Genomic DNA, 111,651 nt, shown 5'->3' with positions numbered 1-111,651 from the left:
TCGGATTTGGGTTAAAATTTTCGACCTGAAAAAAAAGATGGGTCAGCCCAACCGACCGAAAAAATAATGGGTTAGGTTCAGGTTGAATTTTTGAACCTCAAAACAACCGAATAATCTGACTTTGAAGTGGGGTCAAATTCAAGGCAGGCCAAATATGTTTATCTAACTTGTATTAGACCAAACTCGTTTCTTGAATATTCTAAATTTGATTAAGTTGGCATATGAATTCAAGGCTCACTCAATATGTTGAATTATTGCAATGATTAAATTTAAAGTCATGTCATTTTGGGTTGGTTTCGGGTCAACCTGAAACGAAAAGTCGTCAAATTCTAATTTTCGACCTGAAATCAGAATCAAGTCAAGTTTGGATTAGGGGTAAGTGACCCGAAATAGAAATCAGGTGAACTTGAAATTAATCCAACTCGAACTTATTACTACCCTACATTATTAATGTAGACAAATGACACGTAAAGATAATTATTGTATACTACAATAATATCTAATAATAATGTACTCTACTGGAGTAATAATTAAGCAATATAAAAATTTGTGAAAATTATCAATCCCGCAACTCCGAAATAAATTGTCTACATTATAAATCAAAACCTACGACTACGGGTAATTACATAAATGTAATGTAAATGGTAACTTATATCATATTTTTTTTTTGAGTTATCAATATTAACATTTTTATTATTAGTTAGCAACCTTGCCGGAATTATAACGAACTAATATGATTATAAAGCAATTCCATTTCTGAGTTAAACTTACCAAATTTATAAGATTGTAATTGATCCATTTTACACGTGGCACTAAAAAAATGAGAATAAGTATAGCGATGACATGTGGCGAAATGAGTAATAGCCTGACACATAACCAATTTTAACTTTGCTTTATATATATATATATATATATAGATAGTATAGACGCGGCGGTTCAAACAGACAAGGTGACGTGTCGTACAGATGCAGAGTCTAATACGCAACTCATAGTGGGCCCATGTTGACGTGGACCCAAAGCAATTGTAAAAAGCAGGGGTGTGCTGTGCATCTTTCCTCATCAGATCTCATAGATCTGCATATTGGGGAATCTTTTCATTTGGATTTTCGTTTTTCACTTTTTTTTTTTTTTTCAGTTTGTTCTTTTAGATTATTTTTTTAAGCGGTTGAAAATTCAAAGTTATTTTTTCCACAAATTGTCCTTTTAACTTTTTTAAGTGCATTATTACGTATGAAAAAAAAGGAAAATTCTTTCATATTCACGAGAATATCGTTTTGCTTACGTCTTTTTATTTTTATTTTTTTTAATCTTATCTTATCTTGGGCTGCCTGCCCACAAGTTGGCCCACTATCTAAGGGACCTTAGTTTATGTTTATCAGGGCCCAAAATACAAAACCTAACTTTGTTTTCCAATATACGATTTCTTTTTTCTCTCGTGCAATTCATAGTGGTTATAAGATGTAAATGGAACTTTTTACAACTTTGAAATATTTTTTCATTTGATAGCTGAACTTATAATTAAAACTTCTATTTTTCTGAAGTAAATCAAAATTAGTTGATATCAAAAACTACCTAAGCATCAAAATAAGTTACATATAACACTCTCATAATAAAATATGGTGAACATTATTTGAGTGGAAATTATACACGCTACATGAGGTATATATAGAAATTAGAGAGAGGGAATTAAAGTAAATAATAAGTTAGCAAGTACGAAATTCAAAGTATTTTAAGTTTCCAACTAAAAAAATGAGTAAGTTTGAGTTAAAATTCATCACGAATTGCTAGATATTTAGTAGAGAACTTGTGCAAGGAAACAAATTGCAAATAGTAGTTGAAAATTATTTTGTTCCAAACTCGTACAAAGTACCAACCAATTCAAAATAATTAAAGCGGTAGGCCTTTTAATAAAAAGGAATGACAAATTATGTTTTGTTTTTTTTTTTCTAATTGGAAGTTAAACTAGGCTCATTCATAGGAAAAAATCAGCTCGATTTATCTTGTACATGATACAAAACACCAAATAATTACAAGAAGTTAACCAATATAGAATATTAATTTAATTATAATATAACTATAGCTTGTCATTTGAATCCACCTTTGGACAGACTACTTCTCTGTAGGGATGGAGATGGACCGTGTTCGGGACGGGTAGAGTTTCACCCGCATTCATCCATCCGTCATCTACCGGGTAAACGATTGGCTCGGGTGGTTAGCGAGTGAGAAGATATATAACAATTTTTATAAAAAAATTATGCCATAAGATACATATTTATTAAAATTTTCAACTAAATTTTTTTACAAAGTAAGTAAAAAAAACTTGTAATTGATAATGGATGATGGGTGAGACGTGAGTGTTAAGCAGGTGATGGGTCAGATGACGGGTGAAAAAAATCTCATCCGCATCCAACCCATCCATCACTCGCTTCATCCGCCACTCACTTTTCATTCGTATATTTTGAGTTCTCACCGATTTAATAAAATCGGATTAAGCGGATGATAGATTATTCATTATCCATTTGCATCCCTACTTCTTTGAATTTTCAAAAATATTTTATCTCCTCTCAAAGACTATACCACTTGGATTAAGTAGTGTATTTCTTATTGACAAAAATTCTAAAAGGGCTTACTAACGTCTACAAAACTATTAAGAATGAATAACCCACATGTGAGGTAGGAAATAATTGTCTTGTATTGAAGAATTAGAGAGATTAACTAACATATATAAGTTGGTGGGTTATTTCACCTATCACCAATTGATTTTAGGATGAAAACCGGTCAACTTTATATGTGGTCACTCTCTCCTCCAACATGGACTTGTATACAGATGTTTGATGTTAGGTTTCACATCACATGAGTCTATGAAAATTAAGTATTTAGCATGATTTTAACAATAAGAAGTTTTTTTTTTTTTTTTTCTGGCGAAAGAAAGCCATGTATTATTATTGTGTTATGTCTATTTTCTCCTTTGAAAAATAGACTAAAGTAATCTTCGTAAATCAAGTACTTTATTAAATAAAGATCGTGCTTTTGTTTGGAAGATTATTTTATCAGGAGATTTCTTCTTCTGGAAGAAGATTGCTTACGTTTCTCAAATCAAGATAATTAAATAGATTTCTTTGTGAAACTACAACATAAGAAGCTGCAGTAGCACATTGGTCAAATCTTATGGAAAAGATTCCAGGTTCAAATCCTGGCTGTAGCAATATTTTTTTCATTCAAGAAACACTTTAATTTTGTACAATTTTTATGTAGTATATATCGTTGGTTTTATAACAATATATATATATTTTAAATATACTAAAATCTAATGGAGTAATATTAAATTTTTTAAAGTTGTACGTTGACAAATTTGAAAGTCAAAGTATTGCAACTAAAAACGGACGTAGGTATGTGTTAATCGTCATCATAAAGTGCTAGATACTTCATATGATATAGAGTAGAGACTTTGTGCAAATAAACAACTTACAAATATAGTTAATTTTTAAAAAATTATCGGTGTGTCCAAGCCCGACTAGTTACAAATAAGTTTGGAATCAATTTGATAGTTTTTTTTAATAAAATATAACTAGCCTTATATGCATAGCATGCGAACTCGATTTCACTGCTAATTTAGTTACATATTTATATTTAATAAAAATTTGTAAAAAACTAATATTAATAAACCAATAGAACAACATAGATTGATTATAACCATACTTTCCAATGAAATCCTCCTATACTACACTTTTCTTTTTTCACGGGATATAAAGAGCATGACCACCAATGCCGGAAAAAACATGTCATTTGCCTCTTTCATCAACTTCATCTCTCATCTTACCAAAGAGGCAAAGATGATCATGAGCCATTTTGACAAACGACTTCAGTCATAACAAGAAAATAGAATATCATCCCAAAAATAAAAACACAAGTATATAAAATTTAAAGAGATAATAAATACTTTTAGAAATGTGTGAAAGTATGACAAAATGGATTTTTATTTTTAGATCTCAAAAAATTATGACCGTTGGTGATTATTTTTTATCTTATTTTACTTTGTAATTTTTGAAATATTTCAATTACAAACTTCAAATTATACATGGATCCTCCTTCACTTAATCACTTACTCCGTGACTTGTTCCATGACTTAGATCAATGGGATGATCAAAATTAGAATACCAATATATCATGGATGATCCAAATTGCAATACCCAAAAAACGACTATGATTTTTACAACAACCCCATGACATATTTTCATAATCGAAAAACATGAATGTCATTGCTCTTACACTTTCTTATTACCACTTTAGTCACACTATTTTTCCTTATCCATTTAGATATTATTCTCCTCTCCTTATTTGTAATCGAATACGAAAAAAATCTAACGGTAATCCGTCATCATACTAACTTCTACACAAGTTCTCTCTCTGTTGAAAAAGGTGATGAAAATTTGGTGCTACAAAATTTGGTGCACCAATGTAGCACTATGACTACAAGTCTACAATATAATTTGATTATTGATATGATAACAATGCAGGTTGAATGATACAAAAAATCCAGGAGCTTAGAATCCATAAATTCGGAGAGAAAAAACAGGAGATAAACTATTCAAAGACATGTCCCAAGATCACCATCCACCTATCAATCATCATCCCACAAACCAAAAAACATGCTACCATTACCATACTAGTTCTTTTGTGGTGGTCCACAACGGTAAAATCTTAAAAGTTGTATAAGAAAAGAAAGTTTTGCAGGCCTGCTAGCTGAATTTTGTACCAATATCTCAATTATTCATCAAGCATGCATTATATCATCACCAACATTTTTTCTTTGATGCTATATCTCTAATTTTATAGAGTAAAAGTATAGTATAAGTGCTTCTTTGGTCCATACCATATTTCATGCTTAAGGCAAATTAAAGTAGCCTTAAGCTTGTTCCTCTTATATATTGCTTCTCATATTGGTCTAATGGTCTTCGCCCTGTTCGTGGCTCGAAAATGGGTTGTGTACGTGTGCGCGTGTTGGTGGTTGTGGTGATTGTTGCGGTTTTTAGGGGTTTATGTGAATGCAAATGTGACATAAAGGGAATATTTAACTTTGGAGATTCAAATACTGATACTGGAGGATTTTATGCTGCATTTCCATCTGAAAGAGGACCTTTTGGTATGACTTTTTTCAAGAAACCTACTGGTAGAGCTACTGATGGAAGAGTCATTGTTGATTTCTTAGGTAAGTTTTCTAATTTTGTTTCAATCATGTGGTGTAATAGACAATTATATATGTATAACGAAGTTAGTTTAATTAATTAATACTCTACCCGTTTCTTTTTAATATACACACTATTGTCTTTTCTATTCTTGTTAACATGTCACATCTACTTTATATATCATCTTTTTCCGCCCATGTCATCCACTTTTTAACATTTTAACCATTTTTAGTTACATTTTCTCATCTTTCAGTTTTTCTCTCGTAATTCTGTACTTCCTCCATGATTCTTCCCAAAGTGATTGAGTAAAATAAAAGGAAAATGATTGAAATGATCCTTAATTGTTGATATTTGTACTTCCTAATCATGTTGAAATGATCCTTAATTGTTGATATTTGTACTTCCTAATCATGTTTTAAGATATAGCTGTTCTTGCAAAAATAATGTATTACTGCATGAAATTGGCAATAATTAGATAAGGAATTAGGTAGTTAAACAATTATTCAATTAAGTGCTCTTACCTCATGTTTTTTTTCCCTTAATCAGCACAAGCTATTGGGATACCATTTCTAAGCCCGTATTTGAGGTCAATTGGATCCGATTACAGACATGGAGCAAATTTTGCAACATTAGCATCTACTGTTAGACTGCCAAACACTTCCTTATTTGTCACTGGAGTCAGTCCTTTTTCTCTGAGCATTCAGCTCAACCAGTTAAAGGAGTTACAATTCAGAGTTCTTGAATTTTCTAACTCTACTTTTAATTATGGTAAGAATATCATTAGGTTCTTTCACATGATTTGTGTATTCTTAATCAAGATGTCTTGGCAAACTCGTTAAAATTGAGGTGCTGTGAATGATATGTCACAAGTTCGAATTCCCCCTCTCCTTTTTTTACTTTGTTGGGCATTCGTGGCTCATATGAATAAAAAAACATAATTTGTGTATTCAACTATCCATAAATCTTTTTTTGCTCGCTACATCAAGAATTAAGTATGGATATGTAACATAACTTGTTCTCTTCACCTAATTTTTTACTAATTGACTTAAAACTTTTTTTAATCATAGTTGAATTTCATTGCTTTTTCAGTGTTTCTACAGATTTTTTTAATTATTGGAGTGATTTTTACGTAATATATACTAAAGTTGAAGTGAAGTTAATAAATGAAACCACAAAACATATACAGGTAGAATTTATATAGAAATATGATTTGATTGATTAATCTGAGATTTTGTAGGGTACTGAAGTAAATGCAATACAATAATGTCAAGATTTTTCTCAAAGATAATATAGAAATGCTCAAAACTTAACTTAATTCCGAAAGTGTTTAGTTGTTTTGAGATAACCTAAGACTAAATTTCGCCTATTATTTAAGGATCGGAAGAATAATTATCATTAAGATTAATATTTTACTAATTGAAACTTTTTTTTTACTAGTGCCAAAATTGTCCACCCCTCTACCTTCTATAGGCATATTTGAAAAGGCACTCTACACATTCTACATTGGCCAAAATGACTTCACTGGAAATTTACCATATATTGGCATCATTGGAGTAAAGCAATATTTACCTCAAGTCATTTTACAGATTACTTCTGCCATAAAGGTCAGCCACCCTTCATGCAATGGGCCCATATACTATTGGTCTTATTCTTTGCTCAAATATAAAAAACTTTGGCCCATTTACAAAGCCCACTTAATACGTTCTTCTTCAACTTTGATAATAAGATGAAATAATTTGGTTACAGGAACTATATGGTATAGGAGGAAGAACATTTTGGGTGCTTAATCTTGCACCAATTGGTTGCTACCCCTCCTTCTTGGTGGAGCTTCCCCATGAAAGCTCAGATCTCGACGAATTCGGCTGCATGATTTCTTACAATAATGCTGTTAAAGATTACAATAACATGCTTAAGGAGGCAATGCAACAAACCAGGGCACTTCTTCCTGATGCTTCAATTATATATGTGGATACTCATTCTGTGTTACTTGACCTCTTTCAACATCCTACATCTTATGGTAATATCATATTCATACTAAATGCGTGCTTTTTATTAAGGAAAAAGCTATATGCAATCCTAAGGGCTGTATATAAGAAGCTAAAAATGGAAATAAGTTGTATTAATTGATCATTTGTTACGTTGGCTGATGCAAAATTTTTCCATAAATTCACAACTTATTTCCATTTTAAGTAGTGTATTTATGTCTTACATGCAACCCTAAGCGCTGCATATAGCATAATCCTTTTATTAATGTTATCATGAATTGCTATATTTATTATTTCCAACTCATTTATTAGCTTAAGAACTATTAGTGTAGATTTTTATAAGGATTAGATCATGGGTTTGAATGTGATACTAATAATGATTAGGAAATTAAAAGCCAAATTGAATCATATGATAATGAGTTAGATTATGATGGTTATGGCATCTAGCTAATCTATAATTAATTATAGGAAAACCTTTCTATGATAGGTCATGTGAGTATAGCAACCTTGCATCAGCTATAATGTCGTTAATCTAGTCTTAATCATGAGCAAGACTCCATAACTACTAATGAGTAATGATGTATTTACTAAACAATGGAACAAAACTAGTCAAATACTTCATATGTATGTATGACGAATGATGTATTTTTGTAATCACTTTCTAGACTTTAATAATTTATTAGTAAAAAATTTACAACAATTTATGTTATTAGTTGGACTTTATTTCAAAAGTAGTTTAATGTATAATAAGTATTTCCTTTAACGTCGTAGTAATATTCGCCCATTTACAATAAGTGGGTAGCTCTTTATAAATTTCAGGAACGTCATAGTAATATTCAATAGTATAATACTCCCTTCGTCCCATAATATAGTGCTTACTTCATTTTTGGTGGGTCAAATTTTAAAATCTTTGACCGGATATTCTCATTTAGTCATTTGTATATATATATAAAAACATATTCGATCATGTGGGATCTTGTTAGATTCGTCTCAATGTATAGTTTCATAATATCAACTTTTTAAATTTTTTATTAATACGGAATTGAAGATTAATGAAGGTCAAAGTTACGTCTTGGCGACCGTGTAAAAAAGAAATAAGCACTATATTATAGGACGGAGGGATTATAATAGTAAAAAAAACAAACAGAGGGAATATTTTAAAACAATTGTTGAAATTATTACTTCCAACATATGGAATTTTCCAAATTATTAAGGTAAATAGTCATCTTAGGCAATGTATACATGTAACTATTCCTACACAAATAGATTGATAGAGAATACTAGTATGATCAAGTATCACTTTGCAAGAAGTGCTAGTCAATATCAAGTCATAATCATGTCATTATTATCAATAATATTATACTTTGTGGAGTAATTATCATCTACTTTGTCAAAAGAACCTTTCTTACTTTTTTTCTTTTTAATTTAATTATAGATTAACTAGTACTGATTAAAAGGTTGATCTTCTTTAATTATATAATGATATGATTTCCTATAATGTGACATTTGGAACAGGCCTAAAGTATGGAACTAGAGCATGTTGTGGAGAAGGAGGTGGACCATATAACTTCAATCCTCAAGTATATTGTGGGAATACTAAGCTCATCAATGGAACTACTTTAACAGCAACAGCCTGTGAAGATCCTAACATGTATGTTAGTTGGGATGGTATACATGCTACTGAAGTTGCCAATAAGATTGTCACTTTAGCCATTCTTAATGGCTCTTACTTTGATCCTCCTTTCCCTCTTCATCGCGTTTGTGATCTCCAACCCATCGGATAATTGATTTGTTAGGGCATGTTCGTTATCGTTTTCTGTTTTGATCAGTTTTCGGATTTTCAAAAACTAAAACTAGTGCTCCAATATGTAAACTAAAAACTAGAAACTGACATGATAACGAACTGAATACTAACTTATTTGCAATGATTCCCTCCTAGATCAATAGTTGTATTAGCTGTGTTTTAGTGATTTTAGGACTATTCAGTGTTTGCCAGATATATGATACATTTGGTGCATGCATGATATATGGCATCCACTAGAAGTGTGTTAATTATGATGATCTTTCTGGTACAAATTCTTATATCTAAGTTTTGTCCTTGGAAATTGTTGATGAAGTTAAAAAAGTTTGTCAACATGACTTTGTTTAATTATTTTACTTTCAAAGTCATAATAGACTAAGTGGACAATTATATGCTTGTCTCTTTTTGATTTTCCAGATAAGTACTTAGGTACTTATGCTGGAAATGATGGATCTGTTCTACCAAACTGTTTTGTTTTTGTTTCCATTTTTTGTCATTTGTACGCGAACATTAAGCCAGCTGCTGGTTTTGTCCATATAGAATAAAAAAACATACCAAATACTTATGTTTTTAATCCATATGAGCCACGAAGGCAGTATAAAGAAAGGGAGAGGGGATTTGAACCTATAACATATTGTAGGTAGCACGCACCTCAATCTTAACCACTAGGCGAAGACATCCTTGATAAAAAAACATACTGAATATGATAATGCATTGTTAATATGAATAATCTTTGTTGAATAATAATATGAACCTAAGGAATATCACAATCTAATAATAAGATATAAGCTCCCAAAAACAAATAAAAAGAAGATAATAATTTACAGTTTCTCATGAAGAACTTGCCACACTAAAAGTATTGGACACTCATGAAACAAAGCTAATTATATCCTAATTAAAGAAACAAATAACATAAACAAAAAGAAACAAATTTAAATGAGAAAAATCTGAATACTAAAAACTGAGGATCAAAACTTCAAGGAGCTAAATGATTCTCAAGGATAGCTTGAGTTCTAGTAACAGGAGCAAAAGGAAGCTTACTATTTCCAATCCATTTTACATCAAGAGATTCACTTTTCTCAGATGTTCTTTCCATTCTTTGAATCTTCCTTGACACAAATGATTTGTAACCAACAACAATGCAAAAAACCAACAACATTAAACCAATCATTCCACCCGCGAATCCTACAACCCACCACACCCATAATGCAATCCTTTTCTCTGTTTTCCTCCTTGTTTCGCCTATAGAAGATGACAATGGCGAAGGTGAAGTTGAAGATGAAGGCGGTGGCAGACCCGAATCATTAACTTTAGGCATTGCTATAGCAAAATGCCCTACACCTTGTGATATGCATATATTAGGCTTTAACATATCTGCTAATTCAACTACACCATTTAATAGATCAAACCTGACACATTTCTTAAGCTTATTTGAAGTATTATTCATTACATTAGATAAAATTTCCCCTAGAGAAAACTTCACCTTAATTGCTTCCCCTCCTATTAAGGTAACATTCAGCCTTTCTAAGCTCGTTTTTCCACTTCTACTCGAAGCATTATATACCGCGAAACCAATGATTTTGGTAACAATTGTATACCCAGGTAAATCAAAATACTGAGATGACAAATTTCCTAAGTTTTCATACATGAATGCTAATCTTTTAACATAAGGTTTTGTGATTGTTTTTGGTGGTAAATCAAAAGAACTAAAATTTGCTCCTTTATACCATAAAGTACTGCTTCTTAACCTTAAAACTGAAACTTTCATACCAGAAAAATTAGCTGGGAGAGAAATGTTGTATAGAAGACCTGTGTGAGGTTCTTTAGGTAATGAATTTGAAGAGTAATTATAGAGATAATCATCTAGATTAGTAGGGTAATTAATGTGTGTAACATTTTTTATGACTAATGAAAATGATGAACAACTTAACAAATTTAAGATCATGATCACCCATATAGTAGGAATTGCATACCAGTTTATAATGTTGAAATCTGAACCCATGGAAACTTACCCACATTCTGGGATTATTATCCCTTAAAAAACAGGGTTAGTAATGCTTAATTACTCCATAATCTTCCCCAAAAAAAGATGCAATCTGTAAAATTTCCCCTGAAAAATCTCTGATTTCTGTGTTTTTGATCAAAATGAAGATGGGAATTTTGATTTGATGTGTTTTCAAATGTGAAAAAGATGAGAACTTTGAAGTGTGATCAGAGTTTTTGTTGGTATCATATGATGAAAATGGAAACTTTTTTGCTACAAAAAAGGAAAGAGAGAAATTTGTGATAAATAAGGTAATGAAAAATAGGAGAAGTTTAAGAAAAATAAAAGTACTTAATTTAAGTTTTGTACTAAATAATTACTAATAGTATAATTACGTAGAGCAAGGGTTATGCTAGACTGGCAGCACCAGAGAAGAAAAAGGGAGAACTTTTTTGAGTTGTTCAAAAAAAGTTTGGTTTTTATTTCTTGACTGTTAGTCAGCGAAGAATACGGATGTAATTTACAAACTAAATACAAATTATTATGTGAAATATATAAATTAATATATATAGGTTATGGTTTGGGTGTGGGTGGTTACTACTTACTAGTATATTATATGCATTTATACAAGTAGTTTGGTACATATTATAAGTTTGTTTGGTAGATGGATGGATTGGTGATGAATAAGAGAATATTGATGATGTACGATTTGCCTTTAATCATTTCGTAGATGAGTTTATATTTGATAACAAAGGTCCAAGCTACATTAGTTTAATTTGTTTGAACAAACACATTATTGAGGAGCTACTTAAATTTTCCCTATATATTACTATATTCTTTTCCACTATAAGATGAAGTACCTTCCTGAATTGGTACTTCGCATAAGTATAATCAGTCAAATTTACAGGTCAGATTTCTTGATGTTGTATATATAATCTGTTTCTGTCTAGATATTAAGGTTAATGATCAGTGCTGAGCAGGTCCCTAATCCAATAATACGATTCCTGAGCTGGTTATCTGTCCATCGGAATCCTACAAAACACGTTAGACTGCCCCGGGGTTGTTCCGAGATCGCCCCTCCGACGCTCAAGTCAGTTGATGATTGAGGTAGAGAGAGAGTCTAGAGTGAGAAGTTATGGTTAGTTAGGTAATAATTCAATACCTTTTCCTTGATGGGGCAAGGGATATTTATAGCAGTGAGAATTTCTAGGAGAGGGCCTTTTTGATGGGAAGGGCCTCTTAGGGATTGATGGCCTTGTTTTTTCTGGAAATGATTCCTGTAGGCCCCTTGGGGGTCCAAGAGACTGCTAGCCACGTCATGATAAGTGGGACCCACAATGCTTATGTGGCGATGCCAGCTGGCGCGGGACTCTTAACTGGATTTAAGAGGCCCAAACATAATCTAATTACATTTTCATTTGCACCAAGTATATGTATGGTGGATTTTGGTCACAAAACAGCTTCATATAATCATACTCCCTCCGTCCCATAATATAATGCTTGTTTCTTTTTTCACGGTCTCCAAAACGTAACTTTGACCTTTAATATCTTCAATTCCTTATTAATAAAAAATATAAAAAGTTGATATTATGAAACTACACATTGAGACGAATCTAACAAGTTCCTACATGAATATGTTTTTTTATATATACAAATGAGAATATTCGGTCAAAGATTTTAAAGTTTGACCACCAAAAATGAAATAGGCACTATATTATGGGACGGAGGGAGTATAAAGATTTAACTTGAGCATCATTGTCGTGATTATGATAGATGACTGGTTATCATCTTCTTTTGTTGCAAAAATTCTCATAGCATATTCCTTCAGTGTGGCTAACAATATATCCTCAACCTCAAGTCAAGGTAGCATTGTGGCAAGAGGAAAAGACTTGTAGCTAGCAACCTCATCTCGTCACCACGACTCCACGAGTATAGGTGTGGCAATTTTTGATTTACTACTTATAAGTGGAGAATAATACGTCAATTTAAAGGGTTATTCACTTATAAGAAATAAATTATTAAAATAACATTTTATTATAGTTGAGCTAAATTTCTCTATATTAATATCAATTTCTAGTGGATGTATTACCTACTGAAAAAAATTATTTTTGTCCCCTCGTGATTAGTATAAGCACCATTTGACTCTAGTAACCTTATTCGGACATGACCATAAGCAAGTTTGAGCTAATACTAGTAATTGGTACAAGAATATGTAACTCTACAATAAGTCAAGTGTATTTAGATCGTTAAGATGGATTGGACACGTCTACATGAAAAACACTAATCCACCATAAAATGCAAACTATCCCACAAATGTTCAATTTAATTGTGTAAAAGCATGTATAGAATTGCTCCATATATTCATTGGGCATGACAATTTTTTTATCTGACACGGGCTAACTATGCATAATATTGTCTTGTGTCCTATCAATGCTTAGGTTTAAGTCATGCTTATATCAACTTACGGTGGTAATGTGTATTTATCGCCGTAAACTTCATACAATAATGTATACTATAATGAATCTTACATCGAGAATCAATGTTGGCCTAGTGGTTTTGTGGTTGTAAGGCCATCCTTTCACCCCTGTGAGAGAGGTTCGTTTCTCACCCCTTTGCAAGAAGGATTCCCAATTCCCCCTTCTTTGCAACAAAATTCTCCTTATCTTAAAAAAAATTAAAAAAATAAATCTTACATACATGAGGTATATACCTATATGGCTATATCCACTTAAAAAACTCCCAACAATTTTCCCTCCTATATTTGATTTTCATCAATCGTAACTAAAAGGAGATTTATTGTCATTTATTTTTTATTTTTTTTTAAAAGAAAAGGGATTTCATTAATATTTCGCCAAACGGCACTTACAAGTCATTTCTGAAAAACATAAAATTCTAATAGAAATACATATCACCCTAGAAATGTAAACATCGCAGATTTGACTTAATTTTGCCTTAATAAAAATCTTCATCTGAAGCAATGCAATCTGTGAGTTCGCTCTGGTTCGGCATACGATCTGCAGATGCGGAAATTTTGGGATGAACGTCCTCCAATAGTCTTCCATAATTTTACAGAAGTTGTGAAACCATAATTCTTGAGAATAATTTCTCATACCTAACCATACTCACAACTCCCATAGGGGAGAAGGAGATTTCCAAAACAGAAACTAAAAACCCCATAAAAGGGTTTGAGAAAATCTCATAAAGAGATACTAATTTATTGAACAAAACAAGAAAATGAACTAAAAACTGAAAATAAAAGGGAAAAAGGGGCTTACCATGGATGAAAACATCCATGGCAGCCCCCTAATTGATGAAGAAGGGGTAAGGGAGGCTAGGGTTTTAGAGAGAGAAAAGGAGAGGGGAGGCTAGGTTTTTCAGGGAGTAAGTAGTTATTTATTGTCATTTATTAATTTGTTGGCTTAGAGTAAGAAAGGAACCTTTTAAGTCTAAATGTTGTAAATGAATTCATAATTCTTGAAAATCACTTTGACGTTGACATGGTATAATTTCAAACTTGATTAAATACTTAATACAATAATTTAAACAGTTTAAAATAACTTTTTATCATTGAACAACATATTTGACCTATACTAGTTGTTACACTTTGGTTCTAGAAAGAATCTTACAAGTTTGCTCGATAGCTTTAATATATGATTTATTTATAATTCAATAGAGTCACAACTGTCTAAAATATTCAGCCTTTCAATAGTTTCATTCAATTTTTCTAATATTCAAAATATATTAGAAAACCATCATTTCTAATTTCATATAAATAATGACTTACAACCTAATGATACAAAACAATGAATCAATGATGCACTTAAAAGTTCAAAGATCACCCACCTAAACAACACCAAACATACACAACCATTTCATTGTCTCAAAAATTAACCCATTTTTTTTTTGGATTGTTCTTTAAAAAACCCTTCACTAATTAAGTGAAGGAGAAGTCAAACGTGGATTTTAAGATAGGAAATCATCCAATCAATACTCCACTTCACTCCACGTGTCACTCAACCATCCATCTTCGTTAAAAAAAGGGCAAATATCTCATGGATATGCTACGAATGGTGGAAAACCAAACTGAAGAAACACCCAACAATACCCTAATTTCAAATAATCAAATTTCTGCAAAATCAAGAATTCCCACTTCCATTTTCAAGCACCCATCTTTTTTTTTTTCTGGAGAAAAAAAGATAGCCTGAAAAAGGGCTTTTTTTTTGGTGAAGGAGGGTAAAAATGGCAGCAGCATATGCAGGAACATCATCTTCAATGGCCACTGCAACAACTGGGTTGTTGCCACGTGTCCAAGCTAACCAATCATCGCGCTTTTTAGCGTTGCCTTATCTCCCTCCTCGTACCTCTACTTCATCTTTGAGGATTCTATCCAACAATTTATCTGGTATGTTCTTTGAGGCATTTTGTCGAACACCTGGATGACTTGTAGCATTTATGAACTTGTTTAACATTCTTGGTTTTGGGTTTTTATATGAGATTAATTGGGTTTGATTTTTAGTTTAGATGTAAGTGATGAAATTGAATTCTAAAGTTACTGTCTTTGAGCTATATGCGTTGACTATTGTAGATAACTGTAATTGCGCTTCTAAATTGGATGAAAATTGGTAATTTTTTTGTGTATTTGGTTATTTTCCTCCAAATTAGTTATGTGTTTTAGGAATTAATTATGAATTTATTTGTTGGAATTTAGTATTATGAATTTAGCACTATTTATGGGGAAATAGTAAGATTTTCACATCCTTGCCTCAGCTGATATTGCTGTAATGAACTATTGAGCTTTGAATGTAGGGTTGAAGTTGAACATGGTGAGTTATATACTTAATCAAGATGACCATATGCAGAAACCAATATGAACTTGTTGGTTTCAAAACCATCAGTTAGTTTGAGTTTAGACATCAATATATAAGAAGGTTCAAATAAAAGAGTGTATTTAAGCAGCTTGAATGTAGGCGACTAGGTGTTAGTTTGAGTTTAATGTCGGAAAACTGAACTTTAGCTACTTTTCCAGCTTGTCGAAATTGGTGATGATTTCCTATCTCAACAAACACATTAGCTATTCCTTATTTTGATATTGCCATTACCATTGGCAGGGTGTAGGATTTTTGAAACATGTGTTGCCATACCTCTAGTCAGTAAGGCGGTTGTTATCTTTGTGACATTAAATTGAAGTGGTGATCTAACAGTATATCTTCATGAATTAACACAGTGGTTAAAGAGGAATGATAACAAAAACTAACCGCTGATGCATTTTAGTACTAGTGTATTGTGCCTGTAAGTAAGCTTTATTTGAATCTGTTTGCTGAATGTCTTTCTATGTTCACTTGTTGTGCTCTAGTGCCTCCGTTCTTGCAATGTGCTCCAAATTAATGATCCTGCTCTTGAATCTGTGTCATCTATGGGCTATGGCCCTATCTGTGACTGACCAATCTCCTTTGCTTGCATTCCTACTTCCCAATCCGCCCAACTTTTGTTCCATCTCGTATTCTCTTAGCTATGTGGCTTTCCTGGTCAAAAGAACTACCGTGCATGGTATCATTTTGACAGCTTTCCTTGAGTATGCTTTGAATTTCCATTCCTCCTTCCTTCTATAGGTGTTGGCTGGTTGATTTTGACAGTGTGAATCCCTCTAAAGTTGACACTTGACGAAAACCATCTGAAAAGTTACTGGCAAATTTTTAGCCCTTGAGTATCTTGGTTCCACTGACATTTTAACAATTGCTAGACACTAAACTCATTTAGGTTCCAAGAACCAAAATATTTCATCTCTGAAAATGTGGTAATATTTTAAAAAAGGGCCTTCAAATGAAACTTGCACTAGAAATTTAACAGCAAATCTTTCTAACTTAGAAATAGTTAGAATGAGTAATGTGCACCCTCCACCGAACAATATCTTTTGTTTAACGTTTTAATCCCCATTCCAAATTCTTCTTTCTTCAACAAAAGTGTATTCAATCAATTATCTCTTCCTATCCCCATTATGTTATTACAGTATTGGTGAAATTTCACTTACTAGTTATATATATATATGTGTGTGTGTGTGTGTGTGAAAATTTTCCTTCGATGTTGTCCTTTAGACTGAGGATGAATAAGTTTTTGTAGGCCCTCTAGAATGAGTGATGTTGATATAGTAAGTTCGTAACAGACTAACAGGTGGGTAAATAATTTTGACCATGGGGAAGATGCTTTTGTTCAGATCTGTTGCTATGCTCTTTGGCTGTAAAAAAATTGCTCACGTATGGAGAGCCATATAATTTTGATTAGTGAAAATATGTGTAGATCATGATTCTCATTCCTAGCTATGTCAAGCTTATTAAAACCAAGCTGAGCTCATTTATCTCTTGTGAGAACTTTTATTCACTGTTTTTTTTTTATCTCTCTTATGGCGTGGTTGTTAGAATGTCCCAACTCTGCTGGCATGGCTTCTTTTATGTGTAGCTGCCACTTAAACCATTTCTTCTTTCTCTTTGCAGAGTCAAGGAGGTTTTCTTCACTTCAGGTCAAGGCTACCTCAACAGACGAGGCCTCCTCAGTTGATACCGGTGAATTAATTAGTGACCTGAAAGAGAAAGTAAGTGTAAATAATGACATCTAATATAACACCTACTGCTTTTGTTTATTGTTTGTTGATTGTTCAAAAGGTTAATCCTTTCTTCTAATCATATTTTGCAGTGGGATAAAGTTGAAAATAAATCCACAGTACTTCTATATGGTGGTGGGGCAGTAGTTGCAATTTGGCTATCCTCTATTATTGTTGGTGCTATTAATTCAGTCCCTCTGGTATGTGATTCTTTCTATACTACAGTATGTCTATTCCCCTACTTGGATCTAATCTCCTGAAGCCTGATTATGTACTAGAGTATTTAGATTGGGTCAAAGTATCTGCTTTACGAGTATTCTCCTTCAGTTATAATTTCATTTGCATCCCTTTCCTTTCACTTGAACAGCCTTCTTATCTGACAAACCAAATGAAAAATTTATCTTCAATAGATTCAAAGAGTACTTGATTTTAGAGACATTGGAAAATTAATACCTTGCAATGTTTAGTCCAATTTGATGCTTTCTCTTCATCTGGCTGGATTCTGAAATGTATTTGCCAAGTTAGTGAATGAATCAGCTGAACGAACATAAATAAGAGGAAGCAAAGACTGTAAAATCTTGCCAAAATAAGGTGCACTATATATACACTATCGATGAGCTTATTACCGGGTTTTATTGGGATAACTTGAATCATAGGGTTGAACTGAAGAACAAAGCTGGCCAAGTTCTTCTTTTAATTGTTTGAGAAGTATGTTGATATATAATTTGCATGTTTTGTTATTATCAGCTTCCAAAGATCATGGAGTTGGTTGGGCTTGGATACACTGGATGGTTTGTTTACCGATACCTTCTTTTCAAGGTAAAGTTCCTGTTTGTTTGTAATTATATAAGCTGCCTACTTTTTTTTATCTTTAACAACTAGTAACTCTTCTTAATTTCTATGTCCAATAAACATCTTCAACCCTGCCTTCCCTTCCATCTAAAGTTAACATCATTTTTTCCCATCCTTATCAGTGGCTTCGCTTTCACTATACTGATTTAATGCACTGAGGCTCTGAGAACATTAATATACATGCTAAAATCTGTTGGTTATATATGGATTTTTAGCTGTATGGTGCATTTCTTTCTTTTAGAATAGGCACAACGTTTTTCTCCTTTTTGATAGAGGGGGATGGTTCTGCTTTGACATCTTGCTGCCGATATAAACAGGCTTATCTTAACAAACAGATTTTGAAACAAATATTGCAGCACTGGAATAGTGGAATTATATTTCATAAAAGCATGCCATCATGATGGTTGCTTATTTTTTAAAAAATCCTCTGGCCTCTTATGTGTTTCTGAAATTCTTGAGTAATCAGATCTGTCGGTGGAATTAAAAAGATTTTGAGCCAAAGCGAAAGTGCTTTCTCATTTCTACACCCAAAGAATGCAAGTACTAAATAATCATGATAAAGCCTTGTTGGCTTGTTCCCTGTTCTCTTCAACTGTTCTTTGCTGCTTTACTGGTGTTTTTGTCATATGCAGTCACTAATTAAGTCTGAATCTACAAATCAAGATTGTTATTTTTGCTTATCAAAACTGTGTTTGTTTACTGAAATCAATATTATAACGCGATGTTATATTTTGAACATTACCTGGTTGTAGTCCTGAAAGCAAAATGACGCTAGTACTTCTTTTATCGTGTTCAGACTAGCAGAAAAGAACTAGCAGAAGACATCGAATCGTTGAAGAAGAAAATTGCTGGAACTGAGTGAAATCTGACCCAGCTACACCTGACAAGCAAATCTCAAGTGAGAGGAATTGGTTCCTCCTATCCATGTTGTATAATAGGCCATAGAGCTACTATGTACTCCAATTGCTTCTGTATCCAGTTATAGTATTGGAATGTTGATATGAAATCTACTAGTAGTATTTTTATTGTATTTCAAATGGTTTTTTGTGGCTCTGTTTTTCCAATTGTAATTTACAGCAGTGTTAATTAGGCTGAAATTGCATGATTATGGACCCTTCTGGTTGCACATGGACACAACGACACAATATTATGATTTATGATCTATACTTTAGTACTACCATTTAGCACTTGCAAATTCTGGGTCCATAGCAATATTATGATCTATACTTTCACTAGTAGTCTAGTACCATTTAACAATATGTTCAACAGTACAAGGCATGAGATCTCTTGAGACATCCCTGTCACAAGGAAACAGTCCACAAAGCAAAAGTTCTTCTAGCAAGTAAGGTCTAAGGGGTGAAATAATTCTCCAAATGTTACCTTTTCGAAGTGTAACGAGTAATTTGATACAATTTAGCTACTAAGTCTTATTCAAATCGAATTGGCAATACTATACTAGATCTATATAAATGGCTTTGAACCGTATATTAGACACTCAACAATACCTTCAACTCTACATCTATTGCTCTTCAGAAAATGAAATTAACAAATCAAGAATGCTCATTTAGCAAACACAAAATGATTGACATCAAAATGAGCAAATATTTTTAACTATGCTGATCTGTTTCAAGTTAAACGTGACATAAAGAATGCACATCACACAAATCACATGTGAGTTACTTAACATATATAATATACACAAGCGCAAGAGTCAAGACATACTCATTTAAGTTGTACAACGTAGGTGTATACTACATATGGCTATTTTGATAATCTATTTATTCAAAGTAATATTGTGTAACGCACATAAAATATCCCCTACCACCATTGTAAATCCTACGTGGTACAATCAAATTCTTCTCAACCAATTAAGATATTTTAAAAATATCTCCTTCAACTATTATAAATCATACGCGAGATAATTGTATTTTCACGTGACGCAACAATCGCAAAAAAAACTCGTGAGAGAACCGATACCATCCTACCATAGTACCATCCTACCACCCTACCATCAAATGTTGCATTAGTTAGTAAAGATCTTTCTCCCCCACTTTTCAACCCGGGTTCCTGATGGGCATAAACTGGATCTAATAAACACCGAATTCTTTTTTGTTCCGGAACCCAACTTTGTTATTCGGGCTTCATTTTGTAGAGTGAGAAAGAGAAGAAGAGTGTGTAAGTGTGAATTATTCAGAGGTTTTTGCTGGGGTTTAAGAACTCAACCTCAACAGTCGACGGGTAAGCTTCTCCATTAATCTATTTCTTCTATCTGATTCTTAGTTTTCTGTAATTTCATCTGTTATAATTTGGAAGTTTTAGCATTTTGTTTCAAACAATATTGTGCTTGATTTCTGTTACATCGAAATCTTTCAGCTTTTGATCTGAGATTTCAAGTGCTGTGTTCATTGATGTTAAAAAGCCTTTTCTTTTTCTTTGTGGGTTTTTAGGATTGTTGCAAAAGTTGGGATTTTTTTGAAAACTGACATTAAATTTGTTGGTGTGAATGATATGGATTCTTATTGTAAATTCAGGTACCTTTGAGAAACAAATAGAAGTAGAACATATTTTGTGTTTATCATTTCTGATTTTTAGGAATTGGGAAGGATGTTTAGGGTTTCTGCTATAAAAAGAGTTATTAGTTCTGATACTACTATTGGAAACCTAAGCCAACAACTTTTGCAAAGATGTTCTGTGAGTGGTACTGCAAAAGGTAAAGGAAAGGTTAAGGCGGCGCAGGCATTGAAGCGATCCAAGGTTGCGCCAAAGAAAGGTGCAACCGGTGGAGCAGCTAGTGGTGGAGGTCGTAAGACGGGTTTGGCTGTTGAGCTTGAAGAGATGGCTAAGAAGTGTTTGAGTGCTCCTACTCCAATAAGATTCTTGAAGCCAAAGGAGAGGGCGCGTGAGGCGGAGCGTGAGAAATTAGGACTTATTAGCAAAGAGCGCCAAAGGGAGATGGAGATATTGAAGAAACAAGCCAAAGAAGGAACTGGCTTGGAGAAGCCATCGATTATTGGTACTCCGGGTTTGGATTGGATTTCTCTAGGTTTAGTTGATGCAGATGCGATTCCAAAGTATGAGCTGACAGCTGAAGATGGACGCAGACTTGCCAAAGAGTATAGTAGGGTTTTGATGCGAAGGCATCGTGCGAGGCAGAAAGCAGAGACCACACTTTTGAGATTGAAGAAAGAGGCTATTGAAGCTTTGCCTGAACATCTGAAAGCTGCCGCTTTGGTCCCTGATATGACTCCATTCCCTCCAAACCGGTTCATGGCGACACTGACACCACCAATTGAAGGGTATATTGACAAAATCAGGGAGGCAGCTGAAAGGTCATCTGTGAAGGAAAAGCTCAGATGATTATAGTTCAGGTTTTGCTATTATCCTTCTGCTTTGCAATTATATAAGACCTAATAGATCACAGACATTCTATCTAATCTGTGTTTCAATGAGTACTTTGCTTCTCTAGATTGGTCAGTAATAAATGTGTGTTCCCTTTAATTTTTGAATAGATGTTCACTGTGAATTCTGTAGCTATCACCTTCTTAATTTCAATGTGCATCACTTTTTATTGAAGGGACAAATGAATTTAGAATTCTTAATTTGTTTTCAAGAATTCATGTGAAGTGTCAGGAGTTCATTTAATGGTTCACCTTGTGATAGAGCCTAAGAATGTGAAAATTTAGAAATTTGAGATATGCACATTTCTCTATGTCTGTGGCTTTTGACTCTTCTAGCAACCAAAGAAGACAGTGCTGCTCCTTACAGAGATCATCTGATGAATTAGCTAAGATCTAAGTGAGCAGGGAAATACAGCTTGAGATCCTTGTTTTGTCTGTATCACGATGAGCCTGAATTGAGTTTCGTGATTGACTGTGTGAACACAATTAACATAGTCTGTAGACTAATAGCATGGTGTCTCCCTCCATCACAAGTAACTATTTCTTGAAACTGGATATATTCCGCCCAAGGATCAAAACACAAAGGAGAAAAACTAGGTTTTTGGGCGCTTAGCATAGCTGAAAATGAACAATGAATGTGAATCTTGTGTCTGTTGCTTAGGCCCTCAGAGGAAGAAAGGAGTTGTTGGAACTTGGAAGAGAGTCGTTAGAAGTAGCATTTTCATTTTCAATGTATATTGCTCTCAACTATGCACTTTTTAGGATACTTCAGGTGATTTTATCAACTTCTCTGGATAACAAACAAAGTAACATCAAACAGTTTATATTTGGAATAAATCTCAATCATGATGTTCAATGGTCTGGTTTACTGGAAACTGAAATATCTTATAGCAAGTTAATTTTCATTTCTCCACTTCTCAGCCCTATTGTCTAAAATTTAACATTAAGCCTGATGCAGGTTATGTGTTTGACCGTTGTATCAGGTGATTTGAACCTATTCTCTGCTTTAGATGCATAATGGTGCAATCTGTTTGTTCTCTACTATGAACTTGGAGAATAATTTCTGAGACGAAATTCTTAGTCCATGTCTATACATTATTAGACATTGATTCCGTAATTGGGTTGTACATGTTTGGTGTTTTCCCTTGACGTGTGTGTTCTTGGTGGAAATGGTTATTTCTCTAACTCCGGAATCATATATATTTGAAGATTATTAACTGAATCAGAAAGTGGCTGAGCCCTAGATTCAAACTAAAGCCTCTATTTATTTTGTCATTCCGCCAACATTGCCTTTATTGTACTACCAAACTAGAAAGGATCATGTCTAGTAACTAGTTACGGTTGGCACTGGTAACCTGTCCAATATTGATTTGTCTAAACAGTCTCCTACACAAACATAGTTTCTGGATCAAGGAAATACTATTGTTTCTGCAAGCCTCTGCTGCATCCACTTCCTTGGTCCTTCTGAAATGACTCTCAGTAGTGCATTGTTCATCTGGACCATGCGACATAGGACCTGAAATTATCTCTAGTGAGCCCATCGGTTGCTTCTTACCCAAGAACCCTTTTGGCCCTAGTAGCGATTTTCACCAAGATTTAGAAGCAAGTCCCATCAGATTATTCCGTAATTCAAAATAACATAGATGACTCAGGAACTAACATGAGAGAAGTCATGAGAATGTCGTGGAACCTACTTTGTACACTGGATAAAAAAACTCGGAAAAATAAGAGGGAAGGTTCTTGGTCCCCTAGTCTGATCCATATTTGTCATCTAAGCCGTATGTGACATCAACAGTGAAGTTGCACCAGGAACCCCATTTGTGATATTAAACTCGCCGCCACGAGATCATGGCCGAAATTCGAAGGATGGATGTCCATAATTGGCCCAAATGACCTTTAATTGTGAAGATGATACGAGATCCAGCAGCCAGCACCATACTAGAAGTAATAACTAGTAAGTCACTTGAAGAGCTTTTTAATAGAGTGCTGGTATCTTGAGAAAAAAATGGAAAAGAATGATAAATAGTTTTAGGGAGCTTACTTTTAGCTAATTTGACTCTACATTCAACTGGATCCAAGGTTATCTAGCTTAAGAGAGACTTATAAGAATGACAGTGAGTGGGAATTGGAGAAAACTTCAGAACTCATAAGATCCCCAATGGCCTGAGAAAGCATAGTAGACTCCAGGCGAAAGCCACATGTCTTTCAAAGATATCTTTTTCAGGATACCTCAAACAAGTTAAAAGAATATTTAACTGTTGTATGCTGGGTTAAAAGTGACATTTTCAGGGTTTCAAACGCTTATGTTGACCATCTGGGTCATATCAACTCCAGTTCCTTAAACTTTTTATAAATACTTGTATGGAACTATTTGAATTATATAACGTCATGCCTGCAAGACCAGGGATCATTATGAATTTCATCGTTAACCAATCTGTACCCCCTTCGAGTTGGTGAACAAAGTCAAGTCTATTGTCTATAACACCCCCTAGGACACTGGTAAAAAATTTCTAGAAACTTGAAAGGGTTCTTGATCTCCCAAGCATCACTTGACAGGGTCATCGAGGTAGTTCTGACCATTTACAACACGTGACTCAAAAATGACATAGGGAGGCTTTTTTGAGGGTATGCTTACGCCTTAGGGATCCTATGTGTTATTTGTTTGATTAGGGAGAAGCCTTGTTTGATCTCAAACCATATTTAGCACAATACTGAAACCTCATGTACATCATTCAAGATACTAGCTGGAGATTTTGGCAGGTCACAAATTTGTTATGAACTCCGAGACGTACCTTTAAATTATACATATTGGCTGAACTATGTATGTTTGTCATAATTTCATTACTTCCGAAAATTGTGATTATTATTTCCCCATTCAGAAAGAAGACTGTGTCATCTCTGTCGTCATGCTGATAGCTGAAGAGTAACTAACTTCACTCTGTTTTCTTCTTTTGAGCAAGAAAAACTTGTATTTGGCCAAATTTTAGTTAGCTAAACAAGAGATACGAGGGTTGTCACCCCATGCACAGTTGAGTTATAAAAACGCCCCCCACTAGACTCTTGGGTCATAAATTTAGCTAACAAATCTTAGCTAACAAATCTTAGCTGAGTAGCCATAACTTGCCTGATAGTTGGATGGTGTTGTATTACAGTGTCAATAATCGAAGCTTATTTCTTTTTGTAATTGTCATTTTTGCAGATTTCCAAGCAGTTCAGTTTCCAACATGGCGATCTAGACCGTTTTGTTCAGAGCAAGTCCTTTGAAGTGTGCTACTGGCCCATAACAATGGAACTGTGAATCAAATAACTTTTGTGCTTCCCAGGGATGGACAAGAGTCCCGCCATATACATAATTTTGTGCTATCCTTGAAAATAGCATCAAGTATGCAGCCATTTTCTCATGAACCTTTCTTTCTCTCACCTCATTTTTTTTAGCTGCGTTTCCATGTTAGAAGGAACTTTTATGATAACTTGTCAAGATTGTTCAACATAAATTTGGAGTTATGTGGTCTACTGCCGAGCTGCTGCACATTTTGATCACCTTAAACTTTTATCTGGTCATCGGCTCAAGTGGTTGCGAGAGATAGTAGAATTTGTAAGGATCGTACCAAGCAGATGCAAAGCTAGTAATACTATGGAGACAAATTAACAAGTATAAATGATCGACTAACTCTCTATCTAATACCCTGTCCTTTACAAAATTGTCCATGGGTATATAGCCCAACGTCGAGGTATCGATGTGAATATGCAAGCAGTTGGTTGAAGAACTAGTTATACATTGACTCCAAAATATTAAAACAGCTTCAAGTCTCATAGTTTTGTAAGGCGTTGAGGCAATAGCTTCTCTTTCACTTGTTTTGTGGATAACAGGTACTCCTGGAACTTTTCGGATTAAACCTATTCCATAAAATGAAGATAAAAATTTGTATTTCTCCAATATAATTGATAAAAATTATAACGTGATTATAATAATTATGACCAAGAAACTCAGTGATCACTAGTTTACTTGTGGTCATATTTATCATGATATTGACAACCTATAAGTCACCCAAACTTCTTCCAAGAAAAGATCACCTACACTTGAAGCATTTGAAAATCACCTATACTTCCATTTGAAAGGCTATAGTTCGATGTTGAACCAAACATAAAGCTTGCAAAAGACTTCGTGATACACATGCTTTCGGCCACTCACCGTCCCGTCCCGCAAGAAGAGCCTTTCGAAGTTCGATACCAAGCAAAATAGGGCCTTCTTAGAGTACTGGTTTACGAAAACACTATTGTTCTTTCACATTTGTATGAGATATGCGAACTTATAGTCTTATACTACAGTATACAGACATAACCTTTTTGGTTTTGCACGAGTGTATGAGATATGGAGGTTCGTGTTCCAGCAAACGCCTAGATTTTGCATCATCAGAGTGAGCCATAAAACGCCTCGTGCATAATTATCAAATACACATTGCCACTCAAAAACAGTAATCCACACATATATAAAACGATCAGTACATCAAATAGTGATCAAACCCAAGAAACATACAATTGACATATAAGGTTCAACAGTCGCAGTAAAGGTGCATTTGTAAACAAACTTAAATTGCTTATATCTTATCAATGTCTTCGTCTTCGAACTCGATGTAGTCATCAGCACCACCATCGTCTTCCTCGTCGAGATTAGCAACACCTTCATTAAGTCTGATGTTGTCTGGCAACTCGCCGTAAGCTTTGAGCAACCTGGCTTCATCTGGCATATACTTTAGGATCACATCAGCCTTGTCATCCTATAACACAATCAAAACAAGTTTTAGTCTCAAATGCATGAGCAGAAAACCAATCTCATACGTTCTAGAAACCATAATCAGAGCATTAATCATCAAATAGAGGCATAATAAGACAGAATTACACATAAACAATGAAACAACAGACGTCTTTTTGCTCATAATCATATTAATTCCGATGAAAACAAAGAAGATGATCAAGACGAAAAACAGCTTAGAAACTACAAGTTCTTTCTTTTACTAAAGTACTGATTAAAAAACTTGACTTTGTTAGTTGTCACAACCTACGAAGGCAATAGATTTCGCAGAAATTTATATCATAATCAAGCAAAATCATCATACTTCAAACACAGATAACTCGAAATTCTCACCTCAGCAAACATACAAACTAGCAGAACAAATTAAAATCTAAGCAAAAAGAGCTAAATCAACTGCAGCTGGAAAAACACGAAAAAACAGCATAAAAATTGAATAATTCTAATTTGATAAGCAAATCAACAAATCAATTACTGAACTCGTAAACATAACAAACAAATTCTAAAAACCGATTACACAGATTTCCACACATAATTTCATTTTCTCTCATTTTCTTCGATCTTATCGAAACCCTAACGAACAACAATTAGCAAAAAAAAAATTAGAAATTTCATGAAATTAAAACAAAAGAAAACCGAAAATCAATGAAGAAGAAAACCAACACCTGATAATCGCGAAGACCGACGAGAATAATATCACCAGCAGCGATCCAGACTTTTTTGTGCATCTTACCACGAATATGACAAAGACGCTTAACATTATCGATGCAAGTAGCTTCACAACGGCCATTACCGAGCATACGAACAACTTGTGCGTACTCTTGTCCATCTTCTTTGAAAACAAGTTCTCTTTTCTCATCATCAGCTTCATTCTTTCCTCTCTTCCTGTTCTTTCCTCCCTTTCCCTTGTTCTTCGGCATCTTTTCTCTCTACCAGAAAACCCTAGATCAGACGGTTCTGATTTTGTGAAAAAAAGGCTGGTTTTTGAGTTTTTTGTTGTTTGCTAGGTTTTCTTTTGGTTTTTGCCCCTTTTGTATTTCTTTCGGATGAGGTGAGGGTGGAATTTTTTTTTTTTTTTCACTAGAGTTTTCTGATTACAAATGTTTATATAACTAGCGTTGAAGACACGAGAGTCGGTAGTGTATCCGAGTTCCGTGTAAATTCGGTTTAGGACCCCTCTTTCCTTTCTCCTTCTTTTTATAGACTTCTACTTCTAGTCTTACAAAAATTATTAAAAGATTTCGTCTAATTTTAATATAAAACCCCATGCCACTATGTGAATCAAGAATGAAATCAGGTGGTGTAAGTTTGGAATTTAGGGCATGTTCTCTTCGACATAAAACAGCTGAACTGAACTGAACTTATTGGAGTTGAATTGAACTGAACTGAACTTATTGGAGCTGAACTGAACTGAACTGAATTGAATTGAATTAAATTAAATTAAATTAAATATATAAATAATATTTAAACAATAATAATATGAATATTAAATAATTATTATAATGATAAGTAATGATAATGAATAATAATAATAATAATAATAATAATAGTATTTTGGATATTTTTAAATGATAGTTATAAACAAATAATATTAATAATCATAAATTAATAATAATAATAATTAATGATAATAATGATAATTAATAATAATTATTTTATATTACTTGTATTAATATATTAATACTTGATGATGATATATAATAAAAATAATATCTAAGAAGTAAATTAATATTACTATTTTAATAATTAGATTTGATAATATAATAATAAGAATAAGAATAATAAAAATAAAAATAATGATTGAGTTGGATCACGAAAATTACATCATAAATCGTTTTGACGCGATTTGATTGGTTTATGGGCTAAAAAACGTGGGTTTATTTGTGCTTTGATCTAAACCATGTTCCTCTTAATAATAATAGTAATAAGAATGAGTAAAGCTCTAATAAACAAAATAATATATAGAAACAAAAATAACAACAACAACAACAATAGTAGTAGTAGTAGTAATAATAATAATAATAATAATAATAATAATAATAATAATAATAATATAATAATAATAATAATAATAAATAATAATAATAATAATAATAATAATAATAATAATAATAATAATAATAATAATAATAATAATATAATAATAATAATAATAATAATAATAATAATAATAATAATACTTAATAGTAATGATAAAATAATAATAATAATAATAATAATAATAATAATAATAATAAATAATAATAATAAGAAGAAGGTTAATAATAATAATAATAATAATAATAATAATAATAATAATAATAATAATAACAATAATAATAAGAGTAATTAGTAAAATAAATTATACCAACATAATAATAATATTAAAAAAAATGGTTATAAAAGAATGGAGTTGAACTGAACTGAACTTATTGGAGCTAAACTGAACTGAACTGAAAATAAGCTGGGGAGAACATGCCCTTATACCTAATACCATGTGTTTGGTTTTATTTAGAAATGAAATTTTTTCTTCTATTTCATACATAGAGGTATTGATATGAGCCAAACCCACCTCCGCTTGGATTTCTAAACCTCATACGTCATACCTTATGGGTTTGAGGTATGGGTTTTAAATCTATCAAATTATTAAACAAATACTAGGTATGGGTTTTGCTCATTCTAAACCCATACCTCATACCAAAATCATATGAACCAAACACTCCCTAAATAGATTAAACTAGTCACCGAAATATAATCATTAATGTCTTTGATTTTGTATTTTGTAAAAAATTTACAAAGTTGATATGATAGAAAAATCAAATGATATATTACATCATATAACTTTTGTGGTTTTATGTTAGATAAAAAATATGGTCAAATAAAGTATTTGAAAATTTTAAAAGTCTACATCTTATTCACGGATATTTTGATCATATCTTTTGGTCAAATAAGATATATATATATATATATATATATATATATATATATATATATATATATATATATATATATATCTATATAGAGTCGGGATCCGGTGAGAATAAGGAGTTATGTGAGAATAGAAAAATATGTGAGAATAATAAATTACACTTGTTACATCACACACGTACATCATATCTTTACTACATATACATCACCAATACACTACAAATACATTAATTCTCATATATATATACATCATATTTATTAAAAAAATTAAAATACAACATTAACACAACAATTTCGCATAAATTCATGGCATATGCCTAAATGAAAATCGAATCAGATTCATTCTAGATAAGAAAGAAAAAGCTCCGTTTAGAGCATTTCATATAGTGTCATGCTTCTAAGTACATTGTGATGCTTCTATAAGTACATCAAGTGTCTAATGTAAGTACATTGACTGAGGAACAATCCAATAATTATTCAAAAAAACCCAAAAAAATCATTATCTCAATAAATTATTATTCTGAAGCTGACTACCTTACTACTAAAGTAGTTCCATGATTATGTTGGATAGTTTTAGCAATTAAATGCACATAGGAGGCGAATAAGATGATTCAAAACAATGCATATAAGCTGATAAAATGATAACCATAGGATTGAGATTAAAGTTAGAAAATTAAGGAGCAATACACTCAATATCTCCAAACCAAGATTTGCAGCACAAACATAATAACATTAGTAAAGTATTTGCGAATTAACTTCGTCATGATCTACATGAACCAAAAGTTTAAATTCATCACAAATAATAGCATAATTCAACTTCGATTTCCGATAAATTTAACATAATAAAATGTTTAAAATCTCACTACAAATTAAAAACCCTAACATTTGTCTTCTCCTTCAATCCTCCAATCAAGGGCAAATTAAAGATGAATTTCGTTTGAGAAGAAATTTTGGTACTTTTAGTTGATTAGAATACAAAATCACTACTGCTAATTGGTTTAAAAATGTAGAGTTTCAAAATCCCCAAAACAATAGCTTTTTAATGAAGCACCTTCAGTGGAGCTTTAAGCTCTACATCTTAGTTTTGTAAATTTGACGAAAATCACCAGCCTTCGTGGAGCTTCAATGGTGCGACGATTAAGATTCTCGTCCGAGTTGCAATGGAGCTTCAAGCTCTAAGTTTCCAGAATTTTGCGGCTTCGATGGAGATTAAGCAAAGCTCAACAACTTAGAAAGTCTCTGATGGAGGTTGAAATTTGTTGCAGCTTGTAAATTTGGAATAGGTTGAGGAAAGGGAAAGGATGGAGCACTTTAATGGTACGGGTAGAATATGACTCGTTAGATTCAAGTAATCCAACGGTTCAGGTTGATTCTCACATATATTTTTGTTCTCACATAATGTAGGTGTTCTCATATGAGCCCAAATCTATATATATATAATATATATAATATATATATATATATATATATATATATATATATATATATATATATATATATATATATATATGTATTGATCATATCTTTTGTATTTGATAGTATACCAAAAGGATTATATAAGATGTTTTTTTGATTTGAACCAATGCAAATATTCATCATATCAATTCTTTATAGTTTTTACAAATACATAACTAGAGATAATGGTCAAACTTGTACGTTGACAAACGTAAAAATTAAATTTAGGTCATGTTCGATCGTTAATACCTAACTAGTTAAAACTTATATTCGCCATTTATTATCAAGGGAAGTTGAGTTCGAGATACAATTCCTAAAAGTATATTGTCAATGTCAAGTAAAAGCAATATTCCCTCCATTCATTGTCTATCTTCTGATTTGATATTGGCATAAGTTCTCCAAAAAGTACCTAGAACAATTAGAAATAACAATAATCATAATTAAGACCTATTTTCTCCACCTTATTTTTTCACCGTGATAATTTGCAGAAATTTATTGCGGAGTAAATTACAAAACCCTATTACATATCAAATTATTTCTGGACTCCTGAGTAAAAAAAAAATGAAGGTGATTACAAGTATTTCAGATTTGGAGGGACGAAGGAGAAACACCATTCTAAACTCTGAAGCATCACAACAAACTTGCCATTTGAGCTAAAGCAAATACACATAGTAAAGCCGGTACATGATAAAACATTTCAAGCACATTTACATTGATTCTCTCTGCTTTTCAGGTATGGCAAGGACAACATAGAAAGATCCCATCAATTTGTGACCTCTCATAAACTAAAAAGAAAAATTTTACATGTTAGCTCATCTACATTGCCCTAAAGTATGGATCCTGTCAAGCCCTAATAAAAGGGAAAATAAAATTAAAAACAAAGTTTGAAGGATTAAATTGGTCGCCGGAAGTTCTTCAGAGAAAGATGAACACAGAGAAATTCAAGTCAGTGCCTAATGGTGAGCTCGGCTCTAAGATGAAGGATGCCGTCAATGAAATAAAGACTATCCTCTGCCATAAACGAAGTCCATGGTATGCCAAAAAGATTCCTATAACCTACTGCCTTACCACCCATAAATGTGTAGTTACCTTTGTATTTGCTCTGGAAATCTTCTGTGGGCTTCGACCTTGCAGCAAACTCGTAGTCAACTGCGAATGTTACAGACCCTTTCTCTTGCATTCCAAGGAACAACCCGAAGCAATGAAAGGAGCTCTGTTGGTCCATGTTGCAATGGGCTGAAAGGAAAAACCCTTGCCCACCTAAGTGGAATGCTTGAGAATAAACTCTCCCCGATGGGAATAAATTTGCACACTCATCCCGCTTCAAATCCAAGTACACAACGCACTGCTGACGTGGAAGTTCGAACTCGACCACCTTAACAGGGCGATACTTGTAAGCGCGTTCTAGAAAACGACGATTTGTGGAAGCGGATTCTTCTGCTGCCAGTATCCGTTGCCGATGTGGGGCCTCAGCTTTGAAGAAAAGGGCTTCAAGGACAAGCTTGGACGACATCTCGTGATCAAAGTCTGGACAGCTTAAAACCTTTCTCAACTTCCGGCAGGTCATGTATGGAAATCGAATGAATCGTGCAAGCCGAGTAGCCAGGATTTCGCGACGCTCTTCAAGTTTTGGATACTGAGCCCTCGCCCACTTTAAGACAAAGTCATAAACAGCATCCTCAGATGCTACTTGAAGATCATCACTGGAAAGAATAGCCTCAATTCCAGCAATGGGTAAAGCCAGCACCTCTTCTTGGAACCTTCAAATAGAAGAGAAAGCCCTCACATGAGATCATTCATGGAAGAGAAAAGCGGTCTTAAGGGCCAAGTAGAACAACAATGTTGGGATTCCACAGCACTTAAGGAACACTTGATTGAGCCAAAGAACACAGCCTAGATTTTACATTCTTTAGATCGGAAACTTACTTTGTAACATCTTTGTAGCGATCAGCAAGGTATTGCTTAGCTGCATCTGTCAAGGGTTGAACTGCTTCAGCCATTAACACACTGGACGGAAGGTCGAGATAGAGTAGAGCAGACTCAGGTGTCATGGGCATATTCCGCAATAAACGACTGCAATATCTCATACATGAAGCAACCTCAAATTTGTCTGCAGCCATTAATACATCAAGCAAAGCCGGGGCTGTATTTGGAGACAAGGTGTTGCTGTACATGAAGTTCAGGAGCTCCATAAGAGCAGCTTCCTCTGTCCCAGAAAAAAAAAGCAGCAACTCGCTGTGAGATAGTAACCCAGAGAGTAGGTTTAATTCCTGGCAACTACAACCAGCGAAGCACTGGGAAGAAAACTTTAGTTACAAGCAAGATGTTTAGCCAACCGATTCCAAACTGATTGATGCGCTAAAACAATTCACTGACATGCACCTAAACCAAATTTAGGAGGAGTCGTGACAGGCCAATGAATTTCATTCTGAGCAAAGAAGTTTAAGTAAAGTTTGAGAGCATACCAGATGCACTGATACGTAGGGTCACATGCCTCTGTTCAGACTCCCTCATACCATTTGAGAATAGCTACAACAACATAATGATAAAGAAAGAAGGATATCAACAATTAGGACTTTCACAGGAAGATTTCGACCATTAGCGAGTGAAGAAAAAAAATAAAAGTAAAGCTACCTTGTAGAAAAATGGACTTTTAGCAGCTAAGATAGGAGAGCTGATATGCAATGTTTGAACTCTCACAATTGTTGAACATTCCATGCTCCACGATGAATCATTCCTATTGTCTCCTTCATCACCTATACAGTTATATAGCAAATTATTAAAAAAAGGTCTAGAGTGTTTTAATAGAATATAGTACTGCTTCACTAGAAGGAAAAAGAGAACTAATTGAAATGTAAAAAATGATCTTCAGGATACAAAAAGTCTAGGAACATTCACTGCTGCATGCGTTAACTGAAAAAAAATGCATGATCCACACTAAACGATAGTGACCGGCTTCAGCTTTTCTCCCTCCAGGAGCAGAGCAGTGTACCCCAGAGAAAAGAGATATAATTTTGTAGAATCGAGATCTTGATAAAGAAACTAGAGCAGGAAGACAAATAGGAAGAAAAGAAAAGTTTCCACCACCATATCTAAATAGGGTTCTATTCAAGCATAAAGCCCCACACTTATCCAATGTGGCAGTTGTTATAGGTGGAGTTGAGCCTTTATGGAATGGTGGCACCGCCATCTCTTGCATTTTAACATACTAGACACAACGAAAAGGGTGATACCAACACAGCCATATTCTGCATTTGCTGTAAGCATAGATACGTGAAGTGGCAAAGTGCCTACAATATAAAGTTCAATGAAGACTATATGGAGACCTACAGAAACTCATGAGACTAAGGCCTCATGCAGCAATTTTTATAAATTATTCTGTGCATAGGTTCCTGGAATTAAACTTGTGAATAGAAGGGCTGACAGGGCAGTGTACAATCTTACAAAGACAGATTTCTGCACTTTTTCTTAAAATTGACATTCACACCTCACTAGAACACCAACATGCTGTAAATCTACTTCCTAACAAAGAATTTAAAGTCGGATCAGAAAATCGTGAATAGAAGACTCGAAATATTCAGGCACCTGATGGTGATTCTTCAATCATTGCGACGGCTTCCTCATCATCGTTCTCACAAGCTAAAACATCATCACCATCAGACTGATTCAAAACCTGCTCCTCAGGACACACAGCAACCTCTGCACCTGATGAGACAAATCAAGTAATATAACAATGATCATTACCCCTCATTACTTACATGAAGCAAAACGTATATTTCAGAGAACTAATAAGTAATCTTGAAAGGATTTCGCATAAATTGCAAAACATCCTTCAATTAAAAAAGAGAAGGTAGTAATGCTATGAATTCATTGTCGGTGTCCACCGTAAAGATCCAACTCACACTGCACTAAACAATATTAAGGTCACTAACCTAAAATTTCATCAATCATGGACTGACAAAGTGAAAGTGACAATAGTCTAGATTGGACATACAGGTATTTCCTAGCCTCTACCCTTTTCTCCTTATTTTCCATGTTTATCAGAGACCTAAAGCAGACTCATAAAAAAGAAAAGCCTGCCGCTTCAAGGCTTCAACAATGTCATACACAAATGTGAGTATTTGACATGACAACGAACACTCAAACAGGTTCAGATCATCAAACCTATACATAAACCAACTTTGAAATAAGCAGCTACAAGAAGTCCGATTCGATACAACATTACATACCTGCAAGACATCCCAGACATATCATAGCTAAACTCAATCAACGGAACTTAAAACGCCCAAAGCAAGCCCAATTGCCAGATTCTCTAGTGAGAAACTACAGACATATATCATAACTGCACACACTGAGCAGCATTCCGCCGGCTCCACAAACTTCTATCTCTTGATTCTAACAATGCCACCCTTCCTCCATCAAAATAAGATACAATCTTCTCCCTTCCAAATCACACAAAACTAAACCCTATCTTAACCTAGGTCATTATCATTCGTTCGCGACTAAAACAATAACAGGAGAAACAGTATAACTCGCATAAACTCGAATTCAACCGCCACTGAAACATTCCCTACATTCACAATATCACTCTACTTTGACCAATTTAACACAACTTCAGTTCAAAATCAAACCTCAATCACAACCAAATTAAACAAAAACATTCCTCCAATACAATCCTCATATCAATTCAATAAATAAACACCTCAAAATCCAAAAACCTAAATTTCAAATTCAAAAACAACAACAAAACATCAAATTAAAAAATAAGACGAATAAAAAGATGAGCAAACCATTATTATCATCCTCATTTTCAATTTGAGCATCTTTCTTCAAATCTTCTCTCCTACGCTTACGATTACGAGCCCAATCTAAGAGACTACAACAACCATCAACATCGGATTTCGAATCAGACGGTCCAGCCATAATCTCGATCCGAAGAACACGATCTGAAAAATTGCTATCATTAAAAGCGAAACCGAAATTCCCCTCTTTTGGTGACCTATCATATTCTGAATCCATCACTGTTCTTGGATCGAATAAATCTCTGTTCATATTCTTCATCCTTTTTCTTCAATCAATTTTCCAATCAATTTGGGGGAAATTTCAAATTCTGATAGATTGTTTAATTTGGTGTAATTGTGTAAACCCTAAGGAGCTGGGTTTTGTTTTAACTTTTTATTTATATTTAAAATTTTCTGGGTTTGGTTTTGTGGAAGAGGAAGGAGAAGAAGAAGATGTTTTCTTTATCTGTCTTCTTCTCTCCTCTCTATCTCTCTAAACTGTGTCCAGAATCTATCAATAATAATAATAATAATAATAATTTGTAATATGTCAGAATTTTTGAATTTTATCTTTTTATTTATAGGGGAGGATTTTATTTTTATTTTTATTTTTATTTATTTATTATATTATTTTATGGGTTATGCTATATGCAGCCCTTAAGGTTGTATATAAGACGTAAATACACTATGTAAAATGAAAATAAATTGTGAATTTATAGAAAAATTTTGCATCAACCGATGTAATAAATGATCAATTAATGCAACTTATTTCCATTTTTAGCTTCTTATATACAGCCCTTAGGGCTGCATATAGCTTTTCCCTTATTTTATTTATGGGGTAAGAAGATAAGAAATTGAAATGTTCAACCACTATAAAAGAAAGAAATTAAAGACATTATGAATTATGATGGTACTTAAATTTTTGAGATTGAGGGAAGGTTAGAGTTACTGGTGGTTTGGATTTGAAGAGGTGACAAGAGGGGGAAGGTTGGGGAGAGTGGATACGTGTCAGAATATAAGTGGTCTGTGAGGATTATGTGTGACTGTGTGAGGTGGTTAGAGTAGAACGGCTTGTTTGACTTAGGTTAGACGACATGTCAACATTTGACATCCTGTTAAAAAGTGCTTAGGGAAGAAACAATTATTGCATGAATTATTATTGACATGAATTGTGAATTAGATGAATTTCCTGAAATCTGAATAGATGGTACATGGCCACGGGCTGGCTGGCCCATCACCTAGAGCGATTCCGGGCCGATTCAGCTTGGCATGAGCTTGAACGGGACGGGACAGCTGATCAATCAGGTTCAGGGTTGGGTTTTCTCAAATCTGGACTGGTTTGGTCTCGATTCCTAGTTTGGCACACTGGTTCGGTATTTTCTTGTTTGCGAAAATGAAAATCCGATTTAATTGTATATGCACTAGTATCCACAATAAATAATTTTCGAAACCGTCCATACACACTAGTTTTTTTTATATACACTAGTGTTTTTTATACTGTCCAGTTCAAGGGTAAGTGCATTTAATAGTCAGTTTCATTGTCAGGATCGGGTCGGCTTCCCCACTCATTAGTTTGGACCACGATAACCCGTTTAGTTGTCCGATTCCGAGCTGGTTCAAGCCCGGTTATCTGGCAGTCTGGTCCATGTTAATCTTCTTATGGGCCAGTTCGAAGCTGTGGCAAATTAGGCCCGTACAATGACCACCTCTAAATGGACTCCCCTACCAACCGTTATACTCTTTTTGCGTTTTTTTTTATAGCAGTAGTTAATGATTAAGGGTAATTTCCTTTCGACTAACATCCAAGTTAGCATTCATTTTATCTTCTTTATCTTGATCAATTATTTACTTCTTATTATACCTCCTTTTATCAAGATCCTCAATTAGTGCAATGCGTCCCTTTGGGATATGACATGCCTTTTGACCCTCCTGTATTAGTGCTTTTGCTGAAAAGAAAGGAAGAAAGATTTTAAGGAAAAACTCCTTCAATTATTGCTCTAATAGGAAATTCGGGGAAGATACGTGATCCCTAGTCGAATGACTAATTTTGCCATTTTGGGTGAAATAGTCTCACACTACGGCCCTATTTTTGTACACTTGTGAAATACTTCCTCCGTTCCATTTTAATCTACACACTTACACTCTTCACGCATGTCAATGTAAAACTTTGAGGACATACTACCTCCGTTTTTTATTATGTGCAACGATTTGATATAAAATATAAAGGAAAAATGTCTAATCATTGCAAATAATAGAAAACGGAGGTAGTATATCTTTAGTGTGTAGATTAAAATAAAACGGAGGGATTAATATTCAAGAAAATTTCGTTTTCTTTCACCATAAAAAAGTTCTATCAACCCATATCCCAAATTACTCGCGAAAAAAGTAGAATTATTTAATTCACCAAAAATCAGTTTAAGATAGTAAAAATAATTTACGATTGATAGAAACAATTTATCAGTGAAAAAAATTTATATTATGTAAGTTCTATTGACTATCAATCTAGAAATAATAGCAAACAATAATAGAATATCAAATAATAAAGCAGGAAAGAACACACCAGAAATTTTACGTGGAAACCCAAGAACTGGGAGAAAACCACGAATCTGCACTAGGAATCGATGAATATTCAAGAAAGATTACAAAAAACGCTCAAGAACTCTCTCTATAGTTTTTTCTCTCTCTAATATGTGTTTAAAAGATGAAGAATACATTAATCTCGTAATTAGGGCACCTATTTATACCCTGCTAAGAACCGCGTTTTCGGAGCCAACAGCGTCAAAATTAAGCCCCGCCCGATCAGGTCGGGCGAGCCCGCCCGATCAGGTCGGGCGAGCCCGCCCGATCAGGTCGGGCGAGCCCGCCCGATCGGGCGCTTAACGCTCGAAGAATTTTGCTCCCGGGCCCGATCGGGCAACAAACGCCCGTGTCGTAATTCGGCCTGCCGCCCGATCGGGCGAGCCAACACAAGCCGCCAAACGCCCAGTTTCACGTTTTTGTTGCGGGCCCGATCGGGCTCCCTCGCCCACCCGATCGGGCGAACTTAAACCAGCCATAACTTCTTCGTTTCTTATCGGAATTAGGCATATGACCTGCCGTTGGAAAGCTCTCGGAACAAGCTATCACCTCCACTTTGAATCACCTCAAAATCATTTCTAGATTGAAAGATATGCCCATTCAAAGTTCGCCTTATGCCTAATATGATGTTTTCCCTTTACGCAACCTCATCTCCACACCCATACACCTCCATGAGCTTCATATGCAACCATATACCCAACAATCTCCCACTTGGAGATAGGTGTAAGTGAAGAAAACTTCATACCTTCATCATCCTCTCATTCATCTCAACTCCTACACACAACTCCCACTGCAAAAGCAATCTCTAGTCGTGTTCAAATCATGTCATACCTCAAGTATCCCATGAAAACATCTCCTCTACACCAAGGAAACTAACATTGAAGTTTGCACCAACTCCAATTCAAAGACATCAAAATCTACACCGACTTTGATTCTTAATGACTAAACTCCAAATCATTGCACCATCACTCCATGAACCTACACACCCTCCTACCCGGAGGTCGGATCACCTTAGAGACAAGCCAAACCAAATGAAGATCCCTTCCTCTACAATAAGGAAATACCACTTCCTCTCCAACCAAAGAAGCACATTGAATCTCATCAAACTTCAATAAAACCAATTACCACCTAAGCCAAAGAAGCTTCTCATTGTTCTGAAAACAAACTCACATTGCTCCCACTCGAACAATACACCCTTTGTTCCACTTAGGATTTCCGGCACATCATGCTTGTGTGCCGTCTTCACCTTGTTCGCTTACCGGTCAATTTGCCACCGGGATACCGCTTCACCACGGCTCTTCCCTTAGCCCACTATCGATAGTTTTCGACCAAACGACACCTTACATGAAGTTCTCATCCCAATCCCGGACCCTTTATTGTGCTCCCCATGGTGTAAAGTGTTCCACTCCTTGCCCACGAGCTATGATCATTGCTCCCTTGACAATCTTCCAAGAACCACCATCAAACACAACCTTGTAACCCGATGTAGCAAGTTGGGCTACGATATCAAGCTTTTCTTCAACCTTGGGATAAACTTGACATTCTTCAACTCCAACGAGCCACCATGAGTGAGTTTCACACTCACATCACCTTTCCCCATGACTTCCACTGCCTTGCCATCCGCAAGGTAGACCTTTTCAAGTTTTCCGGATTTGAAATTCCGAAACAACTCCTGCATGGTGAGGAATGATGAGAAGAACCCGAATCCAAGACCCATGATCCCGAGCACCCAACCAACTCTTCCTGATCATCCATGCTTACCATCAAAGCATCAGAATCGTACTCGAAATCAAGTTAGTTGATGCATTTCTTCATCATCACTTTCTTGAACCTTCTTCTTCCCTTTCCCATTCTCTTTCCTAGGACAATCTCTCTTTATGTCCTTCATTACCACACCCCCAGCAAGTAACACTAGCTGCCTTTTGACTTACTCCGGTCCCCCTTTGACTCCGATTTTCCCTGAAAGTTCCTCCCTTTTCCCCTCCCTCTACCTTCTGCACTGTATGCTCCAGATGATTCTCCACTCTCCTTCCTTCGAATGCTCTCACTCAAAATCAGATCACGGACAACATCATAAACCAATTTCTCTTTACCAGAGGAATTACTAACAGCAGTTACAACAGTTTCCCAAGCAGTAGGTAAAGAGGACAACAAAATTAGGGCTTTCACTTCATCCTCAAAGGCAATATTAACCGAAGATAACTGACTTATTAATGAATTAAATTCATTAATATGTTCAGCAGCAGAACTACCATTATTCATCTCTAAATCAAAAAACGGCGCATCAGATATACCTTATTCATTGCAGAGGGCTTTTCATACATATCTGACAGTGCTTTGATCAATCCAGCCGTTGTTTTGATATCCTTGACATTGAACGCCACAGTCCGAGCCAATGTCAAACGCACCACCGCTAGTGCCTGTCTGTCCAGTACTTTCCACTTAGCCTCTCCATGTCAGCAGGCTTTTCAGACAAAGGTTGATACAGATTTTTCTGATATAAGATGTCTCTATTTGCATCTTCCAATATCCAAAATCTGTCCCATCAAACTTCTCAATTCTAATCTTTGAATCCTCCATTGTTAATTATTCTAGATCTAGACAATAATCAAACCTAGCTCTTGATACCACTTGTAAGTTCTATTGACTATCAATCTAGAAATAATAGCAAACAATAATAGAATATCAAATAATAAAGCAGGAAAGAACACACCAGAAATTTTACGTGGAAACCCAAGAACTGGGAGAAAAACCACGAATCTGCACTAGGAATCGATGAATATTCAAGAAAGATTACAAAAAACGCTCAAGAACTCTCTCTATAGCTTTTTCTCTCTCTAATATGTGTTTAAAAGATGAAGAATACATTAATCTCGTAATTAGGGCACCTATTTATACCCCTGCTAAAGAAACAGCGTTTTCGTAGCCAACCGCGTCAAAATTAAGCCCCGCCCGATCAGGTCGGGCGAGCCCGCCCGATCGGGCGCTTAACGCTCGAAGAATTTTGCTCCCGGGCCCGATCGGGCAACAAACGCCCGTGTCGTAATTCGGCCTGCCGCCCGATCGGGCGAGATGGCCCGATGCCATCGGGCGAGCCAACACAAGCTGCCAAACGCCCAGTTTCACGTTTTTGTTGCGGGCCCGATCGGGCTCCCTCGCCCGACCCGATCGGGCGAAACTTAAACCAGCCATAACTTCTTCGTTTCTTATCGGAATTAGGCATATGACCTGTCGTTGGAAAGCTCTCGGAACAAGCTATCACCTCCACTTTGAATCACCTCAAAATCATTTCTAGATTGAAAGATATGCCCATTCAAAGTTCGCCTTATGCCTAATATGATGTTTTCCCTTTACGCAACCTCATCTCCACACCCATACACCTCCATGAGCTTCATATGCAACCATATACCCAACATATTCGGTACAAATCAAATTAACTAAACGGCGCGTAACTCATTATGAAACAAAATCACCCTTATAGATACAAGTCACCCCAATCAACTGTCAGCTAGATTATGCTGATTATCTTCCTTGGTTGTTCCTGCCACATTATTGAGTTCATATTTTGCCATTCAAAAAACAAATAATTTTTTTTGAAAAACTTTCTATATTAAAGATTACGAAAGATGAACTTTTCCCTCTTTCTATTGCACATATCAGTCACGATGTTAAGACTCATAATGTAGCTGTTTGCAAGGGAACTATCAGCTGTTTATTCCAAAGAATGACAATTTTCAGGGTCAGACATAATTCAATCTTTACTGCAACACAGACAGGATTGTTGTTCATAAGTTGTAACACTATCTTACACCAGAAATGGAGTAAAACGAGTACTATGTAATGATATCTGTTCTTACACTTTGATCCAACATATAAATTTCCGACCAGGAGTACTAGTAGAATTGAGCAAGATTGATGAAGGTACCGAGTTTTGCTTCTTGAGTTTTATGTAGCAGGCTGCACATGCTGTATCCGAATTGAGGGATCCAGAGTTTACATTGCTTTTCATCTGATACGCAAGTTGATACATAGATCGACCCATAATTTCTCTTGGAAAGAAAGTTCAAAATGCACAACGGTGGGTTTCGCTTGATTTCATGCAGGTTCATGAAGTCCTACTATGTGACCATCAAGACATCGCATGGCTGCAATCTGAATAAGGTATCAAACAGGGAAGCACAGATGTTAGAGGATAATAGAGGTCGAAGTTTGAATGCTAAGCAAACCACATTTCATCAACCTCAAATTGTGGAAAAATGCCCTATGTTAATTGGTCTTGGGTATTGCCGTGTTGGTGCCAGACACTTGTTTGGATCTAAAATTCAAGTGCTATACCAATGTCATAGTGTTGGAACTCAACACAGGGTGGAACTTGAGGTAAAACAGAGTCAGAGTAACATTGATAAGTGTCAAGCAAAGTTAGTAGTTCCCAGCCAGATTAATCATAATAAGCTACCACATCATCACACCTCCAAACAAGGTTTAACAGGAAACACTTTGATCTTTAGTTGATGGAGTAACCATTCTCGTATTCTAGCTCAAAAAAAAGGGGATTGTATAATCAGCATACAATAAGCTAGAGAGAGAGATGATGAGAGGGGGGGGGGGGTTCCAAGGAGCTTAGAATAACCTTTCCGTGGATTTCATGTTTGACGGGGCCATCTAGCTCCGCTCCCAGTTCCATTAGTTTCATAACGGTACTGTTAATATCTGTCACTGTGAAGGACAGGAGTGACGAGTATCCATTCTGTACGACATGCTCACTGCAAGGCATCACAAGCAATCAGTGTTGATCACATCAGTAGTGCTAAACACATACAGTTATTATGAGGAAGTGAGGAAATTGACTGAAAAGTTATGGCCCTTTTTGGTAAAGAGAGGTTTGGGGAAAAATTAGAGGTTTGACGTCATATTAGAGGATTTGACTAGTCAATCTTCTAATTTGGGTGTTTGGTAAAGAGAGGTTTGAAAAAGCTTTTTGGGATCAAAAAGATCTTTTTTAAAAAGTTGGGGGGAGGAGCTTTTTGATATTAGAGTTTTGAGAATAAAAGAAAAAATCACATTTATGTCTAAAGGTTCTCTAAAATTACTACTCTTACATAGGTATCCCTAAACCTAATATATTAAGTCAATGTCCTTATTGGTCATTTTATACAATCAATTAACAATCAACTATCAGCTATCTACGAAACCCCTTTATACAAATAGCTAATAGAATCAGCTATCAGCTATCCGCTAATTGCCAAACTGGGCCTATATGTTGTGGGTTACATCATAACCACTATCCATGGCCACAATCAGCTTCAGAATCTATAAGCACATTGATGGAATATGCTAAATGCCATTACGCATCCCTAAGGGAAAAGCATAAGAAGCTAAAAGTAGATATAAACGATTACCAATCAGACATGACTAAAAACTGTTTGATAAATGATTTTGTTCTATTTAGTTTTTACCAAAAGCAATACTATTCTAAAAAATATAGTTACTGCTTACTTAGCTCTTAAAGATACATATAGAGAAACCCTTGAACAATTTAAAAGAAGGTTTCTCTTAATGAGAAATGTTCTTTAAGACAGTGTGATGAAGAAGAACTGAACTAGCAGTAATACCTTTCTAATTTGGATAGTAAAAACTCATAAAGTTCATTTCACATCTAATACAGGCACACAACCATTCAACCAAAGTTCTTTCAAGAGGATAATGTGACTACTTTCGAATCTGTAGTCTTGTACCATGGTCAATAAGTGTTTACATTCTGAAATTCTGAACTTAGCTCAACTAGTACACCTAAGGTAGAAGACTTACAACATGTAAAAGCACTCAAACGGGTCTCGAGCATCATGTTTTGAATCTCGGGTACTTCCCGCAAGCATATGAAAATACTGGTGTGACGGCAAATTCGGGACTATTGGGAATCAACCTTGAATTTCATACTTCTTGGCTTCTTGCAAGCACCTCAAACAAAACTAATTAATCAATGTAGGCTAAAGCACAGTCGAGCTCAGCTGGAGGAAACTAGTCAATGTAACCCAAAAACAGCCTAGAGCAATGAGAAGATGGAAATTTCTTCCATAGTTTTCACTCAATCTTCGATATTTGCAACAAAAGGATGATTGAAAACCTTGAATTTCAACAACTTAGGGTTCTTAGGAATTATTGTTCACGTTCCCATCAAATTCAATTAAAACCTCAGCAATGACTCACTCAAAGTATACATCTCAATGATCAAGGGGACCATATTCAAGATTCATGCACAAAACATAATTCACCCATTTTCTTTCCTCAGAATCTCAGATAAAACCCTTCACCCACAAAAAAGGCAAAAAATTAAAAAAAAAACCTAAATTATATCTCAAATGAGCTGAACAGATACCTAAAAAATCAATCCAATATCTTGACATTCGATGCAATTTCATAACAGAATTAGTGGCAACAAATTGAAGTTCTAATCTTTTTGAGTTAAAATTGTAACACAACAAAGAAATGGGTAATTTGTGCAACATTGAACAACATAAATTGGAGGAAAAAGAAGGAGAAAAGATTGAAAAGGAGAGAGAGATGGAAACCTAGAGGAGTGTAAAAGAGCAAGCTTGAAAGAGTGAGAGTGAAGTTCCGCCCAACGAGGAGTGCACACATTGACGGTAAAACCTAAGCCTTCTGAGTAGAATTTTGCAGCTCTGGGTACATCTTTGTGTAGTTGCATCACCCACCTGAAAACTGCTCCTCCCATCTCTCTCTCCAACACCAGCGTTCACCCTGTGCAAATATTAGTTATTTGAATGCACACAATAATATTTCAGGAGGACACCAATATTCTCAAATACAATAGGCCTCATTGATGTTACCTATTTCCCTAATTCCTCTTCAAATTGCGAATTGAGAAAGCGAATTATGGTCGATTTGGTTTATTTTTAGTCGATTTTAGGTAAATGGATAAATTGACGGACTTCAAAGGGTGAATTAGGTAACACTTACATCTCACCCTGACAAAATCAGAATTGACCATTTTAGTACGACCTACCATATGACAGATTGGTCGTTAGTTAAGAGAATCTTTTTTTGATGGGGTAGGAAAGGTTTATCTCTAATGGCTCGTTTGCGTAGAGGTCATAGATGGTGATACTGGCGTATCCATGAATTACGGAATTGGGATATGGATGAGAAAAAAATCAAATAAAACAAAATACAATACTTGAGTTGATTTACGGCTAAAAATTCAAATCAAATCAAAATACAATGCCAATATCAATTAATGATTCAAATTAAAACTAATTAGAAAAGTTTAAGGCTTTTGTGATATTCCTCCACCTCTCTTCTAAAAAGATTCTAAACTTTTGTTTTTCATCTTCCAAATGTAGTATAAAGTAAACATATGATTAGATATTAATTCCAAAGTCCCTTGTTTCAAGTTACATTTCACAACATCTAATTTCAATTCACAACCTCTATTTCAATTTCACAATTTCTAATCTCTAATCTCAATTCAAGTAATCTCAATTTCCATATTTGATAATTGCACAACATTTAAATTTCATTTTCATAATTTCTTATTTCAATTCAAAATATCCATCCACATCAAAATTCCATTCATCCGTTCACATCTAACATAAGTCTATAAATTAATACTCCAAATTCTATTCATGAGTTGGAGAGTTCTGAGTTCACACAACACACAATAACAATCACACTTGACGATTTCATATCTAACAAAAGTTCATCAGTTTTTTACTTGTTTGATTGGATTTTCATTCATAAAACTACTTCTAATCATATCTCCAAATTCCATTCGAAAAATTGAGAAGTCTATAGAGTAACAGAAATAAAATACCTCAACCAGTCTAGGTTTCGTGAGAAGTGAGAAAAGAGGAGAGAGAATTAGAGAAAGTCAGTTGAACGAGTTATTGGAGGAAAATAAAATTTCAAAAAAAAAGGGGGGGGGGGGAAGGTTCGAACACGGGAACACAAGTCACAAAGCTGGAGAGTTTAATGACAGCACGCGTACCACTGAGCCATTCGTATTCTATTCTAAATATTACATTGTTACGCTGTTATTTGTATTTAACCTAGTTTTATTTTATTTTATTTTCCATAATTTTCTTTTTTTTTTCCAAAATTTTGTGGGTTCAGCTGAACCACTGAACCCACGCTAGATCCGCCCCCTGCTTCTGGCGAACTGCCATTCTGGCCTCCGGCAAAGTGGCGACTTTTGGGGGAATGAAGAAAGAAAGAGAGCCAGAGGCCCAGAGGAGAGAGAAAGAAAGGGATGTGTGAAGCGTGAGTAGTGTTGCAGTGTTGGCCAGCATAATTTTATTTGGGTTGTTAGAACATCGAAGTTATAAAATACTTTCGACTCAATAGGCAACATACAGTTAAACCTTGATGTTGTGCCTTTTTGAGAGTCCGATGAGGTTTGATCCCTAAACCTAGGGATGACAATCCAGTCCGAATCTGACCCTAGTCCGATCCGATCCGAAGGAAAAAATTCGAGTCGACTCTGACAAAAAAGTTATCCGACTCCGTTTAAAAAATCCGACTCCGAGTCGGAGGAGGGTCGGAGTCGGATCTCATAAAATAATCCGAAATCTGAATCCGACTCCGACTTTGAATCAATCAATCCTTCTTTCCTGATTTATGTAATGTATTATTTATATATAATTTGACTTCGACTTTTATCTAATTGTATTATATAGGATTTTCCCATAGAAAAAAATGATTGTTAAAAATAATAGTAATATTTTGATTATTTGTACTATATAAGATTTCCATATGATGATTAGAATAAATTGTAATGATTAAATTATTGTATTATAGAAGACTATTCTATTATAAAAAATTGGAAGAAAAATATATAAGTCGGATTGAGTTTGGAGTCGGATGTTCGGATTTTAAGTCGGGTCGGATTCGAATTTTCGGAGTCAAGTGTCAAAGTCGGAGTCGGACTCAGATTTAAAATCCGACTTTCTGTAGGGTCAAAGTCGGATTATGCATAATCCGGTCCAAGTCCGACCCGTTGCCATTCCTACCTAACCCTTATGGACAGGGGGGTGGGAAGCTATGCCACTACTCCACCACCTCTCAACCTCACTCAACATGTTTTTATTTGTGTCATGTGTCCAATACGTGTCGGACATGGATGCTTTACGTTGTGCGCACCATTAAGACTCCGTTCTTTTAGATTTGGGAGTGCAGAGAGTAACTGAACTGAAAATAAATCTAAAATAACAGGACCTAGTAGCATTTTTTGGCGCACAGAGTATACAACAAAGGAAAAGGATATATATATTGGAACATTAACATGGTACATTTACAGAACCTCAGTCTTGAGATAATAACTACACCAAAACCTCATTAACATTACATGGAATAGTTGAAAGATCCCTACCAAATTATGCAAAGAATAAGCTCCTTAAGCGTTGTTTTTGAAAAATAAGTCACCACTTCACCCAAACGCATCAGCTGTATCTTTTAAAAGTTCATTGCAGAACACCCTAGTGATAGCAAATGACTGTTCAGTACTTCAGCTGCATTCAAGGTTGTATCCAAATCAAAGTCTCTCTTCACCCACCAAAATTGTTACAATAGCATGACAACCGTTCTTACTTTAACAACTCCGGGCCAGATACATAGTTTTATCCCGTGTCTTTACTCAGGCCAGCTAACAAAGAAAAGACAGGTACGCGTTGTCTGAAGCTATTCTTGCCAGATTTGCACATGCTTCTGTTAGTCTACTTCCAAGTTGTATTTCAAATGCAGAAACCCCAGATGAATATAATCAATGGCTGTTATTCTGCATCTCAGTGGCCCAAATATTACAAATTTTGATCTCAACAATCATCATCTACCAGCATTCATGAAGAAAGATGATGACAGAAGCTTGCTTTGTTAGTTTGTTATAGTGCACCTTTGGAACCCTTGGATTGAATGTTTCGACCCTCCAACCTTGCTTCTAGAAGCCTAGCCTTTAGTGTGTTCTCCTTGCAATTTCTAGCCCATTTTGAAGAAGACTCGGAGATCTCATGGTCTTGTGAAAGTATCTTAGACTCCCAGTTCTTCACCGGACTAGCAAGATCTGCTAACAAGAAATGACCATCTGGCAACTCACTCTCGGGGTAAATTCTCTCCCCCTCTACCGATGATGAGTTAGTCCTCAACAGATTATCGAGTATACGATTTGAGTTCCCTCCCCGGTTTCCAAATCGTTTACTCCTCCTATCCAGTAAACCTTCCTCTGTTTTAGCCTCTTGGTTAGTGTCCTGGGTATGTCCATTACTTAAGGTCATTCGAGACATACGTTTTTCAAATCGTGCTTGCAAACTTGATAAACAACGGCCATTACTTATATGGCCTTCAATCTTCCTCTTTGCAATATCACTCTTTTCTGTTTCTTCATTTTTTGTGTGTACACCATTCGAATACTCTCCACCAAAATTCTTTGTCAATTCGAAACAATTTGATTCACTATCAATAGAGTCATCATCATCCTCATCATCAACATTTTGAGGAGCACTTGTAGCCTCATTCAACGGGAAGGACTCTAATGACTGGCGGCGAAAGCCATTACCCTTGGAAATTTTGTCATGCAAGTCAACATCTTCTATTGAATCCAAAGTTTGCCTAGCTTTTAAAAAAGTTTCTATTTCAGGCCTAAGCTTATCCACAATCATCCACTTTTCTCCCATATCCTTCCGCATTTCTTCTGCTAGCTTCATTTGTACCCGTTCATCCAACCAAGCCTCCGAAATTTGGAGGACCAAGCTATCAGCATTTCCTCTCTGAACCTGTTCCTTCTCGCCCCTGCATTTCTGAGACCTAAGTTCCTGCTCATAGTCTCTTATTCCCATCGCAAATTCATCACTTAAGTCCTCCAGGAGAATTCTTGCTCTTCTCTCTCTTTCTAGTTCATTCAAAGCCTTAGAGAAGGAAGATTTCATATCATAAATCTCTCTGGCCATCTTGCGATGCAAACTCTCCGACCGCTTTCTTAGTTTTCTCTCGTCTTCTAATTCTTGCCTCACCGATTGCAATGCAGACTGTATCCGATCTTGCTCCATGTTCCTTTTGACATGTTTATGTTCTGCAACTTGCTTCATCAGATCTTCAATTACCTGCCTGTCCTTTTGTTTCTCACGTAGCAGGTCTTTAAGTTTTGTTCGAGCATTGCTTAACTCTGTTTTCAGGGCCTTCATGAGTGACACATTTGATTTGTGCTGCTCCTCAAGGGACCAAATGCGATTGAGAACTTTGAGCAACTCTGTGGATGTTTTAAGGCTGTAATTTGGATCACCCATTCTACCTTTGAATTCCAGAGAACTACTAGGAGTATCAGCAGGGTTGTATGGTGTTACCTGTTTAGTTAGTATAAAAGTGTTTATTAACATAATCGTCAAGTCCAAGAAAATAGAACCCCCTATAAAAGCCAGAACTTTCATAATCAGGTGAATTAATGCAAAATCTGATGTTTTCAGCTTAATTTTACAAGTTTTAATTCAATACTCGGAAAGCTTTTGCCTTGAAGTCAATTGCAATTCAGTAAAGTGTATTCAGTTAGCTCAATTCAATTTCAGTTCAGAGAAGTATTTGTAAGGAAGTGAAGATGATAAAATTGAATTTGAAAAAATTGGTCCAAGAAACTTGACTAAAGAAAATTAGCTCAAGCTATTCACAAACAACAAAATGCAGTTCCTATCTTGCTTTCTTATGTATGGTTCACACATTTTCTCTTTTTACGAGGCATAGGAGGGTTGGGGGAGGGAGTAGTACTAAAGAAGATATCACTATTTCATGTATTACTAAAATTGTTATTCTTAACTTCTCCATAATGCTTCTTTTGAAGCATTTTTTAAGTAGTAGAAGTCACAAATTTGAAGAATGACTCTAATATTGGCCCTCTGAGTACAAAGGGAATATAAATTGTCACCCAAGGAATTTCTTCAGAAGGGTGTGATGAATTGACTTAAGGTAGAGGGATATGGGTAGTTCACTGTAATTCAGTTAGAAGTTTGGTTGGGAAATAGAAGTTAGAGAGTTAGTAGAAAAGAAATGCTATAAATAGAAAAGATTAGGAGAATCAAAAGATGTTAAATATTGAGTAGTATTTTCGGTGAACTTTTAGGAGTTCAATGGGAGAGAACAAGCCTCTCGAAAACTTGTAATCATCATCTTATTTTACTTTTTTTCAGAAGCTATCAATCAAAGTTCATCTTATTTCTATTTGTATATCAATTTCTTAAATCCAGTCCAAGCTATGTCAGTTCATTTACAAGGGGTTTGTGATCATTTTTAGTTCGTTACATGGGGTTGGTGGGTTGGAGAATGTGGAGGGGGTGGAGAAACGGGAGGGGGGGTTTGGAGAAAGGGGAGGGGAGGTTTAAGAAATTAACTTTCCCATATAGGATGTTAGGACTTAAGTTGGAGAAGCAGAGCTTAGAGGATTAGAAGGGGGGCGATTTTCCTAGTTGGAAAGATTTGAAGGGAAAATCTTTTGCTATCCTACAAAACTATAATCCAAACACATTGTGAACATTTATGTATTTTCATGTTCTCTGTCCGTGTATATGAATGAACTGCATCGTGATGCCATGTCATGGATGAATTTTATGACAGTTTATTACTAGCAAATTTCACAAGCTACAGTAAGCTAAGACTGGATACCAGAAACAAATACAACTTATGTGAGGGAATAGAAATGGCCATTCCTATCTGTCACCTAAATGCCCATGTCTATGCACATCGAGCCAGAGCATAAAGTTGCAAAGTTGCTGGACTTCTGAATAACATAAGGATATGTACATGGCCATTCTCTATACACAGCAAGCCAATACAGCAGAATCAAAAAGGGGAGCGCACAGAAAAAGGGATTAAGTATTCACCTCCAAAGTACTGCTGTAACTTGCAGGAGATACCGGTTGTACCTCACGACCATTCCTGTTAACAATTCGATGGTGTCGTAAAACTGATGCTGCTATCTGCCGGTGGAAGCTTCCCGTACTTAAAGGCTAAAACAAACAAGAAGGAAGACCCATAAGCAAGTCAATCATAAAATTTGGCAGAGAAATTCCAAACTTCATATGACATCATTAAAAACTTGCAATCCTGGATTCTGTGTTAAAGTTACAGTCTTACAGGTTGTTCATGGTAACAAAAGAAATTCAAGGCATCGACTATGGTCGCCTAAAATGTCGATTTACCTTCTGTGAGCAATCAGGATTGACCAAATCAATATTAGAGCTATAACAATCTACCAAGGAAAAGGCACCAAAGCAATCAAGAAGAAGATACAAATTCTAAGATTAGATATAGAAAAAATCTTCATCAAACCAGAAAACCAAGGCCATGTTCTCTAACATGGGCTGCCGATTCTTCTTCCTGTCTCTAGAAACATTCTTGCAGTATACAGGAAACAGTCCCTACAATGTTTCCTTTTGTGCTAACTTACACAGGATACTGTTTTCTCCTTTGTTACCTTCTTTGTGTTTTTTTAAGGATTTTTTGGTTAAAACACCCTTACGTTTGGTGAATTTTAAAACAATCCCCCTTTTGTTTTTTTTTTTGAAATGAACCCCCAAACGTTTTATAAAAATTTTGGTTGCACCCCCAAAACCTAACTTCCGTCAAATCCAGACGTTTGTGGGGCCCTTTTTTCCATTTTCCCGCCCAAATGTTGCGTGAAATGACATTTGTATCCTTGGGTAATAAAACCCTTCAACTAACCTCTTCATCTCTCTTATTTAATTCCTTCGTTTCTGATTTCATCTCTCTCACTTGCTTCAGTCAGAAATTCAGCATCTCTTTATTGTCATCATCTACACCCTTTCATCTTCTCTTTCAGTCTCTCTCATCCAGCACTCACTCTCTCACTCGTCATCATGGAGACTGGTGCCTTTTGCCTTTTTGATGCTCCTGATTTTTTGTTCAACACCACAAAATTTCCACCTTTGGCTTAGTGTCTTGAATCCTTGCGATTTCAGTCTTTAAAACGTTACTTCATGTGTCAACAACCTCTTCTCCAGCACCACTTCATGTGTCAACAACCTCTATCACTCCTCCTAATTCTTGTCAACCCATCCAAAGAATCCACACCCTTCTTTTCCAGTATGAACACCTTAGAATTTGCAGGCACAGAAACTCCTCCCACGATTGTCATACATCCATGACTTCAAAATCTTAGGAGGAATTGGACAATTGCATTTGGTTGCCATAACCCTAATTGAACAATTAACCCAAATTAAAATAAGCAAATAAACCCTAGAATCGCAAAATTACCCAAAATTTAACGCCTATAAATGAATGTAACACTTACTTGATTTGAAGGATGTCAGGAATTGTCAATTGAGAGTGGAATTGCAATTTTCCGTTCGAAATTTTGGATTAGCAGCTTCAATTTGGGGGTGGCAGAAAATGACCGTTGTGAGAGAGGGAATATCCTGATTTGGGGATGAAGTGGTCCCCACAAACGTCTGGATTTGACGGAAGTTAGGTTTTGGGGGTGCAACCAAAAATTTTATAAAACGTTTGGGGGTTCATTTCAAAAAAAAAAACAAAAGGGGGATTGTTTTAAAAATCACCAAACATAAGGGTGTTTTAACCAAAAAATCCTTTTTTTAATAACTACCTTGTAATCTAGAGCCTACCAGACTCCGACTAATCTGGATTCGAGCCATAAACTGTTGTTACATTCCCACGACTCAAACCTGAGACCTCTCGACTCTAGCGAAGCTAGAACAACCAAATGCCAATTCTCTTATAGTCTTATTACCTCTTTTAACTAAGTCCCTAAAATTCACACATACACACTTGGAAATCTCCACCAAAAAAGGAAAGGAAAAGAAAATCACAGTGATTGAACATTTGAACCACTTGCATTTACCTGTCAACAGAATTTCCTAGCACTAACAAGGAGAAGAACTCATCACAAATTCACAATACACTCACAATAGATATACAAACAAGAGAAATTACACTAACCCACCAAAATTCACAGAAAATTCATCAATGTCCAATCCAAAACCAATGAACAAATTACAAACCAAAAAAAAAAATTGAAACAACAAGATCAACCAAATCCAAAATCAGCAAAAAAAAACAAGAATAACCCAGAAAAAAGAAAAATCAAAAGTTGAGCAAAATACCTGATCATCTGAAACACTATCAGGTGGGTCCTCCACAACGGTCTGAATCTGCAAACCCTTATTTTTCTGAAAACCCCCACCACTAACTTTGTGATGACGGCTCATTTTAGCAAGAGAATTAATGTGGGGTAAAACTTCCCACAAATTTGCACCCAATTGTCTAGCTGTAACTGATGAACTTCCTCCACAATTATTATTCTTGTTGTCAACAATACTATCACAAAGATGTGTTTTTTCTTGTTGTTGTTGTTGTTGTTGTTGATGTTTTTGAAAATGTGGCTCAAATTTCCAGGTGGGTGGTGGAGTACAAACCCCTCCTCTGCTTTTCCCCACTAATCTTCCGCGTTGTAACTTTAATCCCAGAAATTCCTGCTTTTCCTGCCCTTCTTTTTCTCTCTCCTCCAACTCCATATGTTTATTTTTTCTTACTTCAAAAACCCCAAATTCAAACCGTTAATGTTTCTTTTCTTTCTTTTCTATTCATAGTTTTACTGTCACTCAACAGTTTTTCCTTCTTCTTCCATTCTTCACTGTAAAAAAAAAAAAAAAAGCGATCTTGAAAATGGTCATAGTAGTAGTAGACTAGTAGTAGTGCAGACAATTTTGTCTACATGGCTAGTGTGTAGTGTAGTAGGGAGAGACTAAAAAAGTTAACTTTATGTCTCTATGTTGTTATTCTGCCCCCCTCAAAAAGTTTTTTCCTATGGGTGAAAAAAAAAAACTTGCGTGCCGTGGAATGTTTGAACTTTGAGCACTAGTTAATTACTCCCTCCGTCCCAATTTATTTGCTACATTTTGCCATTTAGGGGTGTCTCAATTTATTTGCTACATTTGCAAATATTTCCATATATAATACATAGGTCCCACACTTTATTTACAAATTTTATTAAGGAAATATTGTGATATTGTGATATATTTTCCATATATTTGTAATTATCTTTTAGGAGTATCTTGTATATCTTTTATAACGTGATTTCAGGAAGTTAGGTGTTTTAGGGTTTTGTAAAGCCTTGTATATATGGCTGTAACTTCTGGTGAAATGATATACAAAAATATATTCTCCTAAACACATCTAGCCTCCTTGTTCTTAACATGGTATCAGCTTAACATCGTTCTTGGGTTGTGTTCGTTTTTCCGCTGCGTTTCTTTTCTGTTTGTTCGTGTGCGTACCCCATGGCAAGCGATAATGATGCTGCTCCTAAGTCTTCTGGTTCTCGCTATGAACCTTTCACCGAATATTATTTTACATCCCAGTGAAGGTACGGGTGCGGTGATCAGTCCTATTCTTCTTAAAGGCGACAACTATGAAGCATGGTCGAGTCTCTTCGCAACAACCTGCGTGCCAAAAACAAATTAGGCTTCATCGACGGGACTATTACGGTACCCGATTCCAAATCTCCTGATTTTTCTCAATGGGGTATTGTTAATTCTATGCTTGTTGCTTGGATTTTTAATACGTTAGATGTGTCTGTGCGTTCTACTATGCGTTTTCCCGATAATGTTAAGTCCCTGTGGGATGATTTACGTGATCGTTATTCCCTTGGTAATGGTCCTCGTATTTTGGAGTTAAAAAACCAAATTCGAGATTGTCGACAGAATGGTCGGTCGGTTGCTATTTATTTTGGTGAATTGCGTCAGTTGCAAGATGAATTGATGTCTTACTGTAAACTTCCTGTTTGTACGTGTCTTGCTGCATCTGAGTATATTCGTCTTCAAGAAACCGAACACTTGCATCAGTTTTGTTTGGGTTTGGATTCCAAGAAATTTGGAACGCTTGTTTCTGGTTTGCTCATGCAGGATCCCCTTCCTTCCATCAATGTGGCTTATGCGAAAATCATATCTGATGAAAGGAAGCAGTTAGTTTCGGCTTCCCACGAGCAGACCTCGGTTGACGCTGTTGGTTTTGTTGCTTCGTCATCTACTGCTGCACGTTCCTCTAGTCTGCCGCAGGGGGATGAACGTGTATGCAGCCACTGTGGTCGCAAAGGCCATCTCAAGGACACTTGTTACGAGATAGTGGGCTGGCCTGCTGGTCGCGGTCGCGGGGGACGTGCTGGCAGGGGGGTCGTGGTCGGTCTACTGCGCGTGGAGGCTCGCAATTTGCGGGTAATGTTGGTGGTAGTCCGCGACCTTCCTCTTCTTCTGTAAGTGATGTTGATCGAGCTAGCACACCTACTCTTAGTGATGCACAATTCCATCAACTCATGGGTGCTCTCAAAGGTGTTCAAGTGTCTTCTTCTTTCCGAAAAATTGAGTGGTATGTATGGTTCTTTTGATTGGTTGATTGATTCGGGTGCTTCTAACCACATGTCTGGTAATCTTGATGCGTTTATTGATTTACGACCTGTGTCTTCTCGTGTTGGTTTACCTAATGGAAAAAGTCTTATGGCTACTAAAATAGGGACCGTTGTTTTGTCGGATGGTTTTCGGTTGGAAAACGTCTTGTATGTTCCGGGTTTTACATGTAGTTTGTTGTCCGTCTCTCAGTTACTTGTTCATCAAAAATTACTTGTAATTTTCACTAACAAGTTGTGTTTAATACAGGACCTTACCTTGACGAACCTGATTGGAGCGGGAGTGCGGTCTAATGGGGTCTATATTTTCAAGCCAGTTGGTAGTTCGTTGTCTGCAGCAAATAAAGTGGTCAAATTGGATGATTTGAGTCTCTTGTGGCATCGTCGTTTAGGTCATCCGTCTCTTAAAGTTATTTCTAGTTTGCCTGGTTTAGCTGGTTTGTGTTCACAACATTGTGACCTTGATTGTACGATTTGTTTTATGGGAAAACAACCTCGTAACTCTTTTTCTTTAAGTACGAGTAAGGCTGTAGGCATTTTTGATTTGATTCATTGTGATATTTGGGGCCCTAATAAAATTCTTGCTAGTTGTGGTGCTCGTTATTTTCTTACTATTGTTGATGATTTTTCTCGTGCTACTTGGATATTTCTTATGACGGGAAAACATGAGGTTCCTCAACTTATTAAGGATTTTCATGCTATGATTTTTACTCAGTTTAATAAACACATTAAGGTCTTACGTAGTGATAATGGCCAAGAATTTTTGTGTTTACATCGTTTCTTTGCTGAAAAGGGGATGCTTCATCAAACTAGTTGTGTCGATACTGCTCAACAAAATGGTCGAGTTGAACGTAAACACCGTCATCTTCTCAATGTAGCACGTGCTCTTCGGTTTCAGGCTCGTTTACCTAAGTCCTTTTGGGGGGAATGTGTGATGACTGCTGCTCACCTTATCAATTTGACTCCTACTCCCCTTCTACATGGCAAAAGTCCTTTTGAATGTCTTTATGGTGTTGTTCCGTCTTATACGGATGTTCGTGTGTTGGGTGTTTAGCTTATGCTACTAATAGAAATCGTAAAGATAAATTTGATTCGAAATCAAGACGGTGTATCTTTGTTGGGTATCCTTTTGGAAAAAAGGGGTGGCGGTTGTTTGATTTAGAAACCTCTGATTTTTTTATTAGCCGTGATGTGCAATTTTTTGAGGATTCTTTTCCCTATTCTGATTCTATGACTGATGTTGCTCATGCTCAATGGAATGCATACTTAAACCAATCCTTAGTTTGGGATGACATGTCTGATGTACCTGATGTTGACCCTAGTCCTTCTGCCTTGCCTGCTATCCCCAGCACTCCCTCTCGTGCTAGTGGGCAGGGTATGTCTGATATACCGTCACCTTCTTCTGTTCGTATTGGAACTTTGAGTGTGATACTTCTGCTGTTCCGCCTCCTGATATGATGGGTCGTGGACACCGTGTTAAAACTTCTTCTGTCAAGCTCCGAGATTATGTTACTAATACGGCTCTTGTTCAAGACCATATAGACCCCCCCACTTCGACTGCACTTCCGGTTTCTTCATCTGGTTTGCCTGGTAAGCCTTTTGACATAGCTTGTTGTGTTAATTATGATAATTTTTCTGCCAAACATCGGTGTTCTTGCAGCTATTACTAAGGGTGCGAGCCTAAGAGTTATCGGGAAGCTGTTTTAGATCCTGGCTTGGCGCAAAGCTATGCAAGAAGAAATTAGCGCTCTTGAGCGCAATGGGACATGGACCTTAGAAGATTTACCTGTTGGTAAGCGTGCTATTAGTAGTGGTTGGGTCTATAAAATTAAATATGCTAGTGATGGTACTGTGGACCGACTTAAGGGTCGTTTGGTTGTTCATGGGAATCGCCAAGTGGCTGGTATTGACTATAATGAAACTTTCGCTCCTGTGGCGAAAATGGGTACTGTTCGTCTTCTGTTAGCTGTTGCTGCAGCTCGCAATTGGCATTTACATCAAATGGATGTTCATAATGCTTTTCTTCACGGGGATTTGGACGAAGAGGTTTATATGACTCTTCCTCCTGGTTATAAATGTTCTTCTCCTACCAAGGTTTGTCGATTGCGTAAGTCACTGTATGGTTTAAAACAAGCTCCTCGCCAATGGTTTGCAAAATTGTCTACTGCTTTGCTTGACTATGGTTTTCAGCGTTCCTATGCTGATTATTCTCTGTTTTGTATACTAAGGGCACTGTTTCTCTTCATGTTTTGGTGTATGTGGATGACCTTATTATTGCTGGTTCTTCTTTCTGACTGTTGTGTCACGTTTAACAGTACCTTAGTTCTCACTTTCATATGAAAGATCTTGGTGTCCTTAAGTATTTCCTTGGTATTGAGGTGGCTCGGAGTTCCGAAGGTATTTTTCTATCTCAACGCAAGTATGCGTTGGATGTTTTGAGTGAGTCTGGTATGTTGGGCTGTAAGCCTATTGACACCCCGATGGAGCAGAATCACCGCTTGGCTTTGGTTGATGATGCGCCACTATCTGATCCAGATCGTTATCGTCGGTTGGTTGGTCGTCTTGTATATCTTTCTGTGACTCGGCCCGAACTTAGTTATGCGGTTCATACTCTGGCTCAATTTTTAAGTGCTCCTATGGTTCCTCACTGGGAAGCCGCTCTTCGTGTTCTCCGTTATCTTAAAGGGAGTCCAGGGCAAGGTATTCTCCTTCGTTCTCGCAATGATTTGTGTCTTTCCGCTTATTGTGATAGTGACTGGGCTGCTTGTCCTACGACACGACGATCATTATCTGGTTATCTGGTTTTTCTTGGTTGTTCGTTGGTCTCCTGGAAAACCAAGAAACAACCAACAGTATCTCGTTCTTCTGCTGAGGCAGAATATCGTTCTATGGCTGTTACTACTTGTGAGTTGAAGTGGTTAAAATCCCTGCTATCTTCTCTTGGTGTGCTTCATTCTCGGCCCATGCGTTTGTTTTGTGACAGTCAATCGGCCTTGCACATCGCAAAGAATCCCGTGTTTCATGATCGTACGAAGCATATTGAGGTCGATTGTCATTTTGTTCGCGATGAGTTATTAGCTCACAATTTATCTACTTGTTATGTTCCTACTGGGCATCAGTTGGCTGACATTCTTACGAAAGCCCTTGGGCGTTCTCAGTTCAGTTTTCTTCTCCGCAAGTTGGGCATTCGTGATCTTCATGCTCCAACTTGAGGGGGGGTATTAAGGAAATATTGTGATATTGTGATATATTTTCCATATATTTGTAATTATCTTTTAGGAGTATCTTGTATATCTTTATAACGTGATTTCAGGAAGTTAGGTGTTTTAGGGTTTTGTAAAGCCTTGTATATATGGCTGTAACTTCTGGTGAAATGATATACAAAAATATATTCTCCTAAACACATCTAGCCTCCTTGTTCTTAACAAATTTGCCATCACTCCCTTCTTGATTTTGTAAATGTTTCCATATATAATACATAGGTCCCACAATTTACCTATTTGCTTTTTTGTTAATTCCATTTATGTCAATGATCCCCACTCCCTCCTTGGTCTTTGTGAAAAAGTGCTTGTAGCAAATAAATTGGGACGGAGGGAGTAATTGGCTATTGGGTTGAGTTTAGGATCTAGTATCTTTCTAGGTGCAATGGAAAGAGGGTAATTCCAAGAAAATTCAATCCTGTTCCTTTTTGTCACATTGACTCATTTCTAATGTTGTAAATTACTCATTGGGTAATTCGGATATTTTAGATATGTGTGTTTCCATAACTTTGCATACTATTGGTAGGGTTGTTCATTTTGGATATTCAATCCGCTCCGATTTGATTAGAAACTAGTTATTAGACCTGAGCTATGCCTCGGGTAAGAAAACATTTCATTTATTAATGTAATACTTTATGATAATAATACTAAATACAACTTAACCTAGTGGTTATAACTTTGGTATATGTACTTGAGGTCTCGGGATCAAACCCTATACTACGTAATTTCTTAATTTTTTTTATTGTACATGGATTACGTGAACTAAAATTCCCTAGGGAGAACGCCACGTGACACAGTTTCTTGTTTTCACACGCCTTTTAATATATTTGTTTAGATTTCTAATTTCCGATAATTTCGGATTGGCAAAATGCAATGCGAATCCGATCCGAAAATTTCGAATTGGGTATCCAAAAACTAAAAAAAAATGAAATTTTGACATGAAAAGTTCATAAAATAGGTTTTAGGTCGGGTCATCAGATGTTTTCGGATGCCCTGTCTTGATAATAGAAATTTCGGATCAGATATCCGCAAATATTCGAATTTTTTCATATTTCAGATATTTTTGAATATCCGAAGGTTATAAAAACCAGATGGCATATCCGAAAAATCAAACTGGAGCGACCAGATTGGCTATTTATGAAAACCCCTGATTATAAGACATGAATAGGTATGTTGCATTTTTTTTATTGAGTGTGCAATTGGAGATTGCATCTATCTGTGTGATATGGGTTTAATACCTAGCACAACTATTGGTACCAAATACAATTCCAACAATCCAATTGGTACCCAAATATTATTTAGGTCCTGTTCTTTTCGACTCATTTTTAGTTCAGTTCAGTTTAGTTTCTCTCTACAATTTCGTTCACTGTTCGGTACACTTCAGTTCATTTTCTCTCAATTCAAAAAAACATGGGCTAAATCAATAGTTTTGAAAACCTTTTCAAGTGGTACCGTTTTTATACTATTATGTAGCTTCTATGATACCAATTGAAAGATGTATCATTATTATAGTTAATAGGAAGCATCATCCAATTGCCCATGGAAACATCGTAATAATAAAAAGAACGAACTATATATATGGTAGTTTATAATAATTATAGAAATTCAAATATTTAGATATAAAATTTTACTGATGAAAAAAATGCAAAGGACATTATAAAGATTAGGAGTACATACAACAAGAAAAAAATGAAAATTCAAATAGAAAAAATAAGTGTTTTAATTTTTTAACTATCTCATTTTATCATTTTATCGCCAATCTATGTACTACTATGAGTAACATATATGCATCTATGAGACTATTTGTTTATGTCAATATAATCTTATAATTTATAAATGATTAAAGTAACATCTTTATAACCTTAGAACTCTTATCGATATTCCTATTTATGTTAATCAATATCTTTTACTGAATGATCAACTAATAATATAGTACAATGCATGCAATAATTTTAATGTTTCCAACCAATACATCAAGATCGATTCTAATTCACGATGATGGTGAAAACCTCCAATTACCGTTACTAATCGGAATCATAGGATATAACTACTTTTTTTTGCCAATTATGTTTTTTTTATTGGATTCTCTCTAACCTATAGGGACCCTTTGCTGCAATTTGGAGTGGTCTCTCATATTCTTTTGTATATATATTATGTGATGTCTTTGTTTTCCGGGAAGATTACACATATTGTCGTCAATTGGATCTAGCCAAAATGATGGTGGGTCAAACACCTATGTTTTTGCATGGACAAATCACATGTCAGTGCTTCCATATAAAAGGGATGGAAAATGAAAGGCAAATAATCTTGAATTAAAGTTATTACGTTCTATGTAAAAAATAAGTACAAGTGAGATGAAGCACTAACATTGAGGTCGTGGAATCAAACTCAGGTATAATTTTGAGATTGTGGGATCAAACTCCATTAGAGGTACTGATGGAGATTTTCTCCCTTACTATTCCCTCTAGTTTCAATTCAAGAACTCTTACCTGCAAACCCGAGACGGGTTGACCTGTGCGAAGTTCTGGTCCTGTTAGACCGCCTTCTCCTTACCTTAAGAAAAAGTACAAGAAAAATGAGAATGAATCAATTTAGCATGGATATCAAAATTGAAATCACCTTCTTCTATTATCATATGTATCCTAAAAGATCTTTCATTTGATAATAGATGGCCATATACAATTATTTGAGAGTATGATCGTTGAAGAATTCATAATTCTTATCTTAATGTATGATGAGCAAATTATTTTCGAAACTAGATAGTGTTATTTTGTTGCAAAAACTAGCTAGTTTTTAATATTAAGAATCTGAAGAATAAAGATTCGAAAAATATTGAAAAATGATTATGTGGAGAATAATAATATTTTTTTTGAAATAAGTATTTGTTTGGTTGAGTGTAAATTTTAGATCTTGAATATTATTACACTTTTTTTTTTTGAAGTGAATATTATTACACTTTCAATGAGCTTTATTTTCTAGGATACTTCCATTTACCTATATGAACAAACTAGCTAGGTAAGGTTTATGGTATCGATGATCAAACGCTACTAGCTAGAGCACTTCGAGGGTGTGGCAACAAGGAATATCCTTGCTCAATTCTTTAGTTCTTGTAACAATATCTCCTATTAAATTAATAAATTGATATAGGTAACAAATCTAACAATATCTCCTATTAAAGAGGTTTTTTTCTTACTCTCAGTAGTAGTAGTGGTGAAAGATGGTAGTTCAATTTTAGTTTAACATACATTACATTTAATCAAGTTGGAAGAAAAAAGGAACAATAATGAAAAAAAAAAAACACTAAATAGAGAACAAGTCCATAAACAAGAGAAAATAATTAGTGTGGGCCCATAACATCACACCAAATAAATGTATCAAACTGTTATCTAATCAGTTGAATTAGACAACCGTCTTTTATTTTGGGTGTTGTTTGGTAGACATAAAATAGATGGAAATGAATTTTTTTATGAAGTTGTTTACATAGGTCTTGGACTGAACTAAACTAAACTAAACTGAATTGAAATTGCGAGAGAAATCTGTCTGAACTGAATTTGAATGACAGAACTGAAATGAGCTAGATTTGCATTTATTCAGTCCAAAAAAACAGAGCATTACTTCCTATAAGCAATCAAACACAACTTTTGCCGCCTTCTAGAAATTGAAACTCAAAGAATAAAACAACTTCCTCAGATACATACTATTTCGTACATTCAACCTTAACAACACCTCAAAAATATGACGATAGTGTTATATGTTAGACTTTTGGTTGTAAATACTAAATATGACCATTTAGCCTCACTCGTAAAAGTTGAAGTTGGAAAATACTAGTAAAATTAAAGTGTAAAACACATATGCAACATAAAAATAGAAATATCAACTCATTTTCATTTCCTAATTCGTCATAATATAACATAACATAAGATAAGATTGAGTCAGGACTCAAGATGATTGAACTAAAATGGTCCAGGCACAGCTGTACCCCTTAAGGCTGAAAGTTCAGGGAAGATTAAATTCACCTCATTTTGCTATAATTTTCAGAAAAGACAAGACATTGGACTCCATTAACACCAAGTTCTAAATGCTAGCTACCTGAGTTTTGTGGTCCAATTTATTTTCTATATTGGTGATTGCTCTAAAACTCTTTTGCACTTTCCTATAAAGAACAAACACAAAGAGGGTATGAATATAAGTTTAAAAAATAAATAGACAGATAGATAACTATAAGTACTAATAAGTAAATAAGGCAAACACCTGATCTAAGAGAATATTTAGTGCATTACCTTGTTCAAGAGTCTATCTACTTCATATGTCAATTTCTTGTACGTTAGCTTTTGTATCTATCATTTCAATATATGTCAAAATTACGTCCAATGCATGTGCAAACTGCAACATCATAATTCATAGTACGTAATATTGCAAGTAAGCGTGAAGTTTAGCATCTCTAATCATGTAAGAGAATGTCACATAAATATTGGTTTAAGTTCTAAGTACAATGATTGTCACCAACTTTTAGTACATGTATACTTCAAATCAGGCTATGTTCAGTTCACCTTATTTTTGCTTATTTCAGATCTAATTAGATCAGATTAGATCAGAAAAAATAAGTTCAGATCAGATCAAATCATATCAGATCATGCTTATATTTAAAAATCATTATTACTATTAAATATTAATAAAAATTATAATAATTGAATATTAATAAGGTACTCATTGAGACGAATCAAATAAGACCCCCATATGACTATATTTTTTCTTATATATTGAGAAAAATCTAAAAGATAAGATCTTGTAACACTTTTTGAGGCGAAATCCCTTCCTCTGCAAATCCTGGAATGACGGGTCGACCCCGTCCTTGGCCTCGGAGATCAGATCAGTTCAGATCAGATCAGAAAAAAAATAAGTTCAGATCAGATCAAATAAGTTCGGATCAGAAAATTTCAGTTGAATTAAACATAGCCTTAAACTTGACAAGTTTAGATTATGGTCACTACTCACTAGAGTTTATAAAAAATAGAAAAAAAAAAAAGTGACTTATCAGTATGAGAAAGTTGATCAAAGAATAGTTATTGCTAATATCAGAACTCAGACAACAGTCACGATACTAAGGCTATTGTAGCAAAAATAATATGATTTCACGCTATGTTTAATTTTTAAGCCCTAATAACCATTGTGGTATTAGCTATGTAAAATTTATAAGTTTGAGATGTTTATTAAAAGTGTTAAGCTACTTCAACAAATTACATGCAGTTTCTGTAAAACTCATCCTGTCAATACATATTATTCTCTTTCTATGTAATACTTCTATTATTACATTGATATTTGTTTCTACCAAACAATATTAGTTAGTAATATATTTATGGATTTTATACTATGTTGGTCAAGCTATTAAAAATTGCAAGAATTTGATTTCCTCATTTGAAGTCGGCACTTTCAGGTTTGCAAAACGATATTGTAACAGAGTAGCACACCTACTTGATTGCTAGATCTTGATACTATCAATCATGTTTCTTTTGTCAATTATCAGGGACGGTTCTGACCTGGAGCAAAGATTGTGACCGCATTAGGGGCCCCATATTAGAGTCAAGTATATTTTGTGTGCAATGTAAACAAATTGGAGCCCTCTAGATCAATGGTAACGGGTTTATGACAGTGTCAGTAGCATTGTATGTAAAAGGATAGTATGGTATTTTACTAGTTTGTATTGTAAATATTATATATATTAAATGTCAGGGTTAACCTAATTAGATAAACACAATTATTCTCCACACTTGTATATGGTGATCTGCAAGTTATAAACCTTTTATTTGTTTTGAATTATGAATTAGGAGCCCAATATGGCAATATTAAAAAAATGGTCCAAGGCCTCATCAATGTTGCCCTTCCCTGGAAATTATCTCTATTATATATGGGAAGAGGGGTAGGACACTAATATATTAGAAATCCTATTTTACCCTCATACCTCATTACACCTCTATTCTTATAACTACTTATTTTAATTAATTTTTTTTTTTTTTTAAAAAAAGAAACTACCTAATTAATTTTAAAAATAAAAAAAGACATTACCAAAAGAAAACCATCAACAATTAAAGTATTCCTAATTTATTCGATATATTTAACAATTAATTTAATTTTCTACGTCGTATTTTCGCACGCATCGCGTGCATATAAAAACTAGTAGATCATTACTCTTTAGTAGACTAGTAGTAAGTAGTAACTATAATTTAAATGGAGTATAGAGCACGTTAACATCATTTATAGTCCTTTGGTCTACAAATTGAAACGATGAGTTAGGAAATTGCTAGAAATTTGCAATTAGGCAGGTATGGACCATTTAGTATAGAATGGCCCCCCATTTTAGGGAACCATATTAGCATCTTTTCATGCAAAATATCTCCATTATAATTTATACACTCGGATATACCTATTTCTTAATAAATTCGTATATCTAACTTGACTAACCTCACACGTTAATCGGTATCTATCCAACTAACCCTTCATATGAGCAACAATGATTTCCTACTGGACAAGGTTGTTCATGTAAAGAAAATCATGCTGATTTTCCTAGAAAGAAAGCTAGTTTGGAATAGAGTTGAGAAATTTGTGTATATACATTTCGAAAGGAAAATCAACATTGAAAACATAAAATTGGTATCGATATCAAATCTACATACATTACAATGTACAAATTTTTGTTTAACAAAGATATCACAAAAACTGAAACACCTTATTTGTAGTTAAACATTCATCTCTTTTTATAACACTGCTAAACTGCTAGCTGATCATAGATGCGTCCTGGAGTATTAACCCATCAGATTCAGGACTAATCGACTCGTCGACGAGGAATACTTTGCAAAGAAAATCTTGAAAACGCATTGCATAAAGTCTAGGATTCACAGGAGAAATTGTTTTAGGATTATAATGCAATGACTTGTAAGCATGTTCAAGTCGTTTCAGCATGTTGTAGTTTTGTAAAAAATCAATTATTCCCAGAAATAAGTAGACATTATTAGACCCTTGTGATGTTGATTTCAAGCTCTCTGATGGACTTTCCCTGTCAATTTGATGCATTCTCATTGCCCGTGCTTGAACTTTTGCTCCAAATCTTGTAACATCAAGCCTGCAATTCGAGCATAACATTGTCCAAGTATTCATTTATCATAAATATATCATCCGATCCTACATTATGCGAATAAAACTTGATTGACCCGATAGGTAATTTATTCACTACTAATACAATTTAATGTAAAGTATAACTTCCCATGAATTTGCATTGCCCATGAAATTTTATTTCCTAGGAAGTACGCTTTTTTGTTTGGTTGAACATAGGAAAATCTATTTCCGATGGGAATTTCCACTTACCTAGGAGGGGCTAGGTAAGTTATTTCCTCCATTTTGTAGGAAATATAACTTCGTAGGAAGTTCTACTTCCCATATTTTTGCCAACCAAACAACAACGAACACATGTATTTACTTCCTAGGAATTATAATTTCCCATGCATTTGAAGGTTAACCAAACAAGTTCAAAATTAACAATTTTTCGTAATGATCTATTAGGAGTGGGTAATCCATCCAATAGGTAGATGTACTAATGTCTATATTATGTAAATTGTAAGTAGAACCAACCTGTTAGATGGGATAAACTGTGAAAAAGTAGGGTCTCGTCGATGAAACGCTTCCACTATTTCAGCACGAGGATGGTCCGTTCCGTTTTCTGCTTGTGCAGAATCATCATGTGAACGCCCTTTTGATGAATCTGCTTGCATAGAAACAAGGTTATAACTTATAGTTGTCCTTACTTTTGTTCCAACGCCAACATGTAAAATTTTGACTAAAACAAGCAATTTAGCTTATGACACATAATAATACCCTATAGATTCACAAAGGGCAAAAGAGATTTGGGTGGTTAGGCAAACAATTTGGTAGCAAACAAAGGTTTGATTACTCATATCTCCTTATTTCATTAACCGTTCCTTCTCTCTTTACTTTATCCAATAACGTTAAATGGATCGGGGTTGCTTGTTTGTAAGAAAACCTATAGGTGAACAATATGGGTTCTGTCTGAAAATGGGTGGGTGTTGGGTAGGATTTTTCGGCCCACGATCCGGGCATGTCTTGATTTTTGGAGTGAAAATTTTGAAACACAGGCAAAATTTAAATTTGAAATAGCAAGCTAAATTTTGTACCAGTCCTAAATGGCCAGAAAGTCCTTTTGACCCTGCTCGAAATAGCGGTTTTTGGTGTGAGAATTTGACCCGAAACGGACCAGTTTTTTTGACCAAAGTCCGACCCAGCTCCTAATCACCTCTACTTTATACAACCCATTAGCCAAAATAAAATTTTACTCAAGAAAATGAACACACGAATGATGATATTTCTATCAACCTTTGATATAGATATTACAAAAAGTTATTAGATGTGAATAAAACATTATTATCGAAAGTGAACAACTAGATAAACATGCACCTCGTTGTGGACGATCTACATGTATTCCGAGCAACAAACTATAGTCCATGATTCCTTGCTCCTCCAAATATTTGCAGTCTATCTTGATTTGCCTGTAAATCAATCAAAGTAATATTTAATGGTACATAACAAAACAAAGAAAAATTAAATAACATTAGACATGAATTAATCTCACTATTTTTTTTGTTGATGTTATTATAGTAAATAAACTTAAAACTCACTCTAAAATCTGACTTCGGTGGGAAGGATTAAGATAGAAGCATAAATCAAATTCAAGATCTTTTAACGTTAATCTTTGTTGATTTCCATTTCTAGTGGCATTTCTTCCTTGTGAGGAGCCTTTAAGATCATATAGTCTGTGCATCTGCAATTCTGTTCGTAACAAATTCTCCATAACAACGAAATAAACCTGTATCCAAAGAAAGGATGTTGATCATCACATCAATGTTTATCATGCACTTAATCACAACTTTAATTAGTGATTAGTAATAAAAAAAATTATGTTTTAAGATGTTGGTAGAGAAAGGACATTTTGCGTCGGTTGCTAAGCCTCTACTTGCGCCGGTTTAGGGTGTGACGCAACAGTTTTGAACGCAAATTATTCCTTATTAATTGGTTTCTTCAAGTATAGCGTACCTTTGCTCCACCTGTGCCAGGTCGTGAAGCATGAAGGCCATAATACTTGGCTAATAGGGAATTGTCATGTCTTTTAATATGATTATAGTAACTTGGAAGCATCTCTAAGAGAACCTGCAAGATACATATATACACATTTTCAAATGCGTAAACATTAATATTCACCCTCCGTTTCATTTTAATGATTACACTTGCGTTTTTTGGTTCTTGATGCTGGTCCTTAATTTAATTACACGTTAGTAAACTTATAAAATGTTTATGTTTTGAAAGTAAACTTTGAAACGAATGTAAGGAGATATTGTATAATCATGTTTTGATTTTAAAGAGAGTGATCATAATTTATTGTCAAAAAATTTTGAACTTTGACTACAAAAATTAGAAAGGAATCATTAAAAAGAAACGGAGACAGTCTTGTCCTGTGCGCTTTTATTATGAAAAACCGTAATTTCGAATTACCTTAGCCTCAGATTTGCGCAACAATTTGATGACGAATCGGTCATCATGAGCCAAATAGAATGGCTTACCACAAGATCCACGCAGTGCTAATGCCATGAGAGTTTCATGGTTGCACACTGATAGCATGTAATCTTCATAGTTAACATCTCCAAGGTCTTGTATGTTTCTGTAAAATTATTTGTAGTAAAAAAAATCACGCTTTGTTACAACATTGCAGGAATAAAAAAAACAAACGAATAGATGATTATGTAAAACAGTAACTGAAAAAAAAAAATTAATGTAAGAACCTGAAAAGAAGGGGGGAGTAATCTTTCCACACGAAATCAGTGATTGCACCAGGTGGAAGACTTGAATGTCTAGGGTAGTGTAAGTTTGTAGTTCTTGAAGATTTAAAGCCAGATGATGAAAGTTGCTTCCTAAGCGAGGCCATGCACCTGAAATTTTCTCATTTTTTTCATGATTTACACAAAAAATATCCTATGCTAGGATAGCAAAGTTTCAGAGAAACAAACATAAATATAAACCGAAAAAAGCTAAATGGAGAACAAGTTCACCGGTGAATAATAGAGATAATTATTTTTTTATGTAGCAAGCATGGCTATTGAATATCTTTAATGTCATAACAATGTCTTTCAAATCCTCCTAGCCAGTTTCCTACTATATACAATATTTTTTGCTAAGAAGAATGTCCATGTTGTGGGCTTGTGGCAACTGGCAATCCCAAGCAGAAGGTAATTGGTTACTCTTAGGTTCCGTTTGGTAGGACGTAAAACGTTTTCCTGGAAAACTGTTTTCCTCTATTTTCAATTTCACATTGTTTGGTTGACAAATGAGTGTAAAACCATTTTCCCTTGGAGTAAAATAACTCACCCAGTAATGGAAAATCATTTTTCTTTTCAAAATGAAGGGAAAATTGTTTTCATTATCTCTTTTGTACATTCCTCTCACTACTTCCTTATTTTCCCTTTCATTTTCCTTCCATTTCGTCATTTTTCTTACATCGAACCAAATAACGGAAAACTAATTTTAAAATTGTGTTTCCCACTGTAAATTGTTTTCCACAAAAACTATTTTATACTGAAAATGTTTTACACCCTACCAAACAGAGCCTTAGAACATGTCCTTGTACAATGTTCAAGGCTCTAGGTTGAGTAACGGGAGCAACACTTGACTTATTTTGTGGGGGGTTTTACCAAGTGATTTTACGAAATTATCCCCTTTACATGTTCATCAGTGAACAATTTCTATTTAGTCTCACTCAACTCAAACTTGGACATTTAATTATTAGACTTGTATTTATATCACATTGCAAATGGCTCTTGAACCAAAATTATAGCGATGAAACGAAACAAGACTAGGAATTTCGAATTTAAGTGATATGGCAGAGTAATAAGAGTTTCTTACAAATCCTAGGAAGTAGTATTTGTCTCCAAGTTTCATGTCCTAAGAAGTAGTAAAAGTTGTTTGATTGACTATGAGAAGAAAAACTTCCCCTAAAAAGTTGTTTGAATGTTTGGTTAACATTTTTGTTAACAGACAATCTCGCCTTATCTTACCTCCTAAGATGTTCTACTTCCAATGAATTTTTATGTCAACCAAACAACCTCATACCATATAAGAAATTGAACTAATATATACAAACATCTAGATTATTTTTACGCTCATTTTATAGAATCAAATAGGTTCATGCAACTTCTTCCTCCTACTTTGGGAGTTTTTGATTCTTTTTTATTATGTGGGTGATTTCTTCCATTTCATGAACAATCTTGGCTTATATTAGTTCCCTCCTTATTGTATGGATTTCTCCCTCATCATTCGAAATGATGTTTTAGGCTGGCTCACAGACTATGATGTTAGTTTAGGTTTATTGCCTTCATAACAAAAAGAACAATCTTGCAGGGGAGAAGCCAGACTTAGTTGTGAAGATGGGTCAGTTTAACAAAGAATTCTAAACATAATTGTGGAGGGAGACAGTTTACCAATAAAGCAAACAATCATTGATAACCATTGGTTTTCTTCCAAGCTATGTTGAGGCCTGCAAAGGACATGACCCTCTTAGGCCCCAACATAGCCTCGCCATTGCAATCTTGGCAACTATAGGTTGGCAAACCAACCAAATCCAGTATAGGTAGCCCTTATTTTACAAGGTATGGAGTATGGACTACTATCTCTTCGTCACTTCTTGCAAGAAGAGTAGATGACATCAAAATAAAGATGGCCCAAAACCCAAGTATTAAAATTGGGTTGGTCTTATATGACCCTATTTTTCCGAGTACTGACTTGAACATTAGAGACTTTTGCCGGCCAATCCTTGGCTCAATGCTCATATCTTTCTTCTTTTGTTAGGCCAATTTTAAGTTCTCTAGTACTTTGAAACCCAAAATATATAGGAAAAAAAACATGATATTTCATAGATGAGACATAACTTAATATAATAAACCTTAAATATTTCGTTTCATCAAAAGATCATCTTACAATCTTAAAATATGATTAGAAATTTTCGACTTTTTCAACTAATAATACATGTCATGAAAATGATATTCAAATTCAAAAGAAGCCCAAAAATTGCATGATTAGGCATAATTTTCAATTCAAGCACATCATCATAGATCATTATCATAACCAAAAACAAAGTTAATAATAACAAAAAAAAAGCTTACCTAATTTCCCAGATTACCAATAAAATTAGAGAAATAGAAATCCAAAGAGACCTAACAATTTATGGACAAAATTCCAACAGGGTTTTAACATAGAATTCGTCCTTTTGCTTTATAACCCTTCAAATTTCTAAAATCATTGAAATATGACAAAGATTATAATTTAAGAGAGTTAATTTGAGAAAGTAAAGAATTGAAAAAATAAGGGGGGAAATAAAGAGAATAACAGAATTATAATGTTCTGTTTATTAAGATTATTAATTTGATAGATGGGTTTCTTCAAAAATTGAAAGGTTATCGATTGAATTTATTTTATGTTTATTTGGGTTATAGCTGTTTTTTATGAATTGGGTTTGACTGGAGATTGCCTATATTGCGTTGTTGATTATAGAGGAATTATGCGCGCCAATTTCTGTTGTGGTAATTAATTTTCTTTGTTTTTCCAACGTAACATAGTGACACCTAAAGCTGTGTTGTTCTTTTTTTAAAAAAGAAAATTTATTTTTTTCATTTTAAAAAGGAGAAAAGCCTTGAATACCACGTGAAACTAATATGTCTCACAACTAGGCCTGACAATCAGGTCGGGTTGGGTCAGGTTCGTGTTCGGGTCACCTATAATCGGGTTGACTGACACCTTACTTGAACCCGACCTGTTTATATAATCGGGTCAAAAACAAGAACCCTAACCTGATCTGCAACTAATCGGGTCGACCCTAACCTGACCTGCTTGACCTGATTTTTTTTAACGTACTTTTTAGTGGGCTAACCTGAACTGTTAGACTTGTTATTTTTTCAGTTTGACCCGAACCCATTAACCCATATAACCTGATTTTAGGCTTTTCTGCTCTCTAAAAAATCAAACAAAAAATATTGTTGCTCTTTTAGAAGATTATTATACAAAAGATAAACAAGTATCTTTAGAAAAAAAAATGGCAAAACTTGAACAAAAATGCATAATATTAATACCAGCATCTGTAGCCTACAGAGAAAAAAATTTCGACTTTTCTTATGCTCCATATATTTTTCAGCATCTGTAGCCTACAAGTTTACAAAGTTCGACTTTTCCCTTAGGATTAATCAAAATACATAAAAATAAAACAAGTTTACAAATTTTCAACAGACTGTAAGCATGAAATTTACAGAGAAAAAAAAATAAAAATAAAAGCGTAAGTTAAAAAAATACAGAAAATTCAATATAGAACTTACTACTTCTTCATTACTTCTTGCAAAATACATAAAATCAAAATAAAGTAAAAGAGTAGTATAGAAGAATGAACACAGCAACACACACAAACACTCATATAAAGCAATTTAAACATTTTTTAAACGAAAAAAAAAACAGAGGATAATTGCTATAGTCGATTGAAGCCAACGAAACAAGAGAAGCATCTTGAAGAGCAATCGTTTGAAGAGCAGCAAGTTGTAATCCGAAGAGGAGAGAGTAAATAGAGATATTGAGTGCGAGAATTAGCGCATGCAGAAGAATTAGTTTATGTCATATGAAGGAGAGGAGGGGCTGAGAAGGAGAGGAACGAAGAGGAGAGAGAGATTGAGAGAGTGGCGGGTTTTTTATGTTAGCTAGGTTAGGTTATTTTTCAAGATGTATGAGTAAGAAGATTTGGCCTGGTCAGATGAGGCCCAATTCTAGCATTTAAAGTTTGACCCATTAAAAAATTCAGGTTAGACAGGTCAATTTCAGGTTGAAAATTTCGACCTTAACCTAACCCATTTATTTTTCAGGTCGGGTTCGTGTCGACCCATTTAACTAATCGGGTTGAAAAACTCAACCCAAACCCGCTATTTTTAGGTCGGGTCGGGTCGGATTATCGGGTTGGGTCAACTTTTGCCAGGCCTACTCACAACCCCTCTAGAAAAATTAATTTCACACAAGGGCATATATTTGAGGATAAATCTTGTACACATTTTCAACATTAACAATTATATTACCGGAAAATAATAATAATAATAATAATAATAATAATAATAATAATAATAATAATAATAATAATAATAATAATAATAATAATAATAATAATAATAATAATAATAATAATAATAATAATAATAATAACAATAATAATAATAATAATAATAATAATAATAATATGTAAAGCAATCATTTTTCAGTGCAAGAACAATTAATGTAGACAGAATTTGATCCTAGGTCTTGAGTACCACCTGCACCGAAAAATTAAGGATGCTAATGTGTGTTGAGTAAGAGTTAGCCCCAAGCGTGTTGACTTGAGTTAATTGTCCGTACTTCGGAATTGCGAAACAAAGTTAGACTACCCGGAGGTTGTTCCGGGATCGCTCCTCTAACGCTCAAGTCAGTTGATGATCGAGGTAGAGAGAAAGTCTAAAGAGAGATGCTCTGGTTTGTTTGGTGAGACTTCAATACTTGTTCATTGATGAGGCAACTAGTATTTATAGTGTCTGGAAATCTCTAGCTGGGGGAGCATTGGTTGTTCAAATTTTGTTTACCTAATGACATAAGAAAATCCAAATGATAACTAATCAGTATTGCGTCTTTTCAAAAAGAAAACCGAAAAATCTTTATTTTCATTTTTCTTTTTTTCAATTTCATTATAACAACTATGAGTATATGTAAACCCCGGAGCGGTCTTTACTGAGGTTAATAGCCAAATTGCCTTTTCAAACTATAACCCTTTTTAGCCCTTTGGTGGATATTTAGCCTTTTGATTAGGTCAACTTGATAGTGGAACCCACCGCCGCCATCTGTGCAGGATCTTGGGGGAGGGGGGGCCTTTCGTGCCTTAATTGAGCTGCTGCTTAGTTGAGCCCAAACACCACCTCTCAAGATTTTTTTACCAACTAAGCTAATTGAAATATGTAACAATCATTTACCCAACTAAATTGATAGGAATATTGAAGGACCAACCAAGGAAAGCTATGTTTCCACATGCTACAGAGTCCAGCCTCCACGCTTGGTGAATGGTCTCAACTGTCTCAAAAAAACCAACTCTCAATAACAAATTAAGGGGTCATACAGATTTTATATCATTGCTCTTCTTCACGGGGGCTCAAGCAATAAAAAAAACCAACTCTCACTCACTTCTCAAAAGTTAAAACTACCAACTATATAAAAGTAATAATTTTTAGAAAGTGCCATCCAAAATCCATTAACTACAATAAAAAATATTTCATTACCAACTATCAATAACAAATTAAGGGGTAGCTAGTGGTTAGAGCTTCCTTTTTGATCGCATTAGGTATTGTCATTTTCACCTTAAATAAGTTGGGATACTCTTTATTCCTCCAAACTTATTAAGATTTCTTCTTACCTTAAAAATTGGTGTCCATCAAACTGTAACAATGAATAAATAATATGAAGTATTTTTCTTTTTTGACGGTCGACCCACTAGTTACTCCCTCCGGTCTTTATTAGTTTACCCGTATTACTTTTTGGGATGTCTCTTATTAGTTTATCTCTTTCTTTTGTTTCTATTATTTGAATAGGACCACTAACTTTTAACCATATGTACATTTAATTTTAATATAAAATAATAGTTTCTCTTTCTTTCTATGACCCACTACATTATATCTCCTAAATCTCTATGCAATAGAAATGGGTAAAAGAATATCCAATGGGTAAAAGAATATCCACTACATTTAATAATAATCTTTCTTTCCGTTTTCGGGCTACGAATTTACTTACGACAATGGTAGAGAGGGAGTTGAGAATATCCAATGTCGTCTTGATCGTGCTTTGGCTACGGGGGAGTGGTTGGAATTGTTCCCGGATGGTCACCTTTGGCATATCGAGCGCGAGTGGTCGGATCACTCACCAATTAAGCTCCTTCTATGGCCGCGAGTTCATCAGATACAGCTCGGCGCAAAACCGTTTAGGTTCGAACAGTTTTGGGTAAAAGAAGATGCGTGTGAAGGGGTGGTGGAAAATGCATGGATTGGGGGAGAGTCTCTAGCGGCTAAGCTAGAGTTATGTGCGGTTGATTTGAAGGAGTGGGGAGATAAGAAATTCGGCCCTTCGTTTAAGGCATTGAAACAAAAACGAAAGGCCTTGTCGAAACTCAATAAAGGGGGTCTCACTATGCAGCAACTTGATAAGCGAAGGCGTCTGCTGAGAGAAATTTCGAGCCTTATTGCAGTTGAGGAGAGTTACTGGAAACAACGGTCGCGGGTTCTATGGCTTGAAGGGGTGACCGGAATTCTAAATTTTTTCACCAAAGGGCTTCGGGGAGGAAAAAGAAAAATACTATCCGTATGATCAAGGATGATGAGGGGGTCGAGCACCGTGGTGATGAAAATGTGGGTAGGGTGGCAGTGGATTATTTTCGCGGGCTCTTCTCTTCCTCTTGCCCGTCCCTTATTTCTGAGGCTCTTCACGAGTTCCAGGCACGAGTTAATGAGGAGATGAATCAGGTGTTAACGGCCGAGTACAATGAAGAAGAAGTTCGCTTTGCTCTGAGCCAGATGCACCCGATTAAAGCGCCAGGGCCAGATGGAATGTGTCCGTTATTCTTCCAATCATATTGGCACATTGTAGGCTCGACGGTGACTACTATGGTCCTCGGCATTCTGAAAGGTAATCCTATTCCTCGTTATCTGAATCGTACCTTTATCACCCTTATTCCGAAGAAGAGTAACCCCGAGCGGATGCAAGATTTTCGCCCTATTTCTCTATGCAATGTAGTCTATAAACTTGTCTCAAAGGTCCTTGCAAATCGCCTAAAAGTTTTTCTGGATGGTATTGTGTCGATAAACCAAAGTGCTTTTACACCAGGGCGTCTGATAACTGATAACATATTGGTGGCATTTGAGTTGTTTCATCATATGAAGCAGTGTAACAACAAGGGAGGTTTAATGGCGATGAAACTGGATATGTCAAAGGCTTATGATAGGATTGAGTGGGATTTTCTGGATGCGGTCCTGATGAGGTTTGGGTTTGACACAGGCTGGAGTAGGAGGGTGATGGAGTGTGTTCGATCAGTATCTTTTGCGGTGCTTGTGAATGGGAAACCAACTGATGATTTTTTCCCGGGACGTGGTATTCGGCAGGGAGATCCGTTATCTCCTTATCTATTCATCTTATGCGCAGAGGTATTTTCTCATTTGTTGCGCAGAGCGGAAGAAAATAATTCGTTGCGGGGGATAAGGGTGGCGCCTACAGCTCCGTCGGTAAATCACCTATTATTTGCGGATGACTGTATTATCTTCTCCAGGGCGTCGTTGCAGGATGCAGGGGCCATTAAAGAGGCCCTACATGTTTATGAGTTGGCCTCGGGACAAAAAGTGAACCTTGATAAAACAAATGTCTCGTTCAGCAAGGGGGTCAAAGAGGAGAGGAAAAGGCTAGTGTGTCAGCTCCTAGGTGTCCAGGAGGTCGTGTGCCATGATAGATATTTAGGGCTTCCCACTGTTGTTGGTCATTCAAAGAAGGTTATCACGAAAGGAATTAAAGAGTGTATCTGGAAGAAGCTACAAGGGTGGAAGGGGATGGTGCTTTCTAAAGCGGGTAGGGAGGTTATGATAAAGGCAGTGGCCCAATCTCTCCCTACCTACGCAATGAGTGTTTTTAAGTTCTCATCTTCTTTTTGCGATGAGGTTAGGTCCCTTATATCACACTTCTGGTGGGGCCAAAAGAATGGAGAAAGGAAGATACATTGGGTGGCATGGAAGAAACTTTGTAGACCCAAAGTGGAGGGTGGTATTGGTTTCCGAGATATGAAACTATTTAATTGGGCGTTATTGGGTAAACAAGCTTGGAGATTAGCGGTAACTCGTGGAAGCTTTGGTGGAACAAATTTTAAAAGCTCGATATTATCCTAATTCTTCGTTCATGGACGCCGAGTTAGGTAAGTTGCCTAGTTACACGTGGAGGGGCATTTGGGAGGCCAAGTGGGTGCTAAGGAGAGGGGTGAGATGGAGAGTGGGGAATGGTGAGAAGATTCGTATTTGGAAAGATCCTTGGATTCCGGGAACCCAGACTAGGAGAATTATTTCTCCCCTCGGGGCGGCTAATAGTGAAGTTGAAGTGGGAGTCTTGATTGACCCTATTCGAAAAGAGTGGAAGGTAGAGCTCTTAGCGCAGCTTTTCCTGCCTTTTGAAGTGGATCGCATACTGAGCATTCCTATTAGTAAACGTTTCCCGGAAGATGAACTGTGCTGGGACTTGGAGAGAGACGGGCGATACTCGGTAAGGTCTGCCTACCGAGCTTTGGTGGGGGATAAGTGGAATGAGTCCGAGGCGGTTCCGTCGAGGGGTGTGCAGCTGTGGTCGCAGGTGTGGGGTGCTCACGTCCTTCCTAGGGTCAAGATTTTTGCCTGGCGTGCGGGGCTTGAAGTTCTACCCTCCTGTGCGGGATTGCACAAGCGAATTCCAAATATTCCTATGACTTGTCAATTGTGTGGGTGCGTATATGAGTCGAATTTTCACGCCCTCTATGAGTGTGCATTAGCGAAGGATGTGTGGGAGGCGAGTGGTATGGATGTAGAAGCCCCTGATGGGTGCGGGCTAGTGGCTGATTGGTGGGGTGCGATTTTACCGAAGTTGGATGAGAAGTTGTTGGCTAAGTTTCTCACACTCTGCTGGGCCATTTGGGGCGCTAGGTGCAAGGCGTCTATAGAAGGGGAAGGGTGGCACGCTATGGATGTGGCGAAATATGCGGAGACCACTTTCGTTCAAGCCATGGAGATGCATGAGGGTGCGAAGAAGAAGGGTGGGGTGGAAGGAGTTTCCCACAACTCCGTATGGCAACCCCCAGCAGAGGGAGCTCTTAAAGTTAATGTCGATGCGGGAGGTTGGGTGAAGTTGGGGCAGGACTAGGAGTGGTATGCCGAAATTCTGCAGGGAAGGTGGTAGCGTGTGCTATTGTGCAGGCACAAGCTTCTTGGGAGACGTCGGTAGCCGAGGCTTTAGCAGTATTGGAAGGTGTGAAGTTGGCTCGACAGTTGGGTGCTACAAATGTGATCATTGAGGGAGATTGTTTGGCTGTCATTCAAGGTCTGCGTCAAAGGAAGGAGGGGTGTAGTGATTTATTTCTTGTTTTTGATGACATTTTTATTTTGTGCTCAGTTTTTACTTCCATTAGTTGGTCTTTTGTTAGAAGAACAGGGAACAAGGTGGCTCATGGCCTAGCTCATTTCCAACCTATGGAATGGGGTAGAAGATTGTGGTTAGATGATGTTCCTGACTCTGTTGTAGCTTTGGCTGATTCTGATTTAATATAATCGTTCCCTGGGGGGTTCTATTCAAAAAAAAAAAAAAAAAAGAAATGGGTAAATTAATAAAGACCGGAATGAGTAAATTATTACTCCTTCTGTCCCAATTTAGTTGCTACATTTGCTTTATTACAGTTTATGAGATGCAACTTCAAACATCAATATCTTGAGTTATATATATGAAAAAATTATAAAAATTATATATTTGAAAAATACAAATTGGGACGAATCAAACAAGATCCAACATGACTATGTTTTTTATTATGTATATGAAGTAAAAGATAATCAAAGTTATAACGTGAATAGTGCCTACGATCAAAATATAACAACTAAATTGGGACGGAAGGAGTACATTACAATAGACAAACGGCAAACATTCACATAATTATAATAAGTGTTGATGGTAAGGACCACAGTTGTTAATGATGCATGGGCTTAATTTATAGTAGCCTTAGATCATTGTAGGGGGCAATATTAACCCTAAATAGCAACTAAACATTGCCAGAAACACCTCAGCATGCATAAATGGGAAGAAGCCAACAATTTTAAATGCCAGAACATACTGTTTTTTTATTAGGAAAGAGCACATGCCTTGAGTTTTACCCATCTTCCTGACATGAATATGCTTAATAGAAAGTGAAAAGAGCAAAAGCATACTCCCCCATTACTCTACGCCTACACTGTGGTCCTATGCTCCTAGCTAGGCCTAGTCACACTTCAGTAATCAACCATAGCATCATTGCAAACCTCCTCCTCAACACAAACCCCCACTTCCCCATCAAATAATAATAATAATAACCAGTTTTTAGATCTGTGCTACATCTCGAGTAATTATACATTTCATTTATTAATATTATATTTTGAAATAATAACATTGAGTATTACTTAGTTTAGTAGTTAAGATATTAGTATATAGCTTGTGACCACGAGATCGGATCTTACCTAATGTATTTTCTATTTTATTAGTGTATGTAAATTACATGGCATAAAAACTCTAAGCGAAAACGACGTGTAGCGTTGTTTCCTTATTTAGGAATGCTTTTCAATATATTAGTATAGATAAAAATAGTAGTAATAATATTGAAGTAATAAAATCCATCAAAATTTTCCATATTGCACTAAAAATTTGTGTCAACCTTTAACTCACAACTTTAAGGCAGGACAATAAAAGAGTCATAATTTTTATAAAAATGAATACTCCCTCCGTTTCAAAATATAAGTCGTTTAAGGTTTTTGCACACAAATTAATAATTTAGTTAATTTTAGTTAGTTTTGCATGGGTAATAAGAATTGACATTAAATATTGTATTGATAATACAAAACAACCTATAAGCTTATCTTGATAATATAAAATTGCATTTAATCTTACATTGGTATTGTAGAATGCCTTATATTTTGAAACAAATTCTTTTAGCTAAAATGCCTTATAATATGAAACAGAGGGAGTATAATAACATAATGATCTATGCCTAAAATTTGAAATTATTAATGTCATCTATACAAATGAATACATTCATTAATTTGGACATTAATCAACATCAATTTGAATATGCCATCTATAAAAGCAATACAATGCTTTAAGGTGTACAAAGAAGATGAACCAACTCGCGAGTTACTCAGGTAAAATTTGAGCTTGAGTAAGCTCAAATCACAATGTAACTTTAACTTGAAAAGCTTGCGAAAATCCCCAAATCTTCTATCTGTAACATTATTTTTTCTAATTTTGTTTCAACTTTCTTAGTTTTCTAATTTTTTTGATAAATCATTCTCTCTAGAGCTTTAGCTTTCCCTAATAGAAACAATAACAAGATACACTCTTTATTAAGCATTGCATGAGTACAATTCAAGCTTGAAATTCTACATTCCATTCGAGTTTCAATTAATTAAATTTCATATTGATATGTCACGTTATAATTTTAGTGCCATCTTAGATCCCATTCTTTTAAACAGAGAAAAACTAAACTGAACTGAAAACAAATTAAAAAAAAACAGTAACTTACTTTATTAAGGAAATCATCCAACCAACAACTTGTATATGAACTTTATCCAAAAGATTGCTTCCAAATATAAAAACTTTATTGAGAGACATAATAATTGATGTTAAGAAATGGAAGTAAAACTTCCATCCACCCCCATAATATTGACTTCAAAAAGTCTCAATCCCCAAAAACCCATCTCAAAAACTTTAAAAATCTTGATTTGGGTGTTCCAAAGATTGCTGAAACTAGCTAAGCAATAGCTAGAATCACCCACCACCTAAACAGTGTTTCTGAAGACAAACAGTTTTTCTACCATTACAGCAAATCAACAAATTTTGTTCAGAACCAACCAAACATGATACAAGGACAACAACATAATGATATAAATATTGTTCATATAATTACATTTCATAGTACTATAAAACTCAAAAAAAGAGAAGAAAAAAAAACAGAAAATACTAATAGGACATTTTTGTCTGTTTCCTTGTGTAAAATCAACCAATTTGTTGTTCATAGCACAAACACAAAGAGACAATTAATAAATGCTTATCTTAAAAATAAAGGGCAAAAATGAGAATGACTTAAACATATGTCTTGGATTTTCAATCCCAAGGTGATCAGAACTTGTACTTCAGTTCAGTTGTCAATGGAAAAGATTTAAGTACAAAAAAAAAAAGCTCTCATTTTTTTTTTTTTTTTGGGAGATGCAGCTATTTTTCCAGCTGGTATGTTTTTCTTTTCACTGTTCTGAAAGATAGATGTTATGATAACCAAAAGACAAATTTTGGTAGGGTTTTGAGATTGTAAGTAATAACTAATATTCACCCACATCTTTAAGGAGAAACTTCAAGCCTAGGTTCAAAAGAAAAGCCAGTGAAAAGCTGAAGAGGGAACCTCTTGGTAACAGGACATTTTTGTGACCATCTCCATTGCTTCTGGTTCATATCAAATAAAAGCAAGGCTGGTGCTCCATAGCTTTGGATGTATATCAGATCCTCGGTTCCGCTACTAGCGAAAACATCATCGAACTCTCCGAAACCTTGAAAGTACTTATGTGGCATTCGAGTAACTTCTTGCCATTCGGAACCTTTTAAGACCCAAATTCCGATTCCTTTGATTATGTCGGATCGATCCTGTTTTCCGATGCCTCCAACCATTACTAACTTGTCCTTGAGGTTCATCAATCGACCACATGTTAAAGAGCAAGGAGCTGGGATAAAATTCCTTGTTAATAAACCATGGGATGATCGGCTTGCGAGATTGTATTTAATCAAGCCATGACGATTATCAGGCATTCCACCCCCTGTAGAGTACAGCAAGAAGTAGAGAACACCATCACATATCACACTCTCATCACCGGCTCTCCACCCGTTTAAAACTTCAGTGAGGGACGTGACCCATATCATCGTTTCTGAGTTATAGATATGGATTGACAGATCCCATTCGTAGAAGTTGTCTGGTACTTGTTTCGATTTCACGATAGAGACACTGTAGTTGTGAGATGCCTTGTCCACAGATATTGCAAGGGCGCTGTAATCAGAGAATTTAACACCTGGAGGTTCAACGAGCCTCCTGCTGCATTGAGTGATGGGGTTGTACACATGAAGCTCGCTCCTACTATCATTGTTCATGAAGCAAACGAGGCCAAAAGACGAAGCAATGAACCAATTGGAGGTAACAAAGTAAGGGAGGTCAATCCCATACCACTTCTTAAGGGTCGGATCATATGAATACCCAAAAGATTCATCGGTGCTGGTAAACATGAAATACCAGGGCTTATGTGATACAACATGGACAGAGAAGTTCCACAAAAAGCGTTCTGAAGTCACTATATCATGCCATCTCTTACTCACACAACCCGCTCTAAAAATGCTCGCGATAGGGAGATACGCCAGAATCCTCTCCAATAGGTCATCTGGAAGAGCTGAATCTACAGATACAATGTCTTTGTTGACTTCATTGTTAACATCAGAAAATGCATCAAATTCAACAGGGTGTAATACAGAGCCATATTGATAATGGTTAACCCATGCATTTCTATCCATAGTGAGATAAAAGATACCTGCACAGAGAATAGTCTCACATTGAAAACACTTCATGTATCGACACAAAATTTCCAACACACATAAATCAACTGCATATCTTCTTTAAAACCTTAACATAAATCAAATGCATATCTTCTTTAAAAGCTCAAAGAACCAAGATCACTATCCTTCTCAACAATGAAATATTAAAATTTTTGCAAAATAATATTTAGAGCAACTCCATTCTGCTCTTACTATTATAGCTCCTAATGTATGCTACTCAGACTCTTCATTACCTCACATACACGAGTGTTTGATGCATAACACTCCAACATGTATGCACATTTTGGCACTACATTTTGGGCCAAAATGCATGAAATTTTTTCATTTAATATAAAGTCAGACACTTGAACACGCACCCGTGTCCGTCAGTGCGGACGAGCACCCGATTCAGAGTAGCATAGCTCCTAGTCACCGAGCTTTAGGCCTATAAAGACTCCCATACAGCTCAAGTACTAAGCAATGACAGCAACAACAACCACAACATGTCTCCTACAAAAATTGAATTCAGATGCATGCAGTCTTATCCTCGACACACAGAACTTTTTTTTTCCCTAAAACCACTTCAAAAATTTACAGAATGAAGGCAAAGCTAATTCAGCTAAACTTGATTTATCAAATGGCATTTACAGAAATGAACACATTAGGATAGCAACTATACATATCTTGAAGAAGAAAACTGCAGAAAAACATAAGAAAAATCACACAATCAACAAGAAGAATACAAGCTAATCCCAGCAAAAAAAAACACCCCCCAGAAAAAAAAAAAAGCAGAACAAATCACCAGATTCAAAATTTCAATTAGCTCACATTAAATTCATAATCAGAATTAATACCCAATAAAGCTACGAACTTTGGATTTCTAAATGTTGAAACTCAAAATTGGAATTCCACCAAAATGATTGTCAAATAATAGCAATAAAATGTTAGGTAGGTAGTAAATAATTAAACTAACAGCAACAATTTAATCATATACTATTCATAAAAAATCCCACCAGCAATTGCCATGTTAATCAGACAACCACTCAATAACATAAATGATTTAACAAAGTACACAATTTCCAAACAAAAAAAAAAAACGAACCCAGAAAAATAAAAGCATAACTAACTCTAACAAACAAATACCCAACAAAAAAATTACACAAAATTAAAATTCTAATTGCAAAAAGAAACAGAAAAAAGATAATACCTTGATGGGAAAATAGACGAATTTTTAAAATTTTCTGAAGCTTAAGAACACAGATTCAACAGAAAACTCCAGATTCAAGTGAGTAAAATTAAAACAATCAAATGGGTGTTGTTTCTGAAGGAAATGTAGGAAATACAAAATAAATAAAAAAAGACAGAAAATTTGAAATGGTAAAAGTGAGAAATTATGAACAAAAACAAAATATGAAGGAAGGTTATAAAAGTAGCTAACTTGTCTCTGTTATAAAGAGGAAGAAGATACCTCTCTCTCAGAGAGAAAAGAGGAGAGAGAAAATTGTGTTGTGTTGTGTAGTGTGTTTGGTTTTAGGTTGAAACTTTGGATGAATAAAAAGAAGTAAAAACGACAGGCGAAGTTAGAATGCAACGGAAAGGCGGTTTTGTTGCTCAAATAAACAAAAAACCAACACCCAAGAAATTTTATGAAAGAGAAGAAGAGAGAGAAAAAGAAAGTGGGGATGTTGTTTTTTCAAGTTTACTGCATACAAAACAAGATTTCTTATGGATGTGTGAGCTTTGATGGGTTTATAATGGTAGAGGACCAATTGTCTCTACTTTTTGGCCTTAATCTTAATTTTGTAAAATCCAAAGAGAGATGTGTAATGCTTTCTAGCTCACCCATACCCTCCATTTTGTCAAACTAACAACCCTTCACACCCCCCACCTCCCACCCCACATCTCTATGGCACCGTAATACCGTTCTTTTGAACTGCAAAAAATTAAACTGAAATCTATTAAATTGAACTAAACTGAGAGAAATTGAATCGCAAAGGAAAATTAAGTTGAGCTAAAAATAAGTTTAAAAAAAACAGAGTTTATGTTATGTATTATCCGTTTAGAAATAGTTGCATCATTTCATGTTATTACGCTTACCAATACATAGTTTTATACAATAATATGTTTAATTATTAACAAATAAAAATTATAAAAAGTTTGTGTTATAAAAATACTTGCTCCATTTCAACATAGTTGTGCCATTTGTCATTTTGTAACTATTCATCAGCAAATTTTGACAAACTTTCTCTTACCATTTTATAAGAAAAAACATAATCAAGTGGAATATTGTTAAATTCGTGTCAATACGAGGATTTCAAATATTAACTTTTTATAATTTTTACTTATATGAAATTAGAGATATTAGCATTCAAAAAAGTGTTTCAGCAAACATGAAAAAGCAAATAGTATAACTATTTTGAAGCAAAGGAGGTATTTTTATCCCTTTTTTTGTTGTATATAGCAAAAAAAAAATTCTAAATAAGACTAAATCATATATGCAAGCCAAAAGTTTATGCCAAATTTCAAGCTAAGCAGCCTCGATATTTATTTTACATGAATCAGAGGTTCTTCTCGAAACAATATTTTGTTGATTTGGACTAGCATTTTTTTTCTAAATCGAATCACTTCTTTCAAATATGATGGATAATTTTGTCAAGATAAAAAGTTGAAGGTCTCTGGGTTCGACCATCGTTGATACCTCTTTCGCTATTCAATTTTAAATGTCTTTATTCTGTTCAATTTATTTTAATTTATTTTGGAAAAATAAAATACAATAAGTTAAGAAAAAATATATGTGACAAAATAATATAAAATGATGAGACACCTTTCAAATGCAAGAAAACTAACTAAAAATAACTACATATCGTACCATCTATCACCAATATGAGCAAATAATACGAAAATGAAGGAACTTGGGAAGGAGTAAGATTATTACTTATATATTTTGAGCTTATATTCTCATTAATTTTTTTCCCCCCACTATTTTAGTCATAGTTGAGAAACTTAGCGTGCTTGATATATATTCAATTAAATCTGACTATTATGTATTTATTTGAACTTTTTTTTAATCTATCCCAACTTATTGAATTTTCTTGAACTTATTGAAACTTATTAGTTAGGTTGGGATAGGTTAACCTATCCCTATTTTGTACTTTGAATTAGTCAAAATATGCGAAATTTCTTACTTTTTGTAGAGGATTAGATCCATTAACTAGAGATCTGTGGCTAACTAATAAATTTTAAATCTCACTAAATACGAAAAAGAACAAATGAATTATAAAACTTATAAATAATAACAGATATGTTATAATAATTGACCCAAGGCATCGACGAGCCAAAACACTAGTAATAATCAATGAATGATGTTATTATCACTATGTTGGTAATGATACTTGGTAGATGGGCAAGATAACATTAGACATTTAGACCCAAGGATCTTTGGCAACAAATGTCAAATTCATACATGAGTATTGAGTATCCCTTCTAAAGAGAATGACTTTTACCTAAGTTTACAAGTATTCTACACCTGTATTATTCTGAAGATGGAGCTAATCCCTCTCCATTTGGTCCTTTATTTTTCTCAAATTCTCTACATTTTCATGTGTGGAGTGTAGTCATATCTCTTTTGAGTTGTCATCCCACCTTTTGAATTGTAGGGTATAGAATTCACTAAATCATGCACCAACGGCTCGTTTGGTAGTTAGTCATAAATAGTGGTAATGGGAATGAATTTGTGTGTAAATTTGTGCAAAATATCATTGTCCATTCCCATGGTAATGCTAATTTATCCTAAAGTGTCCACTTTCCTTCTTGAATTTTCATTCCCATCCAATACCACCTTGTAGGTGGTAATGAGTGGTAATGGAAATTGCTTCCCCTTGGAGACAAAAACACAAGTTTAGGGGGTGAGATTGCTTGCCCATGGAGAAAAAATGGTAAACATGTCACCATGGAGATTTTAAGAGTGCTTCCCTAATAAAATTACACTTAAAATTCATTCCCATTACCACAATTTATTAACGACTACCAAACGGGCCGCAAATGTCTAGTTCCTTACCTGACGAGCTAGGGAAGGGGATAAACTATAACCTACCGAATATTATGTATTTATGTCCATTAATGGATTAGATAAATCCAAAAAAATTAGGCTCATCCCTTCACAAAAGGGTGTGTCGTTAAATCTAACAAGGTGACGTTAATGGTAATATATTTTTTTTTTTGTCCTATTACGAAGAGTTTCCCACCGTCTTCGATGAGTGGATTAAACTCATGTGGGAGTTCGCATGGGTATTTTGAAGGGCAACATCCTTTCCAATTGGAATTTTTTCCATACCCAAAACTCGAACATGAGACTTTGGTTAAAGAGCGAGAGGTCCTTAATCACTCACGCCAACCCCAATTGACGTAGTATATTTAGACAGCTAATGAAATCTCCAACCTTACTTTAACAGCATAAATGTTCCACGTCTCCACATGATGCTTTATTTTCCTTTAATTTTCTCTTTATATCCTTTTTTTTTTTTCCTTTTTCACCATGAGAGCCTGGATAAATACGAGAGATGGGAGGAATAGATGCGATTAATTAGGCGGATATGCTAAAAAAAACACTAATCCATTTCAACAAAAAAAATCCTTTTCTAAGAACAATAAAACAAACAGATAAAGTTTAAGGGAAGAAAAAAAAAACTGTGGAACCATCTACTAAAAAAAATTTATACGTGGCTTGGCTTTGTTGATTTAGGCACCTTTACAATGAGTCGCTATTGGAATCTATCTGAAAGTAGTCAAGTACCAATAATAGATTGGTATCATCTAATTTTGTACGTAGCTTTAATGGTAAGTAATTGCAAGAGGTTTGAGTACTAATTGAATTTTTTTAATACAAATTAAACGAGTATTCGATATCAATACAAGTATATTATACTTCTTCCGTTTCTTAATAAGTGCAACATAGAGAAAGTGGGGGAATACCAAAGAATGTAGAGAGAAAAAGTTGGGACCATAATAAAGTAGAGTAATTCAAGTGATGAAACAAAAAAGTTGTGGTCCCCTCTTGCTTTTTGGTGGCATATTTGTAATAATATTGAACTTTTTTTACCATTTTAAGCTTGGTTGCACTTATTGTGACTATTCTAAATAAGGAAAATGTTGCACTTGTTAAAAAACGGAGGTAGTAGATATTAATAATTAAGTCCGTAACGGACATAAACACCAAGACTTGCTCTCCCTACAATTTAATAATAAGCATCATAAAGTTGAATAATTTGCGGATTTATACTCCACTACTAACTATAATTTATAGAGATCCAATAAGCCGATCGAGTCCAAAAGAGTTAAAACATTTGCTATAGCAAAACTCCAAACTTAAGCTCTACATAGTTTGGGGTGAAATAGGTACATGGTTTAATCATAACGGTTTATATCTAAACGCTTATTTTAAAAAAACTCTCACATCAAGAAGAGAAACAGAAATATTTGATTTATTTTAAAACGAAGGAAGTATATAAATTTCGATGATTTGTAATCGACCGAATAAGCTATGGTATGCGTAATACATCCATACATGATCCATGAAGCTGCATGGATGCATGCATCTAATGAATTTGCGAGCATATGACGCTCTTTAGGGTATTAGTATTGCGATGCCGTACATACTGACATGCATATAACTACTCATTAATGTGAAGATAAGTGATGTGCCAAAATGCGAAAAAAGAATGATTATGGTATTGATCTTGTCCTGGCGCTGCCACAAGCAATAACCTAAACCTGTCATAAAGCACAAAACTCAACTAACAATATATTCTAGTAGTAACTAGTATAGTAAAGGTGACAATACTTAAACACTCAATCAATACTCAATAGTTTGACATCTCTACATTAAAGTAGCAAAAAACAGATTTGCCTTTGCAATGAGCAGGTACTTTTGACAAAGTAATCAATTTGGATACTGACCTCACTTTTCGTCCTATTTTTCCTACTAATTAAACACCTACTGTATTATTTAAGCCACACTGTCAAACATTCATTATAATTCAATTATATCCCATTTATACAAATATATTAAAAGATATGCGTGTGTACATAAGTCATGTCAATTAACAAAAATAAATTTTTTTGGGTGTTTGCACCCGGTTCACCCTTCGAGCTACATCTGGATCGAGACCAAGTTCGGGGTGGTTAGGATCCATTCCTCTCCCAAGGGGAGTGTTGCGGGGATTCGAACACGGGTCCGTCCTACCAAAGCCAGTCCCCATCACCACTGGGCCAACACTTACTTGGTATTATACATGACACAATTATCATCTCAATCAACTTTTAATGCTTTAAGTGTCCACATTATTATACTTGTACCTTTTAAATATTGAGTTTTCCTTAATATATTTTAATAGGAACGCAAAAAAAAATACATATTAAGTTCGGAAAATAATACCAATCCGGAGCAATGTCCGGGCCCAAATGCTAGTTATTATTGATAATTATATTTTGTAAAGTACTCCTATTTTATGGCTATTTTTCCTTTCTCCTACCTCAAGTTGTGCACTTGTGCTGCGCTAGCTGGGTAAAGCCGCCGACCCATCACTAATGTTTGAATATGGACGCAAAATAAGGTAATGTGAGATTTTGTCCTAATTGAGAAATCACTGTGAAAGTGATGGACTATATATATATTGCTTCACTATAGTTGTTTTTTTTGTTCTTCAGACTATATATTATTCCCATATAAATTGGAAAGTAATGATACAATGTCAATATGTGATTTGGGTTGCTCATGCTTATATGACGAAGTGGATTTTCAACACAGTTTTTTTAAAGTGTACGATTCTTAATTTTTTTAATTAGACCTCATTATATATGTTATAGTTATAACAACTTTGATTTTATAACAAGTTTGTGGCAAAAGTCCAAGAGAGGGCAGACAAAAGCCTATTAAGGGGTGATAGACTATTATTTTAACAAATTATTAGGTATTCTTGAGAGCACCTATAACTATATGTTTTCAAATACATTTTTTTTGCATATTTCTCACATAAATGAGCAAATGTAAAACGTGCAAATGTGAAATGTTCAAAAGATTTGTGTGCGAGCATCTAATTCTAGTTGCTATTGAGAGCATTATAGAAGCTTTGCGCAAGTGAAAAAATATTGGAACGTTAAATTGATAAGAACGTCATACTAATATTCTTGTTTTTTCCTCAGTACTTGCACTTAGTTATTATTCCTATATACTCCCTCCGTCCCATAATATAAGTCCCCTTTCCTTTTAAAGTGTCCCAAAATATAAGTCTTGTTTCTATTTTCAATCAATAATTATACCCAAAATACCCTCATGAAAATAATTTAACTCCCAAAAAGTCCTCATAATTTCAGCTTCCAATGCACCATTATTAATGATAAAGTAGTATCTCATAACTCATTAAACTCCTCTACACATTAAACTATGCAATATTAATGTTAAGTTTTTATCTTTTTGTTAAAAAGAAAAAAACATGTAAGTGTTTCCCAATAAAAATGAATCTTTTTATTTAAATAAAATAAGATTCTAGTTTACCTTAATTCCCGTGTAAAAACAGAATCAGGACTTATATTATGGGACGGAGGGAGTAATAAATTAGTAATTATGTCATAATACTTTAATTAATCCAAAAACACTTACTTCTCTCATTGAGTTGATAATTAATTGAAGTATGATATTAAGTATAAGGTTTTGAAAATTGGTGATCCATATTCCACTCAAACATCATGCCCTTCACATTATAATACATCATTAAAAATTGAATTTGTTTTGATATTCATTATTTGTTTTAATTTAGATGCTACATAGAAAAAGTAAATTATTTTTACTAAGCGATTCTTAAAAAAATACAGAATGAGAGTGGAACACTATCACTTTTTGAATAAAGAAAAACTGTTAAAGGAAAAAGTATCATTGGTACGTTTTAGGAGAAACTCAGTGGGAGATTAACCACTTAAGGGTATTTAGCAACTATAGTGATATTTTCTTTTTGAGGGGTAAAGCATATATTTTAAAACAAAGAAAATATATAAGAGTTGTAATATTTGAATAAAGAAATTAATAAGATAATTATGTGAAAATACTACCCCAAAATCATTTATAGAATAAAATAACAATTGGAAGCAGGAAAAAAAATCAATGTACGTATTTGAATTTCACGAACAGATATTCAACCGAATTGGTATACCTTGATTACCTTCACGTAGTTTTCATGTGTGAAACATGTCAAAACTATACTGATATAACTAATATCAGTAACCTATGTAGATTTGAGGTTCCAAAATTTGTTCCCTCACAAATTGATCACAAATTATCAAGCTAAGGTTAACAAAGTTAATGTTAATTATTAGTTCTTCGATCTACAATATCTTGGCTAAGAAGAAAGCTAGAGAGTAGAGAACATACCTTCATAAGAGTATTTGAGTTAAAGTTTCCTAGGCTTTTGCTTAATATAGAGGGGAAGCAATAAGCATGATTCTTAGTTATATTTGTTATATGCATATCTTTTTAGGAAAGAAAAAATGCACTAAGCTAATGGGTGGATGCACGTTTTCTTGTGGGACCATGAAAATGCACCACATTATCTTATTATGCTAAGTTAGTGTCTTGTTCTTAGTACCAAAAATCAAAAAGGTTTTGCACTTGCATTATGCCTTTAATTTATTTAAATTTTGTAAAAAATTTTTGCATTGGTGATGTTTGGGTCACCTTAAATTGTAGGACATTTAGGAGTTTTGACCTACTCCACATCATGAATGCTTTTTACATTGTAGCTAGTGCTGTCAGTTTGGTTGAAAACCGATGGTTAAACTGCAAACTGTTGATCAACTGAACTGAATAAACTGAACTGAATTGACCCATAACTGAAAAGTTAAAAACCGATAAGTTAATCAGATTAAAGTAAACTGCAATTAACTGAACTGAAACTGAACTGATACTCAACCGAAAACATATCAAACCGAAATTAACTGAACGAAAAACCGATTTAAACTGAACTGAACTGAACTGAAAATGAACTGAATTTAATTGAAAACTGTTTCAAACTGTTTTTAACTGAACTGAATCAAACTGAATAAAACTGTTTTTAACTGAACTAAATCTAACTGTTTTTTAACTGAACTGTATAAAATTGAATAAAACTGCTTTAAACTAAACCGAATCAAACTAAATAAAATAATTTTAAACTATATAAAATACAATTGTCTCAAAGACTCAAACTGAACTGTTTCAAAATGTAACACCTAATTTCATAATTTTTAATTTACCTAAATTATTGACGTGCAATGACATGACACCTTAATAACTAGACAAAGATAAAAACAAGTGATTTCAATTTTCAATTACTATTTCCATTATAAATAAATCACTACATTCAAATAACAATCTTAATAATGTCTTTTAACATACTATTTCCCACTTTTTCTGTCTTTTTTTTTGGCCCAGCAAACTTTCACCTTTGTGGCTTTGTGTTGGTTCAGTGGTTTGCGTTTATTTGTAAACGATCGAAAAAACCCACCTGTCGAAAAAATTCAGCAGAAGCCATGACCCCTTTGTAGTTTTGTTTATCACTTCTATGGCTCTTATAGTCTTATCTATTGAGTTATGGACATAATTAATGAAATCAAACTAATGTCCCAAACTTTGAACTAAACAAGTCCCTGCAAATTACTCTATCACTCTACTAATACTACTCAAAATCAAGATAATATAACTAAAACAAAACCAAAAATGTTCCAGCAATTGCTCTGTTTTTTAATTTTCTTTCCTTTATTAGCTATACACTTATACAAGTTGTACGCATTAACTCATTTCAATTCAACAACCTAGCAAGAAATTCGAAAATTATAATCAAATTGAAGCTTATGTTTTTTTATCACCCGACACCTAAAAACTAAATTCTCAAATATCACATTATTAGAAATATAAATTCAGAATTACAAATTAAAGAAAGATTGAGGCTGGAAACTTTACAAACAAACGAAATCAAAGAAAGAGATGAAGGAATATTTTATAGCTTCCACCATATAGTCTCTACATGTATTACAACGATGAACAAATACATGATAACAATAAATTACAGAAGATGTAAAATTAATAACAGAAATTCAGAGTTCTCCTGAAAACAAGATCTAAAACATAAAAGATAAAAATTACCAAAAAACCTTATAAATTCTAAATCTACATAAACCTGATAAGACCTAGAATTATCTTATAATCCAGATGTAAAACTAAGGCATGTATATTATATTCAAAAACCTCGATTCTTGAGATTTTCACGACAAAAACATCAACTTGGGTCTGATTTCTTCGCTTTGGATCCGATTTGGTTTTTCGCTTAAGTTTGCAATTTCGCCATAAAAAACAAAGATTCAAGGGCTGAGATGGACAGAGAAAACATAGGTAAGTTTAGAGAGGAGAGATATAAGACCAGGTGAATGCTTTCAAGCACCGGAGAAATATGGCAAAGAGCAGAGGAGAAGAGATAATGATCGAAAAAACGGCAGAAGAGAGATGTGGGAGAACACTCACTTCGTTTATATCTAACAATGTTAGGGTTTCTAACTTTAATCTCGTCCGTTGAATGAAAATCCTCAACGGATGAGATTGGATCCATCTTTTTCTCCTTCTTTTTTGTTACAATACACAATTAATGGTTAGATTTTAATCCTTCTTAGATCAATGGTTCTAATTCATGATCCATGATATCATTCTTTAGCCAATAGAAAAATAGAATGACCTAGTACATGGATTGATGACCTAGCACATGGATTGATATTCTTATATTCTTATCATTTTAGTAGTTGTTGTCTTGGTTTAACAACTTAAAATCTGTAATAATTAGTCAATTATTATTATTTTATTATAATTTAAAATTTTAAATATCTTTATTAAAATTACTATTAGTACTCCCTCTGTTTTTTTTTATCATTCCTACTTTGACTTTGCACGTTTGCCAATGCACGTTTTAAAACTTAAATATCTTTCATTATATATTAGTAAAAATTATAACGATTGAATATTAATAAAGTACTAATTGAGACGAATCAAACAAGACCCCACATGACTATGTTTTTTCTTATAAATTGAGAACATTTGAGAAGATTCTCTCTATGCATGAATAGTGTCAAGATTCTAAGTGAGAAAGATAAAAAAAAACAGAGGGAGTATACTTAAGTATAACTATCGTTTATTAATTAGCATAGTATAACTACTACTACTATTATTATTATTAATATTATTATTATTGTTATTATTATTATTATTATTATTATTATTATTATTATTATTATTATTATTATTATTATTATTATTATTATTATTAAAGTTATGAATTGCGTTTCTTAATTTTAGTTATACTCCTTTTATGATACTCCACCGGAGTCTCGATAGCTCATAGCTCGACTTAGATTGGATGCTTAACTTAAATAGAGTATAGTTTCAAAATGCATTACACTTAAAGACGATTAGCATAATGATTACTGACTTAGATTAACTATTCTATATACTAATCAATTCGTATTAGATTGTGTTTATACTAATCTATATTCAAAATTCAATACTTTGATCTATACACTATTCTATACATTAATATGTACTCGAAATGCAATACATCTATCTACATAGTATACATATTGAGTTTAGCTTAATGATTGCCCAACTATACTGATTTTTGTCACATTATACTCGTATTATATTAGTTTGTGTTTATCGACTTTAATCATCATCGTCATCACAAATATATGAGCATTCACCATTATAAATCATCATCACCTTGATCATCACCAATCATGATGTTCAATGAATAATGATGTATTGATGTGAAACAGTGAAACTGTGAAAGTATAAATTGTTAAGTGTTAAGTATGAAATACATGAATGTGTGATTATTTAAATAATGAAATAGACGGATTTCTAGTATGCTTTTTGATTATTGTTAAAACCGTGTAATAACATCGATGATCAATCGTATGATCATATTCATTTGATGGTTTTAACTTTTGATTAATGTCGAAGACAATCAATCTTATGATCATTTCATTAATTAATTTATGCCAATATTATGAACCTTAACTTAACGAAATTCGATCATGTTCATCCTCTACTAACATAGTGTTTGATTATGTATCATTTTCATATGACATATTGACATATTCGATTAAGTGATAAGTGGTTAACGTTGATCATTGTTACTTCATTACTTGTTGAGTTGTTACTCTAGCTCTAAGGTCATTAATGTTTTGATTATAGTCATTTACATGAATTATAGTATAACAATATAATTATATTGACGTGTTATAGGATAAGCTATAATTCTTATAGAGTTATAGTGTTACGTATACAACTATTAGTCTATCACCTAATTATTTAGTAGTTAGATTATATCTATTTAAGTGAACTTATTGTGTAACGATATAACTTATATGAATTTCATTGAGTCGATAGTAACTTCTTATAATTTATGTTCATTATTGTTATTGTTTTCATTGTCATCATAGCTATTTACCGCACACACGAGTTGACTAAGAGTAACTAACTAAGTGTCATCATAGTTATTGTTGCTATTATTTGTATTATTACTATTTTCATCATCGCTTTATGTTACTTATTAATGATACATTCATTATTCATATGTCTGATAACAACTTATTCTACTTCAATTGGATATTTGTAGTTTCAAAATTAGTTGAAATTAAATATGACTTGGTTAAATAGAATATAGCTATGTTGAATCAACTTAATGACTTATATTGATATACATCGTCCATCTAACCAATAACTACGTACGTATTAGTTCAATCATATGTTTTATGTTTCAAAATGCATTTCACATAAAGACGATTACTCAAATATCGCATTGTTATCTTAAATCAACTTAGAAGCTACCATTGATACATTCATAATGTACACTAATAAATACTTGGATTATTTAAGTAGATGTTTTTTATTTCAAATTCCATTATACTGATTTATAATGCTTAACCACTTACATTAACTGATTTATAAAGTAAGTCATCATTATCAATCATCATCTTAATCTTTGACCACAACCAATCACAAATTCATCATTGATAGTTACACATTGGAAAACTATAGAATAATGAAGAATTTGAAATTGAATTTTTCAATATCAGCCAAATATTGAACCTTTAATAAAATAATTTTACAGAAAATTTGGCAACTTCAAAATGCCATTTCGCAGACAATATATATACGTCTCTTGGTGCCATTGTTGTGTTCGACAATTTAACAACACTTTAACCTATGTGATAAAAGTCCAACTAAATCGGAATTTCCTGCAATGAATAACGGATCGACCCGAAGCGAGACCCGAAACACACGTCATAACCGATATCAACTTTCACCCGAGTCAATGCGGGTTTCCTTAAGAAACTGAAAATAACTGAATCCAAACCGAAAATAACTGTTTAACTGATAGTAATCCGTAAAAAGCCAACTGTTTAAACCAAAACTGCATGGGTCAAACCAAAAGATAACTGTAAACTGAACTGAACTTAACTGAAAATTGAATTAACTGTATGGATTGAAACTGAAACCGAAAAAGTTTAAACTGAATCAATTAAGTTTGGAAAAATAAACTGAATTAACTGAACTGAAGTCAACTGAACTGTTTGGTTTGAACCAGAACTGAACTGGTTAACTGAATTGACACCACTAATTGTAGCCAGTAACAAATTGATTCTTGTATAAAAAACCTTTACAAGCTGCCACGAGTAATTTTGTTGTTGTTGATTTTAGCTGGCCGGTCCCTATGTGTTAGGTTTTGTTGTCTATGTTAAAATAGTAGCCTAGTAGGTGTCTATAAAAAGAATATAGTAGTATCGAAATTAAGCGACTACTAATTTTATACTCCCTCCGGTTTTTTTAGATGTAACATTGAACTTTTCACATTTGTCGAGACACAACTTTGACCGATAATATCTCCAATTGTATAAAAGTAAAAATTATAAAAAATATATATTTGGAAAGTGTATACCGTGACGAATCAAAAAAGATCCAACATGACTATATTTTTTCTTATGTATAAATAACAATTAGTGGTCAAAGTGTATTGGATGAATAGTGCCCAAAGTCAATATGTTACATCTAAAAAAAACGGAGGGAGTATCAATCTATTATCTATTTTCTTCGTTTCAAAATAGTTGCACCGTTTGATTTTTCACATTTATCAAGACGTTTTTTTGAATGTTAATATCTCTAATTACGTATAAGTAAAAGTTATAAAAAGTTGATATTTGGAATCCTCGTGTTGAGACTGATAGTGTATAAATCTATTCTTGGGGCCTCAACCACCAGCTTAAACTTTTGGTTGAGTTGGTCCTTTGACATGGTATCAGAGCTCGGATTGCGGGTATCGTCTAAACTGGGTCTCGTCCTTTGACAAGTGAGGGGGTCCTTAGAAAGGTCTGAGCAATAATCCTCTTAGAGGCTGGACATCCTGTCAAAGTAAATCCTTATCCAGTAGCGATCAAATACCCAGTTTAGACGAGACCCGCAACTCGGACTCTGATATCATGTCAAAGGACCAACTAACCAAAAGTTTAAGTTGATAGTTAAGGCTCCAAGAATAGATTTATACTCTATCACTTACAAATATTTTTTATGCGTAGAGAAGTTATGGGTTTATATATGTATTACAAAATCTAGGAGCGAGATGTATGTTAGAGAAATGATGAGTAATTTCTACATTATCGCCGAATTGGTTATTAATTACAAAATTTGATGGACAATTAGTGGTTTCCCCTTGCTTTGGTTAATTAAGAGTATTTTTGCTATTTCCTATTTCATGCCATAGATATTGATCATCTACACGGCCCTTTTTTCGTTGCATGCCTAACATGCATGTTGTTAACTTGTTTGCTCCAAATTGTAATATATAGCTCTAAACATATCTAGCTCCCTTGTTCTATTATTATTTCAGCGTTTATGTATATTTCTTCCGTTTCTTTTTAATCTATACACTTTCTTTTTTAGTTCATTTATTTTTAATCTACACACCGACACACGGCTGCTTTTTCTATTCTTGATAACATATCACATCTATTTTCTCTTCTTTTTCCACCCACATCATTCACTTTTAAATATTTTAACCACTCTTTTGTTTCTCTATCTCACTTTTCAGTTTCTCTCTCATACTTCTGTACTTCCTTCTTGTTTCTCCCTCAAAGTAAATTAAAAAGAAACAGAAGGAGTATAAGAAAAGCCGAGCATATAAACAAAAATAAAAAATATACAAATGAACAAATCCAACTAACTTCTAGGCAGTGCACCTGGGGGGGGGGGGTTCACCCTTTGTAAGTTGTAACACTTGAATGATCATCCTTTGATACCTTTCAGCTGATTATGGATGTTGACACTTCAAAACATTATTGTTCGTGGGTCTATTTTCATATGTAAACTACTTCTAAATAGTAAATACTAGTAGTACGACAAGTTACAACATGACACTCTCAGCTTGCATTGCCATGCAAATATGCAATTCTAGCCTCAAAACTTTGGCTCATCCACTTTCTTTAATTTAATCCAGAAGATCTTGCAAATTTTATCTTTATTTTTTAAATTTTGGCGACCAGAAGATCTTGCATTATCACCCATTATCATGATATATAGATATAAACTAATATGCATGGGAAGACAGAAAGTGAGATAATATCAACTCATTAGTAAAACGATTTTTTTAATCTACACTGCCCATTTTGTAATATTACTCATATATTGTACTTTGACCAATAATTGTATTTTTTATATAAAATAATAGTCATGTAGAGTATTTTAGATTTTCTCAACAATTTTTTTGAAACAAATCTTTAACACCTTAAATCTTGCATTTTATAATGGGTCAGGTTCGTTCTTTCTGATAACATGATAAATATTATTTGCTCTAGGCTCTAGCACAAGTCCATTTTGGAGGAAAGTTTAACTACATACAAGAGAAGAATACCAAAAGAACGTCTAATGAGAGAGAGTGAGAGAGGTTTTAGAGAGAGAAACAATGAAACCCCATGGATCACTGTCAAGCGATCGAAAACCAAAAACCATCAGCCTCAAGCATCCAAAACATGCTTCATAAACCATCTACACCCATCAATAACAATCCCTGAAATCTCACAAATATTTCGAACCCATGGTGCAATTGCAAGCATCACAATCCCCACAACCCAGAAAAACTCGAACCACAAGTTCGCCTTTGTTCAGTATCACTTCCCACAATCTCTACAAACAGCCCTGAGAGATGAAAATGGAAGGAGTGTTAAAGGATCCAAAATAACCGTATTCCCAGCCAAATACGATAAACCCACGCCAAGCAGTATACCCAAAACCAAAAAAACCAACCACATACAACCCAGCACAATTTTACGAACCACACAACCAAACAAAAAAATTCCAAAACAAACTTTCGTGATTATAGGTCCTATAAAGAGGTGACAAACACACAATGAAAAGGCGAACTCGCATGATCAATCCAACCAAGAAAAACATGTCACAGGGACTGCAGCAAATGACAAGCCTAGAGCCACTTTAATCAAGCCAAACCCTTCAAAACACAGAATAATGAGCTCCAGATGCTTAGGAGAAGAGACTGAAAAAGCAAGGAATGCATTAAAGGAGATAGAAGGTGAAGGCGAATATGCAGCAGCCATAGACGGTGATAGATGCAGCGAGAATGATGAAATGTTGCAAAGAAGTGCAATAGGAATTACAGATTCCATACAATCAGCAGACGCAATAATGGACCACATGTTAGCGGAGGGAGTGAATTGCTTATCCATTAGATCAATGGGGGAATGCAGCATCTTCTAACCTTTGACACGATAGAAGACAAGCATAGCATAACTGAAAGCAAATGGCTTGAAAGGTGGTACATTGCAATCCGAAACGTCAACAAGCACAGTGCAACGTTATGGAGGGAGACGTGGGTAACTATATATGGAGTGCCACTGATTGCCTGGGGATACAACAATTTTCACAAGTTAGGGAGTGTGTTTGGAAGAGTAAAATCAGTGATATATGACAAACTTGACTGTGCTCATGTTATGATTATTACAGATTGTCTATTTGACATCAACTGTCAAGTCCAAATGCAAGTTGATGATGTGCAATATTCCATATTCATAACTGAAAGACAGCAAATAAAATTCCAGAATTCTTGTCCATGCAAAGGTGATAGAAAAGGGGAACAAAAGGAAAAGTCAAGCAGTCCCATGCAGCCAGCACCAGGTAAGTCTCCTTCACATGAAAAGTCACATCATGACAAAAAAGAAACAAAAAGCCTGGTTGCTTTTAGTGATGACGTAGGCAATGAAGAAGAGAATGTAGAAAGTCTTGTCATAGAACAAAAGCAAACTTTAATGCCTGTCAATTCCAATAATGAAATAAAACACCTCGGAGGACATGACCAGGACCCACAACACAGCTTCACATCTCCCGAAACTCCTAATCATCATTCTCCAGAAAAGGCAGCTACAGGAGAAACAATTCACATTCTGGATGAAACAGAAGTCAGAGAAATACACTCCCCCACCAAAACCCATCATCTTTTAAACACATGCCATAAACAAAAAAACTCCGAAATTATTAGCCCATTACAAATCAGCCCAAGTGACCTATCAAACACATTTAAACCCCAAACCTCGCCCATTATTTTAAACAACAAATATGGGCCGCTCTTAAGACCAAACACATTGAAGTCCTCGTCCATATCAACCACAGAATCTTCAACCTGTTCAGGGCCTCTCTTCCCACCAGGGTTTGAGGATTTCATCCCAGCCCAAACAAAAATTGAAAAAGAAAGAAGAAGAAGGAAAAAAATAGAAAAAAGAAAGAAACTGAAGAGCAGATGGTAGAAGAGCAAAGAAAGAGTCCAAACTCACTGCTTCAGAACAAAACCAATACCATACACATTGATGATGTGATTAGAATGGCTGAAGACATAGGACTCTCTTTCAATGGCACCCTGTCGGAACTTAAAAAAAGAATAGGGGTAGTCCTCAATGCTCAATTGCAAAACTGGGAGGCAAACAACTCCTAACTCACTTGACAGTGATCTCATAATAAGAGTTTTGTTAATGTCGTTGTTATCATGGAATATAAGAGGTCTCACAGCAAGACCTAAGAGATGTTTGCTCAGGAAGATAATTTCGAATCATGACCCCATGTTTGTGTTTATTCAAGAAACAAAAATGTGTGCCATAAACAAAAAATCTGTCAAAACCTTCTGTAAAGCAGAAGATATTGGGTGGATTTCGTCCATCAGAAGGAAACTCGGGAGGGATACTCTCACTATGGAACAACAAAAACTTCAACATGACGTCCAATAACATAAACAAACACTGGATTGCAATTAGTGGCAATCTGAGAGCAACGGAGTTTGAATGTACTCTTATCAATGTGTACAATCCATGCGACATAGCATTGAGGACTGAGGTGTGGAAGGAGATCACAGAATTCATTCAATCCAACATGCTTCCGTGCCTCATCATCGGGACTTTAACGAAGTTCTAAGAGCCAAAGAAAGAGTAGTCTCCTACTATCTCAAACTGGAGTTACTAACTTTAAACAATTTGTGCAGGAATCTCACCTCCTCGAAATTCCATCGACATGTGGTGGATTCACATGGTTCCGAAGTAATTCGAAGAGCATCCTTGATAGACTTTTTGTTCACTCAGAATGGATATCGAAATTCCCAGCTCTCAAAGTAACGCTTCTACAAAGGGGATTGTCGGATCACTGCCCATTATTAGTGCATTCCAAGGAGCTGAATTGGGGTCCGAAACCCTTCCGGTTTCAAAATTGTTGGCTCACTGACCCTAGATGTCTTAAAATAGTTAACAATGTGTGGCAAAAATCCGCAGCATTACACACGGTGGAGAAATTAAGAGAGGTAAAGAAGCAGCTCAAAACTTGGAATCATGATGAATTCGGTAACATTGACTCGAGCATTAAAAGGCTTGAAGAAGAAATTCAGAAGCTGGACAGAATAAACAACCTGAGGGACCTCGATGATCAAGAATTGGAAGAAAGAAAAAAGGCTCAATCTGAATTGTGGATGTGGATCAAAAGGAAAGAAATGTATTGGGCACAAAACTCCAGAATAACATGGCTCAAAGAAGGCGATCGTAATACAAAGTTCTTTCATGCTATAGCCTCTAACAAGAGGCGAAAAAATTTCATAGCAAGCATTGATATAGGTGGGCAGATTATTGATGAACCATCACGAATAAAGTTTGAAGCAACCGCCTTCTTCAAAAGCATTTTCAAGGAAGAGCATGTCAGAAGACCGGTATTTGAGAATCTGAACTTCAAACATGTGTCCCAAGAACAGGCTTCACAGCTCACTCTACCTTTCTCTTGTGAAGAAATCGACAGTGCAGTGGCTTCATGTAGTGTGGACAAGGCCCCGGGGCCGGATGGCTTCAACTTCAAATTCATCAAGAGTGCTTGGGAGATAGTTAAGCATGACATATATGAGATCGTTCACAATTTTTGGGCTTCAGCTCACCTTCCCAAAGGGTGTAACACGGCCTACATTACTCTCATCCCAAAAGTGGAGAACCCAACAAGTCTTAAAGACTATAGACCGATTAGCATGGTGGGGAGTATATATAAAATAATTGCAAAAGTGATGGCGAGAAGACTTCAAAAAGTGGTAAACTCACTCATTGGACCCCTTCAATCTTCATATATCGAAGGGCGTCAAATTCTCGACGGTGCATTAGTTGCGGGTGAAGTGATTGATTCATACAAGAAAAGTGGAAACGAGGCTATTCTCTTCAAGCTCGATTTCCACAAAGCATATGATAGCATCTCTTGGAGTTTCCTCAAATGGACATTGGAGCAAATGAAATTCCCACCGAAATGGTGTGAATGGATAATGACATGTGTAACAACGGCATCGGCTTCAATATTGATCAATGGTTCCCCCTGCACTCCATTCAAACTCAAGAGAGGGTTGAGGCAAGGCGATCCGTTATCTCCCTTCTTATTTGTGCTCATTGGAGAAGTGCTAAATCAAGTAATTGCAAAGGCCGTTGAAAAGGGGTTATGGAGCGGAGTCGAAGTGTGTAAAAATGGGCTAAAAGTTACTCATCTCCAATACGCGGATGATACCCTCATATTTAGTGAAGCTAAAATGGAATCCTTAAAAAATATCAAGAAGGCTCTCATTCTCTTCCACCTAGCTTCCGGCCTCCAAGTTAACTTTACAAGAGCTACATGGATAAACATCTAAGGAGTGGATTCTAGAAGCGGCAAGCTCCTTACTTTGCAAAATTGGCAACATTCCTTTTACTTACTTGGGCCTACCTATAGGCGGAAACCTCTCTCGTCTTCAAGCGTGGGATCCAATTATTGATAAAATCTCACACAAACTCGCATCTTGGAAAGGTAAAATGCTCTCAATAGGTGGAAGAATAACATTGATCAAATCTTCCTTGGCCAATCTTCCACTATACTACATGTCACTATTTTCCATCCCTAAAGGTGTAGTTGAAAAGATGAACAAAATACAAGCAAATTCTTGTGGTCGGGTAGTATGGAAAAAAGGTCACTCCCCTCGTCGCATGGAACATCATACAATTGCCGAAATCATTGGGAGGACTAAGTATTGGCAACATAATTCATAAAAACATTGCAATGCTCTCGAAATGGATTTGGAGGTTTCTCCAAGATCCATCTCCTTTTTGGTGTGCTGTCATTCGCGAGAAATATAAATATGCGCCGAACATTTCGATTTTGGATCTTGATGTCCCGAAATTTGGGGGCCCATGGAGGCATATATGTGCAGCCATCTTACATCACACCAATGCCAAGTCGATTTTGTGTAATGGCATCCGCAAAAACATTGGGAGAGGATCTCAAACCAGATTTTGGCTTGACCCATGGTTATCCTCAACCCCACTAAAGAGTGATTTTCCTCGTCTTTTTGCAATCTCAATCAACCCAAACGCAACAGTGGATTCGTATGGTTTTTGGGAAGGCTTCAATTGGGTATGGACTTTCTCTTGGAAAAGGGAATTCAGGCCGCAAGACCGAAGTGAGAAGAAGAGGCTCGATATGAGACTGCAGCAAGTCCACCCATCTCAGGAAGCCCGTGATCAATTAGTTTGGGCTCATACCAAAGCAGGTAATTTCTCCACCAAATCCATCACACTTGAATTGGATAAAATGCACCCCCCGTAATTCATGACGCAATTAAGGGCGTTTGGAAAGGGCTTGTACCTCATAGAATTGAGGTCTTTGTATGGCTCGCGTTAATGGGGAAAATCAACACCCGCACAGCTAGCTGGAATCGGAATAATAAATGCGGAAAACAATCTATGCCCTCTATGCTTGATGGAACCGGAAACGAGTGATCACCTCCTACTCCATTGTTCGGTCTCATCCAAACTATGGTCGTGGTGGTTAAATTTATGGCAGGTTAAGTGGGTATTCCCGTCATCTCTTCGAGAGGCTTTCACTCAGTGGTATTGGCCAAAAAAAGTGTCGTTCTTCAGTAAAGTGTGGTCAACAATATTCTTCATCATGCTGTGGTCCATATGGAAAGAGAGGAACAAGCGGGTTTTCAGCAACACTGCCTCAAGCATCAAGGATATGAAAGAATTGGTTTTGCTCAGATTGGGTTGGTGGATATCGGGATGGAAAGAAAAATTTCCCTACTCTCCTTGTGATATTATGCGCAATCCCGCGAGCCTTCAATGGAGGGGAAATCAGATGACTGACTCACATAAGCTCTCCTCTAAAGAAGATATTATATGGCAGCCCCCATCAAGTCATGTGTTTAAGTGGAATGTTGACGCCTCGGTCCAACCTTTCGGCTCGCGTTCAGCTATCGGAGGGGTCCTAAGAAATCAGAAAGGAAATTTCAGGTGCCTTTTTTCCTCCCCCATTCCTTACATGGAAATAAACTGCGCTGAAATCCTCGCAATTCACAAGGCCATTATGATCTCTCTGTCGAGTGATATGGTTAAAGGTGCAAAATTAATACTCGAATCTGATTCTGCAAATGCAGTCCTTTGGAGTAATGATGACAAAGGTGGGCCGTGGAATATGAATTTCCACTTGAATTTCATTAGGAACGCCCGAAAGAATGGTCTAGATATTACTATTGTGCACAGGGGGCGAGGCGCAAACTATGTCGCTGACTCATTAGCGAAGCAAGGACTCCTCCGTAGAGAAGAATTCATAGCGTGGTTATAGGCTATTCAAGCTGAAGGGGCACTCAGCAAGGTGAGGTCGTAGGCTGCCTCAAGTTTTACTTCATCAGTATGCTCATTACTCCTCGAAGCTATTCTTGTATTTCAAGTCTTTGGTTCGAGATGTATGTTTTATTTTACGTTTTATGTTTTTCTCTTAGTCTCATAATTCATGTTTTCATAAGTCTTGGAAAGACTCTCATGTATGGGACTTATATGTAACTCGGTATGGAAGGGGACTCTCCTTATAGGGTGTGTTTTAAGCACTATTAAAAGGTCGCCCACCTAGTGGGGGAATGCCCTATTTTGAGTTTAGAGGCCTCATCCATCTTTGATCATAATAATAATACGAAAGAGAATAACTTATCAAAAAAAAAGTTTAACTACATACAATGTTGATATGATGTCCTAAAATCAATTGGTAATAAATGGAATTACCTATCAATTCATATAGGAGTATCATGGTGCAACAACGACAAAGGTGGGCCTTGGAACTTAAATTTTCAAATGAAAAATTTCATAAGAAATGCTAGAAAGAATTGGCTACACATTAGTATTGTGCATAAAAAGCGAAGCTCAAATGTAGTCGCAGATTCTTTGGCAAAGAAAGATTTAGTTCGTGAATCCGAATTTCTAGCTTGGTTGTAGGCAGTGTGCCATTTTACGATTTTCCATTCACGGGTTCCTTGCGTAATGGGCCTTGGGCATATACCTTGTTTAAATGTTGTAAACACCGCCTTTTAATGGCTATGATCAATGAAACCAAAACATATATATATATATATATATATATATATATATATATATATATATATATATATATATATATCTTAATCATTCTCTTTGTATTCTCAATTCACATGTGGGTTATACTCTTAACATAACTTGCATTATTCATTAATAAATAAATAAATAATTTAAAAAGTGATTCCCTAGCTATTAAAATTTGAAGTATTGTGTGCCATATTTAACTCCATATTCAAAACTTAACTTTGATAGGATATACTCCATACTCTAATATCATACTCCTAACTTGCTATTATTTTATTTTATTTTTGATTCTTTTAAGGACATTCTAGCACTAAGAAAATGGGTGATTTATCTATACAACTCATATTGGGACTTTGAGCCAGCATGAATCAATCTTGGTTTGAGGCCGCATGCTTTTCTTAAATTATTTCATTTACTTGCTACTAAAACAATAACCAAGCAAGTACGACACAAGTTAATCTATTCTTTAATGTTTATGGTCCGTTTGGTGGGGAGTAAAACATTTTCTTGAAAAATTGTTTTCCTTTGTTTTCAATTTTACATTGTTTAGTTTGCAAAAGAGTTTAAAATCATTTTTTCTTAGAGTAAATTGATCTCCCAATGATGGAAAACCATTTTCCTTTCCAAATGAAGGGAAAACTGTTTTCCTTCCTTTTCCTTATCTCTATTGTACACTGCTCTCATTACCTCTTTACTTTCCTTTAATTTCATTTCCCCTTCATGTCATCATTTTTTTTACATGGAAGATGGAACCAAACAATGGAAAACTAATTTTGGAATTGTATTTTTCATTGTAAATTGTTTTCCATGAAAATCATTTTAACTAAAAATATTTTAAGCCTAACCAAACGAAACCTAATGCCTTGATCATCTATGAAATATTCTCTCAAGAAAAATTAAGCTTTCTATAACAAAATTCATCGTTTATTACTAAAAAAATGAATCTTCTCCGTTTTCTTGCTAAACTTTATTTTCTTGTATATATATATTATCATTAAGGAAGCATATGTTTTTCTTGTCTTTAATTTATGTTTTTTCCTATTCTTGTGAATTGATACTTTGCGTTTTGTAATATAGTGCATGAATTTTTGTTGGGTGTTTCAAAATGTTGTGCCATATTCTTTTTCATAAATTTGTTTGGACTAAATTATCCTTAATTTAATAATTTCTACATAAATTTTTCAAAAAAACACTTACCTTGCTTTTAAAATATGTGCCTTTATTTATTATTTTACACAATTTCAAGGAATATTTATTGTGTTTTTCAAAAAGAAAAAGAATATAAAGAACTAGTCACAAGACAAAAGTACCAAAAAATTACTTCCTTAGATACGTTCTTTTGGAAAATCATACTACTCCTTTCATATTTATTAATTTCCATGAAAAAAGAGAAGTGAACACTATATTATGTATGGGATGGATGGAGTACTATTTAGTAAACTCAATAAAATGTTATTTCTTACTAAAAGAAAAAGAAATATTTAAAAGTTTTTAAATCAGAAATTTATAATATGGGTTATACTATATGCAACTCTTAGGGTTGCATATAAGACATAAATACATTACTTAAAATGAAAATAAGTTGTGAATTTATGGAAATTTTTTGTATCAACCGATATAATAAATGATCAATTAATGCAACTTATTTCCATTTTTAGCTTTTTATATACAACTCCTAAGGCTGCATATAGTTTCTCCCTTATAAAATATACAAAACAATATTATTCATGTGAGGATTGAGACATATTTATGATATATGGATAGTGAAGTCAATTAAAAGTCAACTTTGTGATTTGCATACACATCATTTTTCCTCAATTTCCAATTACATGTATGTTGTACCTACTGCCTAATATTCATATCAGAATCAATCAATCTACGTCAAAATCTCATCAGAATTATTTTCCCCTCAAACTTACCTAGTTATGGAGTTGTACAACTTATATAAACTACTAGCTTATACGTTTATGATTTATCAATACAAGTGAATTAATTACAAAACTTACGACTTTTGCAAATTAGAGTAAACTTTCACTGACATCAACTACTTTCATCTATGGTAGAGTAATATACGTGTATAAATGCATTGCATTCGCATCAAACAATAAGTTACTCTTTTCAGAGACAGGTATTCACGTATGATGTATAATTACATCTATCTCATTTAATTTAGTTCATTTTCAACTAAGTTTTTACCCCTTGGAGTGTATTTCCAACAAAACCGGTAAATTCTACAATGAGCAAAAATATATACTCCCTCCGTTCCATATTATAGTGCTTCTTTCCTTTTAAGGTGTCCCAAAATATAATTCTTGTTTCTATTTTTTATTCCACACATTTCCATGATTTTCCTAGAAAAATTGTGCCACCATTATTTATTTGCTTCTTGAAAATAGTTTTTTGCTTTGTTTATTCAACCCAAAGGTTGAATGAGTCATGCATTTAATTCTCTTTCACCACTTATAGTCATTCTCTCTCCTAAAATCAGCTTTTCCCCATAACATTTATTTTCAATACACAAACACTCTTTACATTTCTCTTAGATTCCATTTACCTTAATAAACGTGAAAAAATAGAATCAGGCACTATAATATGGGACGGAGGAAGTAATGTCGAAAATTTAAACAGGACATTGGACATTAGCTGTTTATAGATAAGTAGTCATGATAAACATTGGACATTCAATTTTTCCATTGGATATTAGCTCTTTCACCCATTATTTTGCATTTTCTCTCCTAAAATCAGTTTTTTCATATAACATTAGTTGTTTACCATTTCATATTTTACTTACTTTAATTCTCGTAAAAAATGAAAAACAAATATTATATCGTGGGACGGAAGGAATATTAGATATATAATCAAACAATCATATAAAATGTTATTATATTTTATCTTCTGTGAATTTTCAAAGTGGGAAAGAAAGTCTATGTGCCATGTGACACTATACTCAAATTTCTAATGCAAATGTTTTATGTCTAGGTGTGCTCATCACTTTAAAAAAATGTGTAAATGCAAGGTATCAAACACATGACCTTTAAAATGAAAAGTAAGAGTTCAACCATCGATACACATGACTTTGTTGTCTAATGTTTTAAATAAAATATGATTAAGTCTTGTAATAATTATAATTAACTAAAAAAAAACTTAAACAAATATATACATCTCTAATACCCTTATTACATAACTTACAAGAGAATATTGATGTCATATTTCTTTTACGGCCCGTTTGGTAGTCGTTAATAAATTGCGGTAATGGGAATGAATTTTAGGTTATGTTTGGAATCATGTATTTCATTTGAAATGCATCATTTCAATTTCAGATTTTGAAATGCTTACATTGAAATCCAAATATGTTGTTTGGCAAATATCGGAATATCAAATGATGGAATTTAATACTCCCTCCGTTTTTTTTAGATATTCCATACCCATTTGACACGATGTTTAAAAGTTGATTGGGTTAGATAAAATAGTTGACTAAGTTAGATACTACTAAAATAGTTGAGTAAGTTAGGTAAAAAAGTAAACGAGCATGAAGAATCCAGATTTTCCAATAGATTTATCATTTGTCACTCATTCAACTTACAATTTGATTTCGAACGATGTTGAAAGAAACACCAGTAAAAAGCATGAGAATAAAAAATTGAAGGTGATAGCATGAGATTCCAGCAGTAATGGTGGCTAAAAATTGCAAAGTAATAAAACGGGAAGAGAGAGAAACTTGATAGATGATGTTTGAGAGGGTGAAGGTGAGGCTTTGTCTATCATTTCAAATGCTCTACATTATGAGTGGATTTGAAATTCCATCCATTATGCTTATTTTTCAATGGGTTGGTATTTGCTCCAAATCCAAATAGGAATTCCAATTTCATCCAAACATGACAATTTCTTCAAATTCAGAATTTCAAATGAAATTCTGTTTTCCAAACAGAGCATTAAGTGTAATTTTATTAGGAAAGCACCCTTAAAATCTCCATAGGGAGCCATTTTTTCTCCATAGACAAGCAATCTCACCCCTAAACTTGTGTTTTTGTCTCCAAGGGGAAGCAATTTTCATTACCACTCATTACCACCCTACAAGGTGGTATTGGATGGGAATGAAAATTCAAGAAGGAAAGTGGACACTTTAAGATAAATTAGCATTACCATGGTAATGGACAATGATATTTTTCACAAATTTACACATAAATTCATTCCCATTACCACCATTTATAACCAACTACCAAACGGGCCGTTAAGGTATTGTTTTCAAATTCAAACCTTTCATTTTTTTTACTTATCACGTCATGACGAGAATTTTTGAATTTCTTAATGGACAAAATATACGAAAAGTAGCAAAATAAAGTATGAAATTTAAAAATAATAACATATTTATCTATTGTAACTGACCTGAGACATCGCTCAAGAAAAAAAACTAATCTATACAAATATATTAAAAGGCGTGCGAAAACAATAAGAAACTGTGCCACATGACGCAAAATTAAGAAATTGCATAGTATAAGATTTGATCCCAAGACCTCAAGTACATATATTAAAGTTCTAGGGGTCTGTTCTCCCCAACTTATTTTCAGTTCAATTCAGTTCAGATCAGTTCAGTTCGGTTCAGACCAGTTCAGTTCAGCTCTTGACAATACTTTTACTCTCACTATCACTATTCATTTCAGTTCAATTCAGTTCAGTTCAGTTCAATTCAGATCAGTTCAGTTCAATTCAGATCAGATCTGTTCAGTTCAATTCAGTTCAGTTCAGTTGTTTTATGCCGAAGAGAACATACCCTTACGGTCAGTTTGGTAGTTGGTCATAAATGATGGTAATGGGAATGAATTTGTGTGTAAATTTGTGAAATATATCATTGTCCATTCCCATGGTAATGCTAATTTATCCTAAAGTGTCCACTTTCCTTCTTGAATTTTCATTCCCATCCAATACCACCTTGTTAGGTGGTAATGAGTGGTAATGAAAATTGCTTCCCCTTGGAGACAAAAACACAAGTTTAGGGGTGAGATTGCTTGTCCATGGAGAAAATATGTCTCCCCATGGAGATTTTAAGGGTGTTTCCCTAATAAAACTATACTTAAAATTCATTCCCATTACCGTAATTTATTAACGACTACCAAACGGGCCATAACTACTAGGCTAAGTTGTATTTAGTGTTATTATTATAAAGTATTATATTAATAAATGAATTTTTTCATACTCGGAGTATACCCTGAGCCTAATAACTAATTATTACATTAGAAAGCGTGTAATCAAGTGGAGTGTTACCACCCCTCGGCCCTCACCATAAAAGAAGTGGAGTGTTACCATTACAAAAGATATCCACAAACGTACATCCTTACTTTTTTTTTCTTACCGTTGATTGTGGTTATTGTCAACTCTAACTATATAGTAGACCGCTAGACCTGTTAGGAATTGAGACGCTCAAATTGCGGCCAGCAAGATGAGGAATAGGTTTAGGGCCTAGATATTGATCAATCATAAAAAAGAACTGCCAAAATGGGCCTTCATTTTGAGCTGGGCCAAATCTATGTAGTAGGAGTATGTCATGTAATTTGAACTTTAGACTGCAGGCTTTTAGACCTTTAACAAAAAAGAAACCTATATTTGAATTTTGTTCAATCCATAGACAAAAATATTTAATTTTGAAGTGAAACCTACTATAAATAAAATATAGTTATAAACCCCCAAAAAATTCAATAAACTATCTAAAATGATAGTAAGTTATATAATGAAAGTTCATAGATGGTTATCTCTTGTGATTTAATAATCTATTAAATACCTTTGATATTAGTGTAGCAACGGAATTTGCAAAACATGAGGGAATTAATGAAAAGTCGAAATGCTTAGAAGATTTTAAATTCAAGAAAAAAAAATTCAGTGAAGAATTAGAGGTGGTTGAAGTGTAAGGAAAAAAAAACGTATGTAGAGATAGAAAATGAGAAACCAAGGGCGAGAACAAGAGGTGAGATTATGGAAATACGAAATTATGACACTTTTATTAGTTAAAGACGTAATTGTGTAATAAGAGTACAACGATATATTAATAGAAAGGAAGTATACCGAGAGCTTGGGCTCCAGTAAATTCTTTAGTAACAATAAGTCGATAATCAAATGAAAAGAAAATTTGCTTCGAAGAATTCACCACCATAGTTCCAAACAATAACAACATACAAGTAATATATC

The 111,651-nt window shown here is 34.7% G+C and overlaps 12 protein-coding genes across 13 annotated transcripts; 5 read left to right on the top strand and 7 right to left on the bottom strand.

The window, feature by feature from the left end:
- The first annotated feature begins 4,498 nt into the window (after positions 1-4,498).
- Positions 4,499-9,247, top strand: LOC104886713 (GDSL esterase/lipase At4g01130). Its single transcript, XM_019247943.3, has 5 exons — positions 4,499-5,209; positions 5,733-5,954; positions 6,624-6,790; positions 6,933-7,203; positions 8,687-9,247. The coding sequence occupies exons 1-5, from the start codon at positions 4,978-4,980 to the stop codon at positions 8,953-8,955; spliced, it is 1,161 nt and encodes a 386-aa protein (XP_019103488.2). The 5' UTR covers positions 4,499-4,977; the 3' UTR covers positions 8,956-9,247.
- Positions 9,248-9,658: 411 nt separating this feature from the next.
- Positions 9,659-11,337, bottom strand: LOC104886723 (uncharacterized). Its single transcript, XM_010671208.4, has one exon. It carries the CDS (start codon positions 10,972-10,974, stop codon positions 9,949-9,951), a length of 1,026 nt encoding a protein of 341 aa, XP_010669510.2. The 5' UTR covers positions 10,975-11,337; the 3' UTR covers positions 9,659-9,948.
- Positions 11,338-15,021: 3,684 nt separating this feature from the next.
- LOC104886732 (protein CURVATURE THYLAKOID 1A, chloroplastic) lies at positions 15,022-19,433 on the top strand. The gene is made up of 5 exons (XM_010671220.4): positions 15,022-15,358; positions 17,445-17,542; positions 17,644-17,751; positions 18,299-18,370; positions 19,200-19,433. Exons 1-5 carry the CDS (start codon positions 15,196-15,198, stop codon positions 19,263-19,265), a joined length of 507 nt encoding a protein of 168 aa, XP_010669522.1. The 5' UTR covers positions 15,022-15,195; the 3' UTR covers positions 19,266-19,433.
- A 975-nt stretch (positions 19,434-20,408) lies between these two features.
- Positions 20,409-25,314, top strand: LOC104886738 (hypothetical protein). The gene is made up of 3 exons (XM_010671228.4): positions 20,409-20,641; positions 20,935-21,771; positions 25,001-25,314. The coding sequence occupies exon 2, from the start codon at positions 21,008-21,010 to the stop codon at positions 21,758-21,760; it is 753 nt and encodes a 250-aa protein (XP_010669530.2). The 5' UTR covers positions 20,409-20,641; positions 20,935-21,007; the 3' UTR covers positions 21,761-21,771; positions 25,001-25,314.
- Positions 25,315-26,260: 946 nt separating this feature from the next.
- LOC104886743 (eukaryotic translation initiation factor 1A) lies at positions 26,261-27,757 on the bottom strand. The gene is made up of 2 exons (XM_010671232.4): positions 27,277-27,757; positions 26,261-26,579 (listed from the first exon to the last, which is right to left on the bottom strand). Exons 1-2 carry the CDS (start codon positions 27,529-27,531, stop codon positions 26,400-26,402), a joined length of 435 nt encoding a protein of 144 aa, XP_010669534.1. The 5' UTR covers positions 27,532-27,757; the 3' UTR covers positions 26,261-26,399.
- Positions 27,758-31,658: 3,901 nt separating this feature from the next.
- On the bottom strand, positions 31,659-36,297 carry LOC104886748 (BTB/POZ domain-containing protein POB1). Its single transcript, XM_010671238.4, has 6 exons — positions 35,764-36,297; positions 34,559-34,678; positions 33,608-33,729; positions 33,439-33,502; positions 32,900-33,179; positions 31,659-32,733 (listed from the first exon to the last, which is right to left on the bottom strand). The coding sequence occupies exons 1-6, from the start codon at positions 36,032-36,034 to the stop codon at positions 31,920-31,922; spliced, it is 1,671 nt and encodes a 556-aa protein (XP_010669540.2). The 5' UTR covers positions 36,035-36,297; the 3' UTR covers positions 31,659-31,919.
- Positions 36,298-42,020: 5,723 nt separating this feature from the next.
- LOC104886757 (hypothetical protein) lies at positions 42,021-45,128 on the bottom strand. The gene is made up of 3 exons (XM_019247953.2): positions 44,901-45,128; positions 42,962-43,094; positions 42,021-42,483 (listed from the first exon to the last, which is right to left on the bottom strand). The coding sequence occupies exons 1-3, from the start codon at positions 45,062-45,064 to the stop codon at positions 42,427-42,429; spliced, it is 354 nt and encodes a 117-aa protein (XP_019103498.1). The 5' UTR covers positions 45,065-45,128; the 3' UTR covers positions 42,021-42,426.
- Positions 45,129-47,590: 2,462 nt separating this feature from the next.
- On the bottom strand, positions 47,591-54,152 carry LOC104886761 (hypothetical protein). Its single transcript, XM_010671263.4, has 3 exons — positions 53,463-54,152; positions 51,204-51,329; positions 47,591-49,679 (listed from the first exon to the last, which is right to left on the bottom strand). The coding sequence occupies exons 1-3, from the start codon at positions 53,871-53,873 to the stop codon at positions 48,225-48,227; spliced, it is 1,992 nt and encodes a 663-aa protein (XP_010669565.2). The 5' UTR covers positions 53,874-54,152; the 3' UTR covers positions 47,591-48,224.
- Positions 54,153-54,773: 621 nt separating this feature from the next.
- On the top strand, positions 54,774-56,354 carry LOC130590297 (uncharacterized). Its single transcript, XM_057392379.1, has 2 exons — positions 54,774-55,719; positions 56,007-56,354. The coding sequence occupies exon 1, from the start codon at positions 54,774-54,776 to the stop codon at positions 55,608-55,610; it is 837 nt and encodes a 278-aa protein (XP_057248362.1). The 3' UTR covers positions 55,611-55,719; positions 56,007-56,354.
- A 1,720-nt stretch (positions 56,355-58,074) lies between these two features.
- Positions 58,075-59,147, top strand: LOC130591722 (uncharacterized mitochondrial protein AtMg00810-like). The gene has a single exon (XM_057395491.1). The coding sequence runs from the start codon at positions 58,093-58,095 to the stop codon at positions 58,966-58,968; it is 876 nt and encodes a 291-aa protein (XP_057251474.1). The 5' UTR covers positions 58,075-58,092; the 3' UTR covers positions 58,969-59,147.
- A 6,509-nt stretch (positions 59,148-65,656) lies between these two features.
- Positions 65,657-69,001, bottom strand: LOC104890320 (phosphatidylinositol 4-phosphate 5-kinase 10). Its single transcript, XM_010675761.2, has 7 exons — positions 68,859-69,001; positions 68,572-68,737; positions 68,116-68,229; positions 67,701-67,888; positions 67,480-67,571; positions 66,640-66,769; positions 65,657-66,133 (listed from the first exon to the last, which is right to left on the bottom strand). Exons 1-7 carry the CDS (start codon positions 68,999-69,001, stop codon positions 65,788-65,790), a joined length of 1,179 nt encoding a protein of 392 aa, XP_010674063.1. The 3' UTR covers positions 65,657-65,787.
- An 11,762-nt stretch (positions 69,002-80,763) lies between these two features.
- On the bottom strand, positions 80,764-84,254 carry LOC104886773 (F-box/kelch-repeat protein At3g61590). Of its 2 annotated transcripts, none has more exons than XM_019247971.3 (2): positions 83,942-84,254; positions 80,764-82,469 (listed from the first exon to the last, which is right to left on the bottom strand). In XM_019247971.3, exon 2 carries the CDS (start codon positions 82,450-82,452, stop codon positions 81,241-81,243), a length of 1,212 nt encoding a protein of 403 aa, XP_019103516.1. In that variant the 5' UTR covers positions 82,453-82,469; positions 83,942-84,254; the 3' UTR covers positions 80,764-81,240. The 2 variants fall into 2 exon arrangements, with proteins under 2 accessions (XP_019103516.1, XP_010669585.1); XM_010671283.4 differs by having other exon boundaries at positions 83,681-84,253.
- Between the last annotated feature and the right edge of the window lie 27,397 nt (positions 84,255-111,651).

Source organism: Beta vulgaris, chromosome 1, assembly GCF_026745355.1.
Source record: "Beta vulgaris subsp. vulgaris cultivar EL10 chromosome 1, EL10.2, whole genome shotgun sequence".
Taxonomy (NCBI): Eukaryota; Viridiplantae; Streptophyta; class Magnoliopsida; order Caryophyllales; family Amaranthaceae; genus Beta; species Beta vulgaris.
Note: the sequence above shows the minus strand (reverse complement) of the source record. Positions and strands in the feature narration are given on the sequence as shown.

Excerpts from the sequence above, each read along its gene's own strand:
- LOC104886713 (XM_019247943.3), top strand. The coding sequence starts at position 4,978 with ATGGGTTGTGTACGTGTGCGCGTGTTGGTGGTTGTGGTGATTGTTGCG. Across the intron at positions 6,791-6,932 it reads AGATTACTTCTGCCATAAAG|GAACTATATGGTATAGGAGG; the intron begins GTCAGCCACCCT and ends ATTTGGTTACAG. Across the intron at positions 7,204-8,686 it reads TCAACATCCTACATCTTATG|GCCTAAAGTATGGAACTAGA; the intron begins GTAATATCATAT and ends CATTTGGAACAG.
- LOC104886723 (XM_010671208.4), bottom strand. The coding sequence starts at position 10,974 with ATGGGTTCAGATTTCAACATTATAAACTGGTATGCAATTCCTACTATA.
- LOC104886732 (XM_010671220.4), top strand. The coding sequence starts at position 15,196 with ATGGCAGCAGCATATGCAGGAACATCATCTTCAATGGCCACTGCAACA. Across the intron at positions 17,543-17,643 it reads TTAGTGACCTGAAAGAGAAA|TGGGATAAAGTTGAAAATAA; the intron begins GTAAGTGTAAAT and ends CATATTTTGCAG. Across the intron at positions 18,371-19,199 it reads ACCGATACCTTCTTTTCAAG|ACTAGCAGAAAAGAACTAGC; the intron begins GTAAAGTTCCTG and ends TATCGTGTTCAG.
- LOC104886738 (XM_010671228.4), top strand. The coding sequence starts at position 21,008 with ATGTTTAGGGTTTCTGCTATAAAAAGAGTTATTAGTTCTGATACTACT.
- LOC104886743 (XM_010671232.4), bottom strand. The coding sequence starts at position 27,531 with ATGCCGAAGAACAAGGGAAAGGGAGGAAAGAACAGGAAGAGAGGAAAG. Across the intron at positions 26,580-27,276 it reads TCGGTCTTCGCGATTATCAG|GATGACAAGGCTGATGTGAT; the intron begins GTGTTGGTTTTC and ends ATTGTGTTATAG.
- LOC104886748 (XM_010671238.4), bottom strand. The coding sequence starts at position 36,034 with ATGAAGAATATGAACAGAGATTTATTCGATCCAAGAACAGTGATGGAT. Across the intron at positions 33,730-34,558 it reads GATTGAAGAATCACCATCAG|GTGATGAAGGAGACAATAGG; the intron begins GTGCCTGAATAT and ends ATAACTGTATAG. Across the intron at positions 32,734-32,899 it reads CGCTACAAAGATGTTACAAA|GTTCCAAGAAGAGGTGCTGG; the intron begins GTAAGTTTCCGA and ends TTCTATTTGAAG.
- LOC104886757 (XM_019247953.2), bottom strand. The coding sequence starts at position 45,064 with ATGGGAGGAGCAGTTTTCAGGTGGGTGATGCAACTACACAAAGATGTA. Across the intron at positions 43,095-44,900 it reads GCTCTTTTACACTCCTCTAG|TGAGCATGTCGTACAGAATG; the intron begins GTTTCCATCTCT and ends GATGCCTTGCAG. Across the intron at positions 42,484-42,961 it reads AACATGAAATCCACGGAAAG|ATTGCAGCCATGCGATGTCT; the intron begins GTTATTCTAAGC and ends TACCTTATTCAG.
- LOC104886761 (XM_010671263.4), bottom strand. The coding sequence starts at position 53,873 with ATGGAGTTGGAGGAGAGAGAAAAAGAAGGGCAGGAAAAGCAGGAATTT. Across the intron at positions 51,330-53,462 it reads ATAGTGTTTCAGATGATCAG|CCTTTAAGTACGGGAAGCTT; the intron begins GTATTTTGCTCA and ends TGTTTGTTTTAG. Across the intron at positions 49,680-51,203 it reads GTTACAGCAGTACTTTGGAG|GTAACACCATACAACCCTGC; the intron begins GTGAATACTTAA and ends CTAACTAAACAG.
- LOC130590297 (XM_057392379.1), top strand. The coding sequence starts at position 54,774 with ATGGTCGAGTCTCTTCGCAACAACCTGCGTGCCAAAAACAAATTAGGC.
- LOC130591722 (XM_057395491.1), top strand. The coding sequence starts at position 58,093 with ATGAAAGATCTTGGTGTCCTTAAGTATTTCCTTGGTATTGAGGTGGCT.
- LOC104890320 (XM_010675761.2), bottom strand. The coding sequence starts at position 69,001 with ATGGCCTCGCTTAGGAAGCAACTTTCATCATCTGGCTTTAAATCTTCA. Across the intron at positions 68,738-68,858 it reads TACTCCCCCCTTCTTTTCAG|AAACATACAAGACCTTGGAG; the intron begins GTTCTTACATTA and ends ATAATTTTACAG. Across the intron at positions 66,134-66,639 it reads CAGTTTATCCCATCTAACAG|GCTTGATGTTACAAGATTTG; the intron begins GTTGGTTCTACT and ends CTCGAATTGCAG.
- LOC104886773 (XM_019247971.3), bottom strand. The coding sequence starts at position 82,452 with ATGGATAGAAATGCATGGGTTAACCATTATCAATATGGCTCTGTATTA.